The sequence below is a fragment of the Corapipo altera genome, unplaced genomic scaffold, assembly GCF_003945725.1.
Source record: "Corapipo altera isolate COAL_440 unplaced genomic scaffold, ASM394572v1 61411, whole genome shotgun sequence".
Taxonomy (NCBI): Eukaryota; Metazoa; Chordata; class Aves; order Passeriformes; family Pipridae; genus Corapipo; species Corapipo altera.
The window spans coordinates 10,316,348-10,438,026 of record NW_020884875.1 but is presented as its reverse complement, the minus strand read 5'-3'; the positions used below and the strand labels follow the sequence as shown (position 1 = coordinate 10,438,026).

Here is a 121,679-nt window from a genome sequence, read left to right as displayed (position 1 = left end):
TATTGTTCATTTATGAAGAACACACACTGTAAAACAAATTTACGTCTTCCTTGTCACACATCTGCATTTCACTGATGGAGCCCCTTCTCCAGGCAGAATTCCTCTCTGAACAGTCTGGCCACAGGCCGGGCAGAAGGCAGTCACTTGTACTGTGCTCACACACACACTGGTGCAGAAAAACTGGGGCCTGCAGTGCACACATTTTGCAAAAGTGATCTCCTCACAGTGGATGCAACAGGCCTGGCCCACCTTGACCCATCCTCAGCACATACAGCACACACCAGCTCCAAAAACATGATTGCAGTAGGCCTCTGAATCCTTCCCAGCCTCCAAACCTCTGCTCAGCCCTCCTGTCTGCAGCTGGAGCCTCTCGTCCTGCTACAGCGGCTGGGAGGGAGCATCCTGGGCCTCTGCCATACCAGTTGGCTTACCACTGTGAAGCTTGCCAATTTCCAGGCTCTCTTCTATGCCACGGCCACTGGCCACTGGAGGATGGAAGGTGAGATACAGGCTCTGGCTCTTGAGCTGTTGTCAAAGGTAATTGAGTGAAGCTGTGAACCTCTTACCTCCCCTGGCAGAAAACATAATGGTTTGCTCTACTGGCAGCCACAGAAACAAATCACAGCTCAGATAGTCACAACTTTTCCTTCGTTTCAGAAGGTGCTGTTGGGACCTTATGATGGGATGCCAGAGCTCACTATGTCTTCTGTATTGACACACCAAGAGCTGGGCAGCTTGCAAGCTGAGGAAGAGTGAAGTCCAGCTGTTGCAGACAAACATTTGCCTCAAGAAGATGAGAGCTTGGGAAACCTACCCCTCACATTCACATCAGGGATTGTGCAGTCCTTGTGTAAAAGAGTGTAAACTAGCTTCTCTAGCACCATTGACCCCCTTCTGGACTATTGTGCAATGCAGACATAGCTCCATGTGTGGCCTCTGGCAAGTGAAGACAGTGCAATCCCATATCTTTAAAACTGGACATACAGTTCTCTCTCTTGCTCCCACTGCCTGTGCAGCAGCTGTTACTACTCTGGAGCTCAGAGTCCTGTAGCTCCTGCACCAGGGTCTAACATCTCAACAAAGGTTAACTCTATCCTGTGTGCTGCAAACACCATGGCAAACACACTTCAAGTGTTTCTGGTCCTTGAAGACCACCTCCTGTTTTGAATCCCAAGAATGGAACATCCTGCCAGGATGCTGTGGGGTTGGATGAGGGCAGAGTGGGCAGACTGGTGAGAGGCTGCCGAGCAAAGATAGTCAGCTCTCACAACCCTTTGGCACCACTCAAGAACCCCTCTCTGCTTTGCACTCAGGTCAAAATGCATGCTTCCCAGCTACAGGGGCACCAAAACTCTGTCATGCACCAGACCTGCACAGAGAATAGCAGCCACCACTGGACTCTTGGAAGCTTGGTCAGCACAGGGAACTGTGTCCTGGTGTGGGTCTGTTAGAGCCTCTGGTATGGGTGCCACCAGTACCAGCAGGCAGGCTGCAGCGGGCACATGCTGAAACAGGACATGGATGGTGAGAGGCAAGAAACCTCCATGGAAACAAAGCACTTTCCCTGGTGTGGGTCTAGGCATGTCAAATTCAGCAGCAACCCACTCTACCATCTGGGCAAGTGGAAAAAAAAAATAAAAAATCAGACAGCTGTGTTTCAAACAAATGCACAGGCTTCAGTGCTACACCAGTCTTGAAGGTATTTTGTTTGCACTGTCAAAGTATTTGACACATCTCAAGGACCTGGATTGTACGGAACAGATGTCACAGACAAATTATTGCAATCTGTCATTGTCCAGTATTATGCTCTGGAGAAATACAAAAAATAACATGGACAGTGAAGCCTTGTAATAGTATATACTGGTTAAAAACCATCCAAATTCAGTGACTGAAAAGATCAACCAATTTACTGGCTCAGTAACTGCTTAGCTCATATATTTAGATACTTTAAAGTTTCTCCTGGACTGAATTGACTTTTCAACTTCTATGTATCACAACAATTAATTTCAAATGTAAGAAAAATTTTATTGGTCCATTAATCTATAACAATAAATTCACTCAGTATACAAAAGGAAGTGTCCATAAAAACCATTAACATGCTTTATGAAGGCAAAGTTGTTAACTATTTTACAATGAAGATATTACAATTCTGAAATTTTTACCAATCCTTAAAAGTCAAACTGTTACAGTTGCTACAGATCACAACACTAGCAAAAATTAATTAAACTAGCAAACCTCCACTTCACTGAGCTACAGCTTAATAAAATAAAACCACACATACATGCCAAAAGGTTGTCTTAAGACACTAAGAATCTTGAAAAAGACTAATTAAAATCCCCTCACCATTAAGAAAATGTGTTCATATTTTGACTATTTTGCATCCAGTTTTTGAACATGGCATATATGAGGCTGAACACCATGTACTAGTGGTGAACAAAAAGCAAGACAGTGAACCCATAAATTCCTACTTAATCTTTTCTCAGCTTGTATGTTACAAGTGGAATGATTTTCTCTGGAAGTTAATTCTTCTAGCTTTCAGTGCGCACGGATGTCAAATGACACCTAAGCACCCAGACTTGAATCAGTAGAGGAAAACCAAAGCTATGGTATGATCAACAATTCAGTATTTCCCCATAGCGTTCCAAAATTCTTGGCTTTGCACTTTCTTCTTGGCTTCGCACTGAGGCTTCTTTGGCAAAAGCACGGCTGCAGTGCTGCACCTTGCAGCTCTGGTGAGCAAAAGCCCTGGAAGCTTTAAGCTGCTGGAGTGGTTTCAGGGTTGATGACTATGGCTCCAAACAAGCCTCTGCAAACGGCTGCACACTATGCACTGACAATTACTGGAGACTGGCAAACAGGGAGGGAAGTCAATGTGCCTTGTATCTGAAATAAATTCCAACTTTTAAAAAACAACATTAATGAACAGGTGTGAAATTAATCAAATCCAGGTTTGATAAAAAACTAAATCAAAACAGGATTTAAGATTTAAACCTACAGAGTTTCTCTGGGCACTAGGAAGCAGGCATCATGCCAGTCTCTCAAAGTTTCTACTTCAAACCCTGCACAGTGTGTCTGCATCCCCATTGTGGAGCACTTGGGCATTCTGCCATCAGGATGTTGAAAATGCAGAGACATACCAGTTCCCAAGCTACATATCTTGTTATGAGTACAAAAAGCCAAAGCTTTCGAAGCACTTGACCCCTGGCACTCCCTTGTACAGTCACACGAAACACTGAATTCTAACTACTGTTTATGAAACTGAAGACACAAGTAAAATGTCCTGGTGCTGATTATGTATTTCCCTCTGACAAGAACTTGTAGGAAACTTCGGAAAACAAAGAATTAGTTTACACAGAGGAAAACTGATCCATAAACTATGATCACTGACTTTCCTTCAATGCTGCAGGCTGTCCTGCTATGAAAAGGAAAGGATCGATAAGACTTGGCAGAGAGGTCTTTGCTAGTTTCTAACACCAAAGACATCCCATTGGACAGGCAGCAGGGTGTCTGGACGTGAAACAGGTTAGCAATGCCTCTAAAAAACAAATCCAAGGAGAAAAGGCAAATAAAAGAAGATACAGCCTGCAAGCAAAAGACATTGCTTGTAAAGCCCAGAAGGAAAATGAGAGCAAACTTTTAGCTGCAGATAATCTCAATTTGTCTAGCCACATAGGTACAGTCTTATGGTATTTTGCTTCATCAACTTACTTAGGAGAAAAGCCTAACAGTTTATAGTTTATAAAATATTTATAGCATGTTTTAAAAGCAGTTAATTATTTTGTTGCTGATCTGTTCAGAGATGCCCATGATACTGTGGGCTGCTACCCAAAGTACAAGCAGCACTATCTTGAGTATCCAAATTTTCCTGATGCATCAGTAAAAAACAGAGAAGCAGCTGTTTTGTAAGTGCAACGGTTACATCTTTAATAGCATAGTTCTAGCCCAGAAATGGCTGCAGCAGTGGCTGACAAAGCAGTTACACATGCACGCCTTATAATATACCAAAGCGCTTATAGATTTGTAAAAAGGTGCTAAACCACAAAATAAATAAATAAATAGACATGCAGTGTTCATGATTCTACAAGGGGGCCAACCCTCTCTCTGGACTATGCATACTGCAACACTGCATTACGCATTTCAGAGGAAAGCTACCCAACCCTGCCAGGATCTATCACATTAGCTGGGCATGTACAAGCTGTTTGAACCTCATAGAAGTGCCTGAAGCAGAAAGCTAAGAGTATCACAAACATATAATACCTTCAATGTGTAATTGCAGTGGAGTTCCTTACTCGGCATCCAGCTGCAAGGGCTGCCTGCACACTTTGAGGAACTAGGTGGCAAACAGCAAGCAAGCATAACCATCTGCTTTCCATACTTCCCTGATGTGGTTTTATTGTCTTGTTTTGTTAGACCTGCTACTTGGACTTAGAGACTTGTTCTCTGAGTCTGCCCCACTGATTTTACGCCAAAAATGAACCAGTCATGGTTGTGGCTCTTCATTGCCTTCATGAGAAAAACTAAAATTGTTCCAGTCTCAGATGATACTGCAGCAGTCAGGTCCCAAAAATCTTTAACATGGTAAATCTGAAAAAGTAGAAGAATGCCAGTGAAACCGTTTCACCTTCCTAGCAGGACAACTGCCAACACAGTCTGTTTCTCTGAGAGTCTATTAAACTATAGCAATAGTTCAATTTAACTAGAGGAAATGTAGCACAGGACATGTTCTCTAGTCTTCCTGTCTTCGCAAGTTTCCTCTCTTCACAGAGTCCAAAACCACTAGGAGCCAGAAATGCTGCACCAATTACGTCTGGACACAAATTCACCGAATAATTGTGGCACAAGGCAGGATAGACATGGTGCAGCTAACCACCTCAAGAAGAGCAGTCACCTGCACTTTCAGGTATGGGGAGAGAAAGTTAACTGTTTACAGTTTAAATATAAATGTAAGCAAAACCTACTTGTTTATTTACAAAAGCATCAGGCTACTTGTGAGTTCTCCCAGTTACTTTTCCACTGCACAGTAACACCTGAAGCAGTCTTATCCCCAAAGGTTTGTCAAGCACAGATTATTTGGTCTTCCACATGCACCATGGGTCTGACTGTGCCTTGTACACACTGGTGTAATGTACGAGGCAGCATCACCCAGTCACAGGTTCAGTCCAGTATCAGTGCCACGTGAATTACTAGCTACATACAGTAGTAGGTATGAAGGCACTTCTTGAAAAGGTTTTTTTAAAAATTTCATTTGCATGAACTGTTTGGAATATAGGGACTGGGCATTTGAATCCTTGACCCGAGCTGAGGATTTTATTAAGTAGTTGCACGTGGAAGTTCACAGTACAGATTTTACAGCAAACACTAAGGCTGTAACATTTGCCTGGCCAGCAGGAAGTCTTGCCTTGATGAGGAAGTAGAGGCTTTGCACACCCAGGTGCACTAGTTACCAATTACTTAGAAAGGCCTGGAACTCCATCATTGGATCTGGGGCAACAACATGGACACACAGGCCCTCAAAATTATTTTTGGGGTTTTTTTCTCTCAATATTCGCTCAGTAGCAGACAAAACTGTGTAATCAGACACTGCCCCATTCTTACCCTACGTATACCTGCAGATCTAGATGCTTAAGATCAATAGTTGGTAGACGGTAAGGAGGAAGGAGAAGCTCGGTGAGGTGAGTGCCGTGTAAGACTCATGCCTCACTGCAGACTTTCTGTTTACAGCCTTGTTTCCTCTGTGCAAAACCTATTTCCTTAAAGACAAACTATAGAAAAAAGAGCACAAGGAGGACCAGAAAGTCCTTTTGTAGGTACTACATAAAATATGAATTTTCATAAATAATTAAGAACATCCATTGGCCAAGATATGTATTAAAATCATCTATATTTCTGACTGGGATGCCTGCTATCAGAACCAGAGAACACTTACCATTCTGTGCCTTATAACTTGACATAGTGCATGCCTTCTTCTCTAAAGCTCCTTGCCCTGATTGTTCTATTACAAAAAACATGGCTAATTTAAAAAAAAAAGGTCAGTTTCTCGTAGTACAACAGATATTGCACTAGAAGGCAAATCCTGCAAGCCTTTGGGGACCAGCCAAGGCAGGAGGAAGAGGAGCCTGGACTATCTCAGTTGCAGCACACAACTCTAGCACTGGATCAAGATTGTTTATCAGAATAGCTGCTATGAGGTAGGTGGGACAACTGTTAGTTGTCATTGCACAGCCCATAAGCTCTTATCTTAGAGATGAGACAGATAAATGCTTCTAGATTGAAAATGCATTAACAAAGGCCTTTTTCTATTGCAGAATGATCTCCATAGCAAGACTCCAAATGCAGATAGAGATATACTGACAGGTCTCCATGCTAGCAGAACTCTTGACAAGATCAGAATCTCCCAGTAGAAGCAAAGGGAAAGGGAAAAACCTGCCTCCCTCTCCAGAGCTATTTGTTGCTTTTCTGACTAATGTCAAAGCCAAGATTTAACTGCTTTTTTTTAACTATTGGTACAAACAAGGAGAAGAGCACCGAGACAGTCACTGCTGGACAAACTCCTTCCCTTAGATCTCATGATAACTGTATTTTGAGACTCTAATCACAGGGCTAGGTGGTATAAGTATACAGGACTGCAGATATGTAGATTTTGTTTCAGGTAACAGTGCACAGGGTGGGGAAGATCACACCCCTAGAAAGCTCCAAACAGGACAGAAGACCTGGTACACCATAGCAACAAGGCAGCTAAAAATGGTAACGAAAACAAGGGCAGAACTGAGATGCACTATATTAAGATTACTCACCAGGTGTACATTAGCCATCAGTTATTGCAACAGAACAACTAAGGCATGCAAATCTTTTTGCCACCTCATAGGCCCCTATGCTGTGCTTTTCTTTGTTTTGCAGAAAGCATTGGGTGAAGATTTAAGGCTCAATTATATTTAAAAAACAAAAAAGAGAAACTGCTAAATTGGTTAATTTTGTTTTTATCCTGCATACTTCACACTGTATGGGGGTGTGTGTGTATATATATATATATATATATATGCAGAGGGAGAGAAGACAAAATCTCTGGGATGAGCATAACTCATACATTCATCCAACCGGAATGTAGATAACTATGAGAGTTCAACCTTATTCAGCATTTAGGGCATTTGAGCTGTTGTTCTACCACCAAATCATCTACTTAGAGCAAAAAAAGGGTGACAAGGTAGTGTTTAATATTGTCAAGTCATTTGTACTAAGGCAGTTCCTTGTTATATTTCTGTCTCCTTGTTTTAATGACTGCTTACTCTGATTCCACTGCTTGGAATAGGAGTTCTACAAAGGAATTTTTGTCTTGTTAAAACATTGGTTGGCTAACTCCCATCCCAACAGCAAAATTAATATCAACAGAGGAGTATAAAAATATAGCAGTTAGAAAAAATACTTTCCAACCAACACACAAGGAGAAAAGGAAGATGACACACTATAGTCCTTTTCCAACCATAAATGCATTTAAAATATTATAAAATTAGTCATGGAAACAGAACTGAAAATCCTGGGAGATCTTTAGACACAAGCTGAAACAGCAGGGTAGAAATGTAAGCAAGCACCCTACTTTTAAATTTAACAGGAACTGACAGTGCTCCTGTAATTAGCATTTTCTCAACAGCAAACACTGTGAATAAAGAATGTACCGTATCTTAAATCCCCATGCAGTACACTCAACTTTTAAATGATCTGGCAAAGCAAATTCCGGGGAAAATGAGAATTTGTGTGTAGGACTCCCCTTCAGTTAATAACTGGACAAGATATAAATTGCATATAATACCCAGGTGCCTTTTAAAGTTATAATAGAATAAATACTATAATTGGTAGATTCCTTTCTCAATCTAGGTGTACAATAACTTAATATATTTAATATGTTGATAAAAAATTTTTAGTAGATGCTTTGGCAGTCAAATTCTTATATATTCTCTTACTTCTACTGAAGTATTTAGATATGTTTTTGGAAAAAAAAATCTGCATACTACTTACAAGAATTATACGCTGTACAAAACAGCATTCCAAATCATCACTGCAAACTGTAAAAGATGTAGTTAATGAAAAAGTATAAAAAGGAATGTATATTTGCTAGAAGATACCCAACATTTACAGGAAGAAAGAAGATACATCTGCACCATGATTTTCGCTTTTCTTGTCAATGAAGCCAGAGAAAGATTGTCAGTTATTTGAAAAGCACTTCACTTATTCCAGTTCATGCAAGAATTGTGTTTCCTACATACCACACGAGCATTATAAAGTTCTGGAACAGATTTGTTCTCTTGGGCAATGCTTGTTCATGATAATAAAAAAGGTAAAAAATGTCTTCAATCATTCATTTAGTCTGACTGAAAAGATACTAGCTGGTACGTTATGATAAATGGGATACGTGTTTCCTCATTCCAAAAAAAACCAAAAATAAAAACAAACCCACCAAAAAACCCAAAGAAGCACACAAAAAAAAAACCAAAACCAAAACCAGAGGAAAACTTAGAATGATCTTTTGACTGTTCACACTGAGAACTCTCTGGTTGGGCAACAGAGTGGAGCAATAAGAGTCCATAAGTACAGACAGACACAAACCCAACAGGAGACCATCTTAATCCAGAAGATGGACCAGGTTCCACTGAAGAATTTTTCAATCTGAGCACTTTCATAACTGTTAAAGAGAAATAAAAAAGCAATAAACACACTATTCATATCTCAGACTGCAGAATCCACTACTTTTTGAAGTGGGTCAGAGACATTAACGAGGTTAACTCATACAGGAAGCAAGGGAGAGTGCCCTTTATAGAACAAGATCTGGCTAAAGAATGCCCAGGAAAGACTTGTGATGTCTCTTCAAGCTTCTAACATAAGCAGAGAAGACACCCTAATAGCAGAACCTCCTGTTCACATATCTTCTCTCAACGCAGAGAGACATTAATTACTCAACTTCAAAGAAATACACTTACTGGAACCAATGAGTTACTGTCATCATCACGTAGAGTGAAGCCAGGAAGAAAACAAAGTGGAAGTAGGCATAACTGTACACTGTGCCTTTCTTCTCATCATAAACCACAGTTTGGCCTCCTCTTTTTTCAATATGATCTTCAGCATCAGCTGTAAGAGACAAGAAACAAGAAAGTTTTTGCAAATGTAATGAGTACTGAAAACAGCAGCTGTTCACAAAGAACACCACAAATCATCTACAGTGTGATTTAGGAAAGCGTAACTGATACTGAGCCTACACTTGAACATTTCCTTGCCCTCAGGTATGGGCCTAAACCCACAGTAAAAAACTGGACCAATACTGAAATCCTGCCTTGTCACAGCTTCCTGGCCTATTGAGTAGTTTTTGAGCATTGGGACCATTTAAATTGCTCTACCTGTATGATATTTTTCTGGCAAGTCCATGCTGATAACTTTGATTGTACCAGGTCTGCAAAAAGGACACTCCCTTCTTATCTCACTACCGAACTGCAGTCCCCCCAGAGCTGCTGAGCCAAAAATCCAGCAACCAGTCACACCCACAGGCATGCAAAGAACAGAGATTACTCTTCGTATATTGCAGTTTAAAGAATTAATAACTAGCCTAGTGTTTTTAAAATGGTGTTGTGACATCTCTAGCTTCCCTCTGTAGCCTAACTTTGAGCAACTCATCTGCTTCAGTTTGATATGCTACAAAATATGAGCAGCTCTCCATCCACAGCTGCGTCCTTATTTTCTTAGCTTTGGCCTAAAAGCCACAAATAAGGTAAATTTTGCAGTGAAAACATAATTACCATCTCCATCAGGTACACAGCAAAAGCAGCATCGAGCTACCTGTGGAACAGACAACAGGAAGAAGGTAAGAATCTGTGCTACAGCAAAGCAGAACAGTTGGGGAAGGAAGGTCTGTTGTGTCTACGCTGCAGACACTAATTTAGAGAAGTCTGGTTTGTATTTCCAACCAGCACAAAACTCAAATTAGAATTTGCCCAGTAGTTCATAACAACAGTTTCTAAGCTTCAGAAAAACCTACTCAGTAAATTTGAAGAAATGAGACATCTAAGAATTACTCTATATTTTCTACATAACTTTGGGTCCAAAAAAGGAGCAAATAATTACGACAAAATGGTAGAAAAGCTATGGTAAAGTACATTCATATTTAGAGACTTACCTCTTCAGATCTGCATACAAGTTCCTTTTAGGAAATTTCTTTACTAAGATGAAAGTATAAGGAACTTTTAAAACTCTGATGCTGTCAGAGACTGAAACGATTAATGATTTATGCATTCTAGGATCACCAGGGGACTTCTGCAGGCTGGGAAGAGGTGGCTGTTGGCCCATCAAAGCCCATCCCCCCACCAATCCTGAAAGGTAGGAAAAACCCTTTTATGTGCCCCTCACAGGAACTCTGCGCAGGCCCAGGAGACATTGGAGGCTCGTGGCATGGCCCGTGATGCTGTCCATGGATATAATAACTCATAACTTCGTGGAGAGTGTGGGCTTCCCTCCCCCACCCCCAGTGGATCAAGGCCACCACTTCAACTGACAGACATGGAAGCTGCAACCACCAAGTTTCATCGCTGGACCTCGTGGGCAGTGATTATACACATTTTTGCACTCTCATCTTTTCTTTCCTTTCCTCTCCCTTACCCTTATCCTGTCTTTCCCTTTCTCTCCCTTATGCATTTCCCCTAAAGGTTATCTTTATACCATATTGCTATAGATGATATAGATGATAACACCCAAAATAGCAACATACCTGTTTACCTTTGAAACAAAATTGTTCTAAAATAAACCCTACACATATATGTTTTCAAACACCAATTATTCAGTGCCATTTCACTCTAATCCACCCCAAGGGACTTATTAATAAGAACCTAGGTTACTCCACTCCCCCCCTTTCTGGGGCGGGTTGCAACAGATGCACGGGTTAGAAATCACAACTGCAGAAGCATAAGTCAGAAATGTAATTATCTTTGCAAGATTCTGCTGAAATGGAGCCAGAATGAGCACAAGCAGAATGAATCAAAGAAGGAAGTTGATTTTTTTGCTTTATTTAAATGAAGATTTCCTTTTTTTTTTTTTTGTTTAACTGATGGAAAAAGGAAAGCTGAAATCAACACTTTCTGGTAATATAAATGGAGAAAAGGTGTTGACCATTTAAAAAATATATAGTATTTTCTGCACCAGACCACAGTACAAGCCAGCATTATCTGTAGTGCATCACCAGTGTTATTTATTCTGATAAAATCCTTCTCTGGGATTTATTTTGCTTGTGGTCTGATTAAGACAATGAACCCTATTAGGAAAATTCACTTCTCTAACTATTATACCAGTCAGTCTTTATAGTAAGAAAGTCTATTAACTTTGTTTACTTAATTAGTTCACACTATACAGTGCAATGCAGTGAGGTACTGGAATTTTACTGGACACTTTGGTTTTGTTCATGCTTAAGTAAAACAAACCAAAGAACAGTCCAGCCTCAGAAATAAGGACTTTGCTTCTTGGAAGCTCACAGCTGTCTCTGAAGGATAAAAGATACCCCTGAACAGCAAAGATAAGGCCACAATTCTAGTCCCTCTAAAACATCTTTGAAACCATACCAGTATCATAGATAAGTAACTATCTCAAGGCTGACTTCAAGGACGTCTGGATCAACAGACAAGAGGCAAGAATGCTGCAGAAATACAGTTGCTTTGCAGAGTTTTACTATAATTAGATAATTATATTAGATGGTGTGTGTGCTAGTGATTAGTCAAATCACGCTGTACCTGAATGCTTGAAGGGTGTAAGAACCCTGTGTAAAACCACATTTGAGGTGCTCCAAGTTGGCTGGGGCACCTCACATGCATGAATAAATATCTACCCTTGCTATTCTAAAGTTTGTGTTCTAATTTCTCTCATTGGTCAAATGGCCAGTTGCATGCTTTCCCAGAAAACAGATGGCAGGTCTTTAAGGTAAATTGTCCAGCAGAAACATCAAGTGGCAGTTTTTACCTTGCATATCCCTGATTACCTGCATTCACTGGGTTCATAACTCAGGAGAAGCCAAAAAGCTCATTCTTTTTCAAGAGACTGTCTGAGAGTTTAAGCAAACCCCTCATTCTATATCTTTTTCTACTCTGTGCCAAGCCTCACCTACACTGCCAGGTTGAGCTACCCTGGGACTGCACTCACGTTCTGCAGCAAGGGTTGGGTTCCCTCAAACATTTTAATCAACTGCAATTAAGTCTTGGCACAGATAGAGTGATGAAATCAGCAACACTGGCACACACCCCTCAGCCCCTTGTACACGCTCAGCTGCCTCCAGCACAGACACTGACAGACTCTCTCTACAGCAGCAACAACTGCAGAGCTGCATTCACTCCAGGCTGAGAGACAAAGGCCTTTTGCCACAGGGAAGGCAATCAGAGTGCAATTAGTTACTCTTCATCTGTCATTTATTTATATTTACATTCAGTGGCTCTTGTCCGGCTCTTTAATATGCAACAGTCTGGAACTAATCCTGTGGGCAAGTACTATGGCAGACAGATGGACCTTCCCAATGAGGGGCCACATCCCACATCTACGCTACGCCAGAGGCCCCCAGCCTTCCCACTGCTCCTTCCACAGGGCACAGACCCACACCCTCTGGACAAGACCTCTTACGGTGTTAAGGTGGGCAAAGAAGGTGCATGGGTGTAAAGGGCATCTGTTTTCTCTCCGGTGCTCCCTGTCCCATCCCTCAGCATAGGGCAGCGTGGCACAAGTCCTGTCTGGACTTGTTTGAGACAGACTGAGCCAGGTCTCGGTGGTCAGTGCCCAGCCAGTTGGTAGGCTGCCCTCTTGCAAGGGCTGGGTGTGGTACCAGCAACCTGTCCAGCTGCAGCATCCTGCCAAAGTGAGCTCCCCTGGCACCGTGTAACACTCCCACAGTGAAATGTGTTTTGCTTCCCTATGCCCAGCTACTGCAAACACCAGGTGCCTCAGCAGATACTTCCACATTTTTGAATTCTCACAAACACTTCCATTAAAGATTTGAAAAACAGAAGTTAAAACTGCAGAATGAAAGTAACACCAATGCAGAGAGAGCTAGGAGGAGAGATTCATCTTCCAAACACACACATACATTTGAAGAGCAACACTTCCAAGCCTAAGTAAGGGGTGACTGTTACTCAGCAAAACCCCACTCATTTTCCAGTGTTTTCTGGGTGTTCTCAGGATAAGGAGGCCAAACAAACAGGCAGGTGGAATGAAAAGACATGTACAGCTGAAACAGGAATGAGAAATGTCACCAGAGATGAAGTTATAGGCAAAAAGAAAGGAAGTACTTATGTGAGGAAATAAAAATGAGATAAGAAGTTGGGATCATAATCAGTTGGTATGAGAACAAAGGCAACCAGGACTGAAAACGCTCAAGAATGCCTCCACTTCTTTTACTGATAGCTTTCCAGCACACTCATCCTTTAAATGAGAGGGCATGAGCTCATGGGAAGCACAAGATTCACAGGAAGTCTGCAGGATGTTGAATAAACTTCAAAAGCAGCAAATTATTTCATTATATAAAGGCACCTCCACCAAACCAGCAAGAGCTACAGAAGGGCCAATGTGCAGAGGCATGTAACACAAACAAGCTTCTGTTTACACCTAATTACAGATTACTGGCCATGCAAACAACGAGAAAAGCAGAGGAGAAAGTCTGCACAGAAGTCCTGTGGGAAGTAGTAAGAACTCACTTCAGTTTCAGCTGTTGCATATATTCCTCTCAGTGCCTCTGAACTTGATCGTGTGGTTGAGGTCAAACTAGGAGGAAAAGAAGTTAGTGCCAATCTCCTGGGTGTAACTCTAACCCCAACAGGGTTACTTTTCAACATCACAGCAAACATAAATAGTCTATTCCAATGTCTAAGCTAAGCATTTGCCTGGATTCTATCACAAAGCACTAAGTACATAACAAGTTTGTTCTGCACTAGCACAAACCAGCCTGGCAGATGGCCACTGGCCAACTTATTCTGTATCATGAGTTTAAAATTAGATCACTCCTGAAAGGCGGTGAATTCACCACCAGACAGCACCAAACATCTTAGCACTCCAATTTGCAAGTCAGAAGAGATCTCCTCTGCTGTGCACAACCAATGCTCAGTTCACAGCCATCACTTTGGCTCAGCATTTCTGTAAAGGCTTTGCCAGCGAACTCAAGGTCTCTGGCAGCAGTCAGTTTTCAAAACTAAATCACTAGTAACTGTTGTCAGTGTACCAGTTCCTAGAAATCACTTTCTTGCATGGCTGTAGTTGTCTGGGGGGAATCCTTTCTTGTTTCTTTTGATAGGAAACATTTCTTGCAGTCTTACCCTTTTAGGATGTGTAATGCTTTACTGTACATGCTGAGCCTTGGTAAGCAATGCTTCAAAAACACTCCCCTTGAAGGCCTTCTTATTTCCCCAGCTGCATGGTACACTTCAGAGGCAGGCTACATGAATATTGTCTGCATTCTTGAAACATCTCCCTGAGGCACTGGAAATGATCTTCTGCCATGAACTAGATCCATGGTACATGATATCCATTTATTTTATATCAGAGTTAAACAGAAGACATATGCACATTTGATAACAGAAGAGTAAGTCTCTTGTTTTCACTTCAAAATTACGAAGGAATTTCAGTATGTGAACTCTGAAGTGGACTGATTCAGAAGCAGAATTTGTTCAAAAACCTGCAGCAGACAGCCCCTGTCTCCTGGCAAGTTGCACAGCCAAAACACAAGATATATCACCTTTCAGTCATCAGCAACTTCCCATCCCAGAGTATGACTTAATTTACTGATGTGAGCTGCAGTAATACAAGGTTATCATCAAAGACACATGGGCACAAAGAGGGGTTTTCTTAGAGCAGATCTCTGGCAAATCTTGATGGCAACACTGTGCTCATCACTTATCCAAGGAAGCCCTAAACCCTCCCAAACAGTTTGTTTGTTTTAAAAACCCCCAACAACCGTTCATAGTCTCTGCAAGGAGGCTACAAAAATTTCAGGTAGATTTTTTAGGTCGACATAACTGCAAAGAGCTTCTCTTATGGAAGCGTAAAGCGAGGATCAAAGAACCCGGGGATGAAGGACAGGTGAAAATTTTTTCCCTCCATTTCTAGATGTAAATTGCTCTATTTGATTTTTAATGAGATATATTTGTTTCAAAAGTTGTATTACCTTGTAGAACACTTTTGGCTAAAACATCTGCAATTCTGAAACTGAAGAGAATATTAACTTTCCAGCTCAGCTCTATGCTATACCTCTCTGTGATTTTGCATGAGCTCTGCTATAAGCCTTCCCTGTTTCGACCACAACATTGTATTTACAGCGAGGTAACTACAAACCCTCAGACTTACCAAGAATATAAAATGCAGCCAAACAAAATTGTAGTACCCAAGCCAGTAACCAGGTTTTCATCTCTATGCAGGCCTTGACTGAATTCAGGTACACAGATTGTGATATTCCGATGGTTTTCATCCAGGACTTCACAAAACAGATCAAACAGAAAGAATAGTTTGCAAAGATCATTTCACTGCATTTCAAAGTAATCTTCAGACCAGCAGTTTTTAATGAAATATTTTTATTATTTCAGATACAGAGTAGGTACATTTCAGTTGTTTCTATCTATCTTTTAAAAAAGCTCATACAGGAAAAAAATCTGTAAAGCTGATCTGGCAGACTCTGTGTTTCAGACAAAACAAAAATGCAACTTACTAGGGTACTGAAATTTCCTATTTGACCATAGCAGACTAAAAAGGAGAAAACACATTTTATGAAGTAAGAAATTAGAAATTGGAAGTCTGCCAACACTCCACAGCCATATAAGACCAAGATAGTACAGACCTGAGACCAGAAATTTTTTTGACAGAAAGGGTGCCTTGAGGACAACTATGAAATTCACACACAGTGAAAAAAGGTGGTCAGTAGTAGCCCTGTTCTCAGAGGGATATACAGAAGACCAAGGGAAAAAAGGTGCACCGGTTCAGGCAATATCTTTTCTTGGCATCTAATCAAATCGTACTTCTAGATCCCTGAAATGAAACCACTTCAGTCCTCGATGTTCCAAGTTGCATCTGGCATTTTGATATCTTCCTGGAATCAAGGAAAGGCAGAGAGTAGCCTGCAGCATTATCCCAAAGCAAGAGATTACAGCTGCACCTTATCTCAAATCAAGAGGTTTTTGAGTCAGTGCTGCTTAAGGCATCTCCTTTTACTTTCCAACAGCCACAATGCACTCCCACCAAGACAGTACAACTGTTGGTAGGGGTAGAGGGAAAAATGCAGCAAGGGCTACATCCAGGTTAAAAATAAACTCAGTCAGTTCCCTGACCCAGCAGGGGAGGATTTTGCATGGCCCTGCAGTGCTGGACAAACAGCTTTATCAGGACACAGAGGGGACAGTGTGGAGTTGAGAGCAAAAGAAGAGGATAACCAGCCTGTATGAAATACCTTGGCCAGAGATGTGCAGATTCCCCCACCTATATCCATCAGGGACACATCTGCAGCAAGGCAGGCCCACTGTTTAGCAGGCATTTTAGTGATGTCTGGCACCAAAAAGCTAAGGTACATTATAATAAGCACAGATTCAAGAGACATAACATTTTGTTTGACCATTCTTTCTAAAGACATTTGCACCTCTTTTGGGTGTTGCAAATACTTGCAGCCTGTATTTTCTTCAGGACTTGTATGCGAGGTGTCCAGTTTGAAAGACTGACAGTTTGGAAATCCCTTTCTTCACAAATGAGGGTAATGCTTTAACATTAGGTAAGTTCATGGCAAACCTGAGTGACAGGGCATGGGACACCACAGAAAGTGCCAGCATCCCATACATTCTCTAGTACATGCCACTGTAAAAGCTGACAGGCCAGTATGAGAGTCCTTATCACACAATCAAGGGAGGACGGAGCACCTCTGAGAGCAGATGACAACCATGAAAATTCTCAGTCATGGGAAGACAAGGAGGAGCTTCTGATTCAAGGAGGTCTAAGAGAGTGTGCATGATGCATAGTCTTTGCATACAAATATTGCACACAAATGCAATAACCACACTTGCAATACATATGAGAAGAATCAGAGGATTCATTTAACTGCTTAAGTCTTTGTCAGAAGCATGAAACAACCCGAGGCCAATGATTTCTTTCCATACATACTTTCTTCCCCTTCTTTTTCTTTTTACACTGTGTCAAGACTTAGGAGTAATTCAAACACCTTCTAAATTCAACTTTATATTCATTCAAAGTACTGCTTTAGCTCTATAAGTAAATCTTACACCTAAATATTGTCTGGTTTTCCTTTTTAACTCTAGAATACTTTTGTGTGTGTCTGTACCTATACAAGTGTGACAGAGATTTTTTTTTCCCATCTCTCCCCTTTCTTCTTGGGAAGTGTCTGTGTAAACTTTTGCTTCCTGCCAGTTGACTTATTTTCCTCTAGTTATTGTTGTTTCAACTATTCAACACTTACAGTTGAGCAGTAATAAAGAAGGGTGTTTTCGTACTAATTCAAGCCAGAAAAGCCATCTTTAAGTGAAAAGAATGCTTCTAGTCCAAATATGTGAATCTGATAGTTATCTGGGTAAAGGAAAGTTTAAGTTGTGCTTGTGAAGTCTTGTTGTAGTTTCACAGTGTAAAGACCTTCAAACTCTAGGGAGTTCCATACTCCTGACTTGGAATGCCAACAGCTAGAAGGCAAGTAGAGTTCAGGAAATCTGCTGAAGAACAGCATCATCTCTACTGCAATGTAACTCCAAGTCCTTTCTTTGAATGTTTTCTCTCAAAACAAAATATGAGTGGTACTCAAGTTTTTTCTCCATTAGGAATCCAGTGCTAAGGTGATCTAGCACACTTTAGCACACTTTTTCCAGAAGAAAAAAAAGTCATTTTAGTATATCCACTCTGATGGCCTGCATCTGCTAATTGGACCTAGTAAACTTCTGGATGGAGCTGATCACCCAGCTTCTTCCAGAGGCATCCAAGAGCCATTTGTCCCAACTCTTTTCCCATCATGTGATCAAACGCATTACATGTTGAGTCATATCCTATTGTATGAGAACATGCACTTGACATAGGAGGAATAGACTACATGACTTTGGGAAATTTTTCCATGGGAACCAGACTGAAATTGCTCTGATGCAACAGATGCAACTCATGCAAGGTAAGTTAAGCTCCCCTACACCAAACCATTTAAGGCACATGGAGAGTGCCAATTGCACAGTATCTCTGCTGCACAGATACATTTGTAGTATTTGCAATTTCTTCTGTGAAGGCCAGAACAGACCAACACTTCTATATCCCAGCACTCCTATATCCCCAAATTTTTTATTTCAGGTTTGCTAAATTCCTGGTTTTAGTACATGGCATGTCTAAAGGAACTAACGTAAAGTATCAGATAACTTACTAGTTTCTGGTGGCTTGCTGGATAGTGCTGAGAAAGTGAGGTACATGACGTAGCAGCTGATAACTCCTGACTGCAGTAAACCAGAGTGGGGCTGACCTTCACAAGAAAGACGAAAATAAGTTATTTGTGTAGACAGTTTGACAGAGTGAAAAAGAAATTAGTATCCTTCAAAGAACAGCATGTCAGTATCTTTTATTTTTACTTAGAGCAGAAAACAAGGGTTTGAAGCAGTTTCGATACAGTTCCACTGGCCTGCCAAGAGAAAAAAGCCAGCTCTGCTGGCTTTTTTAGAAAGGCATTAGAGATTCCCATGTAAGTAAAAAATCACCCCTCTGTTTTTGCCAAAAGCACCAGCTTTTCAAAAGCTATTGACCAGCTGCCACAATAATTTTATTTGCCTGTAAAATCTGTGTTAGAGTCACTCTACCATTTTCAGGTCCAATGTATGCAAGATACTAACAGCACACATAAAATACACTAAAGTATGAAATATTGCTGTCAGCTCCTCCAGGCCCAAACTTTACAAACTACAAAAGTAGTCAAAAGTAAACAGTAAAACAGTGCTGAATGAGTTTGACAGCTTTAACTGCTACCACTGCAAGATTAAGGTAAGTTTCACAACACAGTACCAGCCATCAGAGCACGAGCCTTCTTTATGGTATGACTACCTGATGGCATACCCCAAATGTCTCACATCTCTATAGTTTTAGCAGTATAGCTGACGACCAGCAACAGCACTTCATAATGTAGATAAAAAGTCAAGAGCAGCACCAGTTCTGAACTATCATTAGACTTCCTCCCCAGGCATGGCTCATGCCTCCAGGCACACAGCTGAAACAATACCAGACATCCAGGAGGAGAAGACATCAGTGGACTCACGATTCTGGACACAGGGCGATATGGCCACCAGTGACACAAAGAGGCACAGGCCCCCATTAACTCCAATCAGGACCTTGTTGTACATGCAGCCCTCTGAGCGAGTGTAGAAGAGAGCCATGAGGACCAGGGCTGCCACAGCAATGGAGTACAAGATGAGAGTGACCAAGGCAAGCAAACCACTCCACACTTGCTTGTGGTTTGCACCTGCAGTCCTGGGGAGAGAGAAACAACCACCTTATCTTTGTCTTCCCTTCCCCAAAACATAAAATTCTAATAGCTGAAGAGTTCACATCCTCAAACACGAAAGACAGTGTTTATTTTCCTGAAGCATGTGTGCTCACTACACCAACACAGACTCTTGCCAGGTTCCTCCCATGAAACAAAGGGAAATGTTCCTTAGCATGTGTTTATATTCTGTAGAATCATGCTCAGCCCTTTCTGTAATTATAGCCCAGCACTGACAATTGTAACTCCCAGCCTCTGTGATCAGCCCATCAGCACATCTCAGCTCAGTACTTCAGGGATTTCCTCAGTGGCAACTTGGAATGTCCCAGGCTCAGCTAGCCAGCGGTGGTCTCCACACAAAGAAAGCAGAGCCATACTGCCCCTCTTCTGCACTTGAGTTACTTTGGTAGTTTTAGCACCCTTTCACTCAAAATCCCTCATCTCCATTTGGGTCTATCCCACCAGTCTCCCTTAGCTAAAGCGTAGTCCATCTTGTTTTCCTCTCTTTACCTTCCAAACACTTCTTGCAAAGATCACCAGGGTTTAAGAGTAGCAACTAGAAGAGTTGTTTTGATACGATGGGATTTTTGATGTGTGGAAAATCTTTTTAGATTTGTTGTTTTATTGGTTTTTTTCGTGGTGTTTTTTTGAAACATGACTTATTTTAAAAGAATATCTAATGTAGGGAGAGCTAAAGTTAAATGCTTCTGCTAGAAATCTTTCATCCACAAAAAAACAGCTACAGTTATTAGCACTAAAAATATCTGTGGCATAAGGAGCTCTCACCTCTACCTCCCCAAAACCAGGAATCTAACAAAGCCTAAAAATTTGGTAAAACTCTTTCTTTGCAGATGGTATCCTAACTAGAACAAGAGAGGACTGCAAAAGTTTGTAGAGGAAGAAATGCGAGACAGAAAGGCGGAGGCAGGAGCTCCTGCAGTTATGTGGGAGGACAATTTAAATATGTTAAATTGATGAGAGGCTAAGGGCTTGGACGGTTATAGTAAACATACTTAAGTCAGTGCCCAAATGGGGTATATGTGAGTTGGTAATGGAATTTTGCATATCTAGATGATAGGAAAGAAGTTGAAGAGAAAGTAGCAGTTCTCATGCTGAGAAAAAAAAAATTGATGTGCATTAAGCTGACGCAAAAAAAGTAGGATTTATCAGCTTACATCATTGCACACAGTTTCACTATTACATTTTGCAAATCCAGTTTTACTCTCTTGCACCACTCCACTTCTTAGCAGGTGTATTTTCATAGAAAATATAAACCAACTTTCTCTCTTCAACTGAGAAGTTTTGCATCCCAACACACTTACTGGAAGCCAAGCAATTGAGGTAAAGAATAAATCAGCAGAGTAGAAGTGAACAACAAGGAAACATTTCCACTGGGAGAGGAGGAAGTAGATGAATATTGACATGAAAGTGTCTTCTTCCAAACGTTACATTCATGATACTTTTATACTCTTTGTTATGAGAAAAGTATTGGTCAGGAGTGCACCAGAATTTTAAGCAAATAACTACTTGCCCAACACATACCAATTTTTATTCCATTTGTGTGCGAACTCAACCAGCAGGATGAGCTGAATGACAATGAAAAGGCACCCTCCTGTAGCTCCTACGTAGCGCCAGGCTGCAAGGCAGAAAGGCAGAAAATAGGTCAAACTGCAGCTGCCTTTCCCTTGAGATAAAATGGAATTATTTTCAATGTAAGGAAGCTGTTAATGCGGTTTGAATATTTGAAGCCCACAGACATAGCAAGAGATGAGAGATTTCTGATGAAAGGCCAGCTCAGTTGACTCAAGATTAGCTCCCTGATGAATTCAGCTTGCAACCTGCTACACTTTCAACACAATCACATTAGGACATCTATTGAGTTTCCCTAACCTAGAGAATTTTTGTGGAGACTATGAGTTACTATATTCAGACAGAAAATACTGAGACCTTTATTTGTGACTGGCCGGAGGGAGGTTGGTGTGAAGGCATTGCACAGGAATTTAAACCCTGAAATTGCAAGGTACTGAAACCCAGCAGTAAAAAGGGAAATTTCTTCCAATACAGATTATAGCATCACAGAAAAACAAAGGTGGGGTTTATGTATTTACAAATGCTTTTCCAAGCCACTCCCAAAGAACACTTTGTATTCACTGACTAATTTTAAGACAGGTTGTTTGACTACTTAACTGTTGATCTGCATAGACTGTATTTGTGTAGCTGTTTGGGTACTTTGAACAACAGATCTCTTATGAGCAACATCAGAAGCCTCTGAGGAAATACAGATACCTATTTTAATGTTTAGCTGTATACAGAGCTTGTACTGCTGTGCAGTGCATAGCCTACAAATTACTCCAGGTGTGCAGTTGATTTCAGCGAAGAAGGAAATGCATCAGCAAAATTCAGCCACATCCTTCTATCGTGTTTTCTTTTTGAAAAAAGCTTGTATCAGTGAAGTGAAGATGAGAACGGTCAGGGCATGTTTCCATTAGCAATTCACACAGAGATTATTTTTTCTTCCTGTACCATAAACTTATTGAAAGCAAGTGAGCACACTGTTCTTGGAACATACAATATAAAAAAAATTGAATAAGATAGCGTGTAAAAAAGTACATAGAAAATAGACAGAGAACAAAGTGGCACGTGTGTTTGGAAGAAGTGGAGTAGGAAAAAGCAGTGTGGAATTAACACTACAGCCCATACAAATCTAGTGCTTGCATGTAATATTCCTCCTCCATGATCAACAAACTGGTGAGCATGGGTAGCACAACAAGAGACGTTTTGCTTTTTTAAGAAAAAATAAGCAGTAAGGAAGAATGCCCCCCAAACAAACAAAACCAAACAAACAAAACCCTAAACCAAACCAAACAACAGTGAAAGTTTCTTGATAGGAGGGAAAAAAAAAAGAGAAGACAACAACATACAATTTCCAACTCATCCGTAAATCTCAAATTCAGAGACTAACTAGAGAACAGTTTAGCAGGAAGCGCAGAATATGACTTTAGAGTGAAATGTCAAGACATAGGACAGGGAATAAATCTTGTTATGCTGTATCTTCACACTAGGTTAGACTGCTGTTGAGAATCAGCACAAAAAGTTCTGTTTCTCCTTTTCTGTAAACACATCAGTTCTTGAAGACTTCTCACCATGAAATGGGTCACTTGCAAGGATGACAGGCAGTCTTGCTTGCTCATGAGTACAAAGCATTGTACTGCTACATCTTTCTAATCCAAACAGTGTCCTTAGGTACTAACAACAAGCACATATAGTCATTCCATAAATTCACAGAGGAGAGGAATAGGGGCATCACTTCCGGGGCATCAAACTGAGCCATGACCAAACAAACAGTAAGAGGAAGAAGCTGAATTATACCTGTCAGTGATTCACTTGCAGTGCTTTTTACCTTTAGTTTCCCAGAGTACTGTGCTCATAGTATGTCTGCTCACTCTATTCTCTTCCTCCATATTACTCCTTCCTCTTTCCCTTTTAAACATCCTGGCTAAAGGAGACTGGTGTTGTGAACAATGTAACCGAGTCCTAGTGGAAGCAGACATCATATGCAAACAATCCTTTGCATTACTGATCCTATTCCTTTCCACCTGTCTGGACTCAACAGCTTGTGGGCTTTCAAGTATCTCTCTCATAAAAGAACAAATTCATGTCTGTACCACCAGGATTTTTGCTCCTAGCCCACAAGACTCCAGTGAGAAGCTCCCCTCCCAGCTGGCATTTAAGTACTGGGATAGTACCAGCGTGCTTGTGTGGGGCCAGGGTGCTTTCCAAAAGTGGAAATGCTTCTGACATGTCATCCTCAGCAGAGCACTTATACCATAGTCCAAGAAGTCTAATTTTACTTTATTGGATTTATGCCACCAGCCTGAAAACTAACAACATCCCAAATTCTTTTGGGTCACTGTGAGTTTTCAGGCAGCAAACACCAGCACCTGGCAGGTCACTGTGCCCCCTTGAGCACTGGCACCTCCCCAGAGTACAGCATGAAGCCCAGCTACTGTACTACACCAGAGCTACCTGCACAAGCCAAACTAACATGCCACTCTCTGTCCTTGAGTGAATAATTTATTTTGCACCATTACAGTTCCCTATTTCTTAAAGAATTCGCAAGATAGCACTGCAGTGGTATTGTTACCTACCCATTTGGCCTGCTCTTGATCAGAAAAAACATGCTCTTTCCTGCACACTCCCATGAAGACATGTCTGTGCGGGAAGACACAGTGTTCCCCCCAAAACAGCTCTGAACACTCTTTCTGCATCTGGCCCATACAGGCTTTACTTGAAGAAACATGGTGATACTCATGTTGATCAGACCTCTAGGATTTTTTAACCACCCACAAAATAGTACAGAACAAAGCAGAGTAACAAAGTAAGGAGGACATACCATTGAGGAAAGTGTCCTGATCAGGAATGAAGAAGGCTCCTGAGCACATTGCTGCCAGAACTATAAGTTTAATAAGCCAAAATCTGAATCAGAGGAAAAAACAAACAAAAAAAATCACCTGTTCGTAATAGGAATTAGAGGTCTTTAAATAAAGTACCACAAGAGATCTCTATTTAAAGCCCAACAAGAGGTAAAAAACCCCCTCATTACCACTTCAGTTAGTTTTCACTTGTACTATTTCTGACAATAGCAGTAAAATCAATTTTTTAATTGAAGGGAGTTTTTTACTACTATGACACCCAAGTGGAAAGTTGGCGGCACAAACCTCTAAAGAGATGTGAAAATTAAGCAACTGAACAAAAAACTCACCCGTTATGAATGTATGCTCGGCAGCTTTTGCTGCTGTTAATTTTGATGGTGAACAAGAAGAATAAAAAGAAGAAACAGGCCATTCCAAAACAGACTTTGTACACTGCAGAGTATCCCACCAACTTCTCGCACATCTCACCCGCCTGAATACCCTTGCACATCTCCTTGTAGAATGGAATCTGAAAAGCAGAACATGTTATAAGCTGTTAGATAGGACACAAGGCCCTCATAAACAAGCATGTCTGTGTCTAGGCATAATGGACTTTTCACTGGCTTCTAACACCTTTCACTCTTGACACTCCTTCAGCCCGGATTTAAGGGTTCAGGGGTTATAACAAAACGTAAAACACAAGGTACTTAAATTTTCAGAACCTCCACTCGTTCCAAATGCTTTGGGGTACAAGTCCAACTCCCTTCAGCTCTGTTGGCTCAAGACATCCCTGTTCCTTACTGTTTATCCCTTCCCCCTGGGGACCTTCTCCCTTCTTCCCATGCTTTACACCAAAGACTCTGATTGCCTCAGCAATTCAGCTTACATGAGACATACCAGTGGCTTGGGATGCCCCAGGTGGCAATGCAGACTGAAGCACGCCCAAGCATCACCAAACCTCTCCATTACACTCTCTGAAAGGGAGTTGTGCTAGTTGCCCTGATTTTGCTTAAAATTAACAGAAAGGCAGGAAAATTCCACCCTTCTCTTGACTCATTAAATATTTGCCTTTGAGGCCTCAGTCTCACCGCACGGGGAAAGCAAACAGCTGCACATTTTGGCTTCAGTTTCAGCACACGGACATGAGGCTGGGTGCTCAAAAAGCTAGGTCTATGTGGCCAGGACTCACTGCTGAGGCACCTCTGTGCAGAACCTCCCCCCACAGCCAGGGAACCATTCAGCTTCACAAAACCCCAGGCATTTAATTAGAAAACCACTGCCCATTTCAAAGAAAAAAGGGCCTCTGTATGCTTACAGCCCTCAGCTGAAGCTGGTGAGACCAGTTGAGCAGCACACGAAACCCTCTGGAGCTGATTGGTGCTACCTGTACAAGTAATTTGAGGAGAGAGAAGACAACATGTGGCAGGACACAACATGCACAAATAAATAAATAACTCTGGCAAAGGAAACCTCTTCCTTCAGCAGGCGGGTCAGTACACAAATCCAGGACAGTGAAAGAACAAACAGCGTTTGGGAGCAAGCCATTAAGAAGCATTCCCAGCTGGGTCGAAACCCCTCTGAGATGCAGGAAACAAGGGACAAACAAGTAAACTGCCAGCTTCCAGCCAACTGGGCTCTGAAACCCTGCCTCCTTCAGCAGGGTATGCAATTTCCACCCTGGTTCCAGGAAACAAACCAGTCAGGAGCTCTACAACCCTCTGTGCAGTTTCTCAAAGAGAAACTATTTTAGCAGCTCACAGCAACACTGAGTTCCTGAGCTAAGGATAGGAAACCTAACTACAACACAGAGCTGATCCCAGGTGAGATAGAACAGCTGAGGAGATGAAAAGCAGGTCTGAACACAGCTGCATGGTATTACAAGAATGGATTCAAGCTGGGCTACTGTGAGTTACTCTTTCAGCAAAAACTCAGAGATGAGTAGCCAATGTGTTAGAAGCTGGACATTAAATGAGTAGCTGTAGCTAACTTGCACCCAAGAGTTTTTTGAAAGCTCCTGAGAAACTGTCTGCAGCATCAGCAACACTTTTCCCAGGTCTTGAAAGGCAGTGAAATGTCAGACCAGGCAAATGTACCAGTATTCAAAATGAGCAAATGGATTGACTGGAATAATTATGAGAACTATCAATGCCACTGTGGTAGTTTGAGCCTCATTAGAAATCCAAAATTCAATTATTCAATTTCCAGGCTCCCCCACCCCTTCCCACAATTTATCCTAACACCGGAGAGAAACTTTCAGGCCAGAGGCTTCTATAGGGGAAGGGGAAAGTATACACATTTATTTACACAAATAGATATACTGTACAAACTAAAAGCAACTATATATATATATATATATATTTACATTTCTGTCAGTCCTTTTAGCCCCTCCCTTTAACTTCAGTCCAGGAAGAGCCTTTCAAAGCTGATATGTAACCAGTCTCTCTCTCTCGTGGGAGTGTTCTGGCCTCGAATGCTCCCCCCTCACCAAGCTTCAGCTGTTTGTGGCAGTTTTTCTCCTCATGAAGTCCAAGAAGATAGCTTTGAGTCTTTGTTCCTCAGTCTGCTGTGTGATCTCTCCCTCTCGGTCTCATACCTTGGTTCATAGGCTGCTGCAGTGTAGCTTATCAACATACGCATCCTGGAATCTTCATTCCTCCAAGTCAGTTTTCAGCTGTCCCTGGTCAGCTTTGGCAGGCAACTCCCGAGCTCTTGGCCCGTCTCCAATTTCACCTGGGATTCTTCCCCCGAGCACCAGGCCTGTCTCCTCCGGCCCGTCTCATGGCTCAGCTTCAGTGCTGAGCCTCTCCTCCACTGTAAGTGGAGGGAAAGAAAAAGCCCCCCTCTACAGCTTCACTGCAGAAAAGGAGGGGGGAGAGGGCTTGGTGCAAATCCTGCCTCTCTGCTCTTACCACAGGTGCTGTGAATTTCTTCTTTCACAGCACACACTCCAGTGCTGCCTCCAACTCCGGCCCAGGCAGAGCTGGGGGGGCCGCAGGGCTCCCCTCTCCCCCCCGGAGGGAAAGAGAAGGAGCCCAGCCACCCCCTGGCCTTCTCCACCTACACGCAGCAGACACCAACAGTAGAACTGCCAACCACTTCCAGTGCTGTGTATATATGATTTTGAGCAGAAGCGAACAACATGAATGGTGACTGGCTCTCCAGTGAACACTGCCCTGGCACCCAATCACCTCTGAGCCCCCCAGCCTCTTGGGGGGGGCCAATTTCAAACCATGACAGCCACAGTGACGCCAGGGCAAGCCAAAAGGCCACAGCAATGCCAGAGAAAGCAACTGGGCTGTCAATTAATGTTTTCCTACTCTTTGCTTATAAAAACTATCATTCAGCAAAGGTTAGAAAGACACATAATATCTAACTAACAATATTTCTGGGAGAATTACTTATCTGTTTTATATAGATGATAGTATTCACCAAGGGGACAGATTTCTGCAAGATCCGTTCTTAGTACGAAGCATGATTTTGCTTACAAGACTTACAGAATGAAACAAAAAACCCAAAACCATAGGACTTTAGTCTAGCTAACTAAAAACAAATTTCTGGGTAACCATAAATGGCCATCTTCTTTAATTGCATACTGATGGGATTTTTGACCCTATATGCTCTTTTCTCCATTAAGAAGTAATTTCCTTACAGATCTGGCTGAGAGAAAATAGACAGATTCACCAGAACAATAGCTCAGTTTGTGCCTACACAAATAAAGAGCTCAGCCATCATGTAGTATCCACAGCACTATGCAGTAATAAGTGATGGCCACAGGAATAGTCCTATGGGACTGAATGCCCCTTTAGGAGACCTGTCACCCTAAAGGACAAAACAAGAATAATACCAAATGCTTGGGGATGCCAGCAGATAATAAACAGAAGTACAATGCTGAGGACAATAGGACTGATGTTTTTGTGAGAGTTTGGTCTACTGCTGGAAACAATTTATCAAGGCTTATGTGACTTCACTGAAAGATAAAAAAGACTAACTTTTTTTTTAAATCTGTATCTCTGAAACATGTTCACCTGCTGAGAAACCTGTCCACCCTATATACCATGCTTTCCATGGTGGTTTACCATGCTTTCCATTTGCCGGATAGTTTTCACAGCTGTTAGGTCACAGATTACATTTGCCATGATACAGTGAAATATCTACTTTTATACCTTTAAAAGCAACATAAGCTAAATTCTTTGGTCACTGAGTAGAGGACAAAGCATTCTTGTCGCAGAAACTCAGTATCCTATCAAATAACATAAGCGCCTCAGCTGCTGTACAAGCAGTGATGTTACCACAGCTAAGTCTGTAATTTTCCAACATGCACTGAAGCCCTTTGAGATGTTCAGCAACTTCAAGCAACATCTACAGAAGCAGGGAGAGACTGCCCTGAACTTGCTTTGCCCTCACTGCAAGCTGCAGGCACCTGAAATAACAGCAGTGCAAAAAGCAAGCCAACATGGCCACAGTGCATCCAGGCACCAGCATGAGGGGGCTTGGCCACCTCAGAGGTTGGGTCTGTCTGCACCCAAACATGTGAGTACAGGAGTGTGGGAAACAGCGCTAGGGTGAGAATAGGAAGAAAGAAGTGTGTAGAAATGGGCCTGAAAAAGAATGCTTTCATCTGGATGTCCTCATCCAAAGATGGAGAATACGGCAGACAAACTTCATTATGGAAAAGGAAGAAGCATGAAAAAAAATCTGTGTAGGTGGAAAAACAAGAGCAAAAAGCCAGGTAAACATATCATGAGTGGCTGAGAAACTAAATAAAAAACTAAAAAACGCTTGGACCAAAACACATGTTATCTTGAATCTATGGCTGAATTCTTATCAGAAATAAACATTGGGCATCTGCGCTTAAAAACTTAGATTATTTATTGGTAGCAAATCTGGGGTATAACATACAATAATGCAGTTAAGGAACAAGACATAAACCTAGCCAAGGAAACAAGCCTGAAAGCATGTTCTGCCAGAATGTGTAACCATCCAGTACTGAAATGCTTTCACGCAAATGAAATGAGTTTCCCTGGTGTTTGCCTTCCTGAAAACATCTTTCTTATTTTTCCTTTCATTAGTTAAGTAGGATATTGATATTTTCAGACTGAAACCACTAGTTTTGAAATAGCTTTAACATTAAAAATTCAATTAAAAAAAAAACAATCAAAAATTTGAAAACATTCTTTTGAGAGACCAAAACAATTCTGTCTCTTTTCTTCTCTCAATTACCCTTTTGAAGCCTGTGAAATTCAAGGTTTTGCTTCAACAGACCACTTGTGAGTAAAGCTGTATCTGTTAAAAAAATCCAAACTTACATAACTGGAAAAAAAAATAACATAGGGATCAAGGCATAGAAGTACTTCAAGTTAGGTTCTGCTTTGCCTAATTTTGCAACAGAGTCAAGTCTCTAAACCATTTTGTGTAATTGCATATTGGTCTTTTCTGTATTTTTGTCCCCATTGCTAGGGCTCTCATGTCTTTATTGATGAACCACCCCATCTTTTGCCTTGATACACAATATTGCTTCGCTAAATTCAATTTTGCATCCTACTATTCAAAATATTTTCCTGGCCAAAACCAAGGGCTCCTTCCCTGCCCCTCCATTGCCTCTTGCTTCTTCCCCAGAGATCAAACACAAATACCTTGGTTTCATTGCAAATATTTCAGAGAATTTAACCCTTTAGGCCCCTCTCCCTTGGTGTCCTGTGGGCACTGGAACAGCTCAGGAGATGGAGAAGAGTGAAAACGTTAACAGAGAAGGAACATCCCCTCGAAGGACACTGTTCAATTCCTAAGGCTTACCACAGAAAAAGGATGTCCATAAAAGGTGCTGGTTAGATTAGGAACCAAGGTTTTGAAACAGTACCCAAATACTTCACAGATACCCTGTCTTCCCAGTGACACATTGTTTCATCTACCTTTCACCTTCGGTAGGGCTGTGGAAGCTGAGCTCCCTGGGACTCCTCTTTTTTCCAGCCATGTCATAGGGCACGGAGTACATCCTCAGCTCTGAGCTGGCCCTGTAAAGTCTGGCACCTTGGGAACTAAAAAAAGTCCTAAATGTCTTTTAATAGACAGAATGCATGACCATGGTGGTAGATAAATACTGCAAAACAAATACAAACATTTTTAAAAGGTCTCTGATTAAGGTGTCCATAAAAGATGTATATTTGCTGTTGCTTCCTTGCAAAATAACGCCAAAGGACCAAGTGCTACAATACCTTAGAACTACTTTAGACTCGGGAATTTACAGCAAATCAAACAAAAAACCCCCAAACCCAGACCCTCTCACTGACCAAAAGACAGAGTTCTGTCATCTAAGATCAGCATGAGTATTTGAACTCTATACTGATAAAGCAGACATGATTCCTTGTTAAGATTATGTCTCCATAAAGGACTGCACTACAGTTTGAAATTTTAATAGTTTTAATACAATTTTTTTTTTTTTTTTTAAATCTAATTAATTAAAATTCTGATTCCTCTCAAAAAAAGCCAAGAAGGTGAGGTCCCAGAAACATCATGCAAAGCATTTGCTTACAGTCTGGCTTCAGGAGCTAGGAGTGTTCCTTGATCCCACACTTTCAAAACCCAGTTCATCGCTGGCAAGCTGAGACTGGTTAGTTGGAACAAATATTTTCAAGGTGAGCACTATTACAACTGGGCTGAATTAACTTCAGGGGTCTTTGAACTTTTAACAGCTATAAACATAATTATTAAATTAGAGAGCAGATAAAGAAAGCCTACTTTCAGATAGTCCATTTCCCATTCAAAGACTTCAAATGCCCTAAACTAAGAGGGTGATTCTCTTTCCACTTCACACTAACAGCTATTCTTTGTGCCATTTCCTCCCACACTGAGCTTTCAAGACTATAAACTGTAAAAGAAATTTGGCAATACTGAAAAGCATGTTGTTGAAGGCTTCTTGAATCACTTTTCTGTTGGGTAAGGAGTATTTTTTTGTTAGGGATACAAGCTGCATCAAAACCACACGACTGATGGAAAACAACTTTATGAAATTTGGATTTGAGCACATAATTTGTCTCCCACACATTCCAGTTCCTTGGCTTATTCACTTTATTGCCAAGCTAAGTATCTAGTAAGTCAAAGAAACTCCTGGCAGGCAATTTCAGAACACACATGTTGAACAGTTTTCAAGTCACAGCTCATAGGGAAGCATCATGACTGTACTGGGTTCTCCTACAGGGTTGTCAACAACTTCTGGTGGTCTGGGATAAGAAGGTGGCACTAGGATAATTCACGCAAAGTGCTACTAAATGAAAGAAAATTAGGACAGAATATACAAAGAGAGTACAACGGGAAGAAAGAAAGGTCACTAACAGCAGAGCACAGAAGCCCTCAAATTAGCCTACCACAAGCCCACTGGTTCATTTGTGTTGCAGGGAGAGAGTGCTGCCACCAGCTTCTGGATCTGGGATGCTGTGGAGGAAAGTGTTTCAGAGACAACCAAAAACAAAGTGCAGGATTTAAGCAGGGCATCAGCTTGTCCAGCAACCGATTCAATGAGGAAACAGCCCTAATCATGCACCCACAGCACTCCCTTGGGAGGGGAACACAAAACAACTACATGCCTGCAGCGAGGGAAGCCTTCTGAACCTCCAGGACAAGCACATTCACAACCCTGAAGCAGGCCCAATGATATGTTTGGTGTAGAACCTTAATTTTTAAGAACTAAGCCATGCAGCCATTGTTCCGTCTGCTTAGAAACAGACTTACATTCTTGTAGTTGGCAGAGGGTGAGAGAGAGGACTTATGCTACTTAGGTGGCTTAGTGATGGCTTGTACCAAATATGTGGTACAACAGGTCCAGTGTGTGTGAGCGATACCAGGCTGGGTGAGCATTTCACTTAGGAAAGTTATATCAAGACTCTGAAAGAAACTTGAGTTTTAAAATCTGGTTTTAGCCACAGTTCCTTTCATGCTTTTGAATATCTTTAATTAAAAAGACAACTAGAGATTAACAATATTTGCTGTTGTTAGAGGTCAATGACTCAACACACACTGAAGAAAAGCCCTTGTAAAGGCTCTGCAGCACTGTACTTTGCAGTAGTCTGTCATACAGCACCGAGAACACAGAATTAAAATTATAACACTTGAAGAGTTATTTTCTAATTTTCTGCTTCTGCTAGCAAACAAGCTGCCAGAGACGAACTCAATGTTAGACTGAACTGATTTGTTCTACAAAAAGCTCCCTAATAAGCCTCTTGTGACACTACCTGTGCAGCAAACCTGCAATGGGTGCGCTCCAGCGGATTTTTGCAAAATAGAAGAGGAAGGCCTTGACACTTCCTGTTGTGAAACACACTCAGCGGGTGACAGGAAGAGGGTGAGCATGGTAAAACATCATGTCTTAGTTTGGAAGTGAATGGGTGGAGAAAATCAACTGCGTCTTCTGAGGAAGCGCCCCTACACACAAAGAATTGTGGAAGGAGCCCCTTTTCCTTCAAAGAGGCAGCAGTGAGTTGGTCTCTTACTTACGTGCATTTTCATTTCGTTAGCTACGGTTGTTGACATCATGACACAGCAGATGATAGTCACCAGGATGAAGTAAAGTGCGTACATGAAGCGGGTGCTGGTTGACTGTTTTATCTTTGGGCAGCATTTGCAGCACAAGGAACAAGCAGCAGTACCACAGCAGCAGGCCAACTGGAAAGTAAGACAAAAAAAAACACAAGTCAAAAAAACACCAAAGAACTCCAGCTTCAGGTTTCTGCTGCAAAAGTTAGAAAAGGAGGCTGGGAGATTTCTTGTAAAATGCCAGAATTTCTCAAGTTCTCTCCTTCCAGCTGAGCAGCATTTAACAGGAAGCAGACAGTCTTGTTTATGAAAAGTCACTACTTTTAAGCACATCAGTGTCTAGCTTTCTCACATTTGCTAAGGATGAGAGACAGAACTCCTTGTATACTTCAGTTCTTTTCTACTCACAACTGAGAGTCCACCAAGACAAAAACTACAAAGCATACCAAAAAGCATGTAATTACCTTATTCAACAAGGAAAAAGGTATGAACAAATCCTGAAAGGAATTTAGCTTGATGCTCATTACTTTCTTGCTGTCAACAGTATCATTAACTTTCAAAGAAGCTGGACTCACCTTCCCTGCCTTCTACTTTTAAAGAAGTGATATATAAAAATATAAATGTAAGCCTTATTTTTATACATTAGGCAGCACTGTCCTTGGCCAGGCCCTTCCTTGCAATAGGCAACAGCTTCATATGGTTTCTGTGCTTAACCCACCAGCCATAACCACAGGAGGGTTTTTGGACACCAACAGGCAGCCATGAGCAGGGAACCTCACTGCTGCCAACCCTGAATAAACTCACCCTGCTGTACTCCCAATTTCAAGGGACTCCCTGTGGCTAGGTATGGTGCCTGGGGCTCGAGCACACCAAGGCTGCTTTTTCCCAGTGTTTCCTGAGCCTCTGGAGGGGCCATGGGAATGTTCAGAGGACCTTCTGCTTTCAGTAAGCAGTTGTACAAGGTGGATTCTTGCTAAGGGATTCAAAATGCACAAGTGCCACCTTTGTGTCATCCAGGCAAACTTCACTGGCTTGTATGTGCCATCAGGTTCCAAACCACCACATGCTATTTTCCCCCCAGGACACTTTCTCTTTCAGCAACAATGACTTGTTTGATAAGGAGGAGGGGGTTTCATGTGTGTGTTTGCAGACACAAATATCTGATATAACTCCACAACCAGAATGACTGATCCAAGAGCCCCAAATCGTTTTGATGAAGTGTCTTTAAAAGACTGACTCCCAGCTTATCATTTCCTTGCCACGACTACCTCTGCAACACTCCAGCTCGGGCTTCCTGCCTTCAGCTCCACAGAAAGGGGGTGGCAGACAGGTCCTTCCCTTGTTCAGCAATGACTCTTCAGCTGGCAGAAGACACAAAATGGCAGCAGTCCAACCCTGTTCCCACACTGCTCTTCTCTCACTTCACCGCCGGATAACATGCCAGAGAAGGGGCCTCAAAGCACACAGCTGCTAAAACTGCTGCTGCTGCGAAACAGAAATCCTCCCCAAAACACAAAGCCCCAGCTGTGGGGAATAAACAGCATGGGCTCATGTTGGCACCAAAGCCAGAAATTAAAAATACTATGTGCAAAAGTACACAGTGCAAGTATGCTTTCAAAATAGAAGGCAGTGGTGGGCTAAATATCAATTTTATTTTTTTACATGTATTGAAATTAAGTTACCTTTTACAGCATCAACACAAGCCTGGGAAATAAGGAAGCTACGTCAAATTACCAATTCAACAAGCAAATGGAATAATAACAATTCAAAACAAATGCATACTAGAAAAGTATAATCCACCCACTTCAGATTTAAGTGGGGGGGAAGGTTAAGACTAAAGGTCCTTTGAACCTGAAAGGATTTGACATCAGTCAGATCCAAAGTCTCCACAATGAACTTCAACTGCTGGCCTTACCATAACATCAAAAACTACAGTACAGAAGTAAATGCAGCTTTGGCATTTGTAAAGGGAACGACATTTTCCTACACCAGGTGCTAGAGAGCTGTGTCAGTAATATCTCATCTACATCCAGCAATATGTCTGCTATTCTACTTCTGGGTCCCTAGAGCTGCTACTTAGAACAACAAATGCTTAAATAGAATTTATAGCTCATTTATGTACTGTTCCACATTACTTAGACTTTAATGATAGTTTCTAATACTGAGCACATACCCTATAAGTTGCAAATTTTGGTCAAAAATACCAGTGTCTTCATCTTTTTCCAGATGCACCTCTTTAAACAGTCTAAGTAGCCATGGAAACCATAGTAAGTTGGTTACAGTATTCAGCCACAGTCCCAAATTTGGTGGTTTGGGTTTTTTTGTGAGGCTTTTTTTTCTTTTTCTTTTTTAAACTCTGGTTGTAACTAAATACATTCTAGACTAGGCCAAGATGAATTAGGTGTTATCCAAAAATAAATGAGAACAGTCTCTGTCCCAAAGAGTAAAATGCTGGTCACATCCTACTGACCAAAGAGGTTTCAAAGATGTTATCTTTGGGTGACAGACTTCAAAGCTCCCATATACAAAGAGTTCTCTATTAAAAAGTTGCAGTCAATGTGCAGCTAAGCTACACAGATCCTCTGATGCTATATGCTTTACTGCAGGTATGGCCCATCTCACTTCACCTCTGCCTTTTGACTGCAGCAATGGTCTTGCCCAGGGGCTCAAAATCCACTTCAGCACTTGAAGCACTTTAAGCCAGTAACAAATTCGCACGTTAAAAAAAACAGGCTGTGAAAAAAAAAGCAAGTAATGTCAAATTTTTTACAGATTTATCTTATAATTAAATAAAAACTCCTCCAATGAATGTGTTCTGCAGAAGAAAGATGCTGTGCAGTTTTTAGGACAGAGACAACCCAAAAACCAGTCAAAGGTCTGTAACCACTGCCAGCTAGCAGGCCTTGAAAATCCACGTCCATACAGCTCCTTTGAAGTCCTCTGATCCTCCCAAGCCCAGGGTCTTCAAAAGCCCAGTGCAATGGCATCTGAAAGCCAGGCTTCTCTGGCAGGAGCTTGTCATGCTGCAGCAGGTTCTGGCTTCAAGTCTGTCTCGTCCAAAGGCTTCCACAAGTCAGGCAACAGCCACCCCAGCCGCCCCTCTATCTTTACATCTCCTCACCAGGTGAACATCACAGTCTGACAACAATTACAAACACTACACAAATATTTATGCTTTCCACAAATCCTTACCACCACCCAGCCCCCTCACACTAACCTCCCACGACTCCAGGTCTCTGTACCATAGACCAGCCACCTGCTTTGTTCAGTGCTACACTTTTGGAGCTCAAGGAAGGTATGGTGCCAGCTTGCCTGAGATCTCAAAACTTGAAATCCTAGTATACTTGAAAACAGACTGCTCCAGGATTTGAACTGCCTGGATGACGGCTGACTTGACTGGTTTCACAACAGCAGCTGTGGAAAGCTGTGTCGGGAACTTTTCTGTTAAAAAATATTCAAAGCACAGTTTCACAGACATTTCTTCTGGTAGCCAGGCTGGCTTAACAGCCCCTATCTCCCCTCTCGTCTGCCAGCCACTCACTCACTCCTACTGCACACCAACACCTCACTAGCCCTGACAGTCCTATCTTGTGGTGGAGGTGACTAAATAAAGCAACCTACTGTCTAAAAAAAAAAAAAAAAGGGTAAGGAAAATGAAAAAAATACATATCAATCCTTTTCAGCTGCTGATACAACAGCAGCAATGGTTCTACTATTTCATGTGAGGGCACAGTGCACGGGCAAGGGAAAAGTACGGGTGAATGTTTTGCAGCTGTCTTGAACGCTTTAACCCTTCTCTGAACAGAAGTTTCAGTGGCATTTTCCTATTGCCTCATTTGACTGGAGTGCAGTGGGTTCATGCCAATGCAGAGGAACTATAACTTTTACATCCACACAGAGAGGAGCAGAAGTAAGCAGACATGTAACAGCCCTAGTTTGTGCAAACCACTCTTCCAAGTACAGGCAGGCCTGGACATATTGCACACTCCCATCGTCCAACAGCCTGGGGAGAACCTGTGGTTAACAAGAGTTAGACAGTTTAACAAAACAGGGTCAAAGCAGGCTTACCAACTTGCACACAAACTGTCGGTTCCCTACAATGAATACTCCACCAACATACCCTTAACATCTGCCACACACTCAAGTCTTTTCTGCAAGCTGTGATCCAATCTGATAAATCAGCGGAACAAGGTATGAAAGTAGTGTTAAGCACATGTAACTGTTCAGACACAAGAGTGAGAAGTAAGTGAACATGCCCTGCCTGCTGCTTTTGTAGAGATAGTGACATTTTAAGAAGGTATTTTCCACATACGTTTCCAAAAAGATCTCAAAGGTCTTAAAAAATACTTTGCTTAATCATTAAAACAAAGTGAAGAGTTTCAGGATCACAGCCCAAAATAGCCTATGGTATTTTTAAATTATACAAACCATTACTTATCACAATAAAGCACTTCCTTTCAGGAGATTTCAGTAGAAATTGTAAAAATCAAAGTGTGATATGCAATAAAGACTAAAGAAGAGATAATTTGCTTATCAACATATATTTGCAACACTGTAACTGCGAACTGTGATATACATATTGATTGTATCATATACATGTACATTCTACGGGTTTTTGCTAAGTGTTTTATATATGGATTTTCTTTCCGTTAAAGCTAAGAGAGTTATCTCTGCAGCCAGTCATAGTTCATGTATTCTTGGACGAACAGGCGCCTAAAGATTTAAAGTTCTAATATATTTACAGCCAAAGCTAAAAGGGTTATCTCTACACCCCAGTTCTAATTCATGTATTCTTGGACTAACAGGCGCCTGGGGATTTGAAGTTTTGCTATATTTCATTCTTAGGATAGTGGGGAAGTTTTGGACCTCTTGACCTTGTGAGGGTCTGTTTTGTTTCTTTGTGGGGATGTAGTTGAGTTTTATAATCCATTTTAACCATAGTGTTATGTTACAATAATTAGTGATATTTTGTTATGTTACCCGTAGATTTTAGAAATATATATAAAATGATACTTAAAGCAATATGAGAGGGAACTAATTACATCAAGAAAAAGACTCGCAAAGAGAACAGAACTATTTCCCAGCGGCAAGCTAGCACATGCGCAGAAGCAGCTGACCACATCAAAAGGATGAAGTGAAGCTAGCCGAGCCTGTCTCCTAGCAACAAGATAACGCATGCGTATAGCTTCTCGGCAACAGAACAGAGCCGGCGCAGAGAGACCTGATGACGTAAAACAGAGGAATCAGACAAAAGGAGGGGACTTTGAAAAAGATATGCAGCTACAAACCTATAAAAGGCAGATTGAAAATTATTGAGGCGTGCCTTGGATGAGCAAGGAAGGCTCATCAAGTCACCCAGCGCTGTTTTGCTTATTTGATTTCATATAAATCTTTAATAAATTTTTTTTTACAATAATTAAACTTAGTGCGGTTTTTACTTATAACAAAAGGGATAAGAGCACAATGAGGAAAAAACCTTCACACTTTAATGAAATGAAGCAGCTATTTACTTCTTCCCTCCTAACTGACAGCCTGGCCAGAGCATCAAGAAGACTGCATGCCTTCCAGCCTGTCCACAGAGCATAGGAATGTGCCTTGCTCAAGCTTCTTTTCATGGGGGCCTAGAGCAGCTTAGTTTTTCATGCAGTGCTTGACTACTTGACTACCAGCATTATCTGGGCCATAAGATTTGCAGATAATGGAGTCACTGAGCTGTTAACAGTGTTTATCAAAAACACCCAAACATCTACTCTCACAGCTACCACAGCATCCAAGCAGGCTGGACAGGCAAAGCAGCTGGCCCTGCATGAATGATATCCTGAACAGGCTACACACTTGTCATTGCTTGGGCTTCTGCTTTCAGGAAAGACTGTCTAGAATTTTGTTAGTGCACTGGTTCATGAAAACAAGAGACATCTGATGCCAGGTGTCCCAAGTGTTAGGAGATGGTCTAAGACCATTATTGAAAACCTACTGCTGTTATGCATATGCATTTTCCATAGGCTTCTTCAACCAGTCACATGATTACACAGTGGTTTGTCCCTCACAAGTAACTAAATTCACCAAAGAGGCCTTATTTTGTCCTTATTTTGTCTGACTTAACTGGCTTTTCACTGCTTCTTATTTAATACTCAGACTCACCACGTGACTTAAGCCAAGAGATTTTGTGACCAACATACCAGTGAATCAACTGATGACCTATTTTAAAGAGCATGTCTCACACTGCAAATTGTGCAAAATTAAAACAGACTTCAGAGAAAAGTCATGCTGGCTCAGATGTTGCCAGAACAATGTTTTTGAGTGAGGGTTTCCTGTCTTGAGGCGAGTTTCCAAAGCAAAGGGCTTGTGCCTTGCACTACAGGGTAGAACTATCATAAGCACCAAGCAGCTCAAAACCTAGGCAATAAAGCAGCATCTAGGACAGGCAGAGGAGGGCTAAAGAGCTAAAATGTGGCCGAGCCACTGCCAGGCACCGGCAGAGCTAAAGTTAAGCTGTAACTGAGAACGATTAGCTTCTGTCTCTGTGCTCAAACATTACTAAGTGGTGACTCAGCTCAGCACTGGAAAATAATGTCACTGCAAAATGTTTACACTCAAGTCTGCCTAACTGCTCTTCTGATAATTTTGGAAAAATCAAGACAATTGTTTGGTCTGACCTGAGCCACACAGTGTATCACATCACCCAGCTACTTAGTAGTATAGCTAGTTTCCATTAGCATAGACCATCTGGATTTGACAGCAGTATGAGGCAGACTGTCCGTCCCTCTGGTTACTCACATCTGCCACTGAAAACAGAAAAAAACCCCTACCTTCTAATTTGTCTGCTACAGTTCTCCAAGCACTGGTTCTTGATGAGGCTTTTTTCACTGGCTTCAATTACCTCGTCTTTTCTCTCTGCTAATCAACACAAAAATCCAAAACATTTACACTCTCTCTCATTTGAAGGCTTTAGGACTTCTCTCAGCATCTAAGTTGCTGAGAGTTTTCTTTCTGCATCCCTTCAAATTTGCCCAGTCCCTCCTAAAAAATCATGTCAGCTCGACTGCAAACAGTCCAGCAAGCCACCTCAGTCCTCCCCCCGAGCATGGAGCTACACTCCATGCTGTGGGAGCTGCCTGCCCTCCACCCACACCTTGTGCAGACAACCACCTAGATGGCTGTACTTACAAAGGTATATTTTATTTACACTGGAGTCATGCCGTCTGGGTTACATCACCTTCAACAGCAGCCTCTGCTCCACCAGCCCTTCCATCACGCCTGTGTGCTTTTGGGAGCAATTTTAAATGCACTCTCAGGCCACTGATACAAACGGAACTGAATGTGAAGATTCTTTGCATTGATCCCTTGACATTCTTCACTGAGAGCACACTCCACTGAGTGACAGGTTCAGCTGCCCTTTCCTATAATTTCATATTTCAGTTTTCTCATCAGCAGGTAGTTTAAACTAATGTTGCAATCACTTCTCTCACTTTCACAGCAGAGGAGCTACTAACAGAGCAACTGGAACATGAAAGACATAGCAGCAATGGCAAAGTCTGACATTTGGGGCCATCACTTCATACCAAGGGCAGATTTTCTCCAGGTTAGCTCTGACGTTCAAGACCAGGACTCTAGAGGAAGAATAGCACACATAGATACAATGTGGTGCATCACCAGGTACAGAGAACAAAATGCAGGGCAGTAACTGCCTAAGTCCATGTACCACTGCAGTGAAAAAGCAGCTAAATGAAATTTTCATGTGCATTGACTCAAAAGCATGTAGCTGGAACAGCTGCTTCACTTCTGAATGAACAGACAGCTCTGAGCTGTTCCAAAAACATGCTGTGTCTTTAAAAGATGGTTTCAGTGCTGAGTCCAAGAAGACTTCATGGCAGGGAGTTAAAAAAAAAAAAAAAAGACATTAACACTTCATAAAAAGTGACAAAACTCAATACATTGGTACAAAACATTCACTATTTCTCACTGCATTAAGAACAGTTCCTGTCAAAATTCAGTACCAGAGCTTACATGTTGTTGCATTTTGGATTAGTCCTACTGGATAGAAGGAAGAACAAAACTCTACATTTTCAGACTGTTAACATTAATATGTTTAAACACTTCAGCACACACCATCTCTAACTGCTGGAAGATTCAATCGCTAAATGATGATGACATTGCTGGTATGTAAGACTTCCTTCAAAACAGGCATAGACCCGCCTTCCCCACAACATGCCATCACAGACACACATCACAGTGTATCCCACAGCTCTGGCTGGCTCAGTCCCTCACTGCCTCATGCTGTAGCACATGCTGATGCTGAAGCCTATCTCTTGGGTGACCTGAACAAAGCAGTAGGTTAAATTCAGTCAGTAGAATGGTTGATCACTGCCTAAAAATCTAGGCAGCTAAGCATTTAACATAACAAAACATATCAGGGCCTGCACACTTAAGAAAGACATGGAAGCACCATTGAGAAAGAAGTGGAAGCACCATTGACTTCGGTCCTTGAGAAGAACACTGGAAGTGACCTAAGGTCCAAGCATATTCACATGGCTAAGCTGAGAACACCATCCAGCATCAGCACGTGTTTGAGATCACAGCAGTCACTAACTCCAGATGAGACCTTCAGCTTACACTGTAGTCATAGCTCAGGCTTTCATTCAGTTGCTTCCCTGAAATAAATATGTCTTGCACCCACAACTGTGAGCGCATCCACTGTAATGAAAGTCTCAATTACGGGAAAAACATATCCTGGAATACCTACACTTGCAAAAATTAAAATAAAAGCAGCAGTTGTATTTAGGTCCTTCTGTAGAAAATAAGCTGGAATGAGAAAGACTATCTTCTACCTCTTATACAGTGACAGGGAAAGGTTTCCAACTGTTTTGCCAGTAGACGAATGTCGGCACAAGAAACAGAGACCCAATGTTAAAAAACAAGTGCATAAATTTACTATAGTGGTAAATAGCAAAGAATTACAAAAGGATAAGCTTAGCAATGCACCTAATCATTACTACAAGGAGTGTCTACAGTGATTAAGAAAAATACATCACCAGTTACCCTAATACATCACCATCATCATCCAGACCCGCACGTCAGCTGGGAACACCCAATCACAGCGAAGGGCTGGAGAACCACTCCCGGTAACTGGGAAATCGTATGCAGTGCATCCACTCATAAGTGAGGGCTCCATCTTTGCTGTGAAAGGGTCCAGCTTTTAAATTGTTAAACAAACAAGCTTACATCACTTATTTAGTGAGGTAAATATCTGGCTCTCTTTTCTCCTTCGGTTTCACCTAAAGCCTGGCCAGGGCTCAGAGGAAAATCAAGGGAGTCAGTTTGGACCAACTACTGTTGAATGGGGCCAACCGTCTACATCCTCAGCCTTGACTAGTTTCTAAATACAGAACGATGGATACATTTATATCTTAAATTTGGACCACCTACTGTCAAACAAAGCCAGGTGTCTACTTCCATGGCCTTGACCAGTGTCTAAATACAGAAAGACAGATACATTCATATCTCGTTAATGAACAGATACAAATCTTCACTAATAAGCGGATACCAATATATCTTACTAACAAGCATACATGTTTACACAGGTGTAGCCTTATCATAATATGTATTTTACTAATGATTATACAGAATTTTGGCTAATAAGCAGATACGTGGCTAAATAATAACATTAGGTTGGAAGGTCTTGCTTTATGGTGAACTTGCCACCGGCTGCCACAAGAGAGGAGCCCCAAAGAGAAGATACAAGGACTCCCTGAAACAACATCTCAGCCTTGGCCATACTGATCACCATAACTGGTCTACTCTGGCCTCCAATAGGGAGGTCTGGAGACACACCATCTATAACGCTGCTGATGCCTTTGAGAAAGCACGCAGGATCACCCTTGAGGGGAAAAGACAACGCAGAAAGAATCGTGTCTTGCAGAATATACCACCTAAGGAGTCTTTCTGCTGTGCCTTTTGCAACCGGACTTGTCTGTCTCGTATTGGCCTTTTTAGCCACCAACGTGCTTGCAACAAACATGGGTAGAGCCTTTTCCAAATCTTCGTTTGCGAAGCCCAGCCATGATGATGATGAGGTTGGAAGGTTCATCTAGAGGTCGACTCTGGCTCAGAGCCTGTTTTCAGGCCTTAGCACTTCACCAACCTAGTGATGCAGTGGCAAATAATACAACAGTTACAGAACCTCACTGTCTTTTGGTCACTTTTCCCTCCCTTTCTGATCACTTTTGAATCCAGCAGCAAATTTTATCCAGGTATGGCAGGCCAATTGGGCCTCAAAGATATGTTCTTATAGTTTCCTTGAAAAGAAGCAAAAGTTTTAGCAGAGAAAAATGATCTCTCAACCCTTAGGAAGAAAAAGGCTTAAACATGAGTTCAGTATTTATCAGAAAGGGAATCAACATGAGGTACCAACCTCAGTGGACAAAGCTGCAGAAAAACAGGTTTTGCTAATTCAGTTATTCAGGAAACCATTCATTTAAAGCAAAACCTCCATGTTTCTGCGAACAGGGAAAATAGGTCTTCTACAGCCTGCTTTTCCTAACTGCATTTAAGTGGAGTACACCACAGTATTCTACATCTGACCTCAAACAGCTAGTTTCATCTTCTGTCATGATTAATAATAGCAGTGGCAGGGTGTGGAAATACCCACAGGTAAATATTCAGGTTAAACAAACCCCTCTCACCCAGGAAGACCATTTGCAGAAGAGATGTGTTTTGGGGAGCACCATGTGAAGGAGAGCCAGGAACACCACCATCATCATCCCACAGCACTGCAGCACATCACACTACGCATACTCCCCACAATGCTCCAGCAACCTCAGAGGACACACAAACCTAGATGAGGGTGTCAGAATCATCCTTTTCACCATACAATAAAAAAAGGAGACCATGGGGACAGGACTGCAAGCTCCCTTCTCAACATGAAGATGCAAACAGGCAGTGCCAGAGAGGCAGGCAGCCCAAGACGGCACAGGGGCCTCCCTCCCTTGTCCCAAAAGCTGTGGGCCCCAGAAGTCATGAGGTCAGTCTTATAAATATAGACATGCCTTTTTTTCCCTCCCTCTTTAAAAAAAATTATAATTAGAGGTCTTGGTATAAAATTAAAATCTGATACTCTAACTTGTGGCACATCTCACTGTATTTACTACATGATATGATTTCTAAGTGCAGAAGAGTATTAAGGACATCACTCAAGATTTAACAGATCTACAAAAATAGGTTCATGAGCTTTAATAGCTACCAGTTCTAATTGAAAAATCCATCTTGTTGAACAACCCAGCTACAACATACTGTCCCCCCAAAATGAATGTTAACGATCTCAATTACATTTATTTAACTCTGGAAAAAACATATTCATTGTAATAAAGATTTTTTGCAACAGCTGCTTTCTTTAACCATGATCTCAACTTCATTCTCCTGAGAATAACTACTGAAGAAAAGCCAAATGTAAAATCCTGTTTCCTGTCAATTTAAGCAGATGTTTTTATGTAATCAAAAGCATTGTGGAGGCCCAAGCCAAACTGTATTCTCACTGCATTCTCAAAATAGGTCTACCAATGAAACAGTAGCAAAAGAAGAAACATTAAGTAAGCTTATTACAGCTCAGAAAACTAAAAATCACAACTGTCTTCAAAACAAGGTTGTACATCGCCCAATAAAAAACAACAGCAGAAACTAAAGTTTATAAATGGCCAAGTTCCTTCAAAGAAAGTTCCCAGGGTCTATTTGGCAATGATATTTTAAATTTGGCAAGATTATTTTAAATAATTTTTGACTGCAAAATCAGCATAACTAAAGTACACTGAAGTTTGGCAGCTTGCTGCTATATTCTTTAACAACAGGAATCTGGGCTGCAAAAGCTGAATGCATTTATTCTGACAGGCACCTTCAACTAGATAGTTACCACAGTTTGACCCAAAACTAAAAGTACTAACCACTCACTGTCTTCTCTTCATCAGGAAGATTTACTGGTATACGAATGAAGCAAAAACACATAGTCAAGTCATGTTAACTCACAACAAAACTCTGATATCAGCTACAGACACCCACCTACGATAACTATACTTAAACAGCTCAGAAAGACAATGCCAAAGTTCTCAGGCAGTTCTAAGAAAGCAGATCCACAGAAAGAGAGAGGCATATACAAGGTGTATAAAGGGCAAAAATACCACAAAAGATCCTCACACTACAGGATATCAAACCCATTAAACTAGTATATTTTAGGAAAAAAGCAGGGACCCAACATCAATGTTGTTTTTCAGAACTTTGTATAAAGTTCTATCTTTTCTCAAGCAATTCTCTTCTGTTTTTAGAGAAAGAGTTAACGTCATCTTTAGGGGAACACTGAGGGAGAGGCCAAATTCCTTCTTGATTTTCCAGCTTCATTAACAGGAACCACAAAACTCTTGAGAGAGCTTGGTTGAGACGGAAAGAAGAACTTCTTTTCCTTTTGGTTTTCTTGTGTATTAATTATGTTAAACAAACATCCCCTCATCAAGGTTGGAATAAATCAAGTAGCAAAAGCAAAGACCATTTTTCATTTTTAAAATGTAATCCTGCATGCTATTGAAACATAGTTTATGCCGTTTATCACCTTAGCCTATAAAAAGGTTCTCTACACTATGTTTGCTGGTGAAACTCCAGTAATATGCCATATTTACCATAGGTAAGTCTACATCAATAGTAAGTGCTTATTTTTTTTAGAATACATCTTCCCAGGGATTTTTGGCACTATGACTGCATCCACTTCAGGGCTTTTGCCTCATCTGCAACAACATTAAGGAGTTCAGTTTATTTACAGGCTCCAAAGTGACACATCAGTGTCAATAAAACACATTACTACCAGAGATTACTACGTGGGGTAGGGACAGAGGCTTCAAGAATGTCACAGAGGTCAGGCACAGTAAAGCTATGCCATTCCCCACTGAGCATCACAACAGTTTCATCCTCTTGGTATTAAATTACTTCTCCAGGAGCTACATCAAAAAAAGCAATGAAAACACAACAGCCGTGAACCACTGCAGTAACATTACCTACTAACAGCATTTCATTGAGCTGCTCCACAACTTGTTTCACATGCTGCCAAAATGGATGTGAAACAGCAGGCACTGTTGAAGCACTCCCTGCTTCAAGAGGAATATTAAAGTTACTACTCCCCCCCACAACCACCCAGTGCTGTTTGGAGAGGTGTGGGGCAGGTCCCAGAGAACATGCAATTGAAAACAAGCTAAGTACTCCTACGATCCCACTGAAGATTGAAAGAACCATAGACAGACGACCAAACCTAGCTTGGGATTTCAACCTTCAGGAAAGATATAAGATTTTTTTTTTTTCCAGGTGGTTCATACAGAACCAAGAGAATAATCAGATGCTGAGGGTGGGCAGGGTGAGCAAAGCAATAGAAATATCAATAGAATTAGGTGTTTAAATACAACAGGAATAAGTTCACTGGTTAGTCTGTTGCAGACAGGAAAAGTGCTAATGAGTTTCTATTGAAGAAACGGAAATTTGGGAAAATGAAGCACAAATAAAGTACCTGGAGAAGATGTTTAACATCACACCAGAGAGACACTGTTAGAAACAGGAGTCCTTCCCTTGAGTGCAACCAAGGATGAGATGTGGAAAGGGTCTCACAATCACCCATCTCCTCCAAGCCATGGTCCTTCGGCCATGGAACTAATTTAAGCAGGAAAACAGGTGCACTGTGGTAACATATGGAGCACTGAACCCCCACCCCACGGATGCTGATCAGTGTAGGTCCTGCCCTGCCCTCCATCACCACTTGCTGTCATCTCTCACTTCCTCTGCCAACACCTGAACATGCCGAATCTTTTCACAAGTCAAAGTTAAAGGAGTTTGTGAAAGGGTTTGAGGACTGCCAGGAAGCCTGGGGCTAGGAGAGAAGTTAAGACCATTCCAATTCTTAAATCATGGGGTTTCATCTCCCCACCATGTGGAACCAGCGACAATTACCCAACCGACTCTCGTAGGTCTAAGCGATCTGTCGCCCCTTTAGGAATTCCTCCTTGCCGTGCAGGGCTTTGGGAAGGTCCCTTTCCATGTCGGCGCCTCCACTCGCATGCCGATGCCCTGGTGCGGACGCCCGCGAGCCCAGTGGCTCCCGGCTGCCCGCCCACACCTCGGGGGGACGTGCTGCGTCCAGCTTCCCTTCCGAAATACGAGGCGAATTCACCCAGGGAAACAGTAGAAACGCCACTTGGAGCACTTGGCGAGCCTGGACGGGCACCCGCGCTCGCAGCCAGGGCTGCTGTTCCCCTCCCGCGCCAATGGCCCCCGGCAGCCCTGCTCGCAGGGTGGCTGCGGGGACCGCCGAGAGCCGCGGCCCGGGGGCAGCGCAGGGACGGACCCCCAGCCCTTCCCCGCCCCGACTCTCTGGGTGAGCGGCCAGCCCTCGGGCCCCGCCGGGCACTGACCCGGGTCCTCGGGCCGCACCAGGGTCGCGGAACCCGCGGGCGGGCCCGCAGCGCTGTTCCCCGCGGGATGCCTGCCCTCGCTGAGCCCCCCGCCCCACACACCTGCCGGGCTCCCCGCGCCCCCAGCCCCTACCTGGCCGGCGCAGCAGCGGGCGGACATGCTGGCGGTGCGGGGTGACCCAGCTCCCTCGCTGCTCCCGCATGCGGAAGGGGCACGGCTGGGATGTCCTGTCCTGTCCTGGGCTGGGCTGGGCTGGGCAGCCGAGCGCGGGGAGCCGCAGGCGGGGCGGCACTGCCTCTGCCCGGCCCGGCACCGCCTCTGCCCGGCCCGGCTCCGCCGCGCGGCTTCCGCTGTCGTCAGCCCGTGTGTGAGCTCCGCTGCCCCGCTCCCCGGGCCGGCAGGGGAGGTGGCAGCGGCGACATGTGAGGTGGGTACCCGCACGGCCACTCTCGGCAGGCTGCCCGGCTCCCAACGACACTGCCGGGATCACCTGCCTGCTCATATAACACCTGGTTCTGGGTAGCTGGGATTTAATAAATTCAGTGAACGAGGCATTTGAATATGAGGATCTTAAAAGACCAAGCATCAAATTGAAGTTTAACACCGTGGTGCACTAACCCCGGATTCGAACTGCTGTGCCGCATCCCACTGCCCGCGCCTGCGTGGAAAAGCCATGTTTCCTCAGTGGACAGCGGGAAGGCCGTGCTTCTTAACAGGAGCCGAGACCTTTCCCAATGCTTCAGAAACACCTTTTCCAGCATCAGTCGCCTCTAACCATGTGCAGTACTAAGCAGGAGCTTAGGATTTCCCAACGTCCAATGTGACAATAGGAATTTACAAAGCCAAATTCCGATAGGAATTACTATTGCAAAGCCACCAATGAAGCAAGGAAGGTCTCCGTGGAAAGACTCCCTGACCTTGTCCACTTTGTGGCCTCTGTGTGTCTAAAGCATTCTAAAAGATAACTATTTTAAACTTTGTTTCTAGTCTTAACTACCCCTACTTAAGGAATTCAGTGCAAGTAAAAGCTATTAACCTGCATATGAGTACATATATATAGATAATTAGCAACTCCTACCAAGGGAACGGATGGATTGCAAGGTGTAAATCCCCTTCCTCTTTCCTCATGTGTGGAAAGGTGATACTCTACCAGGTGGATCATATGATGAGTCAGCATTTCACAATTTGGTATGGTACTGGGGACCGAAGAGACCAGTTACACAGGGGTACAGTTAATAAAAAACAGCCAATGTGCTTTGTTTTTAATGGTGCTCTAACAGCTGCATACACTCCGTTAGAGACAGGGTATTTACCACTCTTATCAGATTAATTCTGTCAACCAGATGGTTACTAAGCTGCAAAGGACACCAGTTTGCAGGTATCCAAGAGGGCCCCAGCACAGTTCAAGCACTGATGTGGCTGATGCTCCTGCTTCGTAGGAGTAGCAAAAGCCCCAGCCTCAGTTAAGGACTCCTCAAATCAGGAGTGGGGCTGGAGGCTCAGCACACCTTTTCCTTTCTCCAGAGGCAGAACTGCAGAGATAGGCTCAAGAATTGAACAACAGACAGGAAAGTAGTGTGGCCAGCCAACAGGCAAGGGAAAACCACTTGTGTTTTTAACTTTGAATCACAGTCAGCTTCCTGAAGCATGTGGTTAAGACGTGGGAACACATGGATCACAGCACAGTGAGAATTCAGCAGAACTGCAATCATCTTGTATTTCTGTTCCAGACTTCTTATACAATTGCAAGAAGCTGACTAGTCAGGCTTTGCTTAATTTCCACATCAGCAAAATCAACTCAAAGCACGAAGGAGCATCTGAGGTTTAATTTAAAAATGAAACTGTTTTGCAAAGAGAGACTAGTGCAGGTGACATACAGGTATGGTGCAAGAATATGAGTGGCTGTACCATACGTCAGCATGTCTGCGATAGCAGCAAGCACTCACTGGGTGGGGAATGTCATTAATTCACTGCTCTGTGCAGGTCTGTTAATGCCAGCCAGCACTGTTATCACACATAAATCTAGCTTCTGCACTATAGAAAACAGCAGAGCTCTGTAATGGACTTTCCAATCAGTGAGAGCACCTCAGAGCCTTGGGATGTGTGCCTTGGCTCTTTGGATGAAAAATTCGTCATCAGAAAGGCTTGAACTTCCCTGCTATGTTGCTGGCAAACATTACACAGGCTAATAGCAAAGCAATGTGCAGATGTTACTGCATGAAAAGAACTGTCACTCTAAAACTATCCATGCATTTAGAGTAAGGTTTATCCATCAAACACACATTCTGAAATCAGAGAAGACTAATCTGATTTACTGACCTGAAATCTTCAACCAGTAATTCTTGCCTTAAAGTGTTCTTTTTGGCAGCATCTTAAAAGAGATGCTGTCCTAGTTAGAACAGCTGGGACTGATTCATCACTGGATAGGTGTAGCCCAAAACTGTGTATTCTATAGCCTTCCATGCCATTTCCCAGAAACTGTTATCAGTAGAGGCCTGCGAAATAGGAAGATGTTCCTGTCCTCATACGCTTTTATGGAATTCTCTGCTCTGAGGGAAGGACTGAGCATTCCTGCCTGAACTGGAGAATATATAAACTTGGAGTTTCGGAACCTTTTTCCACTCGTGGGATCCAGAGGAGGACTGCAGCTCATCGCTCTCAACCAGACTGAGACCACGACCCTCAACTGGACTCCAATCACCACTTTTGACCAGACTGCAACAGCTCTCCCACCAGCAGGTTTTTCCCCTCTCCCTTTACTTTGTACTTGGGGGGGGCCCAAGGAACACCACTTTGTTCATGCCCCAGGGTGCTGGGTTATACATTTGGGTTTTGTGGGTTAAGACCAATTGTTTGTCTGTATAATCGTACTTATTGTATTATTTTATTAAATTGTTATTCTGACTTATAATCCCTCTTTTGAGTTGAGTTCATTTCCCCTACTGGTTAACTTTTAAACCAGCACAGATGCTAATTCTGATTTAGTGCTTTCAAGTGACAGGGAATTCACAGCATCAGTAGGGGAAGGCAAGATGATTTGGCCTTGCTTTGCATAAGTCTAACTCTGTAAGTTAGACTTACAGAGGTTTAATAAGTCAGGTAGAATAGGGACATGGAATGTTGCCACAGGAAGTAAGACAGCCAAGGAGCACTCAGGGATGGAGTTAAAACTCTGGTCTCAGTTCAAGTGCCAGGGAGTGAGGAACGAAGGAAAGTGCTCAGTTAGAAGTTGTAACTGTGTGACAGTTCTCCAGAAAACCCCTGGTCAGAAGCTAGTTGTGCCCAGGGAACAAGCCACTTTCCTCACCCTTGTGTGCACAGGCAGGGTAGAGTAGAAAAACTTGAACTCCCAGGAGCATGTCACTTTGAGCCACTTACCTTCAGGCAGCCTCCAAGACATCCAGCCCATTTTCATAAACACCAGTGACCTTCTGTGGCACATCAGCTTTGCTCAGGTCACCAGGACAGGCATTATTACCCTCAGATCCCACCTGCAGTTTTGCTTGCATATGTTGCACCTTTATTAATCCCCAACTCATTTCTACATGGACTGTTGTTACAGAAGCAGAGGTTCTCACAAACTCCTTCTCTGAGAATGAAGTATTACTACCTGTAGTGAGAACTCAAAAGTGGTGATGCAGAAAGCTTTTGGACACAGCACAGAGAAGTCTTAACAGGAATGCTCAAGGACTCTGCTTCCTCAATACTCACACAGCATAAACCAGCTCAGTGTATTTTAGGATAATGTTAAGAATTGTGCTGTTTTGTTCACACCTTCTGAAACGAAGCTACAACTCAAAATGATGCTTTCAATATTACATAATTTCAAGATTTTTCAATAATTAAAGGGTTTTGGTTTGTGTCAACTGGCAAAGTGAAGAGCACAAAAAGTCTGCATCCAATGAGAAGGAGAAATGTACCACTTGGCTGTTTTTCAGATGAAATGAAATATGGAAATTTTTTCCAAACGTAAATGCAAGCAGAAAGAAAACAAAACCAGATTGTCAAATACTGTGGTGGCCACTTACTTAAAATCAGTTCTTTTTTTATAGTGTAAATTTAGACGTTGTACGCCTGTTAAAATAAAAAAGGCACAAAATTGCTCTTCAAAGAAATGTATATTTTGCTTGAGCCTAGCAATTAGACACAAGGTTATGGGAAGGAGAGGAAATATCTGTGCACGTGCATGCATATGCTCTGGAAACCACCACTCAGATTCCCAACTAGACCTCTTACACAGCTAATTACCTAACTTCTGTGATGTTTGCTGTTACCTGTGGAAAAGGTATTCCAGTACAGGGAAGCATCATGCAAAGGTGTCATCAGGCAGTAAAAATTACTTATTTATCACCTCTAGTTTTACTTGTGTGTAGCTACAAGACCATATTTGTCATGCAGTCTAGGTAACTGCAGACCATAATAAACTCATGACTTTCTCAATTTTTTCCCAAGTATGCACCAGCCCCTAGATTATGTACCACTTCTCCTCACATCCTCCTGAACAGCCAAGGGTTTCCAGAAGCCTTCACTTTTGGGCATCTTCCAAAAGCCAGTGTATCTAGGAATTATCCCACGAGCAGCTGGCATAGCACAGTATATCCCAGCCCTAGACCTGACAAAAAGCAGGTGGGAATACCTGGGTACTTGTTACTGTTGTGAGAGGATGATCACCCTCACCACTACGCAAAGAGGTGTGAGGAGGGAAACAGAGCAACTCTAACAGCAACATGAGCACCAAAGGATCTGCCAGTGCAAGGCACGAACAACCTGCAGCTATAAATCTCCAAGGCGCAGTGATGACACAGATGACAGACTGACATCTCTGTGGGGCCTGACACACACGTAACTGGCCCTTCCAGAACATCAGGTTGACCACAATGCTAAAGGGTGGTATCTTCTACTGTATCTTTATTAGCATTCTGTAATTAATACAGATATTTTCTAGCTAGTAGTAGTTCTTAATTTTAAAAAAAATTATCCATGCATTTAAGTATTCAAGTTTGGTTAGATTCTGGTCAAATGAAACTTACTGGACTTTGAAAAAAAGCATTTCATAGCACTTGAAAAGTTTAGTATTAAAAATTCCACAAGGCTGGTATTTCCAGGCAAATTTGTTTAAAAAAAACTTTTGTTTGAGAACAGAGTTTAATAAACTGCTTGGTAGTTTTTTCACTCCAGTGTTACTTTAGAGTGGATTAAGATTGGCACTGTTTATTAAGGAAATGTACCAATTAAACCTTTCTGAGGAGGTTAATTTTTGTGACGAAAGCACAGAAGAGTGGTATTGCAAAGCTTTGCACCGAACTCTGTAAGTGCTGCGTTTGCACGCTCTTTGTTGACCCTTTTTTAGCACAATGTCATGCAGTGCCACTTATGAATGTCATTTTTTCCTGACCTCCCAGCCACTGGATGCAGTACAGCTTTTCCTGCCTAATCAGGATTTTATTACATGTCTCAGGTTTCTCAGTCACAGCTAAAATCCTTACCTTAGAAATAAGTGACATAGACATTTAACTTGGGTGACACTAAGGAAACATTGTGCTGGGAGAAAAGGAGACAGCAGTACTTCCGAGCATATTTACACATTCCTGACACTCAGGTAACCAGCCAGCAGCAGGGATTTTGGTGATGGGTGGGAAGCACTGAGTTTTACTGGAGTTAATGAGGGACATATGAAAGAAGGGAAGCTTGCATGTCCCTGATTTACCAGATAAAGTTAATATTAAGGATCTTATTAAAGAAGCTCTACAAGAATATTAAGTTAAACAGGCTCAAGCTGAGCAACAACCCAGTTTTCCACTCCTACAAGGAGCTACAAGCTTGTAGAATGATGATTCTCAGAGAGACAAGCAAGCACTAGGTTAACATCAGACCATTTTTACCACATCTGACCATCTGCCTTATTTCTCTGTCACACACAGCCCCTAGCATCAGGGAAAACCCATCTGGTTGTAAATCAGTATTTCAACTCCTACAATTAAATCTGTAGATTAAAATTCATTTCTACCATCATATATAAAGATAAAGAAAACATGGTGGCACTGTCCTTCTGCACTGTTGATTTCCTCAGGATGCTTACGTGACATAACTAGAGGAAGCTCCTGAACATACAGGTAAACTTAGAGGAGTAAGAAATAGACAGTTTTACATTTGTCAACCCAGTGGTAGACTTCTTCAGAATTGTTAGATTGCAACAACTTTGATAATTATCTCTTAATTTTCTTTGACAGTGAACTTTTTTTTTTTAAAATTAATTCACAGATGGCAAATTCATGCAGGACAGCTTAAGTACTCTTTGAGGATACCTGCCTACCAGCCTGGCTCAAAGTGGAGGTTTCCCAGAACCAAAGCACACAGCTCACAGCATATTGTTAAAGCGTGCTTACCATAACTGTGCTGACCATACAGCAAGCCCCTCAGAAAATCCTCATGCAGGACCTTCCAGCCTGTGGATTTGATTCTTTGGAAGGAAGAAATAGAGCCCCCCATTCCCCAACCCCTTGTACCTTTATTTGAAAGGGTAAGAGTTTCTAAAAAGAAATAAATAGAAATTTTCTGAATAAGTTTCTCATGAATAGAAAAAAAATGAAAATACTAGAATTGTACACAGATATATGAGGCTAGTTCAAAAGCATCAAAGCTGATATTTTATTCTAGCTCTGCTTGGGGAAGCTTGAAAATGACAAATTAACATCATGTGATGAAAAGTTTGGCCAAGTGGAGCTCCCAGGCTAGCAAGAGTTGTTTCTGGAGTCTTCCTGGTAGTGGTGGGCTACAAGAGGAACAAGCTTAATTCCCAACAGGTCTTTGGTAAAATGAGGATCAACAGGTAGGCAGTGCTGTATTTTGGAGCCAAGAAAGACAGCAGCCATGCATGTCTTTTCCCCAGACTCTCACACTACTGGATATGAGCAAGGTGTACGTCAGAATACAGCCTGCTAAGAGTGTTCAAAAACCTCTGTGTAGTTCTCTGAGAAGTTTTTCTATCTCAACCTGATACACTATATGCAGACCTATCCCTAGTTTATACTGTAATTTTATTACAGCCTTGTGGAGAGAATAGCTTAACTCAAAGTTTACATAGCTGAGTTTAACATGCCAGGGGGAATAGAGGGATTAAAAGAAAAGCAGGCCCAGCTATAGCATCTTCCTTCTCTCAGAGTACTAACGGGTCACAGGTGAAACATGCTCTGTAAAAGAATCATTAAAAGTATAAACATTTATGCATCAGAAGAAATGGCTGAGTTAAGTGAGCAGGGTACATGCAGTAATTCAAGAGAATGAAAACAGTAACAAAAGCCAAGAAGATAGACAAAAGCAAAGAATTGGCAGCGCTGCCTGGAGTACATCAAGGCCACACCATGTATAAAAGCACACCAAAAATGCAAAGCAGCAACTTTATATTACAACTTAATTTGGCTCTGAGCCTTCTTTGTCAATATAAAAAGGCTGCAAGGATCACATAGCATTACAATCAATCAAGAACCAAGGAGACAGATAAGAATGTGATAGCTAGCAGTCCTTGTTCTCCATGCCACACCACCACAACTAATCCTGGTATCTGTGAAAAAATGAAGTCAGTTTTGTTTAAAACAAAACTTTCTGTATTGTGTGCTCATACAATGAATTTTGCTACATTTATTGTGGCAGCAAAGTGGAAGAAGAAAACAAAGTTCTCATTCAATTATATAAACAATACCAGTAGAATGCATAGAAGTCACTCAAATTCCATCAAATCTTGAGGGAAATGCCATCATGTTTGCAAAGAGGAGTACTAACCTTTCAGGAAGAAACAGCAGTAAGACATAATAAAAAGACGGTAAGGGCAGAAGAACTGTCTCAACTCAAGAGAGAAGGCATTTAGATTATGTTCCTGTTTGCTCAAGTGTACCACTTAGACTTCTGCACAGGCATGCACATTGCAGGGTCAAACCACTCTTGATTGTTGTGGTTCTGAACAGAAGCCAAATAGATTGTAGCAGCTGTATATTCAACAATTTGGTGTGATAAGAAACAGACTGTCAATGCTGAAGCATGATTAGCACGATATAAAGCTTACAAACTAACAAAGTCATGAGTTAAGTTAAACAATATTTAGATGACTGATTGCACATGATTGCATATTATATTTACAAATCCCAAATATTTCCTCCAATGTTCTGACATAAATCACAAAAATTAAATCAAACTATCCAAAAGCCTGAGATCAAGAAAAAATATTGTGCTGAACTGTGCTTTAATCTTATCATACTCTACGATGTACATACATTTTATCTATGCACAACACCATCATTAAGAGCAAGGCAATTTTAGTCCCTGACACGAGCAGATTTATTCAGGAACTCAACCGAAAACAAGATTTACTGCACACCCTCATGGTATAGAACAGGCCCCAACCAAGAGTTAAATGAAGGAACACACAAGGAAGATGATGATTGCTGTTCCTCCACAAGCCTCAAAATCTTGTACTAACACACTTGTCACAAAAATTAGAAAACAGAACAGTGAAAGTGGTTTGCAGGTGGGAAAATGACAATAGCTCACTAGGTATCCCTAAGATCCACTGCACAACACTGGGCACACAATTAAGCTGCATCAACAGTGCCTATGGGCTTGTTTTTCTCCATTGAAGAAGTTTGGTTACCCAGCAGACCCTTTGCAACCCCACCACGCTGGAATTCAGGCAAAGCTGAGTCCAGTATCTGCACTACAAATTGCTCAACAGCCACAGGCTGACAGGAGGGCTAGCATAGTTTTCCAGTTAGATCTCCCCTCCATCTCTTATGCAATCTTCGGGGCTGTGAAGGAAACAGTATTTATATGCTTTTAGATTGTTATAGGTTTGAAAAGAGATGTTGGAATTTCTCCCTAATATCAATTACTGGGTAGCGTGCAACTACAATGAAAGGACATCGCCCCCCCCCCCCCCCTTTTTCCCGGGGAGGAGCGACGTCGCGCGCAGAGGGGCACGGGAGTGGGCGAGGGTTGTTTTTAAACTGGCTGGTACCAGGCACTGGGGCCTTTGTTGGTCTTCCTGCCTGTCACCCGACGGAGCCGGCAGCCACCTTTTTTTTTCCAATTCAACCTCCGAGAAGAAGCCTTCCCCTGCCTGGAACCGCCGTTGGGGATCGGCCCCAGTCCTTCGCCGGCCATCACAGCAACCGCCGGGATAAACCCCAGGAGAGCCCCTGCCGACCGTTTGTTTTGGAGCGAGGTTATCTGTCCCAGGCCCGCCCTGCGCCAGTGCTGCATGTCAGAGCATCTCCCGGCGGCTGCTGCTTGGAGCAGCCCGCCCGCCGCTGCGGGTACTTATTTCCTGAGCTGGGGAGCCCGGAGCTGTTGCCGAGGGCCGCGCCCAGAGCCCCGGGACAAAAGGGAAACGCCCCTTCATTGTTGGCAGCGGAGCCACCATCGCTCACGTGGCTGTGAGCAGTTGTTGAGCTACCGGGAACAGCCCGCGGACTCCCACGGGGAGCCGCGGCAGCTGCCACCTGGGGAAGTAGGACTTTGTTTTGAAAGTTTTGGTTGCACTACTGTTACTTATTCAGGTTTGTTAGATATATATATGTATGTGTACATATATATATACACACATGCTAATAAAGAGCTGTTATTTTCCTTTTCCACACCTTCCACCTGAAGCCTCTTAATGCTGAGATTATAATAACTTAGAGGGAGAAGTTTGGTTTTTTTTTTTCCCTAACCTGTCCTCTTTAGCAAACATTTGTCTCTTGTTAAACTATGACACAGATAATTTCTCCTGGCAGATTGGAATCTGTAAAAAAAAAAAAAAACAAAACCAAACCCCAAACAATTCATATTCAGTATGTGCATCATATTGTTTTCAAGGCAGTGGATATGTCCTTGGAGAGTCTTAATGCATGACTGCTGAGAGACTATATGCAAACTCATTGTAAACACCTGAGCTATTATCTGGAACAAAAAATTCATGCCCTTTCCTTAGTGATACATTTTTATTATGGGGTTGGAAGACAGTTATGTGTATATCTAAGCTCCAGGTGAGAAGTGTGTTATTTGTAGTTTTCCTCCTAAGGGTGTACATCTGTACAGGATAGCATGTAATTTTTACCACAGAGGTTCTGCAAAATTAGTCTGTGTAAATTTATAGTCTGCAAGCAGTTTTGACAGTTATTACCCCAAAGCACAAGTCAAAGTAACAAGACAGCAAATGAGATAAAGAAATTTTTTCTCTTCAATACAATTTTATTGTAATAAGAAGGGTTAATAAAACCCTTGTTTCAGTTAAAAAATATTAAATTCTAATTTTACATGTTAAAATATTATAAAACAACCATCCTGTGACTATTGCAGCATTTTAAAAATGGTTGGGACTCCGGTCATTTTCACTCATTTTCATACCCCATCCACAGCAATCAAAAAATCAGTTTTTTTGGTAATCCTGAAAAGTGTAAATCACATTGTTAGTAAAGTAAAGGGGTCCAGCCCTCTCCTCAAGATCTGATACCATTCTCAAGATATATCTACTCTGAACTGCTTAATGCTGCTTACTACAGTGGTAGTACATGACTTCTTCTAATGAACCTCAGAGAGTGATAGAATCAAAGCACACTTAGTGTGTACTCCAAATGAGTCACAAATTCTGCAATTAAGTATTAATTACATTTGAGATACATGTAAGTATTTTTCTTTGTTGATATAAAAAGCTAACCAGTCAACTGTTGGCATGAAAAGCTAAGCCTTAACCCTGTCCCACCACACCAACACTCTTAATAACTTTTCTTACATGCTGTCAGATCGAGGACAAATTCTTAACCTTAGATATGAATAGAATGGCTTTTGTTTATTTCCAAACTAATGTAAAATAGTTCTGATATTAGGTGGATTCATTATGCTGCATTAACTCAGGAAAAAGTTTAGTGTACCTACAGCTCTGTAGGAATGCAGATCAATAAGACTGCTTCCTGGGGAAGCAGTGCTGCGTTTGGTTAAGTGCCAGAGTGAAGATTGACAATGATGTCGTCATAATATCAGTGTCTCCACATACCACAGTGAACAGAAATAAGTGGCAGCAGCAGACAGAAAGTATGAATGTTTAATACTTTTCACAGGGAGTCATCCATCCAGTGACAGTTTTTCCCTAACAGTAGAGACTGTTTTGTGAGAAGTACTTAAGTTTGGTGGTCACGCCCCACAGGCTCCAGGGTTTTGTTGTTGTGGAAAAGCAGCACTTAGGGTGATGGCAGGAATCTTTGTCCCGACAGTCAGGTCCCGATGCCAATATTTTACAAGAGGTTATCCATCAGTAATCATTCAGTCTATTTTGCCAAGCTCCAGAGCGCTACCTGGACAAGGCTAAGGAAATGTATTGTGCAGGATGCAAGGGCAGGGCAGTCTAAAAATTTCAGGGAATACAACTTATTTTTCTTTGAGATTACTTTTGCATATTTCCACCCTCAATAGCAGTAAAAACATGCTGCCCTTCAATTTTTATTTAAATAAAGACTGTAGGATTATTCTTCCAAACAACTATTCAGATTTTAAGTGGTAATGTCATATAAGGATGGCAAATGAAATCCAGGGCAGCAGATTTGCTAGCTCTTAACATTGGCTCTCTCCTTAAATGTTTGTTGGCACTACCCTTGAGACCTTCTGATTCTGTCAGCCCAGCTAAGGCAAAACCAAAACATAATGGAAAATCCATATCAGAAAATCCATTTCATTTCTGTTTTCCACTTAGTGGAAATGATACTGCTTTTTATGCTGATACTCAAATGTCTCAAAAATTAATGCTGACTTCTTAAATGCCTCATTTATAGCTAATCTCAAAACTCCTAGCATTTAACACATAAGCTTTATTTCATCTTGTTGAAGATGAGACTTTTTGAAAGATATTAAAGCAATTACTGTTCTAGCTTTATACAGCTCTGGAAACTCTGCCCATTGTCAAATACAACAATTAAGTCACAGAAATCAAAGAAGCATTTCTCTTTTTCCTGTCCTTTAGTTAACAGGCCTATTTTAGGGCATGTACTCCAAAACACTAGTCACAAACCCTCAAATGATCTTTGCAAAAGGAGCTAAAAAGCTTAAATTAATTGCCTAAGCTACCATAACTTGACAAGTTCCCACACATCAGCTGACCGATGGTACTGGGGTCAGTAAACAGCATACAAGTAGTCAGCTGATTAAATTTTATTTTGAGGTTGAAATCTTAAGGTAGTGCTTTTTACTTCTAATTTGACACAGACTCTGAAACAACCATTCAAAGTGCCTAAAAGTTAAGTTAAACGCTAATCATGTAGTTGTCTCTCTGAACTCAAGAGGAAAAATACACTTCTATGGAAGCATCTCTATTACAAAAAGATACCACTTTTGAGTATTATTGAATCTTATACTGGCAATAACAAATGGCTGATGATAATCTGCTATCTAGCATATTCCAACTGTTAAGAAAACCAAGTCCAAGTTTAAGAACCAATATTTGCCTCTCTAGTAGAAGGTCTGAGTAATTCAGCATCAGATACAGATGTTGAGTCCTGAGCACTTTTCTTGCCACGAAGATATGAAATAATGCTACTGTTTGAGGAATACTGAAGGAGGGTCACAGAAATGTGCTTCATGTTCCTTACCCAGAATGGTCTAAACAATTAACTTGCTTACCTGATGAGAAAGAAAGCAGAAATCTCTCTGAATCTCATCTACATTTTCCAGTCTATCATTTCACAGAATCACATGCTATGTTTTGGACTCTCATACTCTGTACCTCATTTTGTTTTGTTTTAAGAGGTGTGAAGTTAAATTACTTCCACCTAAGTAAGATGCCTCAGGAAAAAAAGGCTCGTCATAATAGCCTATAATTTACTGGGCAGTATCACACACCATTAGAGCAATTAATGGAATTGGATATTTCTAACAAATAGATATTTCTAAGCATCATAGAAAAGAGTCTTTTTTTGTACTAATTCTGTCAGAACACAGTACTAAGTCATTCTCACCCCAAAGCATTTATCCTAAACCACAAATCACTGAAGGGTTTCAGCTGGTGTTGGTGCCCAAGGAATTAGTCCATTCAGAGAGTTTGTGTTCTGAAACACTGAAAACATCCCATTCTCTCTAAGCATGTAGCTCCTATTTTAAAATCAGTGAAATATTAAGAGGTTACCTTGATCTATTCCTTCTGTTTTTTTCCTTTTTAAATTTAAAAGTGCATTTTGTTGCTCCTTCACAGCTTCCACAGGACAGTTGGGTCTTGGCAGCTGATTTCCTGGAGTGGGTCCTGGTCGGTTACTGAAATACTTCTGTTTCAATGCCTTAATGATAACAGAAGAAAAATAACCAAGTAATTAGCATTAAGTGTCAGAATACTATTTATAAAGAAGTTATAATGAAATAAAGCACTTGCTATTGGAACTTAAAAACTACTTGGACATTTTTATACTACAAGGTGGCCTTGGGGCAAATCAAGTGTATGTTCTTAATTACTATCCACCCCACTTAGATTTGGTAAAGCAAGGGATAGAGTAGTGTTATTTTCAGCTAGCACTCAGACATCCTAACAAAACTCTAGACTATTTTGCAAAAGGTCTTGTATAAGCAGTTTCTAGCTCTGAAGAGCTCACATTCTGAATAGACTGAATAGTCTTAGATGAGACAAGAGTCTCATCTGAGTAAAGAGTAAAGTAGGAGTAAAGAAAAATTAAAGAAAAATTAAAGGAATATATCTGAAGTCTTGATCAGATCCAGGACTTGGACACCAGCTGTTTTGTTAGCTTTTAAGATTTCTTTACTGCGCTGTTTCTACCCTGTAAACTGTGAGAAAGGCACAATTTCTATCGGAGCAGAAGACAAACATAAGAGAGCAAGGTTGATTTCATGTAGTGGAATTGCATATCCTATTTTAAATTTTAGGAACTTTACAGCTTCCATAAAGTGTGGTTAACAAAAAGTGGCTAAGGTGTTTCGTAGGCAATCATTACTCTTGCTAATGCCAGTTACATGATATTCAATGCTACTTATAAATGAAACCAATACTGTAAGCACAAGTTGTTTCCTGCCTTAAACTGTGGCATTGCCAATAAATAGTCTAGACTGGAAAAATACACTGTCCTACAATATGATCTGAAAAATCACTTCATACATATGAATTGGTGTCCCAAGCATAGCAGAACTGATAATTTGGAAACTTATACTGAATGTTCTTAAAGATAGTGGCCAAAAAAGTCTAAAGGTGCTCTGAAAAAGTCTTCTATAAAAAACCCCCATAACTTCTACACTAATCCCCTGGATTCAGATCTGCCTTGTCTAACCAGCAATGAGGAAGCCCTGGCCTTAAGGGGACAGTTCTGTTTCTTGCATGCCTCCCTAACAGTGTAAAGTGACAGAAATACACTTTTCAAACTGCCAACTGGTATATCTTCCTCGTTACAGAAATCAATATCACGAACTAGAACATTTTGCAAGATTTTCCTTTGAAGTCCTTCATTTCTCACCACCAGGGAGTAGTGAAAATGAAAGTATAATGGAAAAGGATATTTAGACGAGCATCATGGTTTAAAATCACTACAGAATTTCACATTAAAAAAGCATCATGGATGTTTAAATGAAATTGAAGAAGACACTGGATGAAGTAAGTCTGAAAATCTTTCAAACCCAGGGAATAGGATATGTTATGTTAAGACTTAACCTTCAAGCTTTAAGTGATTGAATTCCAAATGTCAAATACGACTGTCTAAAGGCGATGACTCATACACCTTTTAATTGTCTACACTGGGAACAGAGATGACCAGTTAGCATTATCCATGCCTTTCAGAGTTCTCTTTCTAAAACACTGAGATTAGGTTTTTGGAAATTCATGTAACATTTCATTTCAAACCTGGCTTACTGGCTTCAAAACACATTTATTTGATATTAACAGTAGGTTAATGAACATTAGGACATAACTCAAGTGTACTGTACCTGAGTAGCTGTAACCCTAGTGCAAGGATTAAATGTGAATAAGCCTTGAAGAAGATTGAGCAGATCATCACCAGCCGCACTGAAGATATGTTGAAGTGGCATTCCAGGGAAAGATTTAAATGTGACGTAGTCTGGAAGACTCGTCATCCCCTACAAAGACCAAAAATGGAATATATGTTTTTTACTTAAGAGCTCAGTTTTTCACAGAAAGTGAACTTCATATGGCTGTCTTTCAGCAGAAGCAAATCATCTTTCAAAACACCTTGCTAATACTTGGTCACTGAAATAACAAATGTAGAAGTAATGGGTCATAAAGACTTTTTTTTTCTCAGTAACTGTTCCAGTTGTTTTACACTTTCCCCTTCCAAATGATCTGTCCTTCCTTTGCTTTAGCAGTGACCAGGCCAAAAGGAAAAACTGTTAACAAAGAAAGGAAGTAAAAAAGGACTTTAGAGTGGATGCAGACAAATGAAATAAAGGTTCCTTTTGTGATCTGACATGGTGGGAGGGAAAATATTCACAAAAGAGCAAGTCTTTCTCCACATTAATAAAATTAACTGCAATTTGAGCTACTTTTGAAATGCACAACTGAAAATTTATATGGGCTGTTGGAGGAGGGAAGGAAAATATACACCAAGCAGTTAAACAGAAGATGAACTGCGTACTGTTTCTCCTGTAGGTATGAAATCAATACCATTGTATTCAAATTCTAGCATAAAAATGATCTGGTAACAATTATCCAAATGTAACATTTTAGTAGTATTTTAAGTATTTAGTCAACATGCGTCAGCAAGTTTGTCCAAGCAAAATAAAATAACAATGAAGTGAAAAATGTGCTCAATCAGTTACAATCTTGATAGTAGAGTTTTTAATTATTGAAATGCTTGGGCTTGCAAATTAACTTCGGGATGCATCATCTCTGTTTTGCTAGCCAATCTCTTATTCACTCCTTTCTCCACCCATATCTTAACTCTTCCTCTCCAAAGAAAGCAGAAATGTCACTGCAAAAACCTTTATGTGTTTCATTCAGAATCCCAGAGCAACAGCAGAATTGTTTGGGGCTAGCAGTGCCTCAATACAGTATTTCTCCATATGGCTACAGCTCCATTTCATGATCATGTACCATAGCATTCCAGTACAATTCACACAAAGGAAAAGCAGCATGGAGAGGGAGCAGAGGTTAACAAGTACAGTGAGTGCTTCCATAGCTCAACAACAATTCCTGATCAGGGAATTCAGAACTCCTGATGCAAGTTGCTCATCAGAAGTTATGCCCCACTTCCTGTCAGTCTGCTTAATATCCATAGTTAGGTAGGTCACTGTGTGTCCTGACAGTAAGTTTTGCCTAGTATTACTGAATTTATTGTCACTTCAGAGATAATTGTACTACTAATTTGTATTTGTTACTGTACTGTTGCTGAGACAAATTGTTCATCCCTAAAGCTGTTGGTCTAGTGTTTCTTACTGTATTCCAAACTATAACTTACCTTGGCCAACTTAGATCCCTATAAGTGGTTCCTACTTATGAAAGTCATGAAAGGACACAGAAAGGAAACCATAAAGTGTTGTTAATCTTGCTATTGACCAGAGGTTTGTCAAGAGAAACAGCAAATCTCAGCTGCTCTGTGAGATGAGGCAACTGCCTTCTGAAAATCTACTCAAGTATTCTGGTATAACCTTTCATTTAATTTCAGAAGTTAAAATAGAGAGTATCAAGTAAAACTAATGTCAGTCTGTTAAACAAAAGGACTCACAGGCCACTGCTCTTCTGTTGGAGTGCCCAGTGTTTCAAATATTCTTGTTAGCTGGTCAAGATCAGAGTCTCCAGGCAAAAAAGGAACCTAGAAGGTAACAGCATGTGATTTAATTAACTTCTGAACTTCAGTTTTAGAGTGGAGCTTTGAGTGATCACTCATAAGTGCAGGGCAAAACACTTCTGTATACCATCTCTCCACAAAGAGCTACATTGAATATTGAGGCATTCTACTGATGTCCAAGTAGATTCTGAAAGTTTCTTGAACCTGGGCTTCATAATGTTGACTTGACAGCAGGGAACTAAACATAAAATTACACAACCACATTAATGTAAAATAACTAAACACAGGAAAGATTTTGCATCTTAGTTGTCAAAGTCATGATAATCCTTCCATCATATGTTCCCTGAAGTTAGCTTTTATGTATATATTCAGTACGTTTAAAGTGAATTGTAACTGGATTACAGAAGTTAGACTGAGGAAATGAGATTTAAGCATGAGGGAGACTAGAGACTCACTAGAATAGAAAACTGTCTTATCAGTATCACATGTTATTTAAACTAAGCAGAAGACTGAAAAGGGGGTATCTGCCCAGTTCAACTTGAACCTTGCACACCCTGCACACAATGGAAGTAAAAAGAAACTTTGTGACCAAAGCAAATTTATAAAGAATTAGAGACAGCGTTTAACTAAGCAACACAGAAATACCCACACTAAACTTTGGCATCATGAAAACCCCTTAAACATAAACTGCTTTCATAAAGCTCCCAGAAGCTGCATTGTCCTGAAAAAGGACAGATACATTTAAAAACACCACAGTGATAAAACTGAACCATAATACATTTTCTACTTTGTGAAAAACCAAAGAATCAGTTCAACAATTTATTTGAATTCAACAATTCAATAAATTCAACAACTTATTTGTCTTCTCACTTTGCTTAAATTTAATCACTTTACCAGGTCTAATGCATATTTATGTAAACATCACTAGTGTTCATTAAGCAGCCAATATGTATTTCCCTGTCTGAGCTGCCAACCAAATCGCACCAGCATACCTGTTTGGTGTGGCAAACGAAGGCAAAGGATTTCTTTTGAGGTGTTTTCACACAGACTAGTTCTCCAGTCTGGTTATGAGACAGCCAAAAAAAGCATTCCAAGTATGGTGAAGAAACCAAGCAGAAGCGACTTAGTCATGGAAGATAAATGATACTGCAGGCTACTTTGTGCCTTCAGCTGTGTCTGTCCCCTGCCCTTCACTCCCCCCCTGACACTTTCATGTCTTCTCCAAAGAGCTGTATAGTAAACAGTCTAGTTCAATAAAACATACTTAAAGACCATGACATCTGTGTACCATACAGAGGAGTGCCATAGGATTATCATAGCGTTAACCTTCAGCTTCATTCTAGTATTGTCAACTAACCTCATGGCTAGGCTTCACGAACGAAGATTTAGGAAGGCTCTATCCACATTTGTTACAGGCACGCTGGTGGCTTATGAGGCCAATACGTGACAGACATATCCGATTGCAAAAGGCACAGCAGAAAGACTCCTTAGATGGTGTATTCTGCAAGACACAGTTCTTTCTGCGTTGTCTTTTTTTCCTCGAGAGTGATCCTGCGTGTGTTCTCAAAGGAGACAGCTGCGTTATAGATGGTGTGTCTCCAGGCCTCCCGATTTGAGGCCAGAGTAGACCAGTTATGGTGATCAGTCTGGCCAAGGCTGAGATGTTGTTTCAGGGAGCCCTTGTATCTTTTCTTCGGGGCTCCTCTCATGCGGCAGCCAGTGGCAAGTTCACCATAGAGCAAGATCTTAGGGAGGCGGTGGTCCTTCATCCTGGAGACGTGCCCGGTCCATCGCAGCTGTGTTCTCAGTAACATGGCCTCAGTACTTGTGACTGCTGCTTGTTCTAGAACAGATGTATTGGTCACATAATCTGACCAGTGGATGTTTAGGATTGTACAGAGACAGCGTTGATGGAAGCGTTCTAGGAGACGCAGGTGGTGGCGGTAGATGACCCATGATTCAGAACCGTATAAGAGAGTAGACAGCACAATGGCTTTGTAAACACTGATCCTGGTGTTTTTCTTCAAGTGTTTATTACGCCATACTCTTTTGTGGAGTTTTCCAAAAGCACTATATGCCATAGCTAACCTGTTGTCTATCTCTCCGTTGGTCTTACCATCTGAGGAGATGAGGCTACCAAGGTAATTAAACTGTTGGACTGATTTGAGCTCTGATTGGCCAATGGTGACATGGGGATGATGGGGGACCTCCTGAGGTGCAGGTTGATGGAGGACCTCTGTCTTCTTTAAGCTGACTTCCAGCCCAAAGAGCTCAGCAGCATCTGCAAAGCAGGATGTTAAATGCTGCAGAGCTGCTTCTGTGTGGGCAACAAGGGCGGCGTCATCAGCATAAAGCAGCTCCCGGACAAGATGGTTTAAGGTCTTGGTGTGGGCCTTCAGGAGCCTCAGATTGAATAGACTTCCATCAGTACGGTATCGAATGTAGATACCGTCCTGATCATCGAGGTCTGCTGTGGCCCTTTGGAGCACCATGCTAAAGAAGACGGTGAATAGGGTAGGAGCGTGATCATCTCACTCCATGAGGATCAGCACGGCCAAGTCAGATATGGCAACACACTTTCTGTCAACTAACCACAGTTTAGAAAAAACATTGATCTTCTGTTCGTTATACATAAACCTACAATTAAGGTGTGGCGATTATAATTTGCAGTTAGTGAGAAACAATGTATAAGGAACAGTGTATGCATGTATCTAGGATGTCACATTTCTAGAGGGCTAGGAATGAAACTCATAGAAGGCTGTGTGAAACTGTAACACTAAGAGGACTGGAAGAGTTACCTGCTTGGCATCTCCCAAGGCAAGACTGTGACAGTTTGTTGCAACTTTTTTACCCGTTTTGAAAAACTTCCAATGCTTGTGGATGCTAATAAAACCTCAGTCTATTGCAAAACTTCACTTTCATTACAGTTAACAAGGTTTTGGAAACTTTCTTCTGCCCTAACTGTCTTTACCTGCTAATGTTAGCAGGAGAGAAGCAGCCCACATAAAAAGCTGTAGCGCACTAAAGAGCAAATACAAAATGCTTACATTTGAAGACTTACCCTGAGGAGCAGTTCAGCTAAAATACAACCAACAGCCCACATATCAACACCAACACCATACATTCTAGCCCCAAACAATAGTTCTGGGGCTCGGTACCATCTGAAAAGAAAACACATTTTGGGAAAATCACCTGGCTTTGCTCATGTCAAATGCTGTATATTGTAGCAATGCAAATACTAAAAAGAGGATGCTGCCTCTGCCTATATACTTTTCAGACACTGAAGAGCTGTAGTCTACCCCACAACGTGTTTTGTTTAAGAAAGACTGAAAAAATTTGTGCATTCCTCACCACAGGGTCACATGCAACCACAAATTAACTGCAGTTTCAACTGAGCTGATTACAAGCAATGGAATTGCAGACATGCCAAGGAAGAAAGTTTTTAACTTGAAGGTTTGCAGGTTATAAAACAAAATTTTCTTAAAATTTTATGTTGAAGGAATGACAGCAAGACAAAACTCCTTCCAGCTTCCAAAAATCTCCAAATCAACAAACCTAAGTACTGAGGCTAGCTTTATGCAAAATGAGCTTTGTTGTTTAAAAGAGCTACTTAACACTGCCTAGGAACAATTAGGTTTAATGCAATGACCTGATACACAAACTGCTCTTGAAACTACTGTGGAATTTCTGCCCTTTGAACAAAGATGTTAAAACAAACCAGCTTTGCACTAATACTTTTAACATTACAGCAGTCAGAAGGAAACACGTTGCACGTTTTGCAGCCCTGCTTTTTAAAGTATACTTTAAATAAGCATGCTATAAAACCCATTAATAAATATTTTAATTGGTTCAAGTGTTTGTCTCATAATAGGTAATGTGACTAGCTACAAAAATGGTTCTAGGTCTTGTGATTAACAGAAAGTAGCAGCTGTCTTGCTCCCAAAACCAGGCTTACAGGAAGATACATATTATTTCCATATATTTCAAGAGTATCATACCAAAGAACAACTCCCAGGGATGCATATTGTAGCAGTTCTTATGGAGATTTTGTTAAACAATGCTTCCCTGCATGTTCTTTATGAGGCTCTTGCCACATAACATGAACTACATGCTACTCTTTGAATATGTTGATATGACATGAGAGAAGTGCCAAGAGACACCTACAAAACAACGAAATAATCTCTGTCTAAGAAACAAAATAGAATGTCTTACCTTGTTACTACCTGGTGTGTATAAACTCTATTTGGGCTACCAAAAGATTTTGCCAGGCCAAAGTCAGCTAATTTTAAAACCCCATTTTCATCTAATAGCAAGTTATTTGGTTTAAGATCCTGTCAGTAGAGAAAGCAAATAATGAATTTTGTCAGTATTGATAAAAGCAGACATATAATGAATCTCCTAGCAGATGTATCATAAGAGTATTCTAAAATGAAAGCTTTTGATTCTATGTGAAGTCTACGTTGTTAGAAAAAAATAATAAAACATCGGAAATTGAGTATTTAGTCATAGAGGAAAATCATAGTGAGACACACCAATTTGAATATTAACACATTTAAGCTGCACACTATAAAAAAGCCACTTCATAGGTTTTAGCTTTGCTGCAGGACCGACAGTTTTGTTAACCACATAGATGCCAACTGAATAATAAAAAGACCTTGCAAATGTTTCAAATAACTGCAGAAATTATGGAAGTCATACAGTTTAATACAGTAGCAGTGTGTTGTTGGGTTGACCCCTGGCCAGTAGAGAAGCATCCACATAGCCATTTGCTCATTCCATTCTCATGCCAGAAGCCCAGGCAAAAGAAGACCAAAAGCAAGAACACTCTAGGCACACTATAAAGGCAATTTAACAGGTGAAGGAAAGAGGAAAAAACAAAAGCAAGCAATGCAATGGAAATCATTCACCATCTCTCACAAGCAGACGGATACACAAAACAGTCTCCAAGAAAGAAGCAACCTGGAAGGCAAAATCCTCCCTTTTTCTCTAACCCAGGTTTTTACTAATGATCATGGCATTATATGGCATGCAATATCCCTAAGGACAACTTGGGTCAGCTGCCCCAGCTGTGTCCCCTCCCCACTTCTTGCCCACCCCCAGCCTATGCATCGGGGCAAGGGCAGGGTGGAAAAAAGAGAAAGCCTCAACAGTTCACCTGCTGTGAAAAAAGTTCAATCCATCCCAGCCAGACCCAGTTCACAGTGATAATTCACATCTAACTGGAGAACCTTTTATATAAGTATCTAAATGAAAATTGCATCAGTAATTCTTAACATTTCTGGTACTTCTATTGTCTCTACACGTAATATGAAAGCATATGGAGTGAGAGTGCCTGAACTCCAAAACTACTTTCATCAGACTTTAGACTCAAACTTTATCCCATGTGAGTTTTGTTACAGCATAAAGGCTGTCAGTTTAGTACATGCTTACCCTGTGTAAAATCCAGTGCTGATGCAGATATTCTAATCCTTGAAGTGTCATCAGCATATATGCCTTGATGTGAGACTGTGTCAACACAATACTTGTATCCTTTATAATAACCTGTAAAGTTTTAACGTGACAGTAAAGCTCAACACACAAGATAAACTTATTACCATTCTTTCAGCTCAAAAGTTATCTCAGGCTCAAAGAAAAATTTCAAACAGCAGTCACAAATTCTCTATCATTCTCACTCTTTTTCCAGAAATATAGGTCTATTCTGGAGATCAGAAATTCAAATCCAGAGCCCAGATAGCCTACATGAACTCTTCCTAGGTCAGAGGGACCTCTCTGGAATTCCCAAGACAGTTCAAAAATAATTGAAGGAGGTTGTGCAATGACATCATCATTCTGGGATGAATCCTATCAGGCCCCATACATTTGCAGGCATCCAGCTGGAGCAGCAGATCCCACGCAAGTTCAGGGACAACTTGGAGTTGATCATTCTCACAGTCATGGGTCTCCAGCTCAGGGCACTGAGACCCCCTTGGTCCATCATCCGTGTTGAAGACAGAGGCACAGAAAGTGTTAAACACCTCTGCCTTGTCCCTGTCCCTATTTGTGAGGTGACCATCCTCATCCTGTAATGGGCTGGTGATATTTCTACACTGCCAGTTACCATTAATGTATTTGAAAGAACTCTTTTTATTGTCCCCCACATTTCTGGCCAGCTTCAACTCCAGCTGAGCTTTGGCAGCACAAATTTTCCCCCTACAGCACCAAGCAGCATCTCTGAATTCTTCCCGTGTCACTTGACTTTGCTTCCACTGGGCATATACACCTTTCCTTTTTGCCTTATTTCCAAGAGAAGATTCCAGCTCAGCCAAGCCAGCCTTCTGCCTCACCTGCTTGATTTCCGACATTTGGGAATTGCTGCTCCTGTGCCCTACGAAGGTGAACTTTAAAAAGTGACCAGCACTGATGGATCTCAGCACCAGCAAAAACATTTTCTCAGGAGACTTTCCCAATTCCATGAGCAGCCTGAAGTCCACTCTCCTTCATGTCCAGAGTTGAGGTTTTGCTGGCACTTTTATTCCTGTCAACAGAGATTTTAAACTCAATCCCTTTGCGGTTCCTGTGGCGAAGATGGCCACCAATCTCCAGTTTGCTCACAAGATCCGCTCTGTGAACAAACAGCAGATCGAGGAGGGCATCTTTCTGAGTCAGCTCCCTTAGGACTTGTTCCGGGTTTTTTAGGAATTTTCTGGCCCAGGTTGTACCAGGTGTGTGATGCTCTCAGGTAATTTCTGGCAAGTTGAAGTCCTCCATAAGGACCAGGGCAGTTGACTTGGAATTGTGCTTAGTTCCTCCAAGAATAATTCATTGGTGTCATCATCCTGGCTGAGAGGTCTGTAGCAGATTCCCACAATGACATCCACATTATATGCTGGCCCCTTGATTCTTACCCAGAGGCTCTCAACTGTGCCACTGCCCACTGTGAGCTCCATACATTCTAACACTTCTATTACATACAGTGCCACCTCTCCACCTCTTCTGCCCTGTCTATCCCTCCTAAAGAGCCTGTCACCATCCAGCAGGGCACTCCAGTCTAAGAATTCATCCCACCGGGTTTCACTTACACCAATGATATCAAATCTCTGGCATTGTAGCCAACACATCATGAACTAGATTGAGAGATATCATTAGTGCTTGTTTCCTCACCATCCCATGGTTTATCACTGGCCTGTGAGCCTGGTCTTGTCCCTTTACCCTTTCCAATCTTGTTTAAAGCTGTAACAAGCCCCACTAGTTTCTGTGTTTCAGGGCTTCCCTCAGTACCCAGGGCTTTCACCACCACCATAACAGATCAGGACTACAACCACCACTTTGACCAACAAACATCGGAATTGCAACAACCAAGTCTCATTGGTGGATCCAACAGGTGTCTTGTGGGTCTTTCCAGTCTCCTGGGGGATCCACAGCCCTGCTCCAACTGCCTCTACTGGCACTGCAGCCTTACTCCAGCACCACGCAAGCATCTCCTGGTATTAAATCCCAGCTATCCGCCATTTCCTGACAGCACTGACTCTTCAACCATTCCTGCCAGGTTTTCTGGGTGTGGGGATGGCGAAACACATGGAGGGGCGGCCATCTGGTCTCTGTCCTGTGGCCACGTGTGTTTTTTCCAGGTTGAGGAGGCTGGCTGCCATCTTCATTTGGCCTGGTGGGCAGAGCTTGGGGAGTTTCTCCTCATCAGTTGGTTTAAACCAGTTATATCAGTATTGTTATTAGCATTTCTTCTTGCTAAAGAGGTACTTTTTCACTTACATCCAAGTGTATTTGGTCTCTCTGTACTGGAGAAACCAGGGGTATTGAATCCAAGGGATAAGATTTCTTTCTGAGGTCTCCACTCCTCCAAATTGTCTCAAACCAAGACACACAAAAACGATAAATGTGTCACTGAACTTGAAATTATGTTCCCAGTTATTCCTTCTTTCTTCATGCAACCTAAGCAACTCATCTTTGTATTTACAACAGTCTCCTCTTCTATCTCCACAAAGACCAGGAGGTATGGCCACTTCACTGAATTTTAAAAAAAATACACAAGTTTTCTACATTCTTTGATTTTTAACGTTAAAAATCTATGCAAACACCCTGTTTGAAAGAATTTTCTCCACTATTCCTCAAAGCCTGCTTGTTAATACTAGTGTCCTGTTCAGTAATAGTCTTTCATAAGCTTTAAGCTGTTTGAGACTTATAAGAGACCTAAGACTGCACAAATTTCATGTATGCTACAATGCTTAATCACAACAGGCTGCAGTCCCAATGGCAGCCTGAGTGATATCACAATACAGTTTAAATGCTTCGTGTACCAGAGCATCACGTAGTACAAGAGTATTTCATTCTTCTTTGTATACTGATCTTCTTCAGCTCTAAATGTTGCATAGTTACTATGTAAACAGCATAAATCCTCTAAAAGTCTACTCTTTACTAACGTCTATTAGCATAACCTGATCTAACCTTTTCAAGTCTTGCATTCATCTAGGTTTCGGCAAGCCTGTCAGTACTTCCTTTTAATAATTCAAATGCTATCTCCAGTTCTTAGCAGCATATATATAATGAGCTAGCTTAACAACTACATTAATTTCAGTTCAGAGTAGGTATCTTGTGTGCATACACAGATCTGTCATGCATTGCTGTCTAGGACAGTCTTCCAAAAATGAAGATTCTCACATCGAAATGTCTCATACAAAGACTTAGGCAAAGACAAAGGGATTTTTGGTCTTGGAGAATGAAACATCTGTAAGATATTGATTTGCAATTACCTAGCATTACTACATTTGAAAAAAAATGTTTCAGGTACATGCAATTTTAATACCAGCTCATCACCTGGTATATTTCAGTAGCACACTTACCCGGACATATTTGATATTATGTTTAGCAATTGCACTCCAAGAAGCTGATCTATGACTGAGATTCTATGCTCTGACTGGAGTCACAGAAAACTAACATAGTAAACACAATGTGTTTCTTGAAGATCATGATGACAAGTATTTAATAGTAAAGGAACTAGTCAAACAAGAAGTCACAAAAACTGAAATTACTCAAACTACTATTAAGACAATCTTCATTAACTAACATAATCAAAGTCACCTTTCTAATATGGGCAAATATAAGCCTGATAAAATAGCATTTTCAGAAACCATCTGAAGATACTGAAAAAAAAAGTCTTTAAAAAAATCTTACCTCTAGATCTGTTTCCATAAAATCAAACACCAAGCTGATATTGGACTTGTGTCCAAATGCATCTATGAGCTGCAAAACAAAATACACTATGATTAAGCATGCTCTCATGTTTCCAGTTTTCTGAAATTCAGCATCACTGTAGACTGTACGTGGATTTTCAGCTTTCTGAGAATTGGTTTAAGCTTTTTGATTTGCAACACAAAAAATTCTTACTCAGTTCAGCTACTTAACTCAGTCTTCAAAAACTCAGAAAAAACTCCCCATTAAGTATGGTAATAACATTTTACACCACAATTGCCCCTCCTCCCTGGAGATAGGAAAAAAGAGAAAGAATTAACTTTATCTTACACTACAACCAGTGTATTGCACACCTTGTCCTCTCCCCAAACTTCGCTGTTCTACAAAACTTGTACTCTTTATTGGGTACATGACTTGGCCATGGATTTTGCCCATGGATTCAACTCTGGGTATCTGCTTCATGTACGTATTCTAAGTGTTAGGTTTATTAACTTCCTTTCAGATATTCTTAGGCGTGTATTCATCTTTGTAGCAATCTTTCCAGCAAAAATAAAACTCTCTGGAGAATATCCAAACAGTCCTTTCTTAGGAAGAAGTTGTGTAATGACAGAATCAGTTTTTAGTTTGAGATAACACAAGCATGATGCTGAGTGAAAACAAAGAGATTAGCTAGCCTGGTATTCAACCTTCAAGCTGTGGAAGGTACGAGCTCCACGGTGCAGATTATTCCCTAGTGTGATGGCCACGTGAACTGCCCAATTGCAATACAGTCGTTTAAACAGTCCATAACAACAGTGACTGTGCCCCTTGTGCTCCCAACATCCACAGAAGTTTTGTGAGGACTACTAAGGGGGCACAACATCGTCTATTGCTTTTAGCACCTGCTTACAGAACTGCTGATCATAAATTTGCCTAACTCCTTTTTGAACTGCTGATGCTATTTGCTTCTACAACGCCCCAGTCAACAGATTCTAGAAATTCATTACACACTGAATCAAGCCGTACAATTTCCACTCCCACTGCAAATATATTTTAAACACATCTCTTATTTTTAGTGCTACAGGGTTTGGAAATACCAGCTCTGCAGGGACTCCACCTACCACCTCAGTTTTGTAGACCTTTCCATTCCAAGCCTTTTCCCTTCCAGAATGAGGAATCCCTGACTTTTTCATAAAGAAGATGGTCCATCTCTTTGCCATTCTAGTTGTCCTTCCCTGCATATTCTCTAACTTTGATAGCTAAAGCAACCACTTTGAAAATAAGTTCACAATCCAGAAGAAAATTATACTTCCACTCTGAAAGAGTTAAAGTATCTGGAAAATTTGTATTTGGTCTAATATTTATGTAAGACTTTGTAATTATCGCTATGAGTTAACTTCAAAATATCTTTAGCTCCAGTTGAATACCTGTAGCTGTCAATTTATCAAAATGCAACTGAAACAATACTGATTTTACTCCTTCCAACAGAGATTTTAAACATCATATCTGTGTGCTAAGGCCTAATAAGCCACATGATCTTCCCTTTACCATTTCTTATGAAAGCCTGCTTTTGATTGTCTCCAGTTCCATATGAAGCAAACGATCAGGTAAATTCAGCACTGCATTCATTTGCAATTCTCTCAGAGAGATGCAAAATCAGGTAATCTAAATTTCCACAATTCTTCCCACCATTAATATCCACACAGCCCCCAGCTGAAAAGTGAAAGGATTAAAAAAACCTAATTTGCCTTTGTTATTGAAATTGGCATTTTGCCATTATAATTGTTGTACTGCCTACCTAGGGCTGGGGAAAAAAACTTAAATAACATTAAGGAACAGCTCCATGACCCAACTAGTTTTGAATTTCAGTCTGAACCTGTACCAAAAATATTTGAGGACTGATTCTAAAAGGAGCATTCATTTTACTTACACCAATAATATTTGGATGGCTTAGCTCCTGTAACAGCTTTATTTCCCTGAGGGCTGTCCTGTTGATTCCTACATTGATGGGAAGAAAAAAGAAGATGAAAGAACAAAACAAAGCTGGATTAAGCTCCAAATAAATGTCTTGTTCTGTTACTCACTGACTATTTACTACTACAAATTACATTCTCACCACTCAACAATTCGTTAAATAACAAGTACATTGCCATAAGTAAGTAAATTGCTGCAGAATAAAAGTTGGCATACGTTTTCTTCCACAGCACATACATTTTACACCACAGTAATCCAGTTTAGACTATGAAGCAACAAGTCTCCCTTTTGGGAAAAAGGGAAAGTCCTAGCAAAAGCCTAGGGGAAAAAAAAAGATCACCTTTTACATGGTACTGGAAGGCTTGCTTTTATTTAAAAAAAAGGGTTTATCTTGCAAATATCAGTTCTTCAAAATATCTCACTTTCAGAGGAAGGCATACTAACAAAGCCCATGAATAAACTTTTCTTTTTGACACAGTACTGTTTAATAACACAAGACATCTGTTTTTCTACATTCATGCTGTGGTATAAATAAGGCATAAAAGGTAATTGACCAAAACCTGCTTGCCCTTGTTTGATTCTTTTCATAGCCAGATTTTACAGAGGAAAAACCAGAGGATGATGGGGGCGAATGGTGCGCTTTGGCAGTCACACTGATTGCACTGCATCAAACCATGATTCCTGCAGGGTACAAATTCCTCCTTGAAAAGTGCTTATATATGTGGCTTGTATGAAATCTCACAGGCAAACGGTGGTACGTCATACAGGAAGATTTAGCTGCACATGAGCTCAAAATCAGTGTTCTCCTAAAACCTAGGATAAAATTCAATGATAATTTCTGGCATTGAAAGTTTTGGGCAAAGCTACATGGATTCCTTTACACTCCTGCTTTCCCTGTTTTAATTACCTATTTTGGAATCAAGTTGACAATGGCTGCTTTTGGGTGGGCAAAGACTCAGATGATTAAAAAAAAAAAAAGAAGCATGCCATGTTATAACACAGGGAAAGCAGATATAATCATTATTTTCGATAACATCTTTCAATTACAGCTAGACACTATACAGGCCAAAGCAATAACTGCCCCTAAGGGCCATTAACCCACTGAAGGCCAGTTGGATCATGACTCTTGGGCAGCCAGCTCAACTGTGAGACTCTGTGATGAGTTTAGAAGGTTTTTTTCCATAGAATGGAACTGGAGAGTTGATAGCAAAGATTGTTCACTGAAAAGCTGGTGACCTGATGCAGGATCCCAGAAGGACAGCAGCCTGCACACAAACAAAATTCTACTACACCACACAAGCTGTAAAAGAAGACCAAGATTAGTGAGTTTTAATTTGTAATATCCATGCCTAGAGGCAAGTGGCTGATCAGAGCATACACTCTACAGTGCTGAACATCAAGCAAACTCACATAGAGATAAAAGTTTTAAGATTTTGTCTTTAACAGAACAAAGAAAATACCTGAAAACAGACGCAAATACTCTCACCCATCTTAAAAATTTAAGAGATGCATTAATACAAAGAGGTATTTTAAACTCAGTGCTGGTGCCGTTATTATTTTATGCTAGATTCATGTCTATATTCCACTAAAATTGAGAAGCTAAGCAGTTAATACTCATATTTAGATATACACCATGCATGCAGGTATCTTTTGTGTGCCCCTACAGTTTGCAAAGCAATCCTCTGCTAGCCTTACACTGGTCACTGAGCTCATTTTTCCCAGATAAGGTATGGTATGTGAAATTAATGTACCAATTTATGAAAACAAAGCAAACAAAGCACAGCTTCTACAGCAAGAATTTGTTTTAAAACTCACCATCTTTAGCTTCCGATCTATGCCCCAGTTTAATCTGAAAATAAATGTTTCATATTATATAAGATTAAGACATCTGCCCCAACAGTGGGGAACACATTCTTTACCATTACTCTTGTAAGACAGAATGAGTTTCAGCATAATGAAGCACTTTACCAGCTAGGTTGCTTTTAGTTGTTTTGGGGTTTTTTTTCCTTAAAAAAATAACTGTTCTTACAGCATTAGTTTTTACAAAAGCTTAAAAATAGCCATGATGGCACTGAAAGCAGATATAATGCAAACTGACTGCATAAAATGCTTCACAGCCACAAAGCTTTATTATATCACTAATGAGTTTCTTCTCAGGGAGAAATGAGAGCTAAGTAATTGACAATCATCTTAGAATTATTCTAGTAAAATTAGCACAGGCTGTAAGCTTGGGCTGTAAACTGGACAGTCCTTCTGCCTCAATCATCTACTGCCTGAAATTTCGAGTCCAGAATCCCACCATGGATATTTCCAGATGACAAAAGTTAAAAAAATATTCTGATAAAACCAAGAATGCTTTTCAGAACAGCTGCTACCAGTAGCAATCATACAATAGAAGTATCACAATGCTAAAAGGGATTAGTGCATTAAACAAAATTACTTACTACTGATACAATTCAACTTGCTGAGTAAAGTAGGGTCTTTAACTAAAAAAAAAAAGTGCTGAAATGTGCATTTTTGTCCTTCACAAAGCATAGCTGAAGATTCATTTTTAATACAAAACCTTCCTGCAAAAGTGAAACACTTTATGACAACATAAACATTTTCATCATTTGTATCCAAACAAGTATGTTGCAGATCCAAGATCACTTTGATATTTTATCAGAAAACTACCATATGGGTAAGAGACATTACTGGAAAACTCTCAAGTCTAGTTAGGCCTTCTCATTACTATCCATTATTGGCTGCTCAAACTGGCAGCAATGAAATAAAAAAGAGAAGTCCGAGGGCAATCAAAAGAGAGACTTCAGGGCCCTGGAACGATTGGTTGCAGGATCAAGAGCAGAAGTAGTGATTTTCTTGATCCTTCTGGTAACAAGGAATAATATTGATAGGAATAGGCAGATCCATCAAGTCAATGAGGTTGGTGTAACCACAAAAATTTTTGGTTCTTTGAGTATGGGATGATCCACTCAACACCTCATCTACTGACACCTGATGAGATGCACCTATCTCAAAGGGGACAAAGAGTTCTAACACAGGTGCTAGTGGGGTTCACTAATAGAACTTTAAACTGGCTTGGAAGGGGGAAATGGATAAGACCAGCCTCACAGGCCAGTGATGAGCCATGGGATGGTGTGCCAAAACCTAAGAAACGAGCACTAAGGGCATCCCTCAATATGCTTCACAAGGTGTTAGCCACAAAGTACCACACCTGAAATGTTTCTACACTAATGTACCCAGCATGAGGAACAAACAAGAGGACTTTGAAGATTCGTCCCAGTCTCAAAGATCTGACATCACTCGCATAAGTGAAACCTGGTGGGATGAATTCTGAGACTGGAGTGCCCTGCTGGATGGTGACAGGCTCTTTAGGAGGGATAGGGCAGAAGAGGTGGAGAGGTGGCACTGTATGTAACAGAAGTGTTAGAATGTATGGAGCTCACAGTGGGCAGTGGCACAGTTGAGAGCCTCTGGGTAAGAATCAAGGGGCCAGCATTTTGGACAAAGTGTCCAGTATACAGCTGGATAACCGTGTTACAAGATGGTTGAACATCTGGCTTATGGGTTGGGCTCAGAGGGTAATAGTGAATGGCGTTACATCCATTCACCAGTGGGGTTCCAGAGGGCTCCATCCTCGGTCCATTTCTCTTCAACATCTTCATAACAATTTGGATGCAGAACATAAGGAATACTAAGTAAGTTTGCCAGTGACACTAAATTGAGAGGAGCTGTTGACTCCCTCGAGGGCAGGCAGGCCCTGCAGAGAGATCTCGACAAATTAGAGAGACGGGCAATCACTAACTGTATGAAGCTGAACAAGGTCAAGTGTTGGATTCTGCACCTGGGATAGGGCAACTCCAGATGTATGTGCAGACTGGGGAATGAGATGCTGGAAAACAGTGCCCTGGAAATGAACCTGGGGGTCTTGGTCGATGGCAAGTTGAATGTGAATCAGCAGTGCCCTGGCAGCCAGGAGGGCCAACTGTGTCCTGGGGGGCATCAGGCAAAGCATCATCAGCTGGTCGAGGGAGGGGACTCTCCTGCTCTGCACTGGAGCGGCCTCACCTTGAATATTGTGTGCAGTTTTGGGTGCCACAATATAAGAAAGATATTGAGCTCTTAGAGAGCATGCAAGGGAGGTTAACGAATATGGTGAAAGGCCTTGAGGGGGAAGCCATATGAGGAATGGCTGAAGTCACTTGGTGTGTTCAGCCCAGAACTGGACACAGCACTCCAGGTGAAGCCTCACCAGGGCTGAGTAGAGGGGTAGGATCACTCCCTCGACCTGCTAGCAATGCTCTTCCTAATGCACCCCAGGATACCATTGGCCTTCCTGGCCATAAGGCCTCACTGCTGGCTCATGGACAGCTCGCTGTCCACCAGGACCTCCAGGTCCTTCTCCACAGAGCTGCTTTTCAGCAGGTCAGCCCCAGCCTGAACTGGTGCTTGGGGTTATTCCTCCCCAGGTGCAGGACCTGCACTTGCCCTTGCAGGTCTCTTCTCAGCATATTATACGATTCTCTAAGTTCTAAGGAACTTAATCATAAGTAACACTATGGACCGAAGGAAATTAGGCACAGCATGAGGAAAGATTTAAAATAAAATAAAATTTAAAAAAGCCACTATCAAGGTCTAGTAAAGTCTACAGTTTGGAAATGTGTGTGTGTTGCTTGGTGTTTGGTTTTTTTGGGGGAATATACCTAATAAATACCAGAAATTCAAGTTACAGGTCATACAGCCTTTCAAAAACAGCAAAGCCACTCTCTCTTCCGGGGTGGGGTGTGCATTACAGACACGTGAACTAGATCATTTAAACCAAACACTCTGGAAACAAAAATGCATATTATCCCACTACCCATTAAGGCAGTTAAAAAAAAAAAAAGTCGTTACGCAGGTCAAGAGGAACCAGACCCTTAGTGACACACTGAGAAGACACTCTGACACTCACCTTCTTAATAGCCACGATTCGGTTACTGGTCTTGTCCCTGGCCTTATAGACAGTGGCGAACTAGCGAGAGGGAGAGAGAGAGAGAGGGGAGGAGAGAGAGAGAGGGGGAGAGAGATGCTGCCGTGAGCAGGGCTGACGGGCCGTGTGAGGGGAGGCCCCCACGCACCCGCAGGCCCGCCCGTGCCCCGCTCCCGCCGCGGCCACATGGGCTGCTCACCTGCCCCTCCCCCAGGAAGTCGAGCTTCTCGTAGCGCCTGGCGCGCGCCCGCGCGTCCATTGCCGGCGGAATCCGCAGCGCGGGCGCTGAACCACCCACAGGCTCGAAGAAGCCCCGGGATCTGGGGATCCGGGGCGGTGCTTTGACCCCGCGGCCGCGCCGCTTCCGGCCCCCGCCCCGCCCCGCCCCGGCCGAGGGTGGGGCGAACGCGCCACCATTTGGGTGCGGGTCCGGCAGTCTTCTCGGGAATACTTCGGGCTTGTCGCTGTACGTGGTTGCTGAAACAGTCAAGAGGTTGTCCCAGAAGCTGCTTCTGTTTTGATCCCAGTCTCAGGTCTGCTTTCGGAGAAAACTCCGCATACTCTCTGCATAGAGAGAGTACTTTTGTTACGCAATCATGGCTGGGCTTCGCAAACGAAGATTAAGGAAGGCTCTATCCACATTTATTACAGGCGCGCTGGTGGCTAATGAGGCCAATACGAGATAGACATATCCTATTGCAAAAGGCACAGCAGAAAGACTCCTTAGATGGTGTATTCCACAAGACACGGTTCTTTCTGCATTGTCTTTTCTCCTCGAGAATGATCCTGCCTGTGTTCTCAAAGGCATCAGCAGTGTTATAGATGGTGTGTCTCCAGACCTCCCGATTGGAGGCCAGAGTAGACCAGTTATGGTGATCAATATGGCCAAGGCTGAGATGTTGTTACGCAATAAACCCATTATTATTGTTTAGAAGGAGTGCTCTCAGCCACTTTATTAGATTTTACTGGAAAATCTTAATTATACTCTTAACACATCTTCCTTATGAGCAATTATTTACAATATAGTTCTTAAAACTACCATTCAGTAGCTATCAGAGGTAAATACTTACTGAGAAGTTTCTCATTTGAAAATTAATTTCCCTACCTGCCTAAGCTTTTCTGTTCTTTACTAAGTTACTCTGTGAAGAACAGCCATCACTTCCGAGAGTACATCACTGTGCCTTTCCTACCTGTAAAATCATTCCCAGTGAATCATCCTGGTAAGTCAGCCTCACCTCAATTCCTGGAAAGGTGATTGAGCACCTCATTCTGGAGGCCATCCATATCTACATGGAGGACAAGAAGGTGATCAGGAGTAGTCAGCATGGGCTCACTAAAGTCATGCTTGACCAACCTGATTGCTTTCTGTGATGAAGCACCCTCTACCTAGATGGATGAGGGGAGAGCAGTGGGTATTGTCTACCTCAACTTCAGCAATTGGACACTGTCTCTCACAACATCCTCATAGGCAAACTCAGGAAGTTTGGGCTGGATGAGTGGACAGTGAGGTGGACAGCAGATCCCAGGGGATCACAATCAGTGGCACAGGGTCTAGATGGAGGCCTGTCACTAGTGGTGTCCCCCAAGGTTCAATACTGGACCCAGTATTGTTTACCCATGACTTGGATGAGGGGACAGATGCCTCCTCAGCAAGTTCACTGATGACACAAAGCTGGGAGGAGTGGCCAATACCCCAGAGGGCTGTGCTGCCCTTCAGAAGGGCCTTGACAGGTTGGAGAGATGGGCAGAGAAGAACTGTCTGAAACTCAACAAGGGCAAGAGCAGGTCTTGCACCTGGGGAGGAATAACTCCCTGCACCAGCACAGCCTGGGGGCCAACCTGGTGGGAAGCAGCTCTGTGGAGAAGGACCTGGAGGTCCTGGTGGACAGCGAGCTGTCCATGAGCCAGCAGTGAGGCCTTATGGCCAGGAAGGCCAATGGTATCCTGGGGTGCATTAGGAAGAGCACTGCTAGCAGGTCAAGGGAGTGATTCTACCCCTCTATTCAGCCCTGGTGAGGCTTCACCTGGAGTGCTGTGTCCAACTCTGAGCTCCTCAGAAAAAGAGAGACATGGAGCTCCTGGAGCAGGTCCAGCAGAGGGCTACAAAAGTGATGAGGGAAACTGGAGCATCTCTCTTGTGAGGAAAGGCTGAGGGAACTGGGCTTGTTCAGCCTTGAGAAGAGAGGACTGAGAGGGGACCTCATCAAAGTATGCAAGTATTTGAAGGGAAAGTGTTAAGAGGATGGATCCAGGCTCTTCTTGGTGGTGCTGAGCAATAAGACAAACAGTGACAGGCAAGAAACTGATGTGCAGAAGTTCCACCTGAATACAAGGAAGAACTTCTTTATTGTGTGAGTGACCGCACACGGAACAGATTGCTCAGAGAAGTTGTGGAGTCTCCCTCACTGCAGATATTAAAAAACCACCGGCACACAATCCTGTGCCATGTGCTCTAGGATGACCTTGCTTGGGCAGGGAGGTTGGACCAGATGACCCACTATGGTCCCTTCCAATCTTATCCATTCTGTCATTTTGTGATCTCAATCGGTAGAAAAATAAAATGACTGCTAAATTGTTGACTTTGCAAATGGCTGATTAAAAAAATATTTTAATTGTGCAGACATCATATATATTCAATTGCTAGTTACCCACCAACAGAAAATCCTTCTCGGTCACAAATTGGTATCTTATGTGTTGTATCAACTTTGTCACCCATCATATGGGTTTTTATTAAAGCTATTAGTATACAATAATTTTTAATATTAAGGAAATGCCTTTATTGTTAATATAGTAAGTACTTCATTCTTCAGCAGCGGCCAGCAACTGTCTTCTACACTTATTCTGGACCTCCACGCTGTAGAAGAAAAGCATACAGTTAAATTTTAATTCTATTGAATGTAAAACTGAGATCAAATCCTCTTTTGCACTACTGTAGACTAATAAAACTCTAGCTTTAATTTCTGATTGAAACATTGATTTTTTTATCTGTATAAGAACACGGAGTGTCAAATATCAGCATCTGCCAATAACAGTTCAATTTTTTTCAAAGGAGAATAAAAAAAAATTAACACATGCAACCCACAGTTACAGCTGCTTCCACTTCTCCATCTCTGAAGAGACCTGACTCTTACCCTAGAAAGGTCCAACAAACACAATGGTAGAGAACACAAGTTTTAAAATTACTCTCACTGCCCACATTCCAAAGAGCAAAGTAAAAAAAAAAAGCCAAGGTGAGCCATTACAACCTTTATGAGAAACTAGAAAATTATTCAGTTCATTATCTTCCCAAACAAATTATTTTACAATTTAACTCACTGTTAAGAAACTTTATGCTAGAGGTCAAGAAGTGTATTATTATTAGAAATACTGATTTTGTTTCTACTACATTGATGCAGCCTACTCACATACTTTAAGGAAAACTGATTTCCTCTACTAACATCATTATGCTGTACATGTCCTTATCATTTAATAAAGCTTTGCAAGTCTCTTTTTATTTCAAACTCACAATCACTTCGCAAATTCTGTATATTTTGTGCATTCAGTATATACAATTAAGAATTCTTATACAAGAAGCAGGCTTTTCTTGCCTTTCATGTACAATGCCATATTTGCAAATATTGTAGAAAATACTTATAACAAATTTAATAAAATTTTTTGCTACCAGAAATACAAGCTCATTTACTAACATGGAACTTAGAAAACTAGTTTGAGAAATATTTTGGACTTTGATTACCTGATAATAGCCTTTGCTGCTCTAAGAACAGACTCCTGTGCTCGTGTCCAGCACAGTCAAATTACATATTAAACAGCTATTATAAAGCAGGTAGTGATGGTGATTAACATAGGCTATGACTGTCGCTAGCTTACGTGCACGTCTGTTCTAAGTCCACATCTCTCTGCTCAGCAATACCACAAGCTACTAATCAGCGCGAGTTGGGTATCTTCTGTTTTAAGAGTTAGTAGCTTGGGTATTGTGCATCAAAGCCATGAAAGATCAGAGCAGTACCCTTCCCAATAATTAGAATGTAATGCCATAGAAGGAGGTGTAGAAATAAGCTAAAGAAGAAAACTTACTTGAATGTATTCAATCTCTTCATCTGACATTTGTTTCCTTCTGTATTTCTGAGGTAAGGTTCTTGCTAATTCAGAAGTGTCTGGTATACCTTGTACTCTACTAACAGGTGAAATATTTTGAAATGCTGGTGATCTGCCTCCTATAGACTCTTGTGCTTTTGAAGCATGGAGAGACGGCACATATGGTTGTAGAGATTCCTGTACTGAAACCCAGATGGCAAAATTTACAGAAATACTACCAGTTTGTAAAATTAATAAGCAACCAATAAGAGATACCAGTGCTTGAAAATCTTAGAATTAAGTCACTCTTTTTCTCACAACCTGGTTTTATTGTTGTTAAATGCATCGAGTGCAGAATCTAAAAATTCTGACTGTAAAATAAAGCGTGTTTGGGTGGCAGAAACACTGATGTAGAAACAGAAGATATATCAGCATATACCCTAACAATGGCTTTTTCACTGGGAAGCTATACTTGGAGAAAAAGCATAAAGTACTATAATGTATGTTTGTGAGCAATTATGTAGAGAGATAACTAAGCCAACTAAGATCACTTTTCATTTATGACAACTGTAAAGACAGATAAATGAAAAAGAGGTAGAAGCTTACAAAAAGATAAGCTTACAACCACAACAGCAGACTATAACATGCAATGCAGTGCTGTACCCATCTTTAATATTAAAAAATGGCACCATATCAAATTTTGTTAGTCACGTGCAGAATGACCACCAAGTATCAGGCATCACCAGTCAATATTAAGACATCTCCTACTTTCATTTCAGATGCTTTGTTGATCCCAAAGGACTACTAAAACAACATACTGCTAATATAAATCTGAGGTTTAAATATAACAGTATTGGGAATACCATAAATATCAACATAGATACAGGTATAAAAGTTAATGGCAAAGATTGCAATGAAATTATTTTTTTCCTCAGCATTAATTAGTAACATGAGGAAATATTTCTAAAATGTAGAGAGGGATGGCTCTCCCAGCTATAATCACGTTTTGAAAATACGGCAGACACTGCACACTTCAACTAAGAAAAGATGAGGAAAATGCAACATCATTTCTGCAAAAATCACTGAACATCTAAAGCTGCTTCAAACTGACTTGGGCACAGTTATTTCAGGTAAATATTAGTATTTGGAAAAATGTGACTTTTATATATATAAAAGTAGAAAAGCAGCACTGGAAACCTTTGTGAATCTGTCTTGATCAAGCAATAAAGACATGATGCATTATGTGTGTACACAGATCTGTACACAGCCTGTAAAAGTTGCCTTCAAACCAAACCAAGCATGTTTCAAAAATCCTGCTCCAAATCAGTTGAGTTAGATAGTTGAAAGAGAAAAATTGTGTGCTCGTTCCTATATAAAACAGTCCATGTAAAGAAATGTGGCACAAGCTGTATCTATGCATGAAATACTTACTTTTAGGTCTGGGACCACTTTTTCTGTCAGGGAACTTAATTAATGGAGTATGTGGCTTGACTACCTAGAACGAAGCAAGGTAGTGGGAGAAATAAGAAGCACAAAATGTATTTCTAGAAGCCAGTTACCCTCTAAATAATAAAATGGAATGTACAATGTATTAAACAACCACACTATACTGCTGCTCTATGCACTACTCTGATATACTTACTACTTCTTAAAGGTCTAACTTTACCCCAGTAAATTTCACTTTTAAAGGTATTTCTGCACTCTGATGTCCAGACCACTTACAGGTGTTATTTTCCTTTTCTCACAGCAACATCGCTGTGTGCAGAAACAGCCACTGCTGTTGCATAAATGCAATCACGATGCAATCTGCTCTGGTGAGATCCCACCTGGAGTGCTGCGCCCAACTCTGGGGTCCCCAAAACAAGACCCGCTGGAGTGAGCCCAGAGCAGGGCCATAAAGAACAGAGGGCTGGAGCACCTCTTGTACGAGGAGAGGTCTCTGTGAGACACCTGGGGTTGTTCAGCCTGGAAAAAAGAAAGCTCCGGGGGGACCTTACAACCCAAAGAAGGCAGATTTATACTACATATAATAGAGAAATTCTTTACTGTGAGGGTGGTGAGGCACGGCCACAGATTGCCCAAGAAGCTCTGGCTGGCCCATCCCTGGAAGTGTCCAAGGCCAGACTGCATAGACCTTTGAGCAACCTGGGATAGTGGAAGGTGTCCCTGCATACAGCAGGGGGGCTGGAACGAGGTGACCTTTAAGGCCCCTTCCAACCCACACCATCCTGTGGTTCCATAAAGCTCTAGCAGACGGAACCGCGACCTGTACGTTCTGCCTGTACAAAATGCTTTCACCTTGGAGAGGGACAGCCTAGGAAGGAGCTGCCGGCCAGCGCCGCACCCTCTTCTATCACAGCACCTGCGACACCCGTGGGCGACACCGCACGCCTCTTCCCAAGGACACCGGCCGCTCCGGCGGCGTGTCCTCAAGCCACGACCGCCTCAGGTCTCCTTTTCGGCGGCGGCACCAGGCGAAGAGAGCCCCGCCACACGAGCCAAGGCTCCGGCTGCCTCACCCCTCCGCTGTCCCGAGGCCGCCCTTACCTGCACCGCCCTGGTGGCGGCCGCCATCTTGCTGCCCATGGTGACGAGCCCGGTGGGCAGCGCCCGGCCCCGCCCACACCGGGGGAACGCCTGCGGCAGGCGGGGCTGCGCAACCGAACACACCGCCTCAGCCTTGTCAGTGAAAAACACCCAAACCAAGCCTTTTGAGTCAAATCAACGTTTTATTATTACTATTCGATCAAAGCCCACCTAAAGTTGGTTAACCACCAAGTCAAAAATGACAATATACCCTAAGACAGAAAGAGACAGTACATATCTCGGAACATGCTATATACCCTAAGCTTCTATTTCATTTGAACGTCATATAAACAAAAAAAGAAAGCAAATGCTGGTGAAAATATGTAGAAAAAATGCTGCTTAGCTGCACGGTCGATAGCATGAAGTCACCACTTCAGACACAAGTGGCTCTCAGAAGAACTAAGAGCATAAAAATTCTGCTGTTTCAAATTATACGAAGCGCTTTAATAGCAAAAAAAATCCCAATTGTAAAAACTTGCTAAAAAGTTTTTCCATCTTGGGCTTTCCACTGGGACAGAGCAGAGTCAGGTACCATGCCCGAGCTCTGCAGCCTGCTCATCCCCAGGAAGAGGACAGCAGAGCCTTGGTTTAAGTCCACTTATACGTAAACGCTTGAAATACACAGATTATTCATCTTTCTTGCATTATTGCTGTCTTTCAGAGAGAAATGAGGTTTTCAGACAGGACAGCTATGAAGTGGGTCTTCAGGCAGTTTCATTTCATCAGTTGCATTACCCATTCAAACATTTGTTGTGTGTCAGAAATTTAATTTCACTTCACAGAGTTGCATGGACACATTCTGAGTCTCTAGAGAGAAAAACAACTTTCTGAAAGGTTAAATTGAAAAATTATTGATGTGTGTTAAAAATGAAAATATATTAATATGAATTAATATATTAAATGCAAATAAAATTAAACACTATTTCTCCTGATTCATGGAAGAAGGCTATCTTTTTCAAGCTGTAGAACAATCGCCTTTAAAGATGGATCTTCTGCCCAGTTAACTCCGCTTCCAATTATGATATTCTGTAAAAAAGGAAGATTTATTGATTAAAACAAGCCCAATAAAATATCTCAAAGAAAGCCTGTTTTTTATTTTTAATTTGAAAGTCCTTGAAATCCTCAACAGGGTTTGAAGTAGGAAGAATGGGGGGAAAGAGGAAAAAGGGAAATATTCGTTTCGATCCTCTTGTCAATACACAGCCAAAAAAAAGCAAAGCTTTTAATTTCCTAGAGATGCTTGCACACTACCCCTATTTTAAACACAGAAAATTAGAGGATTTTTTTTTAACAATATGAAATAAAGTTTGCCTCAAACACAAAATAATACAACTAGTATTCTCACCCTGCCATTTTGGACTGAAAATGGGAATTTAAATTTAACCAAAGATTTGCTCTACATACGGCTCAGAAAACTTCAGGAATACAAACCCAGGAGATAATTCTAGGACTCTACTCTTAAGCCCACTAAAATGTTTAATTTCTCATTCTCAATTTGAGATGTAACGGTGTGATCAATGCACAATAGTAGTAGCCATACCATGCAGTGCAAAAAGATGTGACACTCTGTTCTTGAAATTCTTTCTCTGCCTGAGGCCCTTCCTTCCACCCTACCCCAAATCATGAGGTTTTCTTCCTCACTTTGCATGACTCCACACTCCAGACAACCTGCCAGCCAGCTGCATGGATACAGACTAGTCAGCAGAACCTGACAGATGTGGAACTGAATGGGTGAAGGCTATGCTGCTGAAAAAATCTGGAGACAGGCTGTGGCTGCAGGCCAAGGCTTTCAGAGAGTTTCAGTGGATGACACAAACACAGAGGGCATGTGGGCAGAAGGAGCAGATGGAGGTTCAATGGTAATGTGGGATTAACACCTATTTATTTTTCCTAACTGTGAGATGGGGGAAGCTGATTTGGTGGGGTGCAGAGATGGTTCATAGTATAGGGAAATACAGCAATTGCTGTGACAGATGTTCTAAAAGAAAATGCATTATTTTTGTAGCTTTTGTACTTTTGAACAAATATAGATTAACAGACTGTCTCTAAACTCTGTAAATAATTACTCCAAAGAAGTGTGTGACCATTTCATGTTTTTAGCCTCTGAAGCAACAAAAGTCTTCCTTTCATACTGCAGTTTTTCTATTACTGCTGTTACATAAAGTGTTTAGAAAACCCTGTTTTGTGTTGTTGAAGTTACATTTGCCATACACTATATTATCTTGATTGTAATGAAAAATTGCAAACTTGGTTCTAAAAGACATAACACATTACCTGAAACACATTTTGAATTACTGTAGTCATCAATCTTTCTTTTTCTAAGTTCTGAAGCATCTTTGCTTCATCCAGGTTCTGATTTCCTTTTTCCTTCTTTTGTTTTTTCTGCATAGTCTGAATTTGCTGTAGTTTTCTTCTTTGGTCATTTTTTAGTGCTGTTCCATCATTAGGAAGATGAAGTGTTAAGAAGTAGTTAGGTGAGCAGTAGAACTAAAGATACTCTTTTTTCCTCATAGCCACCTAAAGAACTTCCACTGCAACAACCCTAGCTTCCCACTCCACCCTTTCCTTCCAATATGCCTCAAGATATTTCTTTCACATAAGAGGCAACACATGCTGTGGCTATCTGGTATCAAACTACATCAATTTGTTCCCTAGTTGTCAGCAGAACAGAAAGTACCTTGTCTGCTGTCTGCATTTCTCTTAGATAGGGAGACTGCAATTTCAACATGTGTCTTATATCCTGTTTTCGACTGCCACAACTTTTATAGGTCTTTTTATAGACTTTTAAGACCATTTTCCCTTTTTTAGATCTGGTTGAAATCAAATTCCAAAGTTGTACAAGGAACATATGGACATGACCATTGAATATTACTGTTTTTATAGGAATCCTGGCTAAAAACTAGACTGATTAAAACTGTTAAGGGACAGTTCATACACTGAAAGAATGCTGCAAAGCATGCCATCCCTTATTTGCAAGGATATCAAGGATGTTAATTTTTTCTATGAAAACAGTTATTTCATAGTTATTTCATTGTGCTTGTTCCTTACTATCAACATATACACAACTCTTTATGTGTGAACCAAACAATAGCTGTTAAAAACTGGTGGCAAATCTGGTCATGACAGTAGCAGCATTCAAAAAACACATTTACCTTATAAAGTTCTGAATATTGACTTCAGATCTAAATTTGACCCATTCTTACAAGACTATATATATGTACAATTATGAGAGTTCTTTATAAGTAAATCCCCTCCATATTCCGTAAACACCTCAAAAAGGTGCAGTCTGACAAAAAAAAATCTTTTAAGTGCTGTAGGGCTGATTTAAGTTACTAAATGATGCGTAATTTCCTGGGGAGCTTACACCAAATAATAAAATGCTGCCACATTGCTTTTGAGTATTTTCTTGCATCTCTCATTACATGTCAGTCTCATGCTCAAGTAGGCAACACATCAGTTCATTTCTTTAGTACTTCCCACGCTTTTAAGAAGTTTTATAATTGTGTTGAGAGTTTTGTTACTTCACATATAAATTAATATTGCCATAAGAACAACTTCAAAATATGAACTGTATGTTCAAATACAAAACAAAATCCATACAGCTAACAAACTTACAGAGTCTTTTCCTTTTAATGTCAATCAACTTCTGTTTCTTCTCATGTGCCAGCTGAAAGGAAAAAAAAAAGTATTTCCTAGACTCTTGTCTCCAAAAAATATTGAAAGACACTAATTCAATCCACAAAAGCAGTTAAGAGCAGCTGTAAAAGCAGACTTTCTTACCTACTCTCTTCAAGTAATCATTTCAGTAATTTTCATAGCAGTAAGAACCTTTGCACCACATACTTAGCTTTAAATGACTTGTGCAGTCCTGTTGCTTTCAAACTGCACTCCTGCCCATGCTGAGGTTGGTTCACCTGCACAACTGTAACAGAAGCTACAGTTGCCACTTACCTGCTGATATTTGATTATTGTCTGGCTGAGCGACACTATGCGATTCACTGTTTCCAGGATCAGACTAAGAAAGGAAACACAGTTGCATACCTTAAGACCACTAATATAAGTCAACATCATAAATGTTTTTATCAAGGTTATTTGGTTTAAATACAGAATTTCCTGTTTATCCTGACACCAAAATAATATTAGGTGTCTGCATCCTTTCTTTTTTACAGTTAGTATACTAAGTATCATTGTAGGGGCCAAATAGTCCCCTTATTTCCCTCCCAATTTGCCTCTCAGTTTCCCTAAGGTTTTAGTTAAATCTGTTTAACATTTTGAAATCACAGAGCATGGAAGACACCAAAGAACCCTAGCCACCTGGGAATGGTTATGAATTAAAGGTCCTGAATTCTAGCATGCGGCAGAGACATTACAGAGATGCAATCTCTTCAGCTGCATTTCTGACGGAAATTAAATTTCTCACGTTACACTTCATATGTGTGTACCCATTAATATCGGGTAGGAAATTAAAAGCTAATTTTAAACATGTTTATTCTTTCAGTTCTTTTTCAAAGTCTCTTTGTTCCCACATGAATAATTAGTAAGGACAGCAAAGTAGAGGCAAGGCCCAGTTACAAGCCCATAATATGTTCTCAGCTATTGTAAATGCAGGTAATTCAGGCCCCAAAGGCAAAAAAACCTCTCTTAGCTACAAGTAGTTTTCACTGGTGAATCAAAAGTTAGATCTCTATAATCAAAGCCTGGTTAATTCAGAGCCCAAATGTAAATCCATTGTGGGTATATGAGGTCTGATCATGTTGATTCTAACCAGATGGTAGACAGTATATCATTCAGTCAAACCTAGAAGAAGGAAGCCTGCTTTCAAAAGAGGTACAATGAAGTAATCTACAAATGTGTCACAATATGAAGTGCAAATTCCATTCCTTTCTAGCCATCTGACCCCAAAGAACACCTTACCATGAGTCTTCATCATTTTGATTCACTTTGTTTCTCAGGGCAGCCATCAACTGGATCCTGCATAGTGTAAGGAATAACATATGACTGATGAGAACTGATAAGAAATTGAGAGAAGCAGGAAACTGAAGGAAGCAGATTTAAATAAGTAACAGAAAAAGGTAATTTCCAAGATTTTATTTATGTCCACTGTCATATGGGAATTATATATACAAAATACTCAGTACATTTTAAATATCACATTTAAATAACAGAGCTTAACGCTCAGGACATGGAAGGAGTATTGATGATTATTTGTGAGAGTGACAACTCCTTTCTCTCTTGCCAAACATACCCAGACATGATTAATCCCAGAGTGTGCAGAAAGGAAGCTGGGCAAAGGTAGAAATTCAAATGAACAGCAATGTAACACAGGAGATGTCTAACACTATCAAATTCTACCTTTTCATATGCATTTATAAAATATGTCCAGGAAATATGCTTACTGATTTACACAGTCACACTCTCGCAACTGTGAGGGAACTTTTCTCTTTATGCATTTCATCTGGTAGGGGTTTTTTTTGGTTCTCTACAGCATGTCCATCTGTATTCCTATGGTTCGATGGTACTAAAATCTCCCCACCTCTTCATACCACTTTGAAATTCCATTTTAACAAGACTTACGTATATATGCATTTATGTGTGCACACACAGGGAGGAAAACTCCAAATAAAGGGGGAAGAAAATTTTACCTTTGCAAGGCCAATGTCTTGTTCCAGAAAGAGACTTCTGTTTCCTCTTTATTTGTTTCCAACTCTTCTGTGACACTGAAGGAAAAAAAAACCCAAAATAACTAGACAGATAAACCCAGTGTGAAGATAACAAAAAGCTTAAAAGTAATGTCACATTTTAACTTTTTTCTACATATATAATGTAAGAATTTTTCTTGTGAACCACAAATTATTAAGGCCAGGAGTAATTTAGCATGTAGGACTATATTAGTGAATTCTAGCAATCACATGAAGGACTGCAAATTTAGAAGCCACATCACATAGAGAACTACATTAGGAGACTGAGTAAAGCATTTCTTCCCCACATTTTCTCTTAATTTTCATTATTTTCACCAAACTGCTGCAATGTACTGATTGTTAATCCAGAGATTCACTAAGAAGGAGTAACTAGAAGAGAACCTCCAAGCTCAGCTTCTAACCCTACTCCTTTTTATTTTAAAATACATTAAAAGTTCAAAGTTATCCAGTGACATACCTTTGAATATGCTTTTCCTCAACAGCCTGATGGAGGAAAGTTGTTTCACCTGCAAAAAGAGAACATCACTAAAGAAAGTCCAGTGTAGACTTTTACATACAATCTATAGAGCATAAAGGATCAGCATTTTTTGTGCAAGCAAGCTATTTCTTATTTCTATCTCCAAGCTTTATAATCTCTTTTACTGTTACTGAGACTATATTATCAATCAGCTGTATCAGATAAATAATTAGATTTTAAAATATTTTCATTTAGCACTTTTTAGATGTGCTAGAGCTGGCTTGTGGCATTGCTTTATATATGCAGCTGGATGGTTCAGAGGAAGCGATGTACCCAGCCACATCCCGGGCTGCATCAGAAGTGCGGCCAGGAGATCAAGGGAAGTGATTCGGCCCTTTAACTGCCCTTGTGAGACTCCACATGGAGTACTGCATCCAGCTCCGGGGTTCCCAACATAATACGGTCATGGATCTGTTGGAGCAAGCCCAGAGAAGGGCAATGAAATTGATTAGAGGGCTGGGGCACCTCTCCTATAAGGAAAGGATGAGAGAATGGGAGTTGTTCAGCCTGCAGAAGAGAGACTCCGGGATGACCTTACCAAGTCCTTCCAGTACCTGAAGGGAGCCTACAAGAGAGCTAGAGAGAAACTTTTTACTAGGGCACGCAGTACAAGGGGGAATGGCTTTAAATCGAAAGAGGGCAAGTTTATATTAGATGAAGAAGGGGAAGAATTAGGGAAGAATTTCCTTACTTTGAATGTGGTGAGATACTGGCACAGCTTGCCCAGAGAAGCTGTGGCTACCTCATCCCTGGAAGTGTTTAAGGCCAGGCTGGATGGGGCTCTGAGCAACCTGGTCTGGTGGAATGTGTCTCTGTCCATGACAGAGGCTGTGGAACCAGATGGTCTTTAAGGTCCCTTTCAACTCAAGTAATTCTATGATACCCCATCTTGGTACCCTCCTTGCCGAGGCAGATAATGGACAGACCACCCTGGAAGTCCTCAGATGATTGAAACACCTTAAATCAGTATTGTTGCCACACACTTTGGCAGGCTTTTGGCAAGACTTCAGCCCCAGTGACCAGATTCCTGAAAACCCTCATGACATGTCAGAGGAGTCTAAAGTGCAAACCCAGAAAAGAGGGGAAAGGGCGACAACCATACGGCATTTTTGTAAGCATTCAAACACGTCTCAAGAGCCGCCTAGAAAACTCAGTAAAACGCGAAGCCAAGAAAAATATTTCATTATTGTAACGAGCACTTTTGAAGGATAATTAAAAACATATATATTAGCCACTTCGCATTATTAGACAGTGTAAGATCCTGCTAGGAGGAGGGGCGTGCCTACCGCCACGAACGGCCGCGCTGTACTCCATGAGATGCTGCTTCATCTGGTCCCGCAGGCTGCGGTGGGGGAAAAGCGACAACGGTCAGATGCTGCGCATCCCGCCATCCCACCCCCCCAGGCTGCTCCCCGTCCCGTCCCGCCAGCACTGACCGGAGCAGCTTGAGGACATCCAGGTCGTGGCCGCCCTGGGGCCACGCCTGAGCTCTGCCCTGCTCCTGCTCCTGCTTCTGCTCCTGCTCCTGCTCCTGCTCCTGCTCCTGCTCCTGCTCCAGCTCCTGCTCCTGCTCCTGCTCCTGCTCCTGCTCCTGCTCCTGCTTCTGCTCCTGCTCCTGCTCCTGCTCCTGCTCCAACTTCCCGGACATGGCCGCCATCGCCCTCACTCAAACCCCGCGGCTCCCGGCGGCCCGCGCGCTTCGCGCCTGCGCAGAGCAGTGGGGCGGGGCCCGGTCTGAGGGCAGCGCGGGAATGTGTGGGTGGTACGTGCAGCGAAGGCAAAAAAAGTAAAGCTGAGAGCAGCAAGCAAAGCGCAGTAATCCTCTTGTATGACCTACTGTTCTCCTAGAGGTAGAGCCAGCAGGTGTAAGCCACTAACACAACTCACAAGTATACTACCATAAATACATACCGAGTGAATAGACCTGCACTCTTTAAAACCATAGACTTCAGAGTTAAAAGAGACCTTTAAGATCAAGTGCAGCCGTCAACCCGGCACAGCCATCATGTTCACCATTAAACCATGACCATATTCACACTTTCTTTGGAACAGTACAAGAGATGGTGACTCTACCACATCTCTGGGCAGCCTGTTCCAAGATCTGACAACCTTGGAAAGCAGGTGTGTTTGTCTTCGAGAAGGTGGAGTACAGCTTCACTAGCTGACCTCCTCCTCAGAGCCCCCAATACTTCCCAGCCTTTCTCCTTCCTCTCTCAGCTCTGCCACCAGGCTGAACAGACCATCCACCTTACACAACTCTACGCTGCTCTCTGAGTCTAATCTGGCAGATGCTCTGCCACACATTAGCAGAGCCTGTACCAATGCTCCCATCTATACACCTCCAGGGAGGACCAGACACACCACCTGGGCTGGCCCAAGAGCTCACTCAAGCTCTCACAGCACTGGTCACAGCCTCCAGGGAGGTGCCTCAACTGTAGAAGGTTGCCCCAACTGTACTGCCCTCCTCCTCCCTCCCTCCTCCCCCCCCTTCCCCACTCTCCTCCCCGATAAAGCCTCACAAATAGTAGCACATCTTTAATAAGTTTAACACAGATAAGATACTTTATATATACAGTGAGGAGCATTCTGCTTGAGTTCACATGGAGTTCCAACTTTTTGACTAGAGGCTCAGCTAGATTCTGTATAATAGAAGAGCGCAATTGTTCAAAGGTGCTTATCTTGATATTGATGGCATATTTCTTCATCATTGCCTACAGGGAAATAAGATTATGTTTTCCCCTGTTCATGAAATAATGCTATTCCAGCTCATTTAAGAGTTGGTGGTCGAGCCAAGCCCATTCTAGCACACAAGCTCGGGTTACAGCTGGCTCACACCATTTGAGTGAGACAGATTTTCAACTGAAGTGAGCAGGTCTTATCCAAGTCTGACAACAGCGGCTCAGCTAAGGCAGCCCCAGCACACCACGTATTGACACTTAACCACACATACCCCCCACCCCGCACTGTAAGATTCTTACCTTCTGGTGGCAACATCCTTATTTACAAGGACTACATTCTTTGCCTCAGAACACAGGTTTTCAATGTAGTCAGTGTAAGGTGTGTTCTATGGTGGATTCATACTGGCCCATACAGAATAACTATACATTCTCTGTTACCTCTGTTGGGATCTGCAGGGGGATTAGAAGACTTTGAGATCAAATCAGGGAGAGGAGTAAGCAGTTTTGAGACATCAGGTCACTGCTCATAGCTGAGGTTTATGTGGTGCACACAACTGAAGACCACATGTCCTTTGTTGTTCAGCTGTATTTTGCTAAGGGTAACGTGTCCAGCTGTGGCTTATTAATATAATAAGTAAATAACTTACACAGACCTGACTAGCTTCTTGGGGGTGCAGAGCCAAATCCCTTTATTCGAAACAAACACCACTCTTTTATCATGGTTTCAAAGTAACACATGACTCTCTTGACCAACCACCAAGGGCATTTCACTGTCCATGTGTGGGAGCACTTTGGGACTTTATTTCCCAGGATGCCTCATCCAGCATCCTTCCTCTAACCCGACTCCTACATCTCCCCTCTTCTTTATTATTATGAGGAAGTACAGAATATTACATATAACAGTACATTTTAAACTTTGTAAACCCCCTTTAACAATGACCACTGCGGCACCTTGGTCTTTCAACAAACATACTTATTTGAATTTTTACCTGAATTCCTTGAGATTTGCTTGACATAAATTTGTACTTTCATTTCTTAAGGGTTTATGTGTATTTGGGATAAACAACAACTTTATTAACCTGAGGGTTTTTGCATAACTGGGTAAAATATCAACTCTCACTTCTCCAAGGGCCTGCATGTAATTGGCAACCAGGAGAAATTCAACTCCATTTTTAGAAAAGGGCCCTTAGAGAACAATTGTTGTGATGTAAGTGTAATTTGTTCAAGGCACATGAAGCATGCCCGTTCACACACACACGTTCACACAGCTTCTCTCATTCATACAGAAGTGGCCACTTCACTCGTACTCACCCATTTATACCTAGAATTTTTATTATGTCCCTATTTTTTAACTACACATTTTAGATTTATAAGTGGTTATTGGTTGCATGTTTTTCAATCTGTCACTTCTGGTAATTATGCCTGGCAACTGTACCTGTCTTGAAAATTTTAAAAGGAATTAATATGAAGAATGTAAGGCTTAACAAACCTAGATTATGTTTTACCTGCTGTCTTCCCCCCCTTTTTTTTGTTATAGAAAACTAAAAGTTAATAAATTCAAAGATACATTCACAAATTACTATCAAAATATGTTAACATAACTTAAAACTCAGCATCTCCTGCAAACAACTAGATCAAGTTATCATCACAATAACACAATATATAAAACGAATTATCATTATAAAATGCTAATACAGTTTGAAACTTAGCATCCTTTGCAAGTAACCAGTTTGTCTGTGGTTTTTAGAATGCAGTTAATTTTCAGCTTTTGTCCATCCATTTCTGTTAGCTGCTTTTTGCTTTTAGTAACAAACTTAACAAACATGTTAATAACAATTTAAACAGTCTCAGGTGGCTAGTGTGGAAGAAACAGACGTAGAGGTTAGGCAAACACGTAGTTTCTCTCTAGCTTTTTGTTCAGGAATGGTCTTTTTCGAAGTAAAGCAATAGAAGTCATTTTATGCCTTTAATTGTCGTTTACTTCAAAGTTGAAGGTTGAGGTAAAGGCTGCCTCCCCTCACACCTGAGCTCTGAAGGGGAGCCGAGCACACCCGCAGCCCTCCCCACCAAGCAGAGACTGGGGAGAGCGGTGGAACCCAGAGGGCTGCCCTGCTGCACCCCTCTCTGCCCTCCGAGCTGAACGGAGGGAAAGGGAAGCAGGGAGCAGGACACAGAAGGGCCGCGCGGCTGCCCCCCCCCCGGCCAGGACGACACCCCGCTCCGCACCCCCGCCACCCCACTCTGTGCCGGGCCCTTCCCGCACGTACTCGGGTGGCCCTTGTGGCCGTGGTGGAGCAGAGGGACCGGACGGACGGGGCTCAGCGGCACCAGAGAGACAGGCAGAGCCCCGGCAGGATCGGGCAGACGAACCGCGAGAAGAGACGGAACTCCAATAGGATCCGATGGATGAAGCTTGGCGTGACGGCCTCGCAATTAAAAACTCCCACGGCCGCCATTCATTGGCCGCCGCGGCCCCGCCCACGGCGCTGCCCTGAGGGCGGGCGGGTCGGGCCGTCTGTGCGGGCACCGCCCCCACTTCCCTGCCGTCCTTCCGTCTCGAGTGCTTTGGTAACTAGAAAAGTCAAGATGCAGTAAATAAAATATTACTGAAAAACATTAACTTCTTCCCCGTTACGTACACACATACTGCTTGCTGCAGGAGTTTCCTTTAAACTTAATTGTTCAAAGCGTTTTGTTGCAACTCTGCATACAAGTGACTTGCCTGTGAATTATCCAGGTATGAGCTCATCTTCACTGCCATGATCGTGGTCCCAGACACCTAATTTGTTTTGGGTTCTGCTGCTAGCAGCTGAAGTAGGAAACTGGCATTTTGCTCAGAGGAAGCTGTGGCAAGCACAAACGCTTTTCAGTTATGTCGACCTAATGATTTGAAAAGACAGAATCAAACCCCCCCTTCCACTTTTCACCTACCTGTGACAATGAGGTTTGGTGAGATACTGTAAAATCCAGTACAATCCTCTCAAAATAGGAGTGGCACATGTAAATATTAACTGAAGCTTTTTGTTTGAGAATGGTTTTCAAAACCAAAAGATCCACTCTACTTACAGGCTGAGCATAACTGTAGCACTGCTATTCAAGTGACAAGCCTTCTGAAGGAGACAAGGTGAAAAAAACACTGCCAAATGTGTACATGGACAAAACCCAGGATCCAGCTTTGAGAAGGCTGCTGGCTCTGCAGCACTGTCCTGAGATATGAGAAGTTGTGATTTATGCACACATTCTTCATTATTCAACACAAATGCAATTGCAACTTCTAGAAACTTTCTGACCACAATTTTTCAAGTCAGTCTTGTACTGCAGATGGCATTTTAACACGCCACAGGAGGAACAAACTCACTTAAGAGGGACAAAACAAACCACTCAGTTTGTATAAAAAGTTCCAATCACAAGAGAAGCACCTACGAGTTAAGAAATCACAATTTACTGTCCATTTCAGCAACTTGCCAGGTCCCAGACTACAGTCACAATTCGGTATTCTAAACCTGGACTGCATCCTTGCGTAATACACAAAAGTATCGCTGGCTACAGTACATCTGCAGCTGTGTTGTGGTATTACTAAAACAATTAAGTAAAAAAATTAAGTAAAAATAACGTATCTTGAAGAGACAAAGTTTAGCTGAGTGCTAGGATGCTTTTACACTTCAAATTGTTGCATTTCCAGTTATTCATACAAAAAAGTACAAAAGATTTATTTTACAGAGTTGTTTGAGTTATGATTCTGAGTCTTCCCAGGAAAGAGAAAAGTGTCTTCATTTTTTGCCCCTCCCAATTTCTCACTGTTAACCTGTGGATTTCTCTTCTTAAAAAATAATTTGATACAAATGTAACATGGTAACATGTATTTGCTCTGGTGCATTAAGTTTAGAAATCAAATTTGTATGCTGAGACATAATAAAAAAACTGTAGTCTTCTATTATCTACCACAGTGTGCAAAACAAATGGCTTCCTGATTTTCACTCCCCATAATAAACATGTATTTTTTTTCATTCAAAGTCTTCATGCTATCTTTGAAAAAAAGAAAAATATTCTCCAGTTGATCATGTTTGCATTCTGATATAAACTATTTCCATTTCCCATTGCTAACAAAATACAATACAAATGTTCCACATTTAAGAGAAAGTATGGAATATATCCATGCTCAGCTAGAAGTTGCAAGACTTCTGTTTAATAAACTCCAAGTACAGTATTTAAGATTTCAATTATTTTCATATATACAGCAAATATTCAAGTCCTTATTTCCTTTATAAAAGCATTCTGATCCAATTAAGAAAGACAGTATGCTTAAAAAAATTCAAATATATAGTACATTTGTTCCTGTACATGTATGTTCAAGATCTCCTGGCAAAAATACAAATATGGAATCTAACAGTTTCACCATTTACACCTCCTGTGGTGAACACAACTTTGTATCACATGATATAAGTACCATCTTTGTAGTATTTCATGGATTCTAGTTGCTGAGTCATTGCAAGGACATCCTGAAACCCTGTACTGAGTCCGGACATGTGTTGAAAATAAGCCTCCTTCTCCACTTGGACAGTTAAGTTGTTTACACCAGCATCTTTCAGAATTGCTGTGACCTGAACAGAACAGTATGGTTAACATTAGTATTACACTTCATACATATCTCACTTGCAGTGTTCTGGCTCTGAAATGCTGTACAGGAAAAAAACCCCTATCATAATCATTACTTCAGCAAAGCCTTTGACAGCATCTTCCATACCATGCTCCTGGAAAAGCTGGCAGGCAGCCCACGGCTTGGACAGGGGCACTCTGTGCTGGGTTAGGAACTGGCTGGAGGGCCGGGCCCAGAGAGTGGTGGTGAACGGTGCTGCATCCAGTTGGCAGCTGGTCACTAGTGGTGTCCCCCAGGGATCAGTGTTGGGCCCAGTTCTATTTAATATCTTTACTGATGATCTGGATGAGGGGGTTGAGTGTACCATTAGCAAACTTATAGAGATGACAGCAAGCTGGGGGGGAGCGTTGATCTGCTGGAAGGCAGGAGGGCTCTGCAGAGGGACCTGGATAGTCTGGATAAATGGGCTGAATCCAATGGGGTGTGGTGTTTAACAAGGACAAGTGGAGGGTCCTGCACTTTGGCCACAACAACCCCCTGCAGCGCTACAGGCTGGGCACAGAGTGGCTGGAGAGCAGCCAGGCAGAAAGAGACCTTCGGGTTCTGATGGTGGGAAGCTGAACATGAGCCAGCAGTGTGCCCAGACGGCCACAAAGGCCAATGGCATCCTGGCCTCTATCAGGAATACTGTGGCCAGCAGGACCAGTGAAGTGATTGTTCCCCTGTTCTCAGCACTGGTTAGGCCGCATCTCAAATCTTGTGTCCAGTTCTCGGCCCCTTAGTTTAGGAAGGACATTGAGGTGCTGGACTGTGGTCCAATGAAGGGCACTGAGGCTGGTGGAGGGACTGGAACACAAGTCCTTTGAGGAGTGGCGGAGGGAGTTGGAGTTGTTTAGCCTGGGGAAGAGGAGGCTCAGGGGAGAACTTATCACTCTACAACTCCCTGAAAGGAGGTTGTAGCCAGGTGAGTATCAGTCTCTTCTCCGAGACAACCAGCAGTAGGACAAGAGGGCACAGTCCTAAGCTGTGCCAGGGGAGATTTAGTTTAGACATTAGGAAGAAGTTCTTTAGAGAGAGACTGGGCATTGGAGGGGGCTGCCCAGGGAGGTGGTGGAGTCACTGTCTCTGGAAGTATTTAGGAAGAGACTGGATGTGGCAGTTAGTGCCATGGTCTAGTAGACAAGGTGATGTTAGATCAGAGGTTGGACTGAGAGGTATTTTCCAACCTAGCTGATTCTGTGATTCTGTGTGATAATGAAGAATTCAATTTTCTGGACAGCAAAGACTAGCTTCAGAGGGTATGGCTTTGCAACTTCTGCACAGCGGATAATTCTTAGTGTCTTGCATAAGGAAATACGTATCTTTTGAAGGAAAAGAAAAACCCAAGGCAGATAGGTAGCGGTAATGCAATTATAAACTCATGATTAGCATCCAGATATCCCTACTGTTTACTGCCTGTTTTGCAGGCCTGTTTTTCCATGACCCCTTCTTTTCTCCGAGCAGATGTAGTGCCACTTTCAACAGTGAGTGTTCAGGCAGATGTTCTAGCAAACAACTCTTTATGTAGCTGATTCCAAGCTAGCAGGCAAGGGGCAGTACAGTGTTAGAGACCAGCTCTGAGACATTAATGGATAGCTACCAAAAAACATCATGCACGGCAGCTTTAACTTCAGTCTGTGACTGAAAAAGGACTAATGAGTAGGAAATGAAGAGATTAGAGTCCAAAAATTTTGCACCTTACCTGCTGTACAATTCTCTGTTCCATCACATCCGATACCACTTGGACATGTATTGTGCCTGCCACAACACTTGCAGAGTGACACCAAAAATGAGGATCTCTGTAGGATATGACTCCCTCTATTTTTTGAATCTGAAAAGAAATTACATTAGCAACAATTAAGAACTCATTTTAAAATTGTGTATGTTCATGGATATTGGTGGATAATATTTCACAGGGAAACAAAGTTGTGTAGCATAGCAGCTTTTCAACTAAGCCATATTCATAAATATCTAGTATTGAAAGGTCACCTTGCTACTACTGTCCAATACTGGAGGGTAAAAGTCAAACTAAATGAAAACCCCAGAAGAGCACAACGCTAAACAGGATGAGAAAACCCCCCCCCCCATATTTAGTGTACACATCACAGGAACATACATGGACAGAGTAACCAGAATGTGAGTTGGGCATCTCCCATTTCTAGGGCACCTGTTACCTCACTATTTAGCAGCTATTTAGTTACCACAGTTGAACTTAATTCAGACATAAACTCTTTCTACAATTTATAATTTTTCAAATTGATCTTTGTTCTGAGTCTGATTGGGATGGTTTTTCACAGCAGCTGATAAGGCAATGTGTTTTGGATTTCTGCCTACAACTCTTTTGATAACACACAAATATTTTGGATATTGCTGAACTGTTAAGTCTTTCTCTTTTGTACTGGGCACCGTCAAGGCCGTCTACTTTTCTACTCTGCCTTTGCCTGATGGGTAGGCTGTGGGTGAGCAAGAAATAGGGACGGGACACAGCCAGGGCAACTGATCCAAGTTGTTTAGAGGGATATTGCATGCCATATAATGCCATGCTCAACAATAAAAACTGGGGTAGAGGAAGAAGAGGGGATTCTGGCTTCCAAGGTGGCTGTTACTTGAGACTGCCTGGATATTGGCCTCCTTGTGGGAGGTGGTGCATTGCACTTTTCCCTTCCTCTACCTGTTAAATTATATTGTTTCCAGAGTTTTCTTGCTTATGCTCCCCTGTCCCACTGGCAGTGGTGGTGCTGGTAAAGGAGGAGAGTGAGCAAGTGGCTTGTAGGAATGCCTGGCTGCTAGCTGGGGTCAACTATTGTTTTATCATCATGTATTTTTTAAAATGCTTTTCCTATTACCTTTTAATGAATTGCTCTTTGATTGTTTTCAAAAAGTGCCTTCTTTTTCCCCAGCCTCTCAGAATTACTTCCCTCATCAAAAAGTAAAACCACTCTCTGCACCTCACTTTCCTGTCACTACAGAAGTCTCTCGCAGACAAGTTCCATCTGTCCTTTTCTTTCTCATGTAGAAAAGAACACATTTCCCCCTCTAATAACTGACAGGACACATTCAGGATAGTCTTCCTTGAAGCCTCTAGTTGATGGTATTGTCAAAGCACTTTTAACTCTTTGTTTTACAGAGAGGAGTTCTCTACACTGAGATCCACACTATATTCTGGGCAGGAACTTAAAATAAGCCAACAGCAAAGACCGAGTACAGCCTCAAAGCAGATGCTGTACTGAAGCAGACAGAAAAGAACTATCTAGAATGAGAAAGTAATTAGAAAAAACAGTTTAACTTTTGCCATCCTACCTAATGTGAACCAGTATGCCCTTCGTGATATGGACAAATTAGAAAACCTGAAATTACAGTCTCATGATATAATCCTGTAGTCTGAACTGTTCGCTGCAAGGTTCAGGGAACTGCCATGTTACTACTAAATACGTTTCCCACACTGTTACCATACTTGTCTTACATCATACCCATAAAAAGCTACCCATAAAAGCAAAAAGCAGTGCGAGTCTTTTTAGCTGCAAAACAACTTCTATCAGTAGAACTACTAATCCTGTCACATCTCCGCAAAATAGATTTTAAACAACTTGAGACATGAAGCTAAGACAGTGGAAATTGTCAGACTGAACTACCTGAGTTTAATAATTATTAAAAACAGTTACAGTTTTGTATGTTTGTATACGAAAACATTTAGAATTGTACCTTTTCTAAAGCAGCATGCAGATCTTTCTCCTGTTCCGGAGGTATCCTCAACAAAAGCACCTGACAGGCATCTTTCAATAGTGGGATAACACTAAGAAAAATCAATGTAGCAATAAAGAGAGAGCAGAGTGGATCAGCTATGAGCCATCCAAATTGCTGAATAAATATCGTGGATACAATAACACCAACACTGCCAAGAGTGTCTGCTAACACATGCAGAAATACACCTGAAAACAAAATAAATGCAGTGATTAACAATTCTGTCTAAAGTGTATGTATATGTTCAATAGGAAAAATACAGTAAAACTTATTAAATATTCTCAAGCTAAACCAAATATCCTCTGCCTAACCTGGGGCAAAATACACAAAACATTTAGCTTTTCTAATGTTTAATTATAAATTATCATAAAAACAATTTTTACTCTATAGGCCAATGATCTAGGCAGGCATCCACAGATTTAACTAAATGTCTTTAAATTGTTAGTGGGATTTGTACTGTAATCATAATCATTTAACTCTCTATAGAGGGATCTGTTGATCCTTAACCAGGAATAAAAAGATCAGTGTACATGTACTGACTTGTTAATGTGGACATATATTAACGTATTGTTCAGTTTTTGTAAGCCAATTTTGCTCCAGTTTTACAAGAACATTGTCTTTTTGCTACTGGTAGGAATTTTATATTTTATACTGCTTTCATTGTGGGTTCATTCTCAAGGTACACTCAATGGGCATAGAAAAATACCCTCTAAGCATTTTTAAGATTAGTGCTAGTTAAGTGTTAGAATTGTACAGAATACTAAAATACGAGTACGGGCAGACTTTACAAAAATGGCAGACATAATGAGTATGAATAACCAGGATAACCAACTGAATTAGGACATAAAATAACCAATAAAATATGAGACTATGACACATCCTGACAGGCTAACACAAACCCCATAATTCCTTTATATATTTTTTTTCTTATAGGCCAGACAGTTGGCAAATAACTACTTTTTAACTACTAGGGAAAAAATTCTATGTTGAAGTTTTATATATATTGCCATCTCTGTTAGCTTATGATTTCAGATTTGAAAGATTTGTATTTACCACCTTAGCTTCTGAGTCACAAATAAAAAATCACAATAGTCTAGACTCCTGGTCTGCATTTGTTCTCCTGCTTCTTACTCCCTCCCCAGTGTTTTTACAACCAGCTGCCAGATGATACCTACAAACATGGTAGTACCTTTACAGACAGAGATTTGGTACTTCCATTTCCAGGTTGAACTTAGAAACAAGGACTTAAAGCTTATAGAATAAAGTTTAGAATGGCCATCTACTAATGTTGGTGAAGACTGTAGATTACTGCTTTTTATTGGTCCTTTGGTATTGACCACATCTAAGAAAGCCACGAAAAGAAACATTTCAAGTTAAGTTTCTTTAAGTTAAATTCATAAACGGTTTGAGCAATTCCTGTCTACCACATCTAAAGGCTGTCAGATTGCTCCTGGAGAGTTCCTGATGCACAGTACTGGGTATGATTCTGAAAATCTTCAAAGTCTGCTGGAAATCACATACATCTTTATGATTCAACAATCTGTACTTGCCTCTCATGTTGGTATTCATGCCTCCTCCAGAAGACCCATGGGAATGTCCATGGCTGTGCCCATGATCACTGTGGGAATGGCTGTGCCCATGGCTGTGACTGTGCCCGTGGTGAGAATGGCTGTGATCATGGGAGTGACAGCCTCCCCGAGAGGCTCCATGGGAGTGTGCATGGCTAAAGGCACAGATACCGACAAGGTTTACGATCAGCCCTCCAACAGAGACTGGCTGTGAGAGGGAAAAAAGTCTTTAACTTCACTGCATCCTCCCAGGCAATCAAATTTGTTTTCCAGCAACACAAGAGTTATTCTAATATGAATCCCTCATCATATTCCTTTCACTATAAAATGGTTTCAAAAAAGTTTTCTTCCTCTTGCAAAAAAATCCACTTCCCACCAACCCTCCAAAAAAATCCCACCCAAACCCCACCACTTAAATGCAAAACCTAATATTCACAGATCAAGACCAGATAACAAATTTTGTTTAAGAAAGGCTGATCAATTTTATTTCATTTCAAAAAGAGATACGGTGGTCTGAATATAAGCTTTCCCTTGCTTTCACTGCCCCCCACCAAAAAAAAAGAAACTTTCATATTTTAACAAGGAGATACATAATTTGTACTTAAGACAGCAACTAGTGCTTTATTGGTTGAATTGTGGTTGAATTGTGCTTTTTATCTGCTTGCTTATTTTTCTATTCTTCTCTTGAAAAACTAGCAAAGCAGTAAGAGTAATTCCAGCTAATGAAGTAATTAAACAAGTCCTGCTTAGAGGTTAGTAGACCTTTCCTTGGCTATGCAGACTGCGCTCATGTTGAGAGGGTAACACCATCCATTCCCAAGAAACAGGATCAGTAGTGAAAATGGACCAAATGGTGAAGATCAAAATGAAAGCAGAAATAAAAATCAAGCCTTGATTTCAGCAACACACATTTATTTTTGTGCCTACAAAAAAAATCTTTGTTACAGAAGAATGCAGGAGAGCAAAAATTCTTGCGTATGTGGGAGAGCAAACAACTGAAGCTGGAAACGCAACCAATAAAGGCTTAGATATGCAGAATTCCATAATAAAAATAATTTGAAGAAAATGAACTATTGTATTAGAAAGAAAGGGATGCTATCTTGAAAAATTAAGAGGGGAGCCCCTGAAGAAGCTGTGGAAGGTAGAGAGACACAGGTATAGTTAAGATTATCTATGCAGATCATCATAATTGCCACAGTAGCACAATCTGCATAATATTATGGGTTCTGGTCCATTTTTAAGGTTTCTCAGATACTAAGCTCTTAGTCTAGTATTTTAAAATCTTTTCTGTAATAACTGACATTGGTATACATAACTGCAGAACCAAATTTAGTCTTGTACAGACTATTTCCTTACTATATTTTATTGTAGAAAGACCATCTTCTAAAAAGATTAGAGCTCCAACATCTTAGGAACAAAAATCTCTCAACTGTTATAATAAAATTACATTCAACCCTATATATTTTCATATTTTAAAATTAGATGTAGTTTGCACTTTAAAATTATAATCTGTTAAAAAGTCAAGGCACAGTTTAGATCCCTTGAGTATGCAGTTTTGATAGAATCATAGAATGGTTTGGGTTGGAAGGGACCTTAAAGACCATCTATTTCCAACCCCCTTCCATGGGCAGAGACACCTTTCACTAGATCAGGTTGCTCAATGCCCCATCTGGCCTGGCCTTGTACTCTTCCAGGGATGGGGCATCCACAACTTCTCTGGGCAACCTGTGCCAGTGCCTCACCACCCTCAAAGTAAAGAATTTCTTCCTATTCTGATTCAGTTTAAAGCCATTCTCCCTTTTCCTGTCATTCCATGCTTAGGTGAAAAGTCCCTCTACAGTTCTCTTATTGGCTCCTTTAAGTCTCCAGAAGGACTCAGTAAGGTCACTCTGGAGACAAACATAAACAAACCATAACTGCAAAACTACATTCAAACAGAGTGAGAAAACTTACAGTTAGCATGTTTGTATCTATGTCTGGAGGATCCACCAGTCTGGTCACTGATTCCATGAAGACAAAGAAAGCAATCACCATCAGAAAGAGGCCATTAATAAATCCAGAGAGAATTTCTACACGTCCATACCTGAAAGTAAATGTAGGTACTTTTTAGAGTAAAGAATGGGTATTCTGAACAAATCTCAGTTATAATAAATAAAATTATATTTAATACAGCATTATGATAGCTATGATATTTTTCTTAATGCCACAAAATCATTCCTCAATTTCTGAGGTTTTTTATTTCTAACCAAGAGGTTACCAGTTTGCAACTGTCCAAACTTCAATGGAATAAAGCACTATTAATGTAAGTATTTTTTCATATATGATGCCCATTCGTGGCTTCAAATTGCTAAACTGCTATGCAACCATATAAAGCTTGATTATTTCAACAGAATCTAAATCCTTAGCTGAACGCTGACTTTTAACATATATTTTTGTTTGACATACATGCATATAAAAAATGAGGTAATTCCTAAATAATATTCACAACTTGTAGAGATAAATGAAAATTACATTCCAGGCACATTTTTTACAGGGGTAAGAAGAGAACAGCATGAGTCCAAATGGAAGAGAAGAGATACAGCAAAAAAACCACAGAAGCACGCACTAGTAAAACATCCCAAACATGGCGGGGCATTTTGAAAATGAGCAAGGAAAGTAAGTTGCAAATAGTCTTTAAAGAATCCAATGCACATACCCATAGGAAAATATGCGAGTTGCTTTCCATCTTGTCATCAGAGCTGCAAAAAGCCCCATCACTAATGCAGAACAATCAAAAAGCATATGAAATCCATCAGAAATAAGGCCAAGGCTATTGGTCCATACTCCATAAAAAAGCTCCACAAAAGTGAAAGCCTAAAACAAAATAGAGTTTGAATTTTTCCTCAAATATTAACTTGTACATTAATGTTTTGGTAGCTAGCAGAAAATTCTTTTCATAGAACACTCAATATTTTTCAGAAGTATTGTTCAAAGTATTTCTAGACCATTTTTTCTCTCCTCCAGTGAAATAAAAGTGATACATTCCAAGTCTATGAAGACACATTTTTGAATCTACCCTCCTTAAAGTCTTACACTTTAGAAAACAACCCTCTGCAGGAGTAAATTTAAGTTTTCATTTAGAATTTTAAACTGACGTTCTGCAGATAAAATTTTAAGCATTTTGCCATTAAACAGTGTAAGAGGTCTGACCTGATATATTATTAGTGTAAAAGCCATGCTGTCTATTAATCTGTTACGTAAACATTTTCTTCACCGGTTGACTGTTAAATCTTAGGAATTAGTTTTGAGAAGGGTACACATGGAAACAATTTTAATACATACTTTCCCTGAACAATTTACTATGATTAATATGTCTGCCTAAAAACTTTTTTTCCTCTCTTTCACATTCCATAATGGAACACCATAAAATTATAATGGATGTTTCAGGTTTCTCCCCTTATTTTCTTGGATAACTGGCTAAGAATGAAGAGAGACCTCTGCAAATGAGGTTCTATCAATATTGCTTACTGCATTATCTTTACCTATTCGATAAAGAGAGAAGCTAGAAATAAAACCAGCCTACTCCAAAATTACACTAATCAATCCCACACCTTCTGTTTTGTTGTGTCCATCCTTAAAGGCCTTATCAGTTTCAGCTTACCTGCTGGCAACACTGAGATGCGTTAAACACAGGGTCAGACAAGTATTTAGTTAGTGGTGTAACAGTTACACATAGAACCAGTGCTGCCTGTGGTAACAAATCAGTGACCTGCCCCTTACTGTAAGATTAGTATAAGAATCTTTTATTTTAATGTACCATCTAATTAAATTACTCTGTCAAAGTCTCTTTAAAAACAATCAATTATGGAAACCTTTTAAATAATAACTCTTATTTCTATATTATGTATGCACTACTATGACTGGGTTTGAAGAAAAGACCATGCACTTACCAGATTTAGGCACAAGAAATAGAAGATCTGCCTAGAATCATACTCCTCAAGAATTTGTTTCAGTGACTCCTTAATAAACCGGGGCAATGACTGAGAGCTCTGCTGTAATGCATCACCCATGAAGTTATAGAGAGGAGTGCCTTCAGGGGAATAGCCAATAAGGGTACCCTTCTGCCCCTTCCTGGAGGGGGAGGACAGGATATTGGCAGCTGCAAGGAAAGCATTGAAGTGTTTGTTGCCGTTTCCAAGATTTACAGCTTTTTTATAATTTGTTGAATCGGTAATCAAAGTCTGTATAAAATCTGCAGGCAGCAAAGTGACTGTCAACTTCATCTTGAGGTTTATCATTAGATTTCATTGCTATGTAAGATTAGATCAGCACTTCCACAACAGATCTATTACCTTCTTTTTTTTTCATACAGACAATAAAAGAGCAAAATTTTACAGGCCCTCTTATTAAAGAATCCATAAAAGCTCATCCAAAAGACTTCTGCACACCTTAATTTTCTGATTGGCTTCCCAGTCATAAGGACAACATTTATTGCAGTTTAGATAGGAATACCTACACAAAATGAAGAAGACAGCACTCACTACCACCCCTCCAGAAAGAACATGCTCTGTGCTTTCATGGTGTGGTGGCTTGTTCATAGCTCGAAGCTGGTCTGTTATTGGATGTGTCCAAAAGTTTCCAAAAAGCAATGCACTAATGAAAGTAAGAAAGGATCCGTATCGAGCACATGTGGAACCTTCCATCTTCACAGAACATATGGACTCCACGTAGAAATCCAGGATCACAACAAAAAAGATGACTGTTATGAAAGGCATGATGAGAGAAGACCAAGACTCTACTTTACTCTGTAACAAAAAATAAATTTCAAACAGGACTGCTCACCTTTTGATGTGATTGTATATACAGTATTACATGTAGTTCACTTGAATTACAAATGTTTTCAGTAATCTATCAAAACATAAATACTTCTATACTTTCAATTTATCGTATAAAACCAACATCTCAGATACAGAAAGACACATATATCTAAAATGCATGACAGTACCTTATTTTAAATACTTTCATGTTCTTAAAAGCAACACCACATGCAACACTATGTTTGTAATGGTCTACTCTGCCTACGCATGTGGGCATAAAGAACATGTTTTTAAAACACAATAAATAATCTACTCCCTAGAGATAAAAGAGTTCTGTATTTATATGGTTGTTAATACTTGTGGAATATTTGTAGACAAACCCAAGATATAATATCTGTGCTAGAAGGATGAAATAAAGTTATCACACAAAAGAGGAAATTAAGGTATCACACAGATAAAAATCAAAATATAGAAGGAAACATAAAGAAAAAATTTCAAACGGAGCTTACTACAAAAATAAAGACATGAACTTCGGTAATTTTAAAGATATTTTAAAGGAAATATTTAAATTTCACTTGTCAAGCATTACAAAAAATTATTTATCTTTGTACTTGTTATCTTACCTCTGTTGTCAAAGACAGGATAATGACCCATGGGCATAACAGAAGGACAGAAACTAGATGAGACAAAGCTTGAAGACGCTTGGCTCCACCTACGTCTACGGACAGTTTTCGGGAAGCCATGTGAAAACCAACCTTACAGCACAATGCCAGTACCAGAAGCAGTACTCCGCCCTGGAAACATAAGGGGAAACTGTTAGCATTTCTGAAGACCCAAAACCCCCATTCCAAACACAGTGGCACTTACATGGAGAAAAGATTAATGTGCTTTCCTTAACTTGGCAATAAAAGCTAAAGACAGGATATTTCCCGTAATTGTTGCTTAGTTAAAAACAGTAACATGGTTATACCTTAGCATTATTCACAACAGCCTAATATGACTTGAATTTTAAAACTCTCAGTAGTGTCAGTTGTCATACAACACCAGTGAAATGGTAACAAACAGCACATTAGGAAAACGAAAAATCTCACAAAGCTTGCTTTCTTATCTTCCATTATTAAAAACATGTTGAAAGTATCCATAAACCCCCAAAGGTTCACATCACCTTGACCTCTAAGCCTTTCATAACCTTTCATCCACTTACCTTTAATCACACCGTATCATATTTCTCCACATTACTTTCTTTCAAAATTGTTCTACAAATTAGTTACAAGATGCACACACAGCATCTTATCTCCCTCAGATCACACTTGCTTTTGTGCACCATTAACCAGTCTAACATTTATTTTTTTATTGATACTTTCTCAGCTGCTCTGTATTTTTTTCTTGTTTTAGTCCTCACTGCAGCCACTTTAGCAGCAAGACTAAGCTAACACAACAACTCAATCAGCTGGATCAACCCTGTACAGTAAGATTACGATACTCAGCTAGTCATATCACCAACTACAATAGGACTATGCTGCTGAGAAGTATCAACATCTGTGTCTTCAAGTACAAATCTAATGTAAAGGAAAGACTGGGGAAAGATAAAGAAGCAGCAACAAAACACAGACTCCAAAAGTAAGTAAGAAATGGCTTGTATGCAAAGCATTATGAACATCCAGAACATTGATGACAGAATACTTAATGATAATTTTAATGAGATTTTTTAGGTTATGCATTACAGCAAAGTCCTTATCAGCTACAGAGGTTGAACACTGTACAGTTTGGCTTGCTGTATTGAAGCTGCTCAAACTCCTATCAAGATGTAAAAATTCCAGTGCTAGTTCAGTTCCAATATGGGGGGGAGGGATGCTCTAATTTTGGGTTTGATTTAGGTTTGGATTAGCTCTGAGCTGGTGAAATTCTTACCTACAAAACTTAGATAAATATTAACCTTCTACAATACAAGTTATTTACCTTGTGATCTGCAACACCCAGGAAAGCAATGATTGTATAGAGAACATGGGTAAGAGCACTGTCATGATGCCCCTCAGCTAAATTAAAAAAAATTAAGGAAGAGCTTCATTTGATCATTTTGTTTTAAACCAAAGAACAGGCAAAGTAGCAAAAGACCACAGAACGCAGAAGTAAGCAAACTGAGCTTTAAGGTGTGCTGGCACATGGAGGACAGTCAGTGGATCAGGCTCAGCCCTCAGGATGCGTTTCTGAAAGGCATGTCCCGATTGACCAACCTGATCTTCTATGACAGGATTACCTGCCTAGTGAATGAGGGAAATGCTGTGGAAGTTGTCTGCATGGACTTTAGTAAAGCCTTTGACACTGTTTCTTACAGCATTTTCTCAGAGAAACCAGCTGCTCATAACTTAGATGGGTGCACTGTTCCCTGGGTAGAAAAGCTGTCTGGATAGTTGGACCCAGAGAGTGGTGGTGAATGGAGTCACATCCAGCTGGCATTCCATCACCAGGGGGGTTTCCCAGGGCTCAGCACTGGGGCCAGTCCTGTTTAATATCTTTATCAGTGATCTGGATGAGGGGATGGAATGCACCCTCAGCCAGTTTGCAGGCGAGGGCAAGCTGGGTGGGAATGCTGGTTTGCTGGAGGGTGGGAAGGCTCTGCAGAGGGATCTGGACAGGCTAAATCCCTGGGCCAACAGTACGAGGTTCAACAAGGCCCAGCGGTGGGTTCTGCCCTTGTGTCGCCACAACCCCAGGCAGTGCTACAGGCTTGCAAAAGAGTGGATGGAAAACTGGGGGTGCTGTTGGGACAGTGGCTAAACATGAGCCAGCAGTGTGCCCAGGTGGCATCTTGGCTTTTACCAGCAACAGTGTGGCCAGCAGGACCAGTGATTATCAGCGCTGGTGAGGCCATACCTCAAATCCTGCATTCAGGTTTGGGTACCTCCCTACAAGAAGGACATTGAGGTGCTGGAGCATGTCCAGAGAGGGGCAATGGAGCTGGTGACCATGTGTGAAGAGCAGCTGAAGGTGTTTAGTCTGGAGAAAAGAAGGCTTAGCACTCTCTACAACTAGCTGAAACGAGTTTGTAACAACATCAGTTTTTTCTCTCAAGTAAAAGGAGAAAGGACAAGAAGAAATGGACTCAAGTAGCACCAGGGAAGACTAAGACTGAATATTAGGAAGAATTTCTTCATGGAAAGGATTGTCAAGCATTGGAACAGGCTGAGTCACCATCCCTGGAGGTAAGGTATTTAAGAGACATGTAGATGTGGCACTTAGGGACATGGTTTAGTGGTGGGCTTGGCAGTGCTGCGTTAATGGTTGGACTTGATGATCTTAAGGGTCTTTCTTAAGGTCCCTTCTTATTCAGGCCTTTCTATGAATCAACTCACTGAAAAACTAAGTGAATTAACCAATGAGGTTCCAGAATATACCGTTTGCAACTGTAATTTCATGTTTTACCCTTCTTTTGTAAAATTTATTATTTTTACTGCCCATTGTTAGATGTACTATTTTTTGTCAGTACACTATGATGAGATGATCAATTGAAAACTTTCTTCAAGATCACTTCAAATTATAATTTAATTCAGTATCCTCAATTTCACATTCTCTCTGCTCCAGTAATAACAGTCACTTGCTCTTACACATAGCAATAAAGGATACGATGTTCTGCTATTTTAGCCATGAGGTCATCATTATCAAAAAGTAGTAAGCAGATGACAGCTATGACGAAAAATGCAGCACCTCTTGTCTGTAAAAAAATGCAAACAACAAACAGCTAATCAACAAAAAACCAAAATATTTTTATAATTTGCTATAACAGATTACTATTTAAAAAATCCTGAAAAGCAGTCCCCTCCCTCCCTGCTTCATGATCATTGTAAGCACACTTCAGTAAGAAAAACATGAATGAAACACCCATTTTTTTAAGAAAGTGATCTTGACGATATAATTTCACATTTTTTTCTGGTTTTCAGATTTATGAGATAACTCAGGACACATTACCACTGTAGCAGGCTAGAAGCCTGTATCTTACAAACTTCAAGTGTGATTACTTTCTTCTTCATGGTGTGTTTCTGCCTACCAGAATGCACTGCTACTTCAGCCTGATGATTTAATACTTTGTAACATCTATGAGCTATAAACAACATCTGGTGGACAAAATGTGAAATTTTGTCCTAGGGGAGGAAAAGGCTAGAGAACTACGCAAAGGCTATGAGAAAGAACAGCTCTGCAGTACTTTTGTGGGGAAAGGGCAGAAGAAGCCATGAAATCCCAGCTAGCAGAGCTCTCACCACCCAGACTTAAGCCACTGGAATTTTGGTATTCATCATTTTGGAAAGACAATGAGCTCTATATCTGAAAAATACTATCACAATTTAATTTTTGAAGACAAATAGAGCTATCATATTCTTGTTTCAGAAAGTCAGCTGACCAGTTCACTTCATGAAGCTGAAATGATTCAGAGGACAGGGTCATGGCTCTCTTGTTTCTGCTGCCGTAAGCCATGCAGCTGAATTGCCAAACACAGCCACTAAGATACAGATTGACAAAGAACCTCTCTGAAGCTCTTACCTCTACTCTTTGGGTGGTTGACTGGAAAAAATAATATGTTTTCTAGATGAAGATCTTCATGTTGCATGCCCTAAGATTCTCAGGTTGAGGGGGGTATGCATACTCTGTTGGAGCAGATGACTGTGCTAGTCACTCTAAGGCCAGCCTAAAAGCACTTAGGAGAGTCCAGTGCAGCTTTGAGACAGAGATTTCAGAACTCCCAGCCTGAGGTGGCATCAAAGTGAAACTTCTCTTACACAGCAAGTCCTCTAGCCTCAGATATATGACAGTAGGTATCCTCCTCCAACTCTTACTGTTTTTGAGTGGAAGTGGACAAGACTACTAGGTGTTGAGATAAGCTCATTCCATTTAGGGGTAATTAGGCACATTTAGAGCACACCTTGCAAAAGTGAGTGTAATGGGACTTAAAGGATATCTCAAGTAGAGGTTTCTGATTCAGGGAAAGACTGGGCCCAAATATTCAGCACATACAGGATCAGGCAGACATGAAAGTACTTACAGAACATTTTGGCAGAAAAAAAACAGAATATGTGAAAAGCTAAACACATTGAAGAGTACAGACCAGCCACTGGAGACTGTGTTGCTGGACTTCAGCGTGTAAGGGTGAGGACCACTACATGAACATATGACCTTTTGTCATTTTGAACTCAAAATCCCATTACAAAGAATGCTGAAGTGAAAAAATAATTTTCAAGGTTCTTTTCTGCCTACAAACAGAAAAACTTCTCAGGTATCTGCTACAGAGCATGCACAGCTTCACCCACTGTTTCTCTCAATTTCACCACTAATTAAACTAAAAAAAGCACATTTTCTATGAACATAGATCCAAAACACAGCTGAAGAAGCATTTGAATTTATAGCATTCAGTATCTTCAACAAATGGTAAAATAGATTTTTAAATACCTTTGCTGGTCCTCCACCTGAGCTTGTGAACAAGACACTAAAGAGTGACAGTACAACCAAATCACTGTGCTCAAACAGCAACAATGTCCTATAAAAAAGTGAAATAAAACACCTAAGTCCATTTACAATGAGTTTATCTCACAACCTTGATATATACTATTTCAGCTAAAATTAATGACATACCAAAGATTTATCATGTGATTTCAACAGCAAGTTTAAACAATTCAGAAGGATAAATGCAAATCTATTTGCCTTCACCAGCAGACAGATCTAGCTGCAGATAGCAGACATATAAAAAAATGAGGACTTCCTAGCTCAAGGAACAGATTAAAATTATTCATTTATAGATAACTTTAAACTGTACTTTCTTCTAGCAACACAACAAGACACTAACTTGCTCAAGATGGAAGTATTATTCCCATTACAATACCTCATCTAAACCAGTTGCTGGCTCCTAGAAAAAAAGAGGTCCTGTTCAGTAGTATTACATCCTTCTCATTGAGGTGCTGATGGTCTAGTAGTTTATCCCACCTCAGAACCTCTTAATTGCTGAAAATACCGAATTCTAACTTATATCTCCTTCAGACAGCAAAGGCTGACTATAACAAGCTTGTACTGACAGCTTCCACAAGCAGAACATGAAAGTAATCATTGCTGTCAAGTTCACCAAATGCTTTTGCAATCCTCTGCATAGCAATACAACCTGCTAGGACCCATGTTACCGGTTCTGTCTGGGATGAATGCCAGTATCCAGAGAGGCACTAGAGTATTAACTACATTAACATAAATAATCACAGTATTATGACTCTCAGGTATGCATTCTCCTGGGTAGAGGATAAAACTTCACCTTCATAAAACGTATCATTTAAGTCTTTACCTTCCTCTCTCTAATGGAAGATGCTTTCCAATATATTAACCTTAATTTTTGTAAGTCTAATGTTACTCTTTTATAGTTACTCAGTCAGTACTACTAGTAAACAGCACGAGTGATTTTACTCTGAGTGTGTGCACTAATGTTACCCAATTCCAACACAGTCCACACGGCCGACCAGATAAAGCAGTACCCTGCAACAAGTGCATAAATTGATTCTAGTCACCTGCCACAGGAATACCAGCTGCTATCACTAGCTGTCAAGCCATGGACTTCAAAGAGGAAAGTAAGCAACTGGCATTACACTAACGAGACTAGGGAAATTATGAAAACTACAGTCAGTAAAACAGATGGTGACCTTCATGTATCATCATGCCTTTAAGCACTATCAAGAATTTCACTGGCATCTCACCAAAGAATTAGCGAAGAAAATTACCAGTTCTATGGAAATTATATGTAGATTTTCCCAACCACAAAAGAATTCACAGGAAAAAGCATAAGGATTCATTTAAATTTTCAAAAAATACATCAAGTGGCTAGCATCATGGACTGACAAACAGAAAACAGAAAGCAAAGGGGCAAGACAGGGAAGGGTGACAATAGAAAAACAATATTTACAGTAGATATATTTACCTCAGTGGTCCACAAAGAGTGAGGCCAAAAAACCACAAGAGTGAAATGATACATCCGACAACGGCATGCTTAAAAATTCTGACCCACTGCAAAGGAAAGGTATTTCCTTATCATTTTCTCCAGTTTCAAAATAAGCACCCCATTACTAGCATTCTTTTAGCACAGTAGCTATAGAAATTGAGGGGAAATCATGTGCTTTGTAACCAGGTAAAGTACCTACGACAAACATCATATCTTCAAAATCCAGAATTTTAAATTTTTTAGCAATAGTAAAACCATATAGGGACAGATTTTTTGGAACTCAAATGAAAGATGCAGTTTATTCCTGTTCACATTTTTAAAATTCAGCCATACATGTCTAATGATGAAAGCAGCTGACACTTGGACCATGCTATCCTTCAGATTCTGTCTACTTAGCACACACACTGGGTCGAGTTTTGCACACACAATTACATAAAACCAAGATGAATAACAAACAGGTGAAGAAAATTTATTTCTTGCAAATCAGCAGGTTCCAACCTGGGCCTACTCTAACTCCTCAGGATACTGAGAACTCAACAAAGGTCTGAAGAGCAGTTAGATCAGCCCCTCATCACATGAAGAAAGGACTCTTTTGTCATGGGGGACAAGACTGGAGCATTTCAACATTCTGGCAGTCCAGAAATTGCCCTTCTGACTGTCTAAGTCAGCTAAATAGACTAAGCTCTTTTTGAAAATTCCATTCCTCAAAGTAGATGCTTGTATGAAGATAAAGACCAATGTTTTCACTATACTCTCAAAAGGAGCTGACAAAAGCTAAAAATGCTGATGGCTTTTGTGCACTAGACACTGAATTAGTTACACACTTTTAGAAATCGTTAGCACATCTTCCAAGTGGAGTAATCTTTGTTCTACTTCCACTTTTGGCAAGAGCCACATAGCCAAGAATATTTACAAAGATGTCAATCGCTATTACATATGTCAACTCACCTGACGCTTGGTCACCACTTTGCCAGATGAAAATGGTTTTTGAAACAAAACCATAAAAAATGCAGACCTGTTAAATGAAGAAAGTTTTCGCTATTAGTGTATTAGCTGTCAGCTTTTTATCCAAATCAGTTCTAAATAACTAGGTCTCTCATATCAGGCTCAGTTTACAAAATGGCTTTCCCTACAATTTTTTCATTAAAAGGCCACGCTGATCACATTCATTGGTTTTTACTTTCCCTGATGCATTACTTGTGTCACATACCAGTACTACAGTGATGACAAGTGAAGTTCAGTTCTGGTCAACTTTAAATGCAAGTTCTTGAGAGAACTGCTAATGAGAATTGCTATTTTTGATTTACAAAAATCAAAATAACTGATCTCAGAAGTTCTGAGGAGAAATAATACTCTGATTTTTATTATCAAGATAGATACACCCAAAGGGTTACTCGTATATAGAATGCTGTATATACAGTCCTGTTAGAAATGGTAAGACACAGAACACAAATTCTTCAACTGGGATCAAAAGCGATGGGGGAAAAAAGACTATGGTGCTTGGGAACATGCAAGAAAGAAGTGCAGATATATAAACGAATTTTAAACAAAAGAAAAAAATAAAGTTCCAAATATTCCAATTCTGCTAAGTTTATTACATAAATGCTCTTCCACGTGGCATCATATAAACATGAAGCACGATTCTGTCTGCAAAGGTTGTTTCTTCATATATGCTATCAGTTTCTACACCTTAGCCCTCAATGTGGGAAAAATAGCAGTTGAAACTCACAAGAACTACAGGAATACAAACTATAAAGAAGAAAGCTTATCTTCTGCACTCTTGTTAAGAAAATTAAATAGACATGCCTGAGTGTCCTGGTTTTAGCTAGGATTGAGTTAATTTTTTCTTAGTAGCTGCTACAGGGCTGTGTTTTGAATTCAGTACGAGAATAATGTTGATAACATACTAATGTTTTGTCATTTCTCAGTAGTGCTTATTCGAAACCAAGGACTTTTCTGTTTCCCATGCTCTGCCAATGAGCAGGTGCATAAGAAGATGGGAGGAAGCATGGCCAGGAGAGCTGATCCAAACAGGCCAAAGGAATATTCCATAACAAAGAACATCATGCTCAGTATATAAACTGGGGGACGTACCTAGAGTTGGGGGCCGATCATGGTTTGGGAATGGGTTGGATATTGGTCAGTGCATGGTGAGCAGTTGTATTGTGCATCACTTACTTTTTCTTGCATTTTTTTATCTCCCTTTTATTAATATTTTTTTCACTTTTTATATTATTAATAATTTATTAGTTTAAAACTTTCAATTATTAAACTGTTCTTATCTCAACCCACAAGTTTTGCTTTTATTTTTCCTCCTGATTCTCTTCTCCAGCCCCCTGGGGTGGAGGGAAGTGTGTGTACAGTTGTGCAGTACTTGGCTACCAGTCAGAGCAACTGGCACAGCATGACCAATTTTGAAGTAGGAAAAACACTTAAGTTTCCTGAGGGCAGACTGGCCTTACAGAGACATGTGGAAAGGCTAGAGAGCAGGGCAATAACCAATGGTATGAAATTAAAAAGAGCAGGTGCTGAGTTCTCCATCTAGAGCAGGTAACCCTGCATGTATGCACAAACTAGGGGACAACAGGCTGGAGAGCAGCCCTATCGAATGTCTGGGCTGATGGCAAGTTGAATATGAATCAGCCCCTGCAGCAAAAAGGGTCAGCTGTGCCTTGAGGTGCATTTACAATCAAGCACAGCATCGCCAGCTCGTTGAGGGAGCTGACTGTCCCACTCTGCACTGCACAGGTGTGGCCTCACCTCGAGTCCTGTGTGCAGTTTTTGGCACTTCTTATAAGAAGGATATCAGACTGTTAGAGTGTGTCTGGAGGAGGGCAGCTGTGATGGTGAAAGGTCTTGAGGGCAGGAGAAGGAGTAGCTGAGGTTGCTTGGTTTGCTCAGTTTGGAGGAGCCTGAGGGGCGACCTTATTGTGGTCTATAACTGTGGAGCAGCAAAGGGGCAGGTGCTGACCTCTCTCTGGTGAACAGTGACAGGGCATGAGATGGAATGAAACTGCACCAGGGAAACTTCGCATTGCATGTTATAAGAAGGTTCTTCACTGAGAAGGTGGCCAGCCACTGGAACAGGCTCCCGGGAAAATGTCCCAGCACCGAGCCTGTCAGAACCCAAGGACAAGATTCTTGGTCATATGGTTTTAGGTAGTCTTGTGAGGAGCAGGGAGTTGGACTCAATGATCCTTATGGATCCCTTCCAGCTTGAGACATTCGAAGATACTGAAATTACAGTGAGCAGAGATGTACAGCAAAAACACTCCTGCGAACAGAGTATTTCTTGGATTCACTGCTATGCCTTCTACTCCTTGAGTATCTAGAACAAAATAATGCAAGGTACAAGCTTGACGCTCTCACAAAACACCCCAGACAGAGCACGTTGTAAGGGTAGGGCACAAGGCTGCACCCCGTGCACACTCACCCCAGCTGCACTACGAAGATGAACTGTACGAGGTGGACCGCTTTCAGGAGATCATAGGATTCAAACAGGCCCACGGCTTTCAAAACCTTGGTGAAGCACAGCAGCACGATGTACCGCGTCAGCCTGCGGAAGGAAAGAGGCCGGTTCGCACCCGCCGCCGCGCACCCGCCGCGACCGCGCGGGCCCGGGGCCTCAGTGGAGGGCGCGACCCCCACCGCCCCTCGGGCGATCCCGCTGCTCCCCTGAGGGAGGGAGCACCCAGCGAAGCGGCCGCTGCCCCCCTCGGCGTTACCGGGCGCTGGGCACATCCACGGGCCCCAGCGCGCCGCCGGCGGCCAGGGCCTGCCCGCCGTACGGCTGCTCCATGGTGGCAAGGAGGGAGCTCCTGCTCGGAGCGGCTGCGGGCGCTTAGACGTTCGGGCGCGGCCCGCCTGCCCCGCGCCGGGGGCACTTCATCCCCCGCGGGCAGCGCAGCGGGACGAGAACCAGGAACAGGAACCGGGAACAGCAACCGACGGTCGGCGAGCGCCCCCGCGCGCGTGCGCGAAGCAGTGCGCAGGCGCCCCGGCGGGGGTTGGGGCGAGGCTGGGAGCTGTAAGGGGCGGGACCGGGGTCAGTGGGGCGGGACCGGGGTTAGTGGGGCTCCCTCCCCCCGGGGCGGGGTCGGCAAAAAGGGGGTGGAATTCCATACTTTTTTTTTTTTTTTTTTTTTTTTTTTTTTTTTTGTTAACCCTGTTTATTTTGCATAATTATGTGCAAAGACCTGCGCCAGGATCGGGCATCAGGAGAGGGTCTCCCTCCTGACGGCTCCAAATATCCAGTTGAAATTAATGGGAGAAATCGAGGTGGAATGTTGGAAATGTCCATATTGTGAGCTAGCTGCTTTCTTCCAGCTGTGTATCAAACTGTCTGGTTTGAGGACATCCCAACAGGTGATTTTGGTACTGATATCTATATGTATATATAGAGAGAGACATATACTGATATCTTGAAATAATCTCAGCAATGATCAGCTGCATGTTAGATTTCTTTGAAGTAGACTTGGTAGACTTTAACTAGGAAGAGAAGGAGGAACAGGAGCACAGGGGAATATGACTGCTGACAAATGAAATATTCAGAATTGCATTGATCAGAAATCAAAGATTTTTTTTTTAAATTTGTTTGCAGATTTGCAAAATATTTTGAGTGCATGTGGAAACTTCTGCATGGCAAGCATAAAACTATTAAGAGAAGTGCTGGCTCTGCTCTTCAGCTGCATTTTGAAGACCCCT

At 41.3% G+C, this 121,679-nt stretch overlaps 5 protein-coding genes and 1 long non-coding RNA gene across 11 annotated transcripts; 1 reads left to right on the top strand and 5 right to left on the bottom strand.

Annotated features, from left to right (window-relative positions):
- Positions 1 to 2,004: 2,004 nt before the first annotated feature.
- Positions 2,005 to 47,111, bottom strand: SERINC5 (serine incorporator 5). Its single transcript, XM_027634506.1, has 12 exons — positions 46,990 to 47,111; positions 32,386 to 32,553; positions 24,249 to 24,427; positions 23,880 to 23,962; positions 21,029 to 21,122; positions 19,262 to 19,473; positions 18,383 to 18,478; positions 15,343 to 15,469; positions 13,701 to 13,767; positions 9,780 to 9,819; positions 8,970 to 9,117; positions 2,005 to 8,674 (listed from the first exon to the last, which is right to left on the bottom strand). The coding sequence occupies exons 1-12, from the start codon at positions 47,014 to 47,016 to the stop codon at positions 8,527 to 8,529; spliced, it is 1,389 nt and encodes a 462-aa protein (XP_027490307.1). The 5' UTR covers positions 47,017 to 47,111; the 3' UTR covers positions 2,005 to 8,526.
- Positions 37,358 to 37,689, top strand: LOC113943140. Its single transcript, XR_003526211.1, has 2 exons — positions 37,358 to 37,399; positions 37,455 to 37,689. It is a non-coding gene; the product is annotated as an uncharacterized LOC113943140 (long non-coding RNA).
- An 8,159-nt stretch (positions 47,112 to 55,270) lies between the features above and the next one.
- Positions 55,271 to 80,066, bottom strand: CDK7 (cyclin dependent kinase 7). Of its 4 annotated transcripts, none has more exons than XM_027635021.1 (12): positions 79,916 to 80,066; positions 79,699 to 79,758; positions 76,563 to 76,596; positions 74,704 to 74,771; positions 72,777 to 72,845; positions 69,042 to 69,152; positions 67,824 to 67,942; positions 66,673 to 66,772; positions 63,549 to 63,635; positions 61,795 to 61,944; positions 60,002 to 60,149; positions 55,271 to 55,655 (listed from the first exon to the last, which is right to left on the bottom strand). In XM_027635021.1, exons 1-12 carry the CDS (start codon positions 79,973 to 79,975, stop codon positions 55,639 to 55,641), a joined length of 1,023 nt encoding a protein of 340 aa, XP_027490822.1. In that variant the 5' UTR covers positions 79,976 to 80,066; the 3' UTR covers positions 55,271 to 55,638. The 4 variants fall into 4 exon arrangements, with proteins under 4 accessions (XP_027490822.1, XP_027490820.1, XP_027490823.1 ...); XM_027635019.1 differs by lacking the exon at positions 55,271 to 55,655 and adding an exon at positions 57,069 to 57,277; XM_027635022.1 differs by lacking the exons at positions 55,271 to 55,655; positions 76,563 to 76,596 and adding an exon at positions 57,069 to 57,277 and having other exon boundaries at positions 79,916 to 79,948.
- Positions 80,067 to 82,291: 2,225 nt separating this feature from the next.
- MRPS36 (mitochondrial ribosomal protein S36) lies at positions 82,292 to 86,421 on the bottom strand. The gene is made up of 4 exons (XM_027635319.1): positions 86,338 to 86,421; positions 85,222 to 85,285; positions 83,791 to 83,993; positions 82,292 to 82,570 (listed from the first exon to the last, which is right to left on the bottom strand). Exons 1-4 carry the CDS (start codon positions 86,374 to 86,376, stop codon positions 82,553 to 82,555), a joined length of 324 nt encoding a protein of 107 aa, XP_027491120.1. The 5' UTR covers positions 86,377 to 86,421; the 3' UTR covers positions 82,292 to 82,552.
- A 538-nt stretch (positions 86,422 to 86,959) lies between these two features.
- On the bottom strand, positions 86,960 to 95,064 carry CENPH (centromere protein H). Of its 3 annotated transcripts, none has more exons than XM_027635265.1 (11): positions 94,214 to 95,064; positions 94,029 to 94,099; positions 93,879 to 93,934; positions 92,533 to 92,581; positions 92,019 to 92,093; positions 91,291 to 91,347; positions 90,328 to 90,391; positions 89,992 to 90,043; positions 88,651 to 88,808; positions 87,297 to 87,402; positions 86,960 to 87,199 (listed from the first exon to the last, which is right to left on the bottom strand). In XM_027635265.1, the coding sequence occupies exons 1-10, from the start codon at positions 94,247 to 94,249 to the stop codon at positions 87,310 to 87,312; spliced, it is 711 nt and encodes a 236-aa protein (XP_027491066.1). In that variant the 5' UTR covers positions 94,250 to 95,064; the 3' UTR covers positions 86,960 to 87,199; positions 87,297 to 87,309. The 3 variants fall into 3 exon arrangements, with proteins under 3 accessions (XP_027491066.1, XP_027491067.1, XP_027491065.1); XM_027635266.1 differs by having other exon boundaries at positions 86,960 to 87,183; positions 94,220 to 95,064; XM_027635264.1 differs by having other exon boundaries at positions 86,960 to 87,183; positions 94,214 to 95,063.
- A 4,233-nt stretch (positions 95,065 to 99,297) lies between these two features.
- Positions 99,298 to 120,942, bottom strand: SLC30A5 (solute carrier family 30 member 5). Its single transcript, XM_027635015.1, has 16 exons — positions 120,701 to 120,942; positions 120,409 to 120,531; positions 117,924 to 117,990; positions 116,955 to 117,040; positions 115,451 to 115,538; positions 113,636 to 113,723; positions 111,971 to 112,047; positions 110,635 to 110,805; positions 109,711 to 109,999; positions 109,145 to 109,353; positions 107,911 to 108,068; positions 107,169 to 107,298; positions 105,198 to 105,423; positions 103,609 to 103,835; positions 101,609 to 101,737; positions 99,298 to 99,871 (listed from the first exon to the last, which is right to left on the bottom strand). Exons 1-16 carry the CDS (start codon positions 120,772 to 120,774, stop codon positions 99,701 to 99,703), a joined length of 2,313 nt encoding a protein of 770 aa, XP_027490816.1. The 5' UTR covers positions 120,775 to 120,942; the 3' UTR covers positions 99,298 to 99,700.
- Positions 120,943 to 121,679: the final 737 nt, after the last annotated feature.

What these genes read in the sequence shown, in the direction of transcription:
- MRPS36 (XM_027635319.1), bottom strand. Translation starts at nt 86,376, where the DNA reads ATGGGCAGCAAGATGGCGGCCGCCACCAGGGCGGTGCAG. An exon ending in CCGCCACCAGGGCGGTGCAG is followed by an intron (nt 85,286 to 86,337) that starts GTAAGGGCGGCC and finishes GCTTCGTTCTAG; the next exon opens with GTAGTCAAGCCACATACTCC. An exon ending in AAGTGGTCCCAGACCTAAAA is followed by an intron (nt 83,994 to 85,221) that starts GTAAGTATTTCA and finishes TCTGGGTTTCAG; the next exon opens with TACAGGAATCTCTACAACCA.
- SERINC5 (XM_027634506.1), bottom strand. Translation starts at nt 47,016, where the DNA reads ATGTCCGCCCGCTGCTGCGCCGGCCAG. An exon ending in CGAGCATACATTCATAACGG is followed by an intron (nt 23,963 to 24,248) that starts GTGAGTTTTTTG and finishes CCTCTGATTCAG; the next exon opens with ATTTTGGCTTATTAAACTTA. An exon ending in CAGCAAGCCACCAGAAACTA is followed by an intron (nt 15,470 to 18,382) that starts GTAAGTTATCTG and finishes TGTTTTGTGAAG; the next exon opens with TCCTGGATGAAAACCATCGG.
- SLC30A5 (XM_027635015.1), bottom strand. Translation starts at nt 120,774, where the DNA reads ATGGAGCAGCCGTACGGCGGGCAGGCCCTGGCCGCCGGCGGCGCGCTG. An exon ending in GGCTAAAATAGCAGAACATC is followed by an intron (nt 112,048 to 113,635) that starts GTATCCTTTATT and finishes TTTTTAATTTAG; the next exon opens with CTGAGGGGCATCATGACAGT. An exon ending in TGCATGCTGCTTTAGAAAAG is followed by an intron (nt 101,738 to 103,608) that starts GTACAATTCTAA and finishes ATTTCTTTTCAG; the next exon opens with ATTCAAAAAATAGAGGGAGT.
- CENPH (XM_027635265.1), bottom strand. Translation starts at nt 94,249, where the DNA reads ATGGCGGCCATGTCCGGGAAGTTGGAGCAGGAGCAG. An exon ending in GAGGAAAAGCATATTCAAAG is followed by an intron (nt 92,094 to 92,532) that starts GTATGTCACTGG and finishes TTTTTCCTTCAG; the next exon opens with TGTCACAGAAGAGTTGGAAA. An exon ending in CAAAATGATGAAGACTCATG is followed by an intron (nt 90,392 to 91,290) that starts GTAAGGTGTTCT and finishes TTCCTTTCTTAG; the next exon opens with TCTGATCCTGGAAACAGTGA.
- CDK7 (XM_027635019.1), bottom strand. Translation starts at nt 79,975, where the DNA reads ATGGACGCGCGGGCGCGCGCCAGGCGCTACGAGAAGCTCGACTTCCTG. An exon ending in TTATGGAAACAGATCTAGAG is followed by an intron (nt 69,153 to 72,776) that starts GTAAGATTTTTT and finishes AAAACTTTACAG; the next exon opens with GTTATTATAAAGGATACAAG. An exon ending in CTAGGGTTACAGCTACTCAG is followed by an intron (nt 60,150 to 61,794) that starts GTACAGTACACT and finishes GTTATCATTAAG; the next exon opens with GCATTGAAACAGAAGTATTT.